Source organism: Symsagittifera roscoffensis, chromosome 9 (assembly GCF_963678635.1).
Source record: "Symsagittifera roscoffensis chromosome 9, txSymRosc1.1, whole genome shotgun sequence".
In the NCBI taxonomy this organism is placed as follows: Eukaryota; Metazoa; Xenacoelomorpha; order Acoela; family Convolutidae; genus Symsagittifera; species Symsagittifera roscoffensis.
In genome coordinates, this window is record NC_087070.1 from 17,083,006 (window position 1) to 17,227,184 (window position 144,179).

Sequence of the window (144,179 nt, forward strand, 5' to 3'; positions counted from 1 at the left end):
GTCCTTTTTTTCAATTTTTTGAAAAAAATTTGGAGCTTTGCAAACACAAGCAATGGAAAACAGGAAGTTAGACGGAGAGCAAATAGACCTCAATAAAAAAACGGAGTTTAGATGTTACGTTTTTTTTGCAGAACTAGTTTTTAGACGAAAAGCAAAGGTTAGTAAAATTTATTGCTGAAAGCAAAGTTTCACAAATACAAAAATATTATATAATTCCATTGCATATCGAAGTATTTTCTATAAAAGATTCATGAGACGTTAATCCGAAATTTTTTTAAAAAATTTTGAAATGTAATAGTTATACAATTAATTGCGACATGTGAAAGGTCATATATCAGTAAAGTACTGTATTATACACCATTGCATTAAAAATGCTGTCGTTCTCGTTTTTAAACAAGATCTAAAGAAAGAATTTATGTTGCAGTAATGATAGATGATCACCAAAACGCATGAATCATTGCATTTAAATATTGTTCGAATAACAAGATCAATGCGCACAACTAACTGCTCACTATCGGAAGGGGTTGATGAAAAGCATTGCTAGTACCCACTTGTGTACTAATGATCTTCCCGAAATTTTCTGAGTTAGGGTAAAAAGGTTTCAAAGGAAAAATCGATAATATAAAAGAATGTTGAAAAAAAATGCATTTTTAGCTAAAATAATCTAAATTTTATTCACAGTCTAATTCGGCCGTGATATGGCTCTAAATATTTCGTCTTTTTTTCCAATATTTTGAGAAAAATCTGGAGCTTCGCATACACAAGCAATGGAAAACAGGAAGTTAGACGGAGAGCAAATAGACCTCATTAATAAAAACGGAGTTTAGATGTTACGTTTTTTTGCAGAACTAGTTTTTTAGTCGAAAAGCAAATGGTTAACAAAATTTATTGCTGAAAACAAAGTTTCACAAATGCAAAAATATTATACAATCCCATTGCATATCGAAGTATTTTCTATAAAAGATTCATGAGACGGTAATCCGAAATTTTTTTAAAAAATTTTGAAATGTAATAGTTATACAATTAATTGCGACATGTGAAAGGTCATATATCAGTAAAGTACTGTATTATACACCATTGCATTAAAAATGCTGTCGTTCTCGTTTTTAAACAAGATCTAAAGAAAGAATTTATGTTGCAGTAATGATAGATGATCACCAAAACGCATGAATCATTGCATTTAAATATTGTTCGAATAACAAGATCAATGCGCACAACTAACTGCTCACTATCGGATAGATGAAAGGCATTGCTGGTACGCACTTGTGCACTACTGGTTTTCCCCTAAATTTTCTGAGTTAGGGTAAAAAAAGTTTTAAAAGAAAAAATGATATAAAAATAATTGTTGAAAAAAAATGAATTTTTAGCTAAATAAGCTAAAATTATATGCACAGTCCCACTCGATCATGATATGGCCCTTCATATGTTGTCCATGTACACCTTTTGAGAAAAATTTTTGGAAAAATTCCAAATTATTATACGTTTTTTCAAGCTGTTTGAGAAAGCTTATGTTCTGAATGTCTTGACTTCCATTTTACAAGACATTGCTCTTTTAATACTTTTTTGAAGTTTGTGTCCATGCTCAAAAAAAAATTTTTTTTTGCGTACTGTGGCTTGCACAAAAGTTAAATCGTTTCAAGTTATCCCACTTTCATGTTCAATTAGTGACAATTAATTTAGAATTGTCTTCTGGTTGTGCTGCCATTTGGAGAAAGAAACGAAGTTTTGCTGAGGATCATGGATCGCATACAGAAGGCAAGCCAACTTAATTCAAGTCTCAAATAAAAACGCGGCTGATTCATCATCACCAAAGATGTAATCCGTTTGACGATTGATTGTTTTGGACCGGTGTATTATGTCACGATAGATTTACGTGGTCGATTGTATATGGATGGGGGATTGATTTTTTTGTTTAAGTTAACGGATGTTTGTTGGTTAATTCGATGTTAGCTTTTGAAAAAAAGCTATTTGTTTAGACGAAGGATGAAAACAAATCAAATGACATTGAACTTGCTCAGTCTGTCGAATCGACACTCATGACCCAAGATGAACTAGACCGCCTTTTGAACATACCAGCTCTTGCTCTGAATGCAAGCAAAGTCTCAGGTGGCGACGCGGAAATATCGACAAAGCGAACTCAGCTGAACTTTGTGAACAAAATCAAATCCAGAGGCAAAGTGATCGCACTGCTTTTTTCAGGTCAAAGCAGTGAACAGATTGTGACGGATTTGATTTCGAAAGAAGAGCAGCTGAAAAGCTATTGTTTCATGTCACAAGGTCAAGTAGCAGATGCACAATTCGAGCAGTTGCAGAATTATATGCAAATGCAGTTTCACTAGATAAACAAAGCAGGCGCGGATCTAGGATTTTCGCGAGGGCGAGCGTGAATTTTCAAAATAGCCCGAAATTTTAGTCGACTTTTCCAATTCGACCAAATATAATTTCCGAGGCATCAAAAACACTAAATAGACCCGATTTTGCCAAACGTTACTTCGGGGCAGGCTAAGTTTTGGAAAAACAAAACAAAACGCGGGGGTACGCCCCAAAAAATTACGGCACTTTGGCGCCTTTAGAAAAATTTAGTGTTGGTCGGTGAAAATGATGTAATAGAATTGTAAAAAGGGGTGGTCGAGTCCTTGAGAAAGTCTGATACAAGTGTGTAGTATATACAGTATATATAATAGTTTGTGTTTATTTGTAAATAATGATTCATATCTTGATGCTCATGATTCAATAGCTTGGGTGCCAGTATGATAATGGGGTCCCTAAAATGTATATGGGTACCTGAAGTGAGATTTGCACCTACAAATCTTCGTAAAAAGATTGTGAATTTGTCTTTATGCGTTTTCGAGCTTTCCATGAAACTGTCGGGAACCGTCTTTCTTCCTCGCTTTTCTAGGGACCCAGCTATAATACTTGTATCATGGCGTGTAGAAAAAGTAAAGACTGTAATTATACGAAATAATATTTAAAATGTGTAAAATTGTATACTGTCATTCTTTTTGTATTGTAATCAACAAAACTTTGTGGAAGAGCCACTTTAGGAATTCTGTAAAAACGTAAATCAGAGTCATAATTTAACTTAGATCATTATATTAAACTTGAAAAATTCCATTTTTTTTGTCAAAAGTTTGAGAGGTAGTGATAAACATCCTAAGTTTTGAAACCTTAATAATATATCTTAAGCCATGCTATTTAATTTATACTTCCAACAAAAACCTTCTTTAAATTTATTGAGATGTATTCTTCAAGAATATGGTTTATCTTATATGCTAATCGGTAAATCAAAGATAAGACTTGTCAATATTACCAGAGAAACAAAAATTTAAAGCATAAATTGAATAATTTACTCAAGACTTTTCAAAAAAATTCAATGAAAAATTGACGAAAATTCAAATCATGCATACTTTATTCATTTTTTAGTGACGACTCTAATAACTGTTTTTAATAATTAGCCCGTATAAATCAATGAAAGTTAATATTTTTCTGTTTTTCTGCTCTTGGACCCATTCTGTTTCAACCATTCTGTTTATAGCTCCGCTTCCGCGTGCTATATTGTGATTGTTGTATTGTCTGTAAATTTTTAATGGGATCATTCGCAGCAGCCTATCGCGAGTTCGTAATGATATGAATAATAATTATTACATCTCTGCCCAGTTATGTTAAGATAGGAAAGAAACTCTAGTGGATTTGATTGTAAAGTTAACCTACGTACAAGAAAAAAGTCATTGAAACAGCAGCTTTTCTAGAAACTGATACAAATGATATTTTAATCAATTTAAGAAGAAAGCGTTCACAGGATTCTTTCGGACTGAGTAACTATGTATTAAACAAACTTTTGCCTACATCAGCCGATATACTTGCTTTAATGATAAATAAATGTGGCATAGAGTCTGAGTTTCCGAACTATCTTAACATTGAAAAAGTACTGCCGATTTACAAATCAGGAAAATTAGGCAGCTAAAATAGGGCCATTTCACTACTTGCGGTCATTAGAAAAAACTATAAAAAAGTGATATTCGAAAGGACGATAAATTTCCTAAACCAGCACCATGTTCTCAATTTTGAAAAAATGGTATCAATAAGAACTTAGCACAGTTAATGCAATGAACATGAGTACAGAACACCACATTTTACTGTCTTTTGATGGACCTAATTTGAGGAAAACGTTGGTGTTAATTTAGTATCTACTTGGCGCTATGCGTGCTATGCAGTGATTGTTTTTATTGACTGTAATTTTTTTAATGGAGTTATTCGCAGCTTTTTTGAGTTTTTGCTTACATTGTAAGGTTAATCTCATGAGAACTGCACAATTGAAAGCACGATGTTAGCTTTCTCAAGCTTTTGACTCTGTTGATCATGAAATTGTAATACAACTTTTTATAGGAATTTACGATATTGAAATTTATGCTTTTTTCCTTTCATTAAAAATGCAATTTGTTCTGACACCAACTGAAACATCAGAATTGAGGTCCATAAATGCTGGGTTTTTCTTCTGTATTTTTATTACATCAACGATCTTCCTCTTGAATGTAAAAGAAGCTGATACAGTTGTGTTATCAAATGATTTCAATGTTTTTTTTTAGATATACACTGTTTAAATGGTCTAGTACCCGAAAGATCTAGATCAGGCGGAAACGTGGTTTAGCGGAAATAATTTAACGCTAAATGAATAAAAGAATCTAAAAATAGTTTCAGCTCGCATAATAGAACCAACTCTGATACAAAACACTTAGAAAAAATTAAACGTTAACGCAGCGCCGTGTTAGCATTAAACTGCATGCTAAATATTGCGATTAGTTTTTGATAATAAGGTTAACTAGAAAGAGAATACTGACAAAAGTAGGTAACGGACCGCTAAATTGTTATCCCTGAATACTGGCTGAGGATTTTGTCAATAAATCTCAGTTGGTGAGAATGTGCAATACCTAAATCAAGCCTAGTTATCAATATGATTTCCTTTGTGTATGGTACAGATGTGTCGGATCTTAAAACACTAAAACAGCAACAAAGATTCAAGTTGTTTCAAGTTATCTACTTTGAGCAGCAGCAGAAACTTGAAAAAAAAAGAAGCAAAAGCTTTGCAACATCAGTGAACAGCAATTATATGAATTATTCAAACTTATGGCAAAAATCTCAAGAAAAACATGATCAGACTTAGATAATCACATCATCTCAAAATTTATAAAGACTTCATTTGATAAAAATTTACAGGAAAAAAATAATAAAAAGCGTAAATGAGTCAAAACGATGGTTGAAACTAGAGTTAGACTACTTCAACAAATTTTTTCAGTTGGTCGAAAAACACTTGTAACGAGTGTCACTTCTGGAAAAGCGAAACTAGCTTGTTATCTGCATTTATTGAGTGATCTTTTTTATGAGATGATGGAAGTTAATTAGTGTTTTTTGATGACTGGGTGTTTTAGGCACTTATAAAATTGAGTTATTTTCTTTTAAAAGAAATTATTTTCTAAAACTGATTATAGCTAAGTTTTTCTCAAATGAATTTTTTTGATTGCTGATGAGATACCACTCGAAGGGCAAATCGCCTAATTAGTAGCCTCTCAATTCGTGATTATAAAGTGTTAAGTTTTTATCGAACATGTTACATGATATGCAATTCCTAACTGGCCAACCAACGTTGGGTTTTGAGAAAATATGTCTGTCTAATGACGCATGATTTGCTTTAATGACGCATGAATCTAAGGGCAACATGCAGACACAGCATCGGAATGTGCATCTTTTTTGTTTCATTCATACTTTTACGAATTTCAATTAATGTGCTTCGCGAGTTTTTGAAATGCATAATTCATTCTCAATTGATTTTGTACGTTCCAATTTATTACATAAAAAATTGCCTTTAGTTTTATTTACTCAAAATTTTACAAAAAATTGCCAGTTATAAACAGTTTTTGAAATTCAAAGAGCTACCGCGTGTTATAGTTTTCTTCGAAATTGGAAAAATGAAAAATCTTCAAAAACTTTCAATCTACTTTTTTGCGGTTTTGTTTTTATTTTAGGCTTTCCCAGCTATCTGTTGGCTATGTTAAGAATTAAGTAAACAAGTTCAGACTAACAAAAAATTGTTTGAAATAGATTAAATGATATTCAAATACGTTTGAAAACTCGTTATATTTAATTCATATGTGTTGTGTTTTCATTTTACCATATGTTCAGGTTTAGTTTACAGTGATTAGAAAGTTTGTAAACATTTTTTAACGCAAGGTAGAAAACCCGAAAATTGGTACACCCTAAAAAGGCCAATTATGCGTTTCCGAGTATAATTTAATGAGCGCTTAGCATCTTCGCAGTTGAACCCTAGCTTAACCCTTTTCTAAACCAAACGAGACTCGCCGAAATTATACGTTGCTTGTTAAGTAAACTAGATGTATTGTTTGTTCGTTGTAAATCGAATCTGAACATTTCACTTAAAGAATTTTTCACTCTAAATGGTTTCCGCTGATATTATATTTGTTTATTTGCCTCATAGTTCGACCGATCAAATTTTGTTTGTGCTTCCGGGGGGTTGAATTGTTTTTTTTTTGCTTGAGTCGTCTAACCAGGTATTGTCTGATCATTATCCGCTTGATGAGTTTTTTGCCCTAAGCTTATTTAGTATTGAAAGTTGTGTTTCTCAGCATTTTTTCTCAAATTTAACGGCATTCTGGACAAACGTTAGAAAATCAATTTTTCAAAATGAAATTTTTTTCGACTCAAGTTTTCGTGGTATTTTTTGTTGGGCTAGCCTCTGTTCTACCTTGTTGTATTGCAAGTGGTGTGAAGCTCCGCATTGCCTCTATGTTCATTTTACTTTGTATAAATGATACCAAGGGGTAATTTAACTTGTTGTTGTGGAAGACACTGAATAACTCTGGAGTTAAAAGCCTTCGGAAGGTTACGAGAGCTGCGGCTATCATTCGGATTACGAGAGCTGCTGCTATCGGCGGCATCATGACCCAGGGCTATAACCTTCACCTGTTGACAGCTGATAACAATTTCTTGACCTGTTGGCTGTCTGTGATTATGAAAACTATGAGCCTTTCTTGATAGAACAAACGTACGGACATGGGACATGCTGTTCTTACGTTCCCGTGTTCTGAAACTGAAGGGCAGAAGCGGTTTAAAAAATGTACTGTCTGTGGCATTGGCAACACAACGTCTGCCTGGCTTAATTTGCACAATGCGCTTGTCTCAGCATATTGTATATTTGAAAAAATTAAGTAACGGTTCTTTCCCATAATAGCCCCCACCCAAGCTTAGAAACAAAAATATGTAGCTGGCTACACCGAATCCACCATAGTCGTGCATCTGGTGCAAAATCTATGCTCCAAATATAGGCTCAATAACAATGGCAGGATGAGGAAACTTGACTGAAAAAGACTGAGTCACGCTTCGGATACAAGGCTGTGCAATTGAGTTTTGGTTGCGTTAATCGAAAGTTCTTGTTAAATGCTGATGTATAACGTATAAGGCTTGCTCGCGGCTTTTGCATGAACAAACTTTTTTAGCGGCATTTGCATGAACAAATGTTAAGTTTGAGAATTGGTTGAGCTGAATGCCAAAACATCTGCCTAAACTAGCTGCTGTTAAAATTGAATTTTGATATCAAACGAGAAAAAAGAATTGAAAAATTTATACAGTGGTGGGGTGGTGCATACTGCTAAAAATGGTATATAATATAACTGTTCGTTCGGTTTTCCAAATATGGTGCTCTTTGCGCTTTCCGAATACGGTGCCCTTCGCTTTTCATTTATTGAACATCGCGTTCCTGACAGTAGCTTTCTTGGTAATTTTAGTTGAAAACTTGCCTTTTTAGTCTCTGAATAGTTGATTAGTAGACGCAATGTTAAATTTAAAAAAGTACATGCTTCAGAAGCCAAGTAAGTTCACTCTTTTGAAAGCAGTTGAAAATATTCAAAGTCTGCAATTTGTTTTTAAACAGTTGGTTTGAATAGTTGACCATACGACTAACAGTGATTCGAAGCTGCAAAGTGATGGAAAATGAGAAAAAAAATCGACTGAAGCTTTGGGCGGGCGATATTCTAGATGTTGCTGCTACTCTAGACGAGGACAATTTCGTAGAGATGATTGTTCGTCTGCTGGGAGATAAGCTTGGTCTAGCACTACCAGGTTTTATTTTATTCTTTCGAAGCGAAGTGTATTAGTACGAACCTTCTTTTTTTCCAACCTATAAAATAAAAAGTGCTACTTTGGAGGCATTTTGTGAAAGGCTGCTGTAGCAGTATTATGTCATAAGTGCTTTGACATTTGGTTAGTAGAAAGTTAACACAGTTGATGCAGTTTTAGTTCATCGGATGAACCGAAACAGTCATTTGTTTCAAACAGCAGTACAATGATAAAAACCTCTATTTCAGAATTTTTCCAATTCAATGTATCTCGAATTTTTTTTTTGAAATGCATTATTTGGCTTTATGCTTTCTAATTATTTAGCTGCAAAATTGTGTATTTTTGTATTTGCTTACCTTTTGCTGCATCGAATTGGCGAATTTTAGCATAGTAGCTGCGTAATTGGTGGCTAGTTTTTGGTGGATTTAAGTATCCGTGGCTAGTGCGTGAGTCTCATATTTGCTAGGAAGCTGATTCGAAACTACATGTAGAACTGCTTTTTGGCCGTGTTCTCGTAAGTCTTTGCGAAGCGAGCTTCGCCTCTGTGTATTAGTTTTGTTTCCACAGCAGCCGTTATATTTATCTATCTATATATCTGTCTATCTGTATGTCTCGCTGACTGTCTGTCCATCTATCTATCCCGAATTGTGAATTAAAATTGTGCCCTGATAGAATTTGAACAAGCGATTTCAATTTAGAAAATTAAGAAGATTAGTAAAAAGATGAGCATGAGAATAATAGCGAGTGTTACGACTTTCAATCAGAATTGGGCTTTGTGAGCCCATGATTTTCTAAATTCTACTAAAATTTTCACTGTGAGCATCTCTCTGCGTGATTTGAGTTCAAAGATGGAGAATTAGTTGGCTTAATCCTGCTTTCTATAAGAATCTTGAACTATCATACCTCGGTGAGTTCAAGAGCGTTTTTTTTCGTACAGTTTGAATGTTACTTCGGCGTCGAGCTGGAGTTGTTTGAGTTAACTTAGCTTTTCTGTTCCTCAGTTAATGTTTCAGCTCTTTTTTGCTCTGACTGTTTGAAAAAATGTTAGGAACTTTGTACTCGGATGTGTTGTAGTTTTTTCTTTTTTAACTTTGTTTTACACGCAAAGTTAGTTATACAAATATTAATCGGAGTTATTTGAATGATATCTCATATTAAAGCTCTCTCTGATGTGATTCGAACCACCTTAAAAAATCCCCATATTCTTTAGTACGAGAAAAACCGGTTTGAATTGTTTTTAATTTTTCGTCTAATTTCGAGCGAGTAAAGCGAGCGAGCAGGCGTACAATAGCTTATTTTATTAGCTTAAAAACTTACAATAGTTTATTTTAAGCTATTAGAAGTTAATTTTACCCGACTAAAGTTTTTTTGGGGGTATTTCAGCGCCTTTTTCGAATCAAAAACTCAAAAAGCTGTTCAAAAAATTTGAAATAATTTTTGATTTTTTTGATATTTTGTTTTTCTAGTAGTTTTTCTACGGAAATTGTTGTTCAGTTTGCTTATTTTACATATTTGTCGATTATGTCCTTGCTCTAGTGTTTCCTTCTGATCCTTTTAGCTAAATTGACACTAAATTGAAATAAAAGGTTGTTCTCTTTTTTAAGACTATGGTTGGAACATTATGTGCTACTTGAAAGGCTGCTGTAGCAGTATTATGTCATAAGTGCTTTGACATTTGGTTAGTTGAAAGTTAACACAGTTGATGCAGTTTTAGTTCATCGGATGAACCGAAACAGTCATTTGTTTCAAACAGCAGTACAATGATAAAAATCTCTATTTCAGAATTTTTCCAACTCAATGTATCTCGAAATTTTTTTTTGAAATGCATAATTTGGCTTTATGCTTTCTAATTATTTAGCTGCAAAATTGTGTATTTCTGTATTTGCTTACCTTTTGCTGCATCGAATTGGCGAATTTTAGCATAGTAGCTGCGTAATTGGTGGCTAGTTTTTGGTGGATTTAAGTATCCGTGGCTAGTGCGTGAGTCTCATATTTGCTAGGAAGCTGATTCGAAACTACATGTAGAACTGCTTTTTGGCCGTGTTCTCGTAAGTCTTTGCGTAAGTCTTCGCCTCTGTGTTTTAGTTTTGTTTCCATAGCAGCCGTTATTTTTATCTATCTATATATCTGTCTATCTGTATGTCTCGCTGACTGTCTGTCCATCTATCTATCCCGAATTGTAAATTAAAATTGTGCCCTGATAGAATTTGAACAAGCGATTTCAATTTAGAAAATTAAGAAGATTAGTAAAAAGATGAGCATGAGAATAATAGCGAGTGTTCAGACTTTCAATCAGAATTGCGCTTTGTGAGCCCATGATTTTCTAAATTCTACTAAAATTTACACTGAGCATCTCTCTGCGTGATTTGAGTTCAAAGATGGAGAATTAGTTGGCTTAATCCTGCTTTCTATAAGAATCTTGAACTATCATACCTCGGTGAGTTCAAGAGCGTTTTTTTTTTCGTACAGTTTGAATGTTACTTCGGCGTCGAGCTGGAGTTGTTTGAGTTAACTTAGCTTTTCTGTTCCTCAGTAAATGTTTCAGCTCTTTTTTGCTCTGACTGTTTGAAAAAATGTTAGGAACTTTGTACTCGGATGTGTTTTAGTTTTTTCTTTTTTTTAACTTTGTTTTACACGCAAAATTAGTTATACAAATATTAATCGGAGTTAGTTGAATGATATCTCATATTAAAGCTTTCTCTGATGTGATTCGAACCACCTTTAAAAATCCCCATATTCTCTAGTACGAGAAAAACCGGTTTGAATTTTTAATTTTTCGTCTAATTTCGAGCGAGTAAAGCGAGCGAGCAGGCGTACAATAGCTTATTTTATTAGCTTAAAAACTACAATAGCTTATTTTAAGCTATTAGAAGTTAATTTTACCCGACTAAAGTTTTTTTGGGGGTATTTCAGCGCCTTTTTGGAATCAAAAACTCAAAAAGCTGTTAAAAAAATTTGAAATAATTTTTGATTTTTTTGATATTTTGTTTTTCTAGTAATTTTTCTACGGTGTTTCCTTCTGATCCTTTTAGCTAAATTGACACTAAATTGAAAAAAAAGGTTGTTCTCTTTTTTAAGACTATGGTTGGAACATTATGTGCTACTTGCACAGTAACCGGCTATCCTTGTTAAATTTTTAATTTGGTCGAAGAGCAGGGGAATATATAATTTTCTATCAAATTTGATGAACTGAGAATGTAGTTATTTCTAAAATACCATGCCAAAAGAATGATGTCACTTCTCCCAGAATATATACATGAGAAGTAACTTCATTCTCAGTACGTGATAGAAGACTTCATGGCAGATATTATGATTGCGATTAGCAGACCTAACCAAATGAGAACTTGGAACTTTCCAGCCTAACAGCTTTTCTTCATTGTAAAAAAGATGATAGATCATCCTTCTTAATAAAGAGTAGATGAACTTAGTTCAGATTCTTATAAAGGTCGTGATGATTATTTTCTTTCGTTTTTTTCCAGAAAAGTTTTAAAATGCTTCAATGACTAAGAAGTTCCTTTTATACTTATTAATCCATTCATGAAAGCCTATTCATGTTTGCACTTTTTGGGTTCAATTCAATTTCATTTGCTAAATGGCATGCCCAATTCGCTCTCCAATTTCGAATGAGGAAATGGCGCAAAAAAACGTGATCGATTTCTAATTTCGAAGTGGAATTCAATTTTCCTATTTTTTGGCGAAACATAAAATGTAAATATTGATCCAGTTTTCAAATTGAATTAATTTCATCAAAAAAGCGCCAATCAAAAACCGTTCTTGAAGTTCAAAGAGCTTTGAAGTCGAAAGTTTTTTTTTTTAAACTAAGTCCATTTTTTTTTCTGTATCATTGTGTTCATTGACTCTTCTCCAAGTGTCTGTGGGCTACGTTAGAAAATTTACCAACTCCGATGTTTTAGATTAATCCAGTTTTTTCTTCCTTTTCATTTAAAATTGTTTATCATTTAATGTTAATGCGACTATTTAGTTTACTTTGGAATTAGCTAAAATTTCCAGTTTCACAGTGTTTTTGTTCAGTTTCTGTTTTTTCGGCTCATCTGCCCAAAAAATGTTGGCTGTTTACCGCTTCGTTAATTACACTAGCCAGAGCAAGTGTCTTGTAATGTTTGAATGCCAATTCGACACTGAAATTGGATTTCTTGGCATGCAATAATCAACTTAAACGTCATTCTAGACATATCAAGAAAAAGGTGTAAAGCTTTCGGTTGGCTCAGTTTTGGTCGTTTTTTGACAATGGTTTTCGACTGATGTGGAATATAATTTAAACAACTATACCTACTTAAAAGTTTTCCACCATTAATATGCTTTATACGCCGCATACAGCTTCCCCGTGCAGCTAGCCCGAAAATAAATTCAATCAATTTAATTAGTTGGCGCACAATTTGAATAAGTGAAGCAATATTTTCATGCAGATTTTGTAAATTTGTACGCAGGTGACGCTGTCATGAGGGTTGCCATTACTTTAAGCTCTTCTGCTGTGATCGAGTTTGCATGTGATGCCTTTGGAGTGGGATTAGCATTTGCTCCAAGTGGTGGCCCCATCCCCATCCCCAATCTAAGTGCATTGGCACTGGCACAGATAAAAATAAAACTTGAAGATATCAAAAAGATGGTCGAAATAATCCTCTCAACTCCATTGGAGACTGCTACCATGAAAACATTGACTGCCCTTAATCTCCTGCAAAATGTTCAAATAGACCAAGCAGTACAAGCATTTAGAGGGGCGTTAGATGACGCACGGCAGGCATTAGTGTATGCTAAAAAACAGGGAAACGATCTGGAACAGATACGACAAGTGTCGACTGCCACGCGCATTATAGTTTTAGCCAAACTTTGCATTTATTCCTATGACGCAACCAGCCAAACGATCGAACCATTTTATGTCCTCGATCATAACAAACAAAGCGCTATTGCGAATGAACTTGAGCGGAACTGCAAAGAGTTTGTTGATTATCACCAAACAGTCAAAGTCGGATTTTTCAATCTGAACAAAGAAACTAAAAAGAATGAATTGGGATCAATGAAGAACTCACTACTGCAATCTGTTTATCCTTACATATCGGAAGGCAAAAAATACACGTGCTCTAATAGAAAGCTCCCACTGAGCTTTGATATAGAATACGACCCTGTATTGATACCTTACGGGGAAGAGAACGCTACTGTAGTAATCTTAGGCACTATAGATGGAAGTAAAAAAGTGAGAGAGGCGTTTTACAAAGACACAGGCGAACGTGTAGTTTGTGTCCAATCCGCGAAGCTTGGGTTATATGAAACAAAAAAATCTATAAATACTATAACAGTTACAAGAGAAACTATATCGATTGTGCCGAAATGCGTGTGGACCATGAAATTTGTGCGAACAACTGACCAAGAGCCAATTTATTTTGCTAAATACTTACAAACGACTGAGAAAAATGGCGGATGGTCAAGTCTGCCATTTTTTTTGTACAGGTCGATTAACAATGCTTGGTTCTGTTCTCCTCACGTGGGAGAAGGATATCATCCTACATGTATCTTGCGAAACCTGACTCTTCAAAACACTCAAGCTGTAACAGACACTCCTCCACTGACTGGTTGGGAATTCTTCAATGAAGAAGAAAAGTGGATGGCGTTAGCGAACTTACGAGCTAGCACATTTATTACACTCGACAGTTTAGATAACAGCGAGTTCATTAGTAAACCCTGGGCAGCTTTGGACAGAACTAATTTCCGAGACGAAATTGTCATAACCGCATCGGCGAAAGACATTCGAAGCGATAAATATTTTAGGAATTTGTGTGGAAATGAAACCAGGTACGAACCCGTTAAGGTGAAGAAGTATCGTTTGCCTCATAAAGGACAGTTCATATACAAAACAGCTGAAGGGAAGTGGTGCATTAGTGGGAAGGCAGGAGATGAAAACCCTTCGTGTTATAATGACTCAGCTCCTCTCAGCGATTGGCCTCCTGCAACTGGATGGAAAAATAATGCTCATAAGTGTCTACCAATCGAGCTCAAGATTAAAATTAATCAAGTTTGAACATGATCCGCTTTAGATTACACTTTTGTCCTAAGTGACCTGCGAATTCAATATTTTGCGTATGATTTAGAGTAGATATATAATTAATATACCAAAGTTAATGGAAAAGTATGTTTTAGAGTGTTATTATATCTGTAGTTAATATTTACCAAAATTTGTTTGCATACTAACACTGATTTGAATTAGAATGGAAGAGATACTCTTTCATTGTTTTTTTTCATGATATAGTAGCTGGGTTCACTACTTGATCTCAAATGTTTTGACCATTTTGATCGACGCTTCAATTCTTTTTTTTCTTCATTTCACAATGCTGTTTCTAAACGAAATGAAACAGAATTGTGAAATGAAAAAATAAATAAATGAAACTTCGATCAAAAGAGTCGACACATTGAAGTGAAAACAAAGGCTAAACTTTTTAATACAAAATTTTTTAAGTCTTGCGTGTAGTTTTTCAAGCTGTTGTGAATAGTTTATCTCTCGAAGGGTTTAGTACACTGTTCTAATGTTTGTTCTGCCTGGCAAGTTTGCATCGATATTATATGACATCATTGAAGAAGCCTGCCTATCTTTGCTCTTATTGAACTTTCAATTTTTCGTCTTATTAAGAATCATTGAACGTAGTATTCATTGACTCTTATATAGGGTGCTGATGATTTTTTCTTTCGTTTTTTTTCCAGGAACAGTCTTAGAATTTGTTCAGGCTTAAATTCACTTTTCGCGTTTTGACATATGATTTCTTTTTACGTTCACTTCATTTACTTTATGAAAAGGAAGGCAAACTCCACAACCCAACAGCAAAAATGTTAAAGTCACGAAAACGTAATTGACTTCTAGTTTTGAATTTAATTTTCAAATTTCCCAGCGGAATAATAAATTTAACTATTGATCCAGTGGAGTTTTCAGATTTCTCAGTGGAATAATAAATTTAACTATTGATCAATTATATCGCGCTCAATTTTTAGATTTTGGGTTCAAATGATAGCTTTTTGTCTCCCTAGTTTGGAACTGACGCTTTTCGCCTTAATTCTGATTTTAATTTCGATTAAAATGAAAGCTTGTGCTTGCAATCATGTAATAAGCAGCATTGCGAAGCTTTAGATTAACACAAATAAGCTATCGAGCGTTTTGCCATATTCCGAACTCTACTTTTTTCAGCCTAACTCGCAAACAAAATCGCTCTTTTGGTGGCAGTTTTGCTTCAATGCATAGCATCGGCAACTTAATTACATCTCTTGCTGCTGGCTAGTGTTAGAGTGAATTTTCAACTGACCGTTTAGCAGATGAGGAGTCGTCAGCCGCTTATTTTTTAGGTTGGAAGTTCGATTAGGGTACATAGCAAAGTTTTAGTTTCATATGGTGGCATGAAGTTGGATATTAAATAGCATCTGTACTTGCTTTATTGGTGGCTTGTGTTTCTTTATTTGCAAGCTTATGGCGCAGATGCGAGGAAGTGAGACTCGTAATCTCCAGGCCTTGGTTTCGATTTCGGCACAAGACAAAAGTGTTTTTATTTTTCTGGTCTTTTTTTTATGTAATGCAAGTCGTACAAAGCTTCGATGTCGCTTCATTTCGCCTCTGTGTTCTCATTTTAACTATCACCTTAAAAACATTTAAAAAAAACTTTTTTAGTTGTTCTATTGCTACGTTATCATTTCAACTCAAAACCCTTCAGCGTGAACTGTAGACGCATATCTTGAATAGGCAAATTTAATGCTCGAAAGCATGCAAAAAACATTCAGGTATTTTAATTAAGAGAGTTCCTCATTCGAACAAAATATTAGTGCAACCAGAGAGAAATGACTACCTAAAACCCCAAAATTTTTATGTGAAAATCCGAAAAATTCGATATCTTGCCTAATTCGAACAAATTATTAAGGCGACCTGTAGTGCAACCAATCCTCTGTTTTAGTTTCCTTTTAAGAAACTTTTCTATTTAAAATAAAGGATATCCGTTTCCTCTGCAAGTAGCACAGAATGTTCCGAGCAGAGTAATTAAAATTAAAAAGCTTCAGAAAAGTTGTTGAAAATGAGAGGTCAGCTTCATATCGTTTACGCTTGCGATAAGCAAGCGTTATTTCAATTCGTAACATGGATTTTTTCACTGAATAATTTGATTGCTTGATGCATAACAAATTCAACTTTTCCGGCATAATTGGTGTAGAGGTAGCGACTACGACTGGGACGGCCAAAGATCTAGATTCGGTTCGGGCCAGGACCTTTTTATTTTCCGGAAAAAAAATGTCGGAAGATTACATATCTGCTTATTTTTTATCGGCTTAGTTGCCACATCCTGGAAGTTTCTTGTTCTGTAACCAATTTTCACTGTTTTTGCAAGTATTTTTGGTTTAATCCTGTTGTTTGTAAATTTACTAGCCCATTTATTCGGCCATAATCGTTTTCTTATTTTTAGCAGCTTAGTGATCTAATTTTGCGTCTTTTGGGGGTGAAATATAATAATCTAAAGATAAAAATCTAAGGAAAGATAAAAATCTAAGAATTTCGTAACTTTTTAGCTCAGTTTTCAGAACCTTTTTGTTTTCGGCATAACCTAAGTTTTATAGGCATAGTTGCCACTCGTCATTCGTTTTTGAATTTTTTATTCCACGTCGGTGCTTTTTTTTTGGATGTGTTTTTCGCAAATTGAATATCAATCCAGACAAGCTTAGGAAATATATTTAAATTTGGTTTTTGACGTTTTTTCAATTTTCTTCGACACAAGTGCTTTTTATTTTTTTTTGCTATCCAGCTTGCAATACTCTGTCTGTTTGGTATCGCAAGTGAGCACCGCTTCGCCTCTGGTGTGTAAATTTTGGGTCGTTTAGTCAGTAAAACAGAAAAGTTCTCAATTCAGATAATTCTCAATAATTCTCAATTCTGTCTCAGATAATTTTCAATTCTGAGACAACTTTCTGTACTGTAGCTAGGTACTTCAATTTTTCTGGTTGCGTATAACTTGTTTTGTATTATACTTTGATTAAGCGCATGAAAATCTGATGTATGAAAATTGAAATTTACTTTTCAGCTACAGGCAGGGTTGCAATGTTTAAAACAGAGCTTGTGTAAAACATGTTTTAAACACGTTTAAAACACTGGTTAAAATAACACGAATTTCAGCGTTTAAAACAACGAATCATGATTGGTCAATATTTGAACTGTTTCTGAGCGCGTTATACAATTGAGAATCATTGGAAAATCAATTAGAATCCGAAATTTCATTCCGGTCAAATGGTTAGTAGCAATATCAGTGATTTGTAAGCCAAGTTAGAACCGTACAAATAGCGCTTATATTCCGAGACCTTTCACAGAGATTTGTCCCAATAAACATGAGTTACACCGTAATAAGGGGTCACTTTTAATTTATAAACGTTAAAAGCTGACTTGATATTACCTACAACAACTACACCTAGACTACAACTGATGCCGGAATGCAATAGTGACTACAACCGGAATGCAACAGTGAAGTCTTTAACTTTATTAGAGAGAACTTACCGGTTCTAAAAAATGAATTCCAAGAATACACAGACAAAAAAGAGTAAATTTTTTTGAACTATCAAATAGCAATGGGAAAGATTTCGAAGGAAATTGGAGAAATCGCTTTGAAGATGGACAAACTGTCCCCCAGTTCAGCTGGTCTCGAAATAATGTTTTCGACAATGGGCTATATCCAAGACGACCTTCGAAACTGTCTTGGCATGGAAAAACTTGAAAAACTAACTTTCATAAAACGTGTGCTGAGCAGCTAATTTTGTCAATTATGTATGTTTTTTTTTGTTTTAAACATGTTTAAAACTTTTTTTTGTAAGAATCATGTTTTTTTTGCAACCCTGGCTACAGGTTTTGAAATTTACCAAGCACGTTGTCTCGAAATGCACTAATTGATAATGCAGCTTTCTTTATCGTCATTAGGCTATTTTTTTGACTGTATGGCTTGATTGATTTTTTTTATTTCAGAGTTTGTTTTGCTTTCTTTGAGTGACTGAGAAGAACAGTTAAGTTTGAGATGGATTGGAGGAACCACCCGCAGTACACGCCAAAGAGGAATGCGTACGTTAAGGGTATTGTGGACTCTTTGGGTATTTCGGAGCAGGAGGCGGCCAGGTTTGAGCAGCAGATTTGGAACAGTGCACCCTCTCTTCAGGAGTACCCCCAAATGTTACGAGCAGTTAGTATGATAATGTTGTTATTATCCTGGTGTTATCGCTAGTTATATATTTTGCTGTTAGGATTAACTTCTTATTTATCCCAGTCTTTTCTCGGCTCGTCCAAAACGTTGGTTTGTGCAAATTTAATTTCAATTCTGAGCTGCAGATTATGTTTTTAAGCTCAGTAATATGGTGGTGGTGTTTTTCAGCCAATTAGGAGCTTTCCACGGACTTTTATTGTTAAAATACTATTAAAAAGTTTTTTATTAAAAGGGAGGGAACCCAAGGTTCCTCATAGTTAGTTTTAATAATAACAATACTTTTCGTGTCGGGGCAAAGTATTGAATGCTCTCATTGTCCCTAAGGTGTTTCGAATAATTTGTGATTAAAAATTACCTACAATTTTCAAAAAAAAACTAAACCGGCAAGAATTGTTTTTAAATTGTTTTTCGCTTCTACCTACAACCTTTTTTAGAATGAGTTTTTTGAGCCAGTTTAGCTCGCCGCCTACGCTACTAGTTAAAATAAAAATGGTAACAAGCGCATTGCTTTGCTCGAGTTAAAAATTTTCCAACCCCTATGAAAAGTTTCCAACCCCTATGAAAAATTTTCCAACCCCTATGAAAGTCGGAACAATAATATTATATTTTTGTTAAGTGAGCTTATATTTACACCGAAGACTTTAGTCAAGGTGTTATGGTATCGTGTAACGGGTTTTTTTTTTTAATGTTGTCTGTTGTCAAGTGTCGACAAATAACGTCCACAGTTATCAATTATCATGTGGGCTGGACTATATCGCGCTATGTCACGTGATTGCGTATGTTTGTTTCTTTATTTGTTCATCTTTATTTATTTAATTATCTGTTCTTCTATTTATTTAATTATGTTTAGTTTGCTTATATTTATTTATAATTTATGTATGTACATATTTATTTTTGTTTATTTTTATCACGTGTTTTGTTTATTTATTTAATTATTCTTTCTTTCATTTAGTTTTGCTTTTATTATTTCTGCGTGTGTATTTATTTAATTTATTTATTTTCATTTATTTATATTATGGGTCTGTTTGTTTGGTTATTTGTTCATATATATTTTTTCATGTCTATTTATTTATTTGTACATTTCACTTTTGCTTTTATTTATTTATTTATTTATTTATTTATTTATTTATGTATTTATTTATTTATTTATGTATTGATTTATTTTTTTATTGCTTATTTATTTATCAGGTGTGTTTTGTTTATTTGTTGATATTTATTTCTATATTTATTTAATTATTCTTTCTTTCATTTAGTTTTGCTTTTATTATTTATGTATGTGTATTTATTTAATTCGTTTACTTTCATTTATTTATATTATGGGTCTGTTTGTTTGGTTATTTGTTCATGAGATATATATTTTTTCATGTTAATTTAATTATTTGTACATTTCAGTTTTGCGTTTATTTATTTATTTGTTTATTTATTTATTTATGTATGTATTTATTTATTTATGTATTGATTTATTTTTTTATTGTTTATTTATTTATCAGGTGTGTTTTGTTTATTCGTTGATATTTATTGCTATATTTATTTAATTATTTTCTTTCATTTAGTTTTGCTTTTATTTATTATTCATGTATGTATTTATTTATTTATGTTTATTTATTTTTGGTTTGTTCGTTCATTTGTTGGTTTGTTCGTTCATTTATTTATTTATTTAGTTAGCGTCTTTGTTGTTTGATTGTGAAATTTGATGTTTTACTTCTTAGCTATGTAGTTAAAAGCAAAAAATGATTTTCAATTTATTGTTCTGTTTAGGATATTTTCAGAAAGAATTTTGGTGTATACATGTGTTCGTACGATTTTTAGCTCACAAACTGTTATTTCAGGCCCTTTGTCAATATAGTAAAATTTTGGTGTATACATGTGTTAGTACGATTTTTAGTTCTAGAAGTTATTTTATGATCTTCGTTGATATATCAAAAATTTAACCTATACATGTGTTAGTACGATTTTTAGTTCTAGAACTGTTATTTCAGGCTCTTTCTCGATATAGCAAAATTTTGGTGTATACATGTATTAGTACGATTTTTTGTTCTAGAACTGTTATTCTTCAATTATTAGTTGTTCAAGTTGTTTGGTTTTTGCTTCAGTTTCTATGCCTTCGGTGTATTGCGCGTAGCGCCTGTGTTCAAATGATGAAACTATCCATAGTTTTAGTACCAAGCACTTGAGAGAGCGCCATTAGAGTTTATGGCTAATCTGTTTTCAGGGGTCTCAGGGCGAGAATAGTCATCTTAGAGGAAAAAATGGTAACAGTTAATCTGAAGCAAAAGTAGCAAAAAGGTTATAGTTTTAGTTAATAATTAACATCCGTTTTTAGCAACCACTTCGTCAAATTCAAAGTATGAAGTTTAAAAACCCATAAAAATTATTTCCTGTGGAATCATTTTTTCCATAAGTTAAATTGGTGACCGAAAACTGCAAATCCGCAACGCGGTCTGTTTTCGACCATAAAACGGATCTGTAAAAATTAGTTAGTTGAAAAGAAAATATAAAATTTTATTGAAGAAAAATATGGTGAATGAAAAATTTTAATACACCTGTAAGAATGATAATGTTTTTTTTTAGAAACTAGATTCATTGAAACAGCAGCGCCAGCAGCATATTCAGAAACAACAAATGTATCAACAACAGCAGGTGGTCACTTCGCAACAGCAACAATTGATTCGGGTGCCCATTTCGAACAATTACGTCATGAGTGCCCAACAACAGCCATCGGCCCAAATGCCTCCTCAAGGCAACCCAATGATGATTCAGCAGCAACAACAACAACAACAGGCACGACTGGCTCTAACAGTGAATTTGAGCATGATTGTAGGGCTAGTGGATTTGTAAGAAATGGCGTAAAGCGGCGGTTTTTAAATTTTGTACACTAGCGTCAGCTTAGACTTTTATTAAGAACGTTTTTTTTCTAACCTAAGTCGCAAACATTAGTGCCACTTTTGGGGCACCGTTACAGCTTTTTGATAGCATGTGCTGTGACATTCGAATAGTAATAAGTTAACACAGTTGATGCATTTTTAATTCATCAAATGAACCAAAAAGCGCTTTGTTTCAAACAACATCAATAATGAAAACTCGATTTCAGAAATTTTCTAACTCAATATACCTCGCAATTTTTCGAAACGCATAATTTATACATAATGTGGCTCTACGCTTTTCGATTTCTTACATTCAAATTTAGCCTGGATGCCTTCAGTTTGGTATATTCCAAATTATTAGTTGCAACATTGTTGGTATTTGGTACCTTTTTTTGCAGAATCGCATTGGCAGTTTATTAGCATATGTAGCTGCTTTATTTGTGACTAGTGTTTGACGGTGGTTGAGTGTGCGTGACTGAGTGGTTAGTGCGTGAGACTCAAAATCTCGCGATTGCAGTAGGTCGCAGATCGAATCTTGGATGTAGCCAAACTTTTGCTAATTTGAAGCTCATTTCTGTTTTTATGAAAGTTTCTAGAGCTGTTTTTATTGTGTTCTGCTTAGTGTTTGCAAAGCGAAGCTTCGCCTCTGTGCCAAAATCTGTTCATGGACGAAAAAGCGATTCAATGAGATATATATATATTTTTTTAAAATTTTAGCAAATGCATTGTGTTGTTAAGTTGAAATTGAGTCTTATTTTTCACGCTCATTTGTTTTTTATCTTGAATTTTTTTCTCCAGGAAAAAGTTTAAAATTTGATGTTTTCTTTGTTTGTTCACTTCAAATTTAAAATTTGATGGTTTCTTCGTTTGTTTACTTCAAATTTGATTGGACTCTAAAGTTTTGAAGTTGGGTTTTTAAAGAATTTCCATTTAGATTGATAAATTTTCTCACTGATTTTTTTTTACACTTGCGATCTTTTTTTTTCTAACCTTACTCAAATGCAAATAAAAGTATTCATTAAATGTGTTCACTTATTTGAAAATTTCACTGTAGCTTTGGAAATTGCATAGCATCTGTTCTCTGTTTTAATTGTGGCTAGTGTTCGGTGACCTTTAAGTTGTCGTGGTTAGTGTGTGAGACTCTTAATCTCTAGGTCGCATGTTCGAATCTTAGAGGTAGCCGAATTTTTTTTCTACTAATTCGAGAAAGTTTTATTTTTGCCTTTTATAGAGCTGCTTTTTGTGTTCTCGCAAGTGTATGCGAAGCTAAGCCTCACCTCTATTTAAAAAATTAGTATTTTTGTCAAAAGTTTTCAAAAATTAAAAATAGCTGTATTCAAAAGTGTTTTAAAATCCATATATGAACGGTTTTCTAAAAACGATATGTATTTTTTTCCTGTTTGCTCGCGTTCATTAAGCGCGCTCCAACAGCTTCCAAATCAAATGATTGTTATATTTTTTCCTGCTGTGATAGTTCAGAATCATTTATTTACACGTGCCTACAGTATACAGTATCTTGTAATCGGGAGCTAGACTTTTTTCCCGTAAACAAATGTTTTACAAATTGAACTATTATTACTATTTAAATTTTCCATATTCCTTCTCATTTGGCCTGGAGGTAACGCAGTCGCTTTTGTACTCTAAGGTTTGGTATTCGAATCTCGACAGGACATTGCTTTTGCCGCTTTCTAAATTTGGTTCCGTTGCTAATTTATATTTCAAATGTCTTGCTTGGCATCTTTGTCTAGAATTATTGCTTGATATAACCAGACACCAGGAAAATAGATGGGATTAGATTTTTTGCTTCCCCGTGTGCGTGTATAATCCACTAGTCTTTTTACTTGACCCACATTCTGCAGCCTTCGAACAGATCTGTGGGTTATTATTTGAACCTTGTTTTTGTATTATTCGTTTTCCTAAAAGCTACCCTTAGAAATTGGAGATTTTGGTTTCAAGGAATAGAATGGCTTGTGGAACGCTTCTATACATGAGCGGCTACGCCCTAATTCAATTACATAAAAACTTGCGGACCTGGGAATAGTCATATAATTGATTTTTGACAGTTTTTTTAACCTTATTGATTTTTCTCAAAAACTACCCTCTCAAATCCGAGTTTTTGGGTTCATGCGTGAATCTTTTCTGCGTAGCTGCTACGCCCATATTTTTTTGCTCAAAAATTATGATTCTCAGAAAAATCAAATTTTTGATTTTTTAACCGTTTACCCCTGTTGAAAATGTTAGATTTTTCTTCAAAACTACCCTCCCAAATCAGGGATTGTGGGGTCAATGAAGAAAACGGGAATTGGAAATGCAATCCAATGCAGTAGCGGCCCTTCCCAAATTTTTTTACATAAAAAGTTATCGCCCTCGAAAAAGTCAATTTAAAAAAATTTTCTTCGTTTTTTGAAAATTTTGGGCCTCCGTTCAAAGAACGGCTTGTGATAAGTTTTTTGTATAAGCGACCACGCCCAGGTTTTCTTTACCCAAAAAATCGAGGTATCCTCCCAAGTCTCAGTTTTACTGCTTTCAATCAAAAAACAGGCCGTGTGACTGAAGCTCCCCACAGTCCACTTTTTGACTTCTTCTACAAACTACCCTATCAAGGTTGCAAGAACCGGTTGTGAGAATTTTTCATTGACTACTTAATTTTTTTCGCAAAGAAAGTGTTATGTCCTTTATGCTATCTCATAAATGTTCCCTCTCACTTTAGTTTATAATAAACCAATGTTTTGTGCAAAGTCCATTTTTTCAACATTTTTCATTTAATTTCTACTTATGTTTGTGTTTGTGTTCTTAGCGCAACTGGAGCAAAATTGTGTGTAACTCAAGTGGCGCATCGAAAAGGGTACCAAATGGTAATTTTGGTATATTTTGCAATATTCTGTTGGCTATGTTTGGATTTTATAAAAAATATTTTGCATCTATAAAACAATAGTTAAGGGTTTATTTGTTTTCGATGAAAACTTGACATGCATTGTTCCGAAGTTATTAAAAGTCAAGGAACGAAGTTCTTGTGGGTTTCCTTTTTCAGGAAGTATTAAAATTGATCGCGCTCAATTTGATCTTTCGCTGCTTTATTTTTAGATTTTTTGTCCTATTCTATGTTATAGGGAAGGCAAACTTCTTCTCTCCCCAAAAAAAACAAATATCAATTGTCGCGGAAAACATCTTCAAAAATGGATTGTTTTTGAAAATTCCCAGCGGAATAGAAAATAATCTATCGATCCAGTTTTCTCAATTGGGTTGGTTTTTAGTAATAAGTATCAATGAACGCAGTTTCCATAGGAAGAATGTAGATGAGTCACAGCTTTTGTCCTTTGTCGAGTTTTTCCCGTTTTTTTTGCAAAGTGCAGCTCAGACTCTGCCTAATTTTACCACTTAATGATCTAGCGTAGTTCATTTAATTTCAGAGACTAATTTTTTTTGCCCGCTGAGAATATCTGTTGGATAGAAAAAGCACACTTGCAAACGAAAATAAACAATTGTAAGGGCAAAAGAACGAACATTTTTTTTAAATGGTGTGAATAGACCAAATATTTTTCTATGTAACTTCTCTCGCCTCAATCGCATATTTTAACAAAATCTTTGGAGATTTGTTTCTCAACGGTTTTTGCAACCATTCCTTGTGAGCCATTAAAAAGTTCCACTAAACTGAGTTTTTCAACGCTCTAAAATATATAGCTTGTTTCGTCCTCAGATCTTTACACTGCTTAATATGATGCTTAATGGAAATAGTATTATTTGGTCTTTAAAATAAAGAGATTTTTCCTTTTTAAGATTTAAAAGAGAAAAAATTTTTTTGCTTGGCTAATTAGTTTTCTGGCATTTTTTGCTTGTTGTCTTTTTTTTATTCGAACTGCCGTATTCGCAACTGTTTGTGTTCTTGAGGATAAAAGTATCCTATATTTATCAAAGAGAAGACACTTTTTATTGGTAGAATCGTATGTTTTTCAAGTGTCAATAAACGCAGTGAAGGCATTCAATCACGTAGTGTTGTTTTTGTTTGTTTTTTTTTCAAGAAAATGTCTTAAAATTTCATGCCCAAATCTGATTTTTGCGGTGGGAAATTGTGCAAGATTATTTTTTTTCGAAAAGGGACTTTAATACCAAAATGATTTCTCAGTGGAATAAAAAATACCGTTTGGCTTAGGTACTTTTTATGAAGATTTCAAGACAACAAATTTTCTTGAATATTGGTTTGAGTTCATTGACAGTTTACCCTTCATCTTAATGAATCTTATATTGCATATGTTCTATTTTTATCTAAAAAAAAACATAAATTGGATTAAAACAATGCGTTTTTCAATAATTTTAATATTTTTTTTTGGATGCGGAATCCTTTAGCTGAAATTTCGGCTGGTCTTTGTGATAGATAATTTAGCGTGGAAATCAATTTCCCGAATTCAAAATTGCTTACCATTAAGTGATTTGTAACTCCCGAGTCCAAAATTGCCGAAAGGGACTCTCGAATCCAAGAGAACTCAATTCCGAGAGAACGATGTTTAATTGGAACAATTAGTTAGCAACTGCTTTATCTTCAACAGGGAAACCTGATGTCCCAAATGCAGCATCGGATGCAAGGTGGGGGAGGGCCAGTGGGGTTACCACATGGGGGCAATGTGAGCAGTGTCCCCTGGGGAGCAGGAGGTGTAGAGGGTGTGGGCAGGATGGCAACTGCATCTTCTGGAGTGCCGGTTTCGATGTCCTCCCTCCCAGGGGGTATTCCTCAACAGGGGGTTGGACTCCCGACATCTGGACAGCAACAAGGAGCACCAGCTATGATGGGTTAATACAGTGAAGTTATCAAGCTAAGTCAGCTCTTATCACGGTTGTGGATATTTGTCTGAAAACCTCATGATGGCATGGCTTACGTTCGCATGGTTTTATTTTTTGAGACAAGAGAACAGTTTGTTGAATTTGAGCACAGTGGCTAAACAAACATTCATCCAACGTATCATTACAAAACCCTGCTAAATCATTTCCAGATAAAGGTGTGTTTTCTCGAGGAATCTCGGGTTGGGCAAAGAACAAAGAGCTCTAATTAATGAAATCGTAATTGGTTCAGTCGTTTTAAGCCCTCGTTTAGATTTGAAGGTTTACTAATTTTGGCACCATGCTGAACTCCCTAACCTCTTAGGTATGCATGGACAAGCCGTGAAGCCGGCCGTTGGGAATGTGCCATCTTCCCAGGCTGTGATGATGACGTCACCAAACACAGGCATGAACAGTTCCTCAGCAGCTGCAGTCGGTGGTCTTAAAATGGTCGCAAATGGACCTGACCTAATGGTAAGTAAAGGAAACGAGCCTCAAATCATGCAAGAAAGTAGTTATTTTTGAGAATGTTAAAAGTTAAATTGAGGGCTTGTCGAAGGTTTAATTGACTCGTAGGCGATAATGTTTAGCGTGATTTTCAAATCTATTTACAAATCGTGAAAAGAGAAATTTCATTGATTGACACTGAGTAATTTTCTCAAGGAACCTTGTAAAAGATGTAATTGAATTCTTAGAAAACAAATATAAACCTTCAATTTAAAGCACTGTTGCTTGGAGATGTTCTAAAAGATGACATGGTTGTATCTGTGAAGGAACTCTTTGATTCAAGGTTCCCATCTCGGCGGCGGCAGCCATGTCCAACGTCTCATCACTCAGTGGCTACAGCAACCACTATCCAACCAGTCAACTACAACATCAACAGCACCCATCGTCTCAACTAACGATCGGAGCCCAGATGACTTCGGTAAAAAAAGAACACGAAAAATAGTCTATAATCTCAGTTAACTAAATAGAGGCAAATGAATCGAATTTAAATTTGTATTTTAATAATAGCAACAATAGAATAGTTTTAATTTGGATAGGAACTGCAGAAATAGTGCAGGGTGTGAAGCAATTAAAGACGTTTAATCAACAGACTGCACTGAATGCTCAAGAAGACTAAGTTTAAGCATTGATTCTTGGCCCGTGCTCTAATAATGTAGCCTCAATTAGAACCCCAACTCAATGATGTCATCAACTTCGCCGGCAGTTCAAATGGCGTCTCCAAGTGGAGTGGGAATGCACGCGTACTCTCCTCATCTCTCAACATCGGCAGCCAACTCGAGTTTTAACAACGTGATGAGTAATCCGTCGCCTGTGGCGCCGAGTTCAGTCGAAAATACCATGCCAGTCTCCACGCAACATTCAGGGACAGGCGTGAATTTACAAGGGCAGCAAACGCAACAACAAAGCTCAGCTTCGGGTCATCAAATATCGGTGAATGCATTTTATATGATAAATAATTAGCCTTCTAAAGCCATTGTTTGCCATTTAATACATAAGTAGCTTAATGAAGGTAGAAGTTTTGAACAGTGCTAAACTACAGGGTGGCCAGGAGCAAAAAAAATGAGATTTTTTCAGGAGCACTACGCAGAGAAGATCCGGCAGCAGATTTTGAAGTTCACATCTTCAGTCAACAAATCGCTCTCTTCTATCGAAACCACACCTCTGTGGACCCCAGGAATCCAAAGGGTAATCCACGCTTTTCTTTCTTCCCCCACTGCGCTTGTTATTTTTTTCCGTAAGTTTTTGTGAAACGTGTATTATTTCCAGAGTTGCAATGTTAAAAACATGTTTTGTTTAAAACACGTTTATTACAGTGTTTAGAGTTTTACATATTTCAGCGTTTAAAACAGCTTAAGTAGCAATAAATACGGAGAAGCTCTCGCCGAGCTCCGCAGAGCTTGAGAGATTGTTCAGCTCAATGGGTTTTATCCAGAATGATATTCGCAATCTGCTTGGAATTGAAAAACTCAAAAACTCCCATCAAGCGCTTGCTTGAAAATGCTTGGTTGCTTAATTTTTTTTTAAACATGTTTAAAACGTTTTTTTTTGAAACTCAAAACGTGTTTTTGCAGCTCTGATTTTTTTTAGGTGTACGAGTGTGGCAAAGGGGGAATGAGTAGACTGAACCAACTCTCACATGCCGAATTGGAGCTATTCAGTCGCGAGATAAAATCATTCCACCAGAAATACAGCAAAAATAAACCACCCAATACCTCAGAAAAGGTCAGTTTAAAATTATACCTTGAACACTTAAGCTGGGATCTATCTTTTTGTTGAATCTAGACTTCGGGTGCGTGAACAATACGATGAATGGGCTTAACTCAAGTTTATCGCTATACAAGCAAGCGCAATTGCATTAATGCGAGTTCATTTTTTGTTAAAAGGAAGGCAAACTCGACTGTCTAACAGCAAAAGTGTTAAGGTCACGAAGTGTTCAGCAGGGCAATAGTGTTCAGTTTTGAAAGTGGAATTAAATTATCGAATTTCCCAGCGAAATAAAAATTTTATCTTTCAAGTTTTCTCAAATTGGGTTAGTTTTATCAAATTGGGTTAGTTACTCATTTTTGTTAACTCATTTAAAAAAAGATTTATAAGAAGAAAGTCCATCTATTTTTTACTTGGAAAATCGACAGTTGATTTTTTTCAAAAAGTAAGTCCGGGTGTTTCTCTTTTCCAACTATCTGTTGGCTGTTTTTTTTGTATTTCGTGGATTTTAAAGCTTCCTTTCGACTTTTGTTGACTGTGTTTGCGAAGTGCAACTTCCCCTCTTGGTTGATGGTGTGTTGACTCTATAGAGCAGCTGGCTTACTTAGTCACTTGACGAAAAGTTCATAATCTTGAGCTTGGCAGTTCAAATCCGGTTATCGGGTAATTTTTATTTTTCAATGCTTTTCAATTTATTTTCAGCGTTTTTTACTGTTAAATCTTTCTTTTGTTGTTTTTAATGTTCGCGTTGTGCAGCTCAGTTTTTATGTTCTCCAATGAATTTGCTAGAATGTATACGCTGTTCATTCGTAAATACATTTCCAATTATTTGTTTTAATAATTTTAAAAAGTTTAATCTAATAATTTTGAGTTGATATCATCGCTCTTGTTGTACAGCTTAGCTTGCCTTAGGTATACAGTGCTGATTTTAATTATCAGGACAAAACGAACAAAACATGAATTTTCAAACGCATTTTTCTCAATTTGGGTTGAGATTAGACAAAAAATGAAGATATCAAAAGTTTTAGAATTTCATCAGAGTTAATATGGTGCAATTTTTTTCTCCGAAATTCTCAACCAATATTTTACCCCAAAAATAGCTCATTTTGGCTTTTTTCCATTAATCAAAAATTACGCTAAAACTGCTGTGTTAATTGATGAGTAATCTATATCACAAGAAGCTTCGTACCCAGCCCGACAAAGTTACAAAGTTAAATTTCCAAAATTTTGAGTAAATGCTTAAAATTTGTTTTTAAGCAAATATTTTGGGTTTTATATAGTAACAATCACATTTCTTGGCCATCAAGCAAACGTATTTTCTTTTATACAGGTTTTTGGAGATATAACGCTTCTAGAACTTTGTTGGGCTGTGTAATAGGCTTTTTGTGATATATATTCCTCATCAATATACAAAGTAGTTTCAGCGTAATTTTTGATTAATGGTAAAAAGCCAAATGGCCCATTTTTGGGGTAAAATATTGGTTGGGAGTTTCGAAGAAAAATTAGTTTCGCACCATATTAATTCAGATGACATTCTACATTTTGTTTTCTACAACTTTTGTTTTCTTCATTTTTTGTCTAATACTAACCCAATTTGAGAAAAATGTGTTTGAAAATTCAAGTTTTGTTCATTTTGTCCGGATAATTTAAATCAGCACTGTATAAACTAAAATTTCAAGTTTCGGCTGAAATTTTTATGAGTGCCTTTTTCAATTGCTAGAATTGCGTTTTTAAGCAAGAAAAAATCATCTGTTTTGGAGATTTTTGTGATGAAGTTTTTCATTGAAAGGTTAATGATGATGAAGTTTCTTTTAGCTTATTTGTTTTTTGATAATTTTATTTAGCAGTTACCGATGGAAAAGCTATCGTCAGTTGTAGAGTTAATGCAGTTCTGTAAAGTGCTGCGCAAATTTTTGGCACGGTAATATTGTTGAACTTAAGAGCTTAATAAAAATCATCTGAATGAAAATTTCCAATGGACCTGTTTTCAAGTATTTCTCGAAAACCCATTGCATTATATGCATTGCATTTGTATGTTTTTATTCATGTTTTTATTTCGAACCATAGGCATAAATTGTGCATCAAAATTGATGCAAAGCTCCGCTTCGCCTCTGTATTATCTTTGTGTTCTTTTTTCGTTTTATGGTTTTTTTTTCGAAGTGATTCTATATAGCATCAAAGTATAGTAGTTGAAAAGCTCATTCATATCTGGTTAAGTGTAAATTCAGGTATTTGAGAAGACAGTCTCAAAATTTGTTCAAGCTCAAATTTCATTTTTTTGCGGTTTGACTTATGTTTGCTTTTTAATTTTAGGTCATTTCATTTGTTTAATAAAGGCCAAATCCATCATTGAACAGCGAAAGTGTAAAGGTCGCGAAAAACGTGATTTAAAATTTCGAAAGTGGGTTGTACGGTTGAGGTTTTTCAGCGGAAAAAAATTAACAAGTTGTTCCAGTTTTCTCTAAATGGGATAGATAACTTTACAAAATAATTGAAATGGGATAATATTACAAAAAAGGGCCACACATGAACAGTGTTTAAATTCAAAAAACTTCAACGTGATACGTTTTTTTCTTCGAAAGTTTAAAAAAAGTTTTTTTGTTCGGTTTCTTTGTTCTTTTCTAAGTATCTGTTGTCTATGTTTGTGATATTCGTACCGTGAGCTAGCTTCACTGCAACAGGGAAAGGAAGGTTTTTTGTTCGGTTTCCTTGTTCTTTTCTAAGTAGGTTGTCTATGTTTGTGATATTCATATCGTGAGCTAGCTTCACTGCAACAGGGAAAGCTTCACTGCACAGGGACATTAGTAGTCCGCGCGGATCGTATTTTGAATCCCGTTGGAGGGTTCTTCATTTTTTCAAAGTGAATTTCATTTTCAAAATCATTGTTTTTTCCGTGAATTTATAGAGCTCCTTTTTGCCGTTTTTTCGTGCTTGCAATGTGCAGCTTTGCGTCCTCGTAGAACGTTTGCTGAAAGTATAGTGCACATAATGAGAGAGAAAGTACAAACTAGCCTTGAATTTAATTTTTTTAAGTGAGCAAATCTAGCTGTAAAATAGAGAAAAAACTTGTTTTTTTGGAAAAACTGATTCTTCAAAAATGAAAAGATATGAGGGTTTCTCGTTATCAACGTTGCTAAAAATTTGTTGTTGCAATTTTTAGAAGTTATTCAACGAAGTGAAAATTTTTATATAGGTCGTGATGATTTTCGATATTTGATTTCTTTTCAAGTTCAGTTCGTTTCGTTTGTTTCATTGAAGGCAAACTTCATTATTGAACAGAAAAGTGTGAAGGTCACAAAAATCATGATCGGCTTCCAGCTTCGAAAGTAGATTTTCATTTTTAGATATCCTAGTGGAAATAATAATTTACTTATTGAAACAATTTTCTCAAATTGGGTTAATTTTATCAAAAAAGTCTCCTTAGTTTATCTTAATATTCAAAGAAGTTTCAGGTCATATATATTTTTTGTTGCGCTCATTGAATCTTATGTTGCGCTCATTTGTTTTGTTGCACTCAATGACCGACTGTCTAATGGCGATGTTTAAATATAGTTGATAAATTGATCATAAGCCTTGAAAAAACCATTGCTGGATTTGTTGGTTGGAAATATTGTAACGAAATCAAATTTACCAAATGTGTAAACATTTCGCCAATAGGTCATCCGTGCCATCACCGATATTCTCCCTATGCCGAGTCTCAATTACAACCTGAACAAAGTCTTCAATGAACCAAAGCGAATCGCGAAGGGGTCCTTGATCACGTGTCCGGGCAAGAAGCCGAAGGTGGGAATCGAATCCTACTTGTTAGAAACTGACAACGATAAAAGCGAGGTCGATTCGCAAAGAGAAGAATTGAAGTTGCAACTGCAGAAAGAAATAGCAGTGAATTCGGAGAATTTCGACATCAAGTTTGCAAAGGACTTTAACTATTCGTCAGACCCGATTGTGTTAAATTGCTGCCTGAAAAACAAAAGGTTCGTTTTCTGGTTGAAGTTGCTCAGTTTTATCATTTTTAATTCTACTGTTTTGAGTTCGGTAAAAAAATAAACTTGCTATATGGGAGTTTAAACTGAGCTGAATTCAACTCAACTGCTGAATTAAAAAAAAACACATATTCGATGAATTTTGAAATCTTTTAAGGAATCCAAGAAGACAAAGTTCCAATTAAAGTGTTTTTTTAGTTATGTTTTTATGACTAATTAACCAAGTTTTCATTTCTATCATTTTTTAGGAATTCTGAAACAGTTGCTGTCCTTCAAATCTCAGTGTTTTCTGACTACCCAGATGAGGCAGTAGAGGTCAAATTACTGACATCAGCGGAAGCGAAACTGGATGAAAAACATAAAAATCATTTTGTGGGAGAAATGGGAAAATCAGAAGAACTAGAAATCAAAAAAGCCTCAGATAGATTTCAATCTATGTTAAACTCATCCCAAAACTGTAGCTTTTCGCATGCTTTGAACAAGTTTGTGATTTTTAATAGTAAAGGTTAGTTTGGCTGACAATTTTGTTTAATTTAGTTTTTCCTCGAACTTGTGATTGTTAAGTAGCATTTTTGAGGGAGCGCCGCAAAAGAGCAATTTTGACCAAATTTTCCAAAACAAACGGGACTTTTCTGAAGATTTGCCTGCGGTGCAGAGTATTTTGCCAAATATCGTCAGTCTGGAGTTTCGGCAAGGGTGCCATAAATCGGATAGTAGTTTCATATTTCGCTATCTACTTTTTTCGAACTTCAGTCGCAAAGAAAAGTGCTCATTTCTTTGGCGGCATTTTTGCATTTTCATATCTGATTTACTTTTGCTGCGTAGCAAAATAATTTTGTATCTGGTTTATTGCTGTCTAGTTCCTCTTAATTACACTTGCGAGAAGCTTAGTGTGTTATTACGAACCTTCTTTTCTAACCTAACTCGCAAATGAAATTGTTCTTTTAAGTGTTCACTTACTTGGAAATTTCTTTGTAGCAAAGGAAGTTGCCTAGCAGCTATTCTCTGCTTTATTCGTGGCTAGTGTTTGATGTCTTATGCTTCCGTGGCTGAGTGGTTAGTGTGTGAGAGTGTTAATCACTAGGTCGCAGGTTCGAATCTCAAAGTTAGACGATTGTTCACTCATTCTATGCTTATGTCTAATTTTTTATTGCACAATATAGAGCTGCTTTTTGTCGTTTTTGCGCAAGTGTTTGCGAAGCGAAGCTTTGCATCTGTTTAAAAAATTAGGTCTTGTGAAAACACTGGATTTGTTTTTTTATTAAGAGTATATAAGTCTTTTAAATTTTTTTGATAAGTTTTTGTCCGTTTTTGTTTCTCAGGAAACTTATAAAGTTTGTTAGGTTTTTCGCGGTTTGAATTTTGATTTCTTTTTAAGTTCAATTGATTTCCTTCGATTTAATGAGCCCAAAGTCCACTATCGAACAGCAAAAGGTCACCAAAAACTTGATCGACTTCTAGTTTCGAAAATGGTTTAAATGTTCAGGCTTCCCAGCCGAATTGAAAATTTAGCTTTTGATCTAATTTTGTCAAAGTCGGTTAGTTTCATCGAAAAAGCACCAGTTGCAAAATGTTTTCGTATTCGAAAAATTTTGATTGCATCATTTTTTTTCGAATTCGAAGGATGGTTTTTTTAAACAAGCCAGTTTTCCTGTTTATGCGTTCATAACTCTTCTCCATTTGTCAGTTGGCTATGCTTACTTTTTGAGACGATATGGCAAATTTTCACTGATTATCAAAAAAATTGTGGCAAGTAAAAGACCGACTACGACTACACCTCAGTGTGCCTGCATATTCCGCTAGTCTCTTTTTATTTCACACGATATTCTACAACCTTCGAAATTTTAAGAGAATTTTTTGAACCATTTTGATTTTCATTTTCCGATGATCGTTTATGCATTAGTTTCTACATCCTAATTTTGGAGGAACCAAAATTATGGCTTGTAAAATTCGGACCTTTTTTGGAAAATTCTCGCCTATTCGATACTAATGTGCCAAATCTGAGGCCCAAAACTACGCGGCAAAATCTAACATAAAGTGTTTAATCTAGGTGCTAGGAAATGTCTCTGCAAAGCGGTTACACCCTAATTTTTAAACAAAATCAATGTTGAAAATAGGAAAAAATCTAAAAAATTTTGTTTTTTTTTGGAAAAATTTTGATTTTTTCGAAAACTGCGATGAGAAATCTAAAATTAAGGATTCAATCGGAAAAATAAGCTGTAAAGTATTTCTTGTCTCAACGAAATTTTTCATAAACTTCAGAATTTTTGACGCTATAAACTTCAGAGTTTTTGACCTTGTGATCTATTTTGGACTTTTAAATCTCAATTTCCGAATTCCGAATCAAATTCCAATTCCAACGTCCCTAATCTGAATCAAAGAAATTAATCATACTGAGATGATTTGATGTCACCGGTAATTTCGCGGTCGGAGGATAGATTCTGGACTACAGCAAAATTTTACTTAGCTCAACATTTTTTCTTATTTTTTTTACTTGTCGAGCTTTTTTGCATTTTTTTGCTTGTGTTTGCCTAAAGTTCGCCTCATTTTTAATATATGATCTCTGCTTTTTGTTCAAAGTGGGTTTTTTGTTCCAAATTTTTGTTCCAAATGAATGGTGATAAAAGATTTGGAAGTGATAAGGAACAAATATTCAAACATCACTGATTATTTTGTGCTGTAAGCTCGTAGTATGTTATAATGTTCCTTGCAGTGTCAGGGGGAAATGAAACTTGGCAAAGTTTTTATTTAATCTTTTTTTTTCCGGATCAATTTGTGTCTGCTTAAAAAAATTTTTGGCTCTGTGATTGCTCCGTAAATTTTGTTCCGTTGCTAATTTAAAATTCAAATATATAACTTGAAATGTTTGCCTAAAACTTCTATTTGACAAAAACAGGTGTTATGAAAACGTATGGGATTGGGTTTTTAATGTTTTTATACGCTTTGGAAGGTTTTCTACAGCTTGAGAAAAATTGTAGTTCTTCTCAAAAACTATACTACCGATGTTCAAATGGGTATCAAAAAAAGACAGCCTATTTCCCTATTCTATTTTTATCATACCTCTGTCTACAGCCCTCAGAAAAGTCTGAGGGAATGTTTGACCCATATAATTTTTTTCATTTTCTGGAAAACTACCCTTCCAAAGTTGAGAATTGGTCGACTAAAACCGTCAATGAAAAGCTTCCTTGCATAAACGGCTCCGCCAAAAAAAAATTTGAGCTCGGAATATTTTTTTTTTTGTTTTTTAACCGTGTTTTTATTTTTCTAGAAAATTAACCTCCTAAATATAAGAGTCTGGGTTCAATAGAAATAACGCAATTAAAAAAAAGTTTATAACTTTCAAATTTTCTCGAACACTATCCGCTCATCTGAGATTTCGAGTTCAATCCAAAAAATGGGTTGAGGAAAGCTCTTTTACATACACTACTACGCCCAAATTTCTTCTACACAAAAAGTTTTGAAATTTCGATATTTTGACTGTTTCCTGAAACTCATTCAATTTTCTGAAAAAAAAAACTCTTTGAGTTTTTCGATTCAATCGAAATAACAGGTTGCGTGAACTTCTCGAACATAAGTGGCTATGCCCATTTTCTTACACAAAAAGCTATGATTCTCAGAAATGTCAAGGTCTTGATTTAATGGCCGTTTTTTGGACTTTTTTCGATGGAAACCCGCCAAATCTGATATCATAAGTTTAACCTAAACAACAGGTTGTTGTGAGTGTACTTTTGTAGTTGACTACGCCGAATTTTTTTCGGAAAAAAAATCAAAGTTTTGAAACAATGACCGTGTGTTAGAATTTTTTTTGATTTTCTCAGAAACTACCGTACCAATTCTCAAGTTCACCCTTTAATCGAGAAACCCGGTTTTGGGAGTATTCACTACTTCAACAGTCGTGGTTTGCTTTTTGGAGAAAAGGTTTTTTTGTTTAAGAAAGTCAAAAGTTTTCAAAGAAAGTCAAAAGAATTTTTTCAACTGTTTTTAGATACTTCTTGAAATTTATTATAAACTACCCTATCAAAACTGAGATGAAAAGGTCAATTGAATGAAACGGTTGCAAAAATTTTTTCTGCAGAATTTTTTGTTTTTGTAGGAGAATGTTTTTGTCCTTGGGAAATGTCACTTATTTGAGTATGGAAACAACTAAGGTTTTGGGCAAAGTCCAATTTGTGAAATAACGCAAATTGTCCCGCATCAATCTTCAAAATTCAAAGTATCAAACACGTACCTCCAGCTTTAGCTACCCTCCTAAGTGTCTTTTATCGAGACTACGTAATTTTTGTCCACAAGTTTTTTTTTCTTTCACTTTTTTTCTACTTCTTTTGTTTTTATTATGCTTGTGTTGTGTCGCTAAACCCTATTTTCTACGCCTTTGATCATATCCGCTCAAAATTTGTTTTTTTTTGTCGGAATTTTCAGTGCGTTTTACATAGCAACATAGCAATTTGCTACCCTTATCATAATTTTTTTGAAGAATCCGAATCACGACTGGAAGGGCTTTAATATGATACAGCACAAGACTTCTGAGAGCTTCCTTTGAGTTAGACAAAGTTGCCTAAAACAATAATTAGGCGGTCTAATTTAACCTATGAGAGTGATCGGATTTTAAAGATACGCCGGTGGCAGCAGGTTGAAAAGATCAATTGAAACTATATATTATTGTGAATCAATTTGAGTTAAGTTGTATTACTTATTGAAGAGCGACATTGGAAAATATTGTCCGATTTTTATATAGATTCAATCATGACTGAAAACGATGAAATACGATGTATTGCTTAGCCCCCGGGTTGACCAAAACTTCTTATCATACAATTTCCATATATGAGAAACTTCTTGTCATACAGTTTCATACAATTGCATACGTACAGAAAATTGTATGAAATCTCTATGATAAACAGTTTTCCATATATGAAAATTGTATGACAGGTGTTTTTCCATAAACAAAAAGTTGATTTTTATATCGATTTTTTTTCACCAGACTGTTTTAATAGAATCAAACAACCGCAGAAAATAGTTTATATATTTTTGAACCAATTTTCAAAATTGTATGAAAATTGTATGACAAGCATTTTTCCACACACTCGATGACTCAAGGAAAAGGCACCGGAAAATAGCTCTTACCAGTAGTCGCATAAAATTCGAAAATTCGAAAATAAAGTCGACAATTAAATTTACATTGTGTGACTACGTTTCAGAAAAATAAATAAGTTTGAAATAGAACAGACTCCAGAGTTGCAATTGTTTGCATTTCGTAATTATAGATTTTTCTACAGTCCTCGCACAGAAGATTTCCCCAGCAGGTTAAATCGAGACCAACTTTACGTTCTATTGAAGCATTTTAAAATAACTTTCATTCCTTCTTGTGTTCTATTTTTAACCCATCTAATTTTTAAAGCCATTTCTCGAACTTTTTCTGCAAAAATTTAATAAAAAATGTTCAAGTATCCATGTTATTTGACCCGTTCAAGTGAACTGCAATTGCTCGGAACAAACGCATGCTAAAATTTTATGGTTGATTGTCCAAGTCCGAAATCAAACTGTTATCAACAGTGGTTCCTTTATTACTGAAACTGGGCAGTATCTTGCATCTATTTATTCAGCGCAGCGCAAACTTCGATGTGTTTTTTACAATATGTCTCTTGTGTGTACAAAATTAAATGCGTCTGATGTTTTCTCTGTTATGTTGAGCCGTCCAGTTGGCTTTGGTATATCAAGCAAGATAGGCATTCCGAAGAGAATTCAGAGTTTAGGAGCGTAGAAAATGCGTTAGTTTCCAAATTCAGTTTCGCTGCTTGATCAGATTTTCGACAACTTGATCCTGCTTTTCATTAAATGGATTAAGAGTTAGTTTTAAAAACTGAACATTAAGCTCGTTGTGAGGTTCATTTTCTACATCAGAGTCCAGAAAGTGCCATCAAAAATTAATCAGTTCATCTTAGAGCTAACCACAATTTTCTCTGTTTTCCGTATTTTATCTCAGTTCGAAAACTGATCCACCGCTTTCTTCAAACTTAACTTGTGATGGTCCATATGATGCTGTCGAAAGTAATATCAAAAAACGAGTTTTTTCTTCACTTATGAACACTTTGTTTTCTAAGGCTCAAAAATCGAGTGATATTTTTTAGTCCGACCATTTAAAAAATAGGGAGAAACTTTGTTTTCGTGTGTGTTATAGCAACTGCCTACCCTTGTATTTGTAAAGATACTTTTTTACTGATGAATATGAGTAAAAAAAACTATCTTTAGAAGGCAAATAGATTCAACTATGTGTTTTTTGATTTGGAGCAAACATCGATAAATCGTAAAACTTCCAATTCAGATTCGACTCATACCGACCGCATCTAAAAAAAATAGTTTTTTTTTTGTTATTGCAAAACAAATAACCAATCGACTAAAAACGACCACTTCACAGAAACTTATTTATTTTGAGGGAACTAATTCAAATCAAACAAAAAAACTCACTAACAATTTGCTTAAAAATTTTGAAAGATTTTTCTGATTGCTTAAATAGATACTGACCTAGTTTTTGCATGCTTTTTAGGCGTTTACATAGTACAAAAAAAGGATTTTTGGCGCAGTGCAATAACTTTTAGTGAAATCTATTTAAAGTAACAATTTAATATCACCAAGTTTTGATTTTCAAAAGACCACAAAAGAAAATGATTATGTTTGAAGACTTTCAATTTAACCAAAAAAAACATATTATTGACTATTTTTTGTCTTTGCTCGGTAGCTAAAACTAGATTTTAATAAAAATAACATACTCCCCTTAAAAATTTTCCATTATCAACGAGAATGACAAAATTTGGGGAAAAATTCCGAAACTTGATTTTGAAAATCAACCATTTCTAGTTTTTGTCAAAAGCTTTTCTAAAAAAATTTAAAGAAATTCAATATTTGTTTTCAAATCAACATCCTTGATGTCTCAGTGAAAAATTTTAAAGATTTTTGAATAATTTTTCGAACACTTATTTGCTTATTGCTGTTTTGTTATGTTCATCTTCTGTAACATATTTTTCTCTTAAATCTTTTATTTCGTTTTTGAAGACGTTTGTTTGGATGTTTTTAATTGATAAAAAATAAATACGTAAATGAAAAAACACAGTATTGCTAATTTTTAAAAAAACTTCAAAACCATTTCTGTAACATGTTAGGAACTCTAACTTGTTTCAAGTTCACTTTAAGAAAAACAGTTTTCGCAATTTTTCCTTTTTTGAGTGAAAAAGTTTTTTGCTTCCGTTAAAACAACCTTTAAGTTCTTGATCGAACAAAAATTGTGAAGAGTTTAATTCTGACTTGATTGGTTCCCGGCTTTCTTGGCCATCCCTTCTCAAATCAAATCTTTAAAAATATGGGCTTGAACACATGAGAAAAATTTGAAAAACCCAATGTCAAGAAAACTCAAAAAAAGTGTGCTAACCAATTAGCAACTTTAACTGCACCGATAAAAATGGGATCATTTCAGTCGCTCGAACAATCAAAAAGAACAAAGGATTAAACTAATTTTGTTAAAACAGCCCTCAAATTTGGTGTCGCTCAGCTTATATATAAGCTATCGTTTAAAGAAGATATCCGACATGTCCTGAATCATCAATTGCACAAGTCAGTTTGAAACTTAAGTTTTCTAATCTCAGAATTATGCGAAGCCACTACATTGAAACACAGAGGCCAACTTACACTTCGCATACACAAGCAAAAATATGACCAATAACGCTACTGGGAAAAACTGAACAAGTAAAACTTTGAGTCTACAAAATTTCTCAAGTAGCGCACGCCAATTATGAGTCTACATAATTGTTAAGTGACGCAAGCCAGTTATGACGCATTAGCAGTAACAGTCAATTTGAAAAAAGAAATTTACAAATTTCTTGCTTCAATTGAATAAGCAGTTTATCGAGCAGTAATAACATTTTGAGAGCTTATGCTTTTGTTGAGAACTTAAGAGAACAAAAAAAAAGTTTTTTGTTGTTTTTTTTCTGGTATTTTTTGTCTTTCCCTTTTACAATGTTGTTTTTAGACGTTTTTCAAAAATGTTTGAGTTAAGCGTCATGAGCTTGAAAATTGTTATGTTTCATCTTCTGTATCATATTGTTCTCTTAAATCTTTTAATTCGTTTTTGAAGAGGTTTGTTTGGAGGTTTAAACATGCAATCAAAGTAAACGTGATGATGTATTATCAAAATATTTGGTGGATAATTGAAATATCATTGCCAGTGAAACAAAATACACAAAATGTGACCAAATTAAGTATGTCACAATTAATTTGTTTTGCGTTAAGATAGGTCCACTAGAATTAAAAAGTGATAACTTTAAAAAGCTTAACAAAACTTCACAAAAATCTTAAGCTTGATTGACTGTTTTTTTATTTTTCAAATTAATTCTAGAATTTGAATCTTTTCATACTTGAATTACAACCTAAAAATAAGTCAATTACTGATTTTGTCGAATATTCTGACAAATTAACATTTGTAATTTTCCTTGACTGCTAACTAGTTGGAAAGTGGCGAATTTAATTGCTAAAGTTTTCAAATTAACAAGAAAGGTCAAAAAAAAATTATTATATAAACTAAGTCCGACAAGTCTGTGCTAAGTGTTTAGCAATAGACAAGCCTACGCAAAACACTTATTGGTTCAGCATTGATTTCTCATTTCGTTTTTAGGATGAGTCATGAAGTTTACTTCGCCGCCAAAAGTTTATCAGCATCCTTTTCTTTTTCTCTGCTACTGATCAGTTTGCTATCAGATCCTACTACGAAAAAAAGACATCTCAGTACCATTTAAACTGAGATTTCTGTTTAAAAAATTAGTGTAAAAAACTTTGAAAATTTAAAATGAAAAACCAAAAAATGGCTCAAATTTTGAGAACTTATGCTTTTGTTGAGAACGTGAGTTTTTTAGCCCGTTTTTAAAAAATGTTTGAGTTAAGCTTCATGAGCTAGAAAAATAAATTTTAAAAACTATTTTTAAACATGCAATCAAATTAAACGTAAAGATGTTCTATCAAAAATCATTATCAACGAAACAAAATACTCAAGAGGTGACCAAATTACATTTGTCATCATTAATTAGTTTTTTGTTAAGGTAGGTTCGCTAGAATGAAAAAATGATGACTTAAAAAAGCAAAACTATTTTTCCACAAAAATCTTACGCTTGACTGACTGATTTTCACACTTTTCAGATTTTTTACCAGAACTTGAATATTTCTCTACTTAAAATATATCCTGAAATGAGTCAGTTTTTTGATTTAGTGGACGACTCAGACGAATTAACTTTTGAAATTTTACTTTGATTATTATTTAGTTGAAATGTGGCAAAACTGTTTGCTAAATTTTTTAAACTAACGAAAAAGGAATTTCATTCGGCAGCAATGTTTTTCCAATTTTTAAAACTAACGATGTTTTTCCAAGCATTTTAATTTGAAATGCTTTTTCAAGGTCTGAACTATATTTTCACCGAATGCGCAAAAAGTGGAGTAGTTAGAATTATAAATGAAAAGTTTTGTGAAATTCATAAACATTGCTTGTATGTACTTTTTTCATTTTTACTGAAGCGAAAGAACATTAATTGGATTATTGTTTCTAAATTAATTTTGATTCTTAGACTATTTTTAAATCGACTATGTACAAGTGAATTTTTTTTTGTTTAGGCTACAATAGACAGAAAAAACAAGGGATGTATACATCTTGGCCACAACATGTTTTGCCACTTACTTCATTTTTCACTGTCCAAAATAGAACGACTTTTCGGGAAATTTAAATTCGAAAGTTTCATGTTCAACTTATTTTCTTCATTTCTTCGGTGTCACAGGTATAGGTTAACGTTATTTTTTTCAAATGTTCGAGTACGTCAATTTAAATAGTTGTTTTCACATATTCTGCATTCTTAATAACAGGTTTGATATTTACAGAGAAAGTCATAACTGTGAAAATTTGGACCTAATCAGCTGATTTTAAACAAAATTTAAAACTTTGACTCCGGTAACTTGCTTTCAAACTTTTTATTTGAACAAAAGACCGTAAAATATATTTTTATCCAATTTTTTCTTGCAAAAAAAACAATGCATTGTTTTTTTGTTTATTTCCATCTTTTTTAAAAACTTTTGGAAAATTTCAAATAAGTTGATGTTTCCCATTAAAGTTTTTGTGACTTTCCAAGTCTTCCTTTTTGATTTTGATTTAGGTTTCTTTTTTGTGTTGTTTTTAGTTTTCTAGATAGTGTGTTCGAATAAAAACAAAAAAGTAATATGTCTTGAGGGTGGAAAAACTAAAATATGTCATGGAAAATCAAAGCATCGTAAAAGATGTCAATTCTTGAAATATCTCATTTGTAAAGAATGTGATGTGATAGCAAGGAGCTGAGTTCTCATTACAAACAAAATTTTCCCAGTTTTTACTTTTTCTACATATTTATCAAAAGATATATTCACAATTTTTAGGTTTTTTAAATGTATACTATGCAGTTTTTCACCAATTCTCATATGCACCCCACAAAGGCATTTGTGGCGTTTTTTTACAAAGCAATCTGAAAATTTTGATAACTCATTTGGCAAAAATTAACCATTGTTTGTTTTTTGGTTTTGCAGAGTGAAGAAAAACATAAAAACCATTTCATGTAGCTTTTATGTTTTTGTTCAGTCCGCAAAACAAACAAACACAAGATGTTTTTAGCAATGCTTCCTGAAATGTTTTAGGGAAAAAATTTCCACAGATACTATCATGGGCTGCATGTAAGAATTGGTGGGAAACTGCATAGTATACATTTAAAAACTGAACAACAATTTTTGGGCATATCTATCTAAAAAAGTTCATCAAAATAATCGTGAAAATTTAGATTATTTGCTTTTTCCGCACTGCATAGAACTATAATCTCTGCCAGAAAGTAATAACAAAAACTAGTGCGGAAAAAGTAAATAATCTACATTTTCACGACCAATTTGATGAATTTTTTTAGCAAATAGGTATGCCCTTAAAAATTGCTTAAGAATTCGTTTCACAAAATTGCGAAAAGTCCCCAAAATTGGCAGAAAAACATCTTAAATACAGACTGAAGAGAACGCCAACAAATTAGACAATGCAAACTCATTTGGAACACTTTAGGGTGGGTTAACATAGGTAATTTTAGCTTTTGTTTGTTGTGGTTCCTCTAAAAAATACGGTTTATGCTTAATTTAAGATATTATTTTTGTTTAATTTGAGAAAAAAAATAGAAAACAGTTGGTTTTAAGTTTTTCAATTTTCTGTACAAAATAAAAAAATTTTATAGTCTTTTGAGCTACAAAATTACTTGAAGAAGATGAAGTTAGACTGAACTTGCTGCATGAATAATTGTTTAGAATTGAAAAAGCACTTTTTTCCCGTAAACAATTTTACCCGACTGACCTTATTTAATTCAGAAATTATATAATTCTAATTTGAACTGTGGGACTTTTGTTTGTCTGCTCAATTTTGGTCCGCTAGATTGCAACATCACTGATTTTTCTTGTGCTGTAACCAATATCCAATGCAGTAGTTGCAGGTGTTGTTCATTTTAGTTTGAAATCTAAAAATTTCTTTCAAAACAGTTTTTTTTTGGATCAACTGTTTCCCCTCAAAAATTACCGGCTTCGTTTCCGCAGAGTAAGTTTTGTTCTGTTGTTAATTTAAAATTCGAACATCGTGCTTGGCTTGTTTTTCTAGAATGAATTTCTACCGAGACATCACAAGACGCATCGCAAGATATCGTGGCACAAGACATCACAAGGCATGTTTATATTTTTTATATTGTGTTTTATTGCAAGTGGTGCGAAGCTTCGCCTCGCATTGTTTCAATAATTTTTACTGATACGAATAAAAAAACAATTCAACTAGGTTTTTAAATAAGATCACTTTTTTGTAAGGACAGCAAATTAGACAACGCCAACTCACTCATTTGGAACACTTTAGGGTGGAATAACATAGGTAAATTTCGCGCGCACTGCTGGTGTAAGTTAACATTTGTTTTTTTTTTATTATCAAAGCAAGTTGTAGAAAAGGAAGTCGGCTAAATTGATCCGTACCTTCCAACGAACTGAGAATAAATTTCACATTCGATGTGTTTTTATTCCGAACCGTTTTGACTACCTCAGAGCAGCCTCGTACCGATTTAAATTTGAGCTCAATTGGCAGAGATTTAATATAAAGAAGTCAAGAAATCTCTCATTCTTGACAAAAGTTGGCCTGAAAACTTTAAATTGAGTTCGGCGAAGTTTACGTTGCTCAGCTATTATTACCGTTGATTTTAACATTTTAAAACCCAAATCAAGGTGTCCGACTTTTTAACACCAAGTTATTTATCTCCTTATGTTTACATCCCCAATTTAATAATCCCGCACTTGGATAACCCCACAATAATAATCACCCCGAAGTAGGATAAATGATAACCCCACAATAATTTAATCCTTTTTTACAGCCGATAAATTGTTTTATAATAAATTCTACTACAAGTATATAAATATTCCATTTGAGAGTAGAAATTAAGATCAGACAAGCTTTTTTAAATTCACTTCATGCATTTAATCAATTAAAAGTAATTAAAATTCGTTTACTTAAAGACAAAATCCTTCTTTTACGCGTTTAAAACAAAAATAACTTATAAGATCCTAATTTTAGGCATTAAAAGTCTTTGTTAGTTTTCTATTAAATCATTTTGCCTGACTCTTTAACCATCGTTTTACCGTTCTGTGAGCTTTATTTTTTAAAGTCTAATTCCATTTTCTTGATAGCAGGCCACGAGTATTATCCTATCGCAAAAACAAGCCTTTGCCAACTGGAACCGCTCTCCAGCCCAGCATAACAGATAACATTGCTACTCAACTAGCCCACCAACTAAAGAAACTTAATTCGCTCTGCACACTGAGTGCGCAAGCAACTAGAACAAGTTTTACCAGTCTGCTGAGCAACCAGAGATTTCGAAATATTCTAATTATTCAAAAGTTTAATAAGATTTAAGAATTACAATGGAAAAAAATGATCACGAGAGACACATTTCATTCGGCGACCATGAAAGTCTAAATGTGCCAGAAAAATTATCTTTTTAGTTGGCTGGCGGATTTTTCAAAGTCAATACTAAAAAGTTTCATCAATTTTACTTTATACATGTAAGTCTTTCAGGTACAGCTACATTTGCAAGTATGCGTTCCTACCAAATACAAGGGAAAATATATCTACCATGTATCTTAGAAGTCCTAAAAAAATAGCCCCTGATAGTAGATCTGAAAATTGTGGATGGATTTTGTGCAGGCCGCATTTGAGGCGTTTCAGAAAACTTTCTCTGTGTTAAATCTGTGAAACTCGGATTAACTCGGAAACTCGGATTAAAAAAAGAGTAGGCAACAACCCACGAAATTGCTTTAAAAGTTCAAATGCTACCCACACTGGCTTTTGAAAAAGAAGACGAAACAAGAAAATCATACAAAAAATAGCCAAGGAAAATCAAATAGCATTCGATTGCACCGTAAATGATCGAAAAAAGGCCAAAATTGACAAGCTGTCTTTTTTGGATTCGATTTCATGAAAGTTTTGTTCTGATTCGAGACATCCTATTTTTGTTCTTTACTACGAATCAAAAAGATGCCGCATAGTCCGGTTTGGCCAGAATTTTAAAATAACAGTTTTTAAAAACAACCTCAAAACTAACCAATTTTTTTCTATTTGTTTTTAAAGAAAACTGCTCAAAACAACTCGAATGAAAAAAGAGGTACAAAACAAAAGAAGACACTGGCTAACAACAATCAAGTGTTTTTGAAGAGCTCTGAAGATGAAAACAAACGCCAGCATTACTTCAGAAAAAAATAGGCTCTGATGAGACAAAGGAAGTCTACAGAAAAAAAATGAACAAAAACTCTATTGGAAAAACGCAACTGAAACTATTGATACAAAAAGTAAGAAAAGCGAGTCCTTGAACCACTTTTAAAAATAACACAAAGGCAAAGTTTTACTTCGCATACGCAAGCAAAAATATGACCAACAACGATACTGGGAAAAACTGAATGAGTAAAACTTAGATTCTACAAAATGTTTGAGTGACGCACGCCTATTATGACGCAATAGCAGTACCAGTCAATTTGAAAAAAAAAAGTTTTGCCAATTATTAAGCTTCAATTTAATGAGCAGTCTATGGAGCAGTAATGACATAAAAAGTACAAAATTATAAAAATAAAATTAATTTTTTTATTGGAGATTTTTTGTGAAAATCATCTCCCACACGCCAAATAAAATAAAAAAAATTGACAAATTTCAATGCTAGTAACAAGTCAATTATTGCAAGTAAGCTTCCTTTAACCAATTTGGAACGATTTTTAGAGGGATTAAATCTCCGCTACGTGTTAATAGCCCGAAATAAATTGCGCATTAATTGTCCCAAGTTGGTCAAAATGGCATTTTTCAAATCCCCATAAATTTTCGAAAAGTTTAAGCTCAGGACAACAATACTTTTCAAGTAACTTTTAAAAAATTCTGTCAAAAAAGGCTAGTTAAAAAGTCGAAGTTTGTCTGGAGAAAAAAAATCACCCCGAGCACAATTATTCCGTTAATTTCGTTAGGAAAGTCGGAACAATTAAAATCTGTGTTAAAATCCTTTAATGGCTGGTTATTGATCAAAATGAACTTTCGCAACAATCTGAAACTTAAGTTTTTGCAAAAAAATGGAAAAACTATAAAATTATTTGTATATTGTTTTAGCACATTGAAAATAAGTTGAACCAAAAAAAAATGTTGCAGAAATTCAGCAGAAATCAACTCAAGATGACACAGTAAAACAACCAGTTTGTCTAGCAGATTTGAACAAACTTATCAAAAATTGTGAAGAGTTTAATTCTGATTTGATTGGTTTCCAGGCATGATTGGTCATCTCTTCTCAAATCAAATCTTTATAAATATGGGCTAGAACCCAGAAGATATTGAAAAATCAAATGTCAGAAACTCAAAAAACTGTGCTAACTAATTAGCAACTTTAATTGCACCGATAAAAATGGGATCATTTTAGTTGATCGAACAATCAAAAAGAACAAAGGATTAAATTAATTTTGTTAAAACAGCGCTGAAACTCTACACTGAGTCTTTTATTCTTTGTACCTTTTTCAAATCTCTTTCTCAGTGCTTCTCACGAGCCATGATCTCGACGCAGTTTCGCGACAATTCTTGAACTCTGGGATACTCGCTAACCTGTCAAAAAACTTGTCAATTTCATCTTTGAATATTAGCTTCCAGCTATGAGCGGATGAACTGTGTAGTAGAATTTTAGAAGGGAAAGTCAGCAAGCAATTTTCCAATGCTCAATGAACTTCAATTTGTACTTATGCCAAATATAGCACTCATAGCTTATCGCTGAACATTTGTTTGAAACTTGCCTTCACGGCTCTACTAACTTGCATTGTTTGCAGTTTTTTTTTCTGCGTCTGAGGTGTTTTGCTTTTGCTTCTGTCAAGTTTTCTCTATCATTTAACAATTATATTTTTACCCATTACATCATGCCCGCTTGGTAGAAAAGCTTGAGTTTATACCCTATGCAGGATTAACGTTTATTGATCTTTTCAGGAAGGTTTTAAACAAAATATTTTTATTGATCTGAACGCAGTTCATTCAAAATTGGCGTCGCTCAGCAGTAGCTTATATATAAGCTATCGTTTTGAGAGGATATCCGACATGTCCTGAATCAACAATCGCACAAGTCAGTTTGAAACTTAAATTTCCTAATCTCAGAATTATGCTAAGCCACTACATTGAAACACAGAGGCGAAGTTGCACTTCACATTCACAAGCAAAAATATGACCAATAACGCTACTGGAAAAATCTGAACAAACAAAACTTTGAGTCTACAAAATTTATCAAGTAACGCACGCCAATTATTAGTCTACATACTTGCTACGTAAAAAACACTGACTTTTTTGAAATCACATTTTTCTAATCTCAAAAACAAAAATTGATACCCTTTAAGCTCTTTGAATTTCTAGATTTATTTATGATTGGCGCTTTTTTTTATAACATGAAACCAACTAGAGAAAACTGGATCAATAGCTAAAGTTTTTATTCAGCTAGAAATCTAAAAGTTAAATTCAACTTTCGAAACTAGAATCATGCATTTTTTTCGCCCTATTTTTACGTTTGTATTTGGAGAGTGCTATTTACGCCACTTTCAGCAGATGAATTTCAAATGAACTCAAAAAGTGCATATATACCTAAGTGCATTCATAAATGCATCAACATGTACGAATGCACATCTGTCGTTATTGTGAATTCTCCTGAAAAAAATAATTCATCAAGACCTATATAAGAGTCTTCACTACGATCATTACTCTTAATAATAGTCTGTTTAAAAACCCTCAGCATTGGCTGTACTTAATAGATGGTTATTGATCAAAATGAACACTTTAAAAACGAACACATTATGTCTCAACAATATTTGCGTTGCAAAAATATTTGCGACTTAAGTTGGGAAAAAGATTTTATACTATAACACAAGCTTTGCTTGTGTAAAACAGCCTACAAAAAATCGGAAAAGAGTCAAAGAACGCAAGGAAACAGAAAAAAGTATATGACCTTAAGCTCTTTGAATTTAAAGAACCTTTCATGATTAACTGTTTTTTTTTTGATAAAACTAACCCAATGGAAAAAAAACTATCAATGGGTAATATTTTTTACTCAGCTGGGAAATCTAAAAAGTTAAATCTACTTCCGAAACTTGAAGTCGATCTGTATTTTAAGGCCTTTAAACTTTTGCTTTTCTTTAGTGAACTTTACCTTCCTTTCAACAAAGGAAATGAACTCAATTGAAACAGTAGTCAAGTCAAACCGAAATTTCGACTTTCCTGAAAAAAATCATAAGGTTGTTTATAACTCTTTATAATACACTACGTTCAACGACTCTTTAAAATAAATACGTTAAGCGAGCTGTGATTTTTTCACATCTATCGTCTGCTATTCCCCATTACCATTAACTGTACGAATATAGGGGTTCAAACAGGGATTGAAGCATGACCTGCTTCGCTTTGATTGAAGAACGAATTTTCTGGCTTCACTAGTACAAAATCTGATCGAAAAGAAATGTTAGAACATTGTAATTGATTATATTACAACAGATAAAAATAGTTCATTTCCAGCAAAGCAAACTAAAGCTATGTTTAAATAAATCTACAATTTGGGTCAATTCAAATGTTGAAGTGGTCGTTCTGTTTCATTCCATGCTCCTCCATGTTAGCCATTAATGGATATTAAACGGCCATAACATGACCATGACTCCATGCAATAGTATAATCTCCATATTAACTATCAGAGGCCACGAAACAAACGCAGGGGGAGGGGGGTTAAGAGATAAAAACATAAAATAGGTATACTGAGTAAGTAAAACAAGTTATCATTTTAGTTAATTAGTTTTGATCAAATTGTGCGCTGAGTCGATTTAATGTAATCAAATTATTATTGGATAAGACGATAAGAGCAAAAGAGACAAATTTTATCATGATCGATTTTAAAAAATCACTTAGAACGTAGCACCATTGATTAAATAAAATACAAACGCCCAAAATATAACTGGTCAATCAATCTCCATTTCTCAAGTTGAGAGTTTTGGACGCTTGAAAACTAACGAAAGCCGAATAAACCCGACATATTCTAGCACAATCGCAGTTTGACACTCTTTTAGTCGTAACAGAAAATGAGGAGACGACTATGTCTGAAAAGAACACACACAAGGCCAACTGAAATCAGACTTACAAGACTGACAATCATCACGTATCTGATGAGTATAAACAATGCGGCTCATCGCGTCAAGTTTATCATTAATTCAGCCCTAAATATAATATCAGTTTACACATCTACTTAGAATCAGTTTGATACCAACTATTTTTTAATGCACCAAATTGGATCTAGTCTAATACTCTAGTATGTTAAAATATTGCACTATGCATTTCTGTTATGATTTATGTAGGCCAAGGAAGGAATAAGTCACACTGAAACAACGAGCAAGCTAATCCGAATTATTACTCTGCAGTATTATTCTATTTATCACTTCGTAAAACACCAGGTAAGTTGCTCAGTTAGTAATATCAATCGATCACTATTTCCATTACTCACTATTAAAACTCATCATCTAACAGGATGTTGAGACATTAATGGTTTTTGAAGCTGACAACTTATCCTGAAAGTGTCTTAAAAGAGGAATTGCAGACGCACAAAAAGTTATCTTTAAACTAAAAACAAATTTAATTTTGTAAGAAAAAACATGTTGCTCTGGAAATATGGCCCTTCTTTGAATCAACACCCTAGAAGCAACTCTTTTTAACTGCATTCAAAAATTAGACCAATTATTTGGATCTCAACCTGGACGGTTAGAACAGTAAGTAATATTTCGATTTGACACTGCTGTAGAAAATAGAAACTCTAGCACTGTAAAAAGACCAAGAACAGATTCAGTTCCCTTTGTATCAGTTTGAGGGCGATCTAGGGGGCAGAGATGGTCTACAACTAGATCCACTTGACGAAGTCACCTGGGCTTGCGCAACGCCAGAGTCCATTGGGTCGACATGATTCGCTCCAGTAGTTATTCCAGCAACTTTTATTTTATGCACCATATCCTGCGGTTCACGCCAGCTCCTCTGGCCAACGGCAACCGTAGCCGACGACAATTCTGTTTGCGGTGGCAAAAAAGTAGACGAGGACGCCTGATTGATTATGTTTGGATTGGTTGGCAGTGAGGCACTCTGCAGCAACATCTGACACGGAGTCGAAACTGAACTGCCGAAGGTATCAGCCTTTTTCGTGTTCGTCCCCAACTGGGAACCGCATTTACTCATGATTGTAGTAGTTGATGACTCACAAACTGCAACAGTTTGTGACTTGGAAATGGGCTCCACACCTTTGATGCCGGAAACTCCAGCAACTTGGTAATCGTGATTCCGGCTGAGAGATCTGAGAACTGCTGGCGAAGAACTAGCAAAAGTTTCGACGTAACTAGCACACGCGGGAGTAGCTTGATTATTGTAACAAGTAGAAGCCACTGGAATTCTTGCAGGCACGGGTGGAGGCTGGTCCAATTTTGGCGATACCTGGGTTAAAATAGGGGAACTTTGGTATCCGTCACTGGATCCTCCTGATACCAGTTTTGACGTACCAGAAGGCGATGGCGACGAACTGGAAAACGCCGCATGCGCTTGCGGCGATACATTCACACTTCTGGATCCAAGCGATGGACAGGTAATAGCACCACCTCCTTTACGCTGCATAACCGTAACTCCCCCACTCCCACTAACACATTCAGAAGTGACTAGGGAAGGCGAGGCATTCACCGATTTAGTTCGACTGGGGGACGGGGTTCTAGCGAGAGGAGATACCGGTATGTTGTTGCCAGACTTCCGACGACCAGAGCTGGTGACGCCTTTAGGTCCCAGTTTCAACTTCTGGGGTCTGAAAGCATCTTGAGGAGCCATTCCGACTAGCGTATTCACTGGACCCATTTGAGACTGACTCGTGGCACAGCTGGAACAGGAAGTCACTGACTGAATCCCTAAACAAATTCTCCAGTTAGCCAGAAAACAAACAAGTTTTCAATGTACGTCAAAAAATGAGCTATTTAGAAATGGGAATTCCGAGTAGCTTGAAAACTTACCAGCTCTCGCTTTACAGCAGGATGCATGACAAATAGCGTCAGTGCTTTTCATACAAGAGGACTTCTCTCCAGGAAAAACAGAATCGGCTGGTGTAATCCCTGGACATCCAGATCCGGATGTCGGCGAGGGCATTGCCACGCCCCCTGTAAGGTGCGCAGATCTAGATTTCGGCAAAGTGCCCGTGTGGTACCCGGATGTTGTTGGCGCCGTTGTAAAGACAGGAGCCACGAGTGGATCGTTGATTTGAGAGTAGGCGTGGGTTGAAGCTAGGTAAGGGTCGTTCGAGCCATGTTGACTGTACTTCTTATATTTGCTACTGTGGTTTTTCTGTTTATGAGGGATGTGGTCTGGGGGTGTTGCTGTGGCGGGGAATACATGGGTGGGTTGGTCTGAGAAGGGATGCGGTTGATGAGCTGGGTTGGGATGTACGATGTCTCGACTTGACAACTTCGGCCTGTAGCAAATCAATCAACGTACAAGGTGTGTCCAAAAAAGGCAACTAATATTCAACAATCGTGGATTTTCAAAACATCGATTCTAACAAAATCCCTGTAGCGTTCATATAATATTCTCAAAAGATTAGCACCCACCTACAACGGAGCATATTGCTTCATATTATACACGCCATTCAAAAAAAGAAATGCAGATGATTTATTAACTCACTTAATAATCTGCGGTTTATCCACGCCTCTAGTGCGACTCGAAAGTTGTGCCCTCGAACTTCTACTCTTTTTACTTTTGGATCCCGAGTGGTGCACACTACTTCCAGAAGTTCCACTGGCGGCGCTGATTGAACTGGCAGGGTTCACTGATCCGTATATATGGGACTGGGCCAATCTTCCAGAGAGGAAACTGCTGCCCGACTGGTTTGAGGTGGACGATGTCATGCCTTTCCTTCTAGCACAATCTATAAAAAAAAACTTTTTTTTCAAACAACTTCCCAAAAACTATACAAATACAACCTTAACTTTTAATGATTAGTAAGTAGTATTGATTAAAATTAATTTTAGCTGTCTTTTTCCCATTCGATTGCAATAATTAATGCGCCTAAAATATAATCCAAAATATCAGCAAACTTTTCGTACCACAAAATTGACAAATGATGTAATGCTGTCAAATACACTTTCCATGACGAAAGCGCAAAATATTCATATCTAAAATCAATTCCAATATATTCCACCCAGCTAGAAATAATAGTAACCGTTTTTGATTGACGTCTCCAGCAGGGGCGTGGCCTGAATCAGCAGGAGGTCACGTGACTGGATGATGAGGTACACCACTTCAGTGTGGGCCATGCCCTGGATACTCTGGCCACCAATGTGGGTGATGAGGTCGTTCTCCTTCAGGCCAGACTGGTAAGCTGGTCCAGATGGGTCCACGTACTACATTTTGAAATGCCAAAAACATATTCATTCCAGAATTGACAAACACAATATATTATATTTCATTTCTCGATGAAACTTATCAGATAACCTCACCATGTAAACTGAAGAATTGTTCCTTTTATTCACAAGCAAAAAATGAAAACTATCGATATGATACCTGTTTTCATGTAACTGATTTCAAAAACTAAATATAATTTGGGCGACATTTTTACTGAAAAAAAAATCAATTATTTTAATGATTTTTAATTTTAAACCCATAGCCTAAATTAAAATTTCCCCTGCCCTCGGTATTACTAAAAGGCTCTTTCCTATTAAAGCCACCTCATCAGAATAAAAAACACAACTAGAACATCTTTGTATCCTGATAGAACTTGAAAAAATTGCTGCCACTTAATTGACAGACGATGCCTCACCGTGACTAGATGTTGGATGGTGAAATCTTCCGACTGCATCGAGTACACTTTGATGGCCTTCATGTGGAACCCATAACCCCTGTTTCCCCTTTTGATCACCGGCAACGCATCCCTTATTGGAATCCTAGGGAAAATCGGGCCACAATTTGGACCCCCTCCGCTGAGTTTCGATTTATTCACAACTTGGGGTGTGCTTCCGGAGGACCCCGAACTACCCGGGACAGAAGCAGGCAACGTGAAGTCCCTGGGATAGTCCTCATCTTTGAAGTCGTTTCCTCCGCTGCTTCCGGTTAAAGTATCTAGACATGAAACTCCACTGCTCATAAAGTTCAAGCGTGCAGCGTCTTTATCACACTCCTAACTCTAGCGTTAAATTCAGATATACTTTCCCTGGTTTCTTGCAGTTTAGATGGTTATCGTTTTGATTATGTTGCGAAAAACTTACCAAGAGATAATTTATCAATTTTAACCAAAGTTGAGAAAAATGTATGAAAACTAAAACTTGGCGGTAAATTTACACGGCCATTTTTCCGATTTAAAGTTGGGAGGGTCATAGTCATCATTTTCATCCTTATCATCAAGCTTTCTTTATTTAGACACTTCTTCTTGTTCTCTATTTGATGAAGCAAATGACTTTGATACTCACCTTGGCACTTAGGTTGGGTGGATTTGAGGGTAGAGTTAGAGCCACTCAATCTGTCTGGAGAAGTGTCTGAACTAATCGGACTGGATTTGCCTTTATTCCCACTGCCACCACTTCTTTTCCCATTTGGAGATGGAGATTTGTTTCTCGTTTCCGCACTGGGTGGCGTCGTCATGTCTGAACAATACTTAATTATCAAGTGGAAACCTCAAATTGAATTCCTTTACTCTGAATTACGGAATTAATTTCAGTATTCGATAGGAAACCAGATTAGAAAACACACTAGGAAAGAAATTGAAAGGTGAGGAAAGTAGAAAATCTTGATAGTGGATCCCAATCAGGAAGCTTAACATTATTGAGAGCATTTTTCCGAATTTTTTTTCAAAACATCTTCCCGTGTATAACCATTTACTTTAAAACTTAAGAAATTCTTCACTATTTTAATATCATCATCATAAAATCATATTTCAACTGAACTTAATGCTAGCTATTTAATTTAGAACGAAGAAGATACTTTGAAACGCCAAATCTTGAAAGGGTGTTTTCAGCACACATTTCAATCGAAAACAACAAGTGCTCACATTTGAGTTCACCTTGAATCAATGACATCTATAAACTTTGTAGTCGAATGACTAACAAACCCTCAAGCCTATATTGACAAAATTTCCACCCCCACTTGAAAAACTATTTAAACGTTATCATGAACAATTAAATTTTGCATGGTGACACAAACTAACTGTTTTGAACCAGACATTTAGCCAAAACAATCACTATAAAAACATCTTGATCATCTTAGCACCAGGCATTTAGCCAAAATAACAAGTAAGACCGAATCAGAGGTCGAACACTATAAAAACAGAAAATTTGCTATAAAGTTGAGTGGAAAATAGCTTAAAGGGGCACAACAGCGGTTCGCCGTGATGAGCTGTACAGCTCGTATTTTGGTCCTATTCCTCGTGGATAAATGATCTTAAAAAAAGTTGCAACAGTTTGCAGGAAGTTTTAGCTATGTTGAAACCCTTGGATTAATATCACCCGGTAATAAAAACTCTACTCTCACCAGCTAAGGGTTTTTGTTCGGTTTTTTGAGAGTCCAATCTTAGCAATTTTGTGAATAAACAATTCATTAGATTAAAATGCCCTATTTAATATAAATCGGCGCAAGTGGACATATCGGCTCGATGGTGTTCCAGTTGTTATATCAGGGAACAAGGATAACCATGAGATAGATTATTGGAGGTAGGTATTTCAAACAAAGTGCAATCAGTCCAATTAGACAGGTTGTCTAGCAGAGGTTCACTGAATTCTCAGAAGCATACAACAGATGAATTCCGTGACTACAGAGCCGATGAATGTCCTTCGTTTTCAGCTATACTGAACACTAATTCAGTAGAGATAGATGTTAGATAATTGGACAATATCAACGTCATTCGACAGAGCTAATGTTAGTCAACAATGTCAATTTAATTTATTTCCTAATTTCGATTTTTTGTAAATTTTTTTCAACCCGCAAAAAAAACAATATAAATTTTCTATCAAAAATATAACACATCCTGTTACCAACACCCGTGCCCAACCATAAACAAATATTGATTTTTCTAGACTGAGCAGAACGATCAGCTTCAGATACACATTTAGTGGTAAGCGTACAGGCCTCACAATCTCTTCAACTATTTGTCCTCTTTTCTTATGGCACCCCTACCACCACAACTGAGTTAGAACATACATTCAATATTGGTGAATGAGGGAAGAAAATTAAAGAACATGGCCAACAGACAGTTGGACAAGAGTCATGAACGAAAGGAAACAAAAAACACTGACTTGTTTTTTGAAAAAACTTCAATTTTCGAATTTCAAGCGAAAAATAGATAGCCTTAAAGCACTTTGATGTTAGTAACAATTTAACTTTGACACTTTTTGATAGAAGAAACCCAATTTGGAAAAAATGGATTAATAGGTAAACTTTTCATTCCGCTGGGAAAGCTGAAAATTAAATTCCACTTTCGGAACTAGAAGTCGATAACGACGTTTTCACTTTTGCTGATCAATAGTGGATTTTGCCTTCATTTGAATCATTGAAAATCAAATAATAGCGTAAACAAGTTTTGGACTTTTTCCTGAAAAAAGAAACAAAAAATCACCAAGACCTATATAAGAGTATTGTCTACGTTCATGACTCTTAAAAGTAACAGAGCATCACAAAAACTGCAGACAACTTTAAGTACAATGCGCAGCGATAGATTGCAATACAAGGCCTCCGGAGATTGTCGGTACAATTGTTATAGAGGTTTACACATCAGACTAATTGTATCCATATAGGCATTTTCAAAAATTATATGGCCTTGAAGCACTTTGATTTTCTAACTTTTATGCTTGACTCTTTTTGATAAAACTAACCTAATTTGTGAAAACAGGGTCTAAGAGTTTTTTTATTCGGCATGGATATCTTAGTATTAATTCCAGCTCACAGAAAATGTCAATGAACTCAAGCTGACCAAAACAGATTGACTTTGAAAAATTTTCATTTCTCGAATTTCACAGAAAAAAGTAAGTATTCTTTGAAATTGATGAATCTTTTATGACTGACTTTTTTCAGAAAATAAGCAACAAAAAATTAGAACAGTATCATGGAACTAAAAAAATCTGAAAAAAATTTAAAATACATCACACGTTAGGACTCGTTGAATTACAAGACTGTGATTGGCAATTTTTACAAAAATTAACCCAATTTGAGAAAATTGGATCAACCGTAATGAAGGCAAGTAAACAGAAATGGAAAGGGGTAAATTTGCCTTCCTTTTATCAATTTACTTGAATTTAAAACGAAACAAAACACTGCAAAACTAAATGCAAACGGAAACGAATTTTAAGAATTTTTCTTGACTAAAATTCTAGAAGTCCAACATAAGTTTATAAGTTTCTTCACTACGTTCATTGACACTTATGAAAATTTTCTTTTTCTGCAGGGAATTTGAAAAATATTATTTTTTGAAACGCAGTCATTCATGTTTTTGGAGACATTGGAACTTTTAGTATAGTATTACAAAATTTGCCTTCCTTTTAGCGAACACAATTGAATTGAAACTAAAAATAAATCAAAATCAAACCCCGGAAAATCAAATTTGAGCGTGAATAACTATCCTAAAAAATCAGCACTTTCTTATGAATTTCGTTCATTGACATAAAAACAAAGTACTATAGAAAGTTGCACAAATTAGCTTACGTGGCTTAGTAGAACTTATTTCAACGAGGAATGATTATCCTTAGACAGGCTTATCAACTATGACCGATTTTCCGCAATCCCCTGAAACGAAGTTAAGTTTTTTGTGAGGCCGAACCAATAACTGAAAAAAAAATCGAGTTCAAATATTTTGCTTCAGGAACCACTCTTATCTGATGCGCATTTTTATGGCCCCTCTAACACATTGTATCATTATAAGAAAAAGAAACACAGTACAGTATGATACGTTCTGCGTGTATAGAGATGACAGTAACAGTACACTGACTGAACGTGCATTGAACTGGAGTGACAGATTTTTCGAGATACTGGGAAACGTTACGTCATGGGTTCGATCCTGGACGAGATCTATTTTGTTTAACTGGCCAGATATTGCAATCCATTACTAAAAACACTTTCAATTTTTTCAGTTGGAAACTTCAGTTACATAGAATACAGACACTTCAGTTCCCAAAAAGTGAGAAGAGTATGTTGATGTTGAAATGTGCATTTGTACCAAATATGAAGTAAGTTGGTTCTGGCGAGCGGTGATCACCCAGTCGCTTGGCACTTCTGCCTCCCAGCGAACCTCCGCTGGTGCCGGCGAGAGATGAGGCCAGCGAATTGGTGAAACGCTGGCCTTGCACCCCGCTACGATGGTGCCATTTTTTGGGCTGAGACGATACGCTGTCTGCAAATTCAAGCTTATTTTATATACACTTTAACAAATTACACTGCCTAAATGGTTTATAACTGAACAAAAACTTAACTGGCCTATATAGGTCTTCACTTTTAATAAGTTCATCAATTCTTAATAATACACAAACAGTATCAAAACACTTACGGCGCCTCGATATATGCGAAGAGGATGTCTCCCCATGCCTGCTATGTTGCATTTTAACACCCGCCTGGCTTTTCCGTAAAGCTGATGGCGTTGTCGAGTCCTCATACTCGCCCGACGAATTTGGAACCATGATTCTCAGAAGGGAAGACGAGGATGAAGGTTTCGCACAGTCCGTTTGTGCCAACTTCGCGTCACCAAAATCATTCGGAGATATCTTCGCGCTAACTCCTGCTCCAATTGAAACTTTGTCATGGCGATGAACCGAGTTACTTTTTCCTGGGAGCGTTTCAGACAGCTTAACTGAAGCTGCACTATGTTTCGAGGACGAAGCAAGTTTTCGAGATGCCGAATGACTTGATTTAGACTTCTTTGAGCTGAAAAAAGACTGAAGGTAGTCATCGTATAATTTTTCAACACCTCTATGTTCAGCCAAATTTTCAAGATAATGGAGCTTAAAATCGTCAGAATTCGAAATCCGAAAAAGCACAGGGTAGTACAAAACATGTAGAACGCATACAATAGGCACAGAGAATACCAAATTCATAGCACAAACTTTTAATCGCGAAATCAAGAAACCGCAATGTGTACAAATTAAGGAAACAAAAACGTGAATCTTAACAGTTTGTGGTTGCAAGTACTTTTAAGACCAAGTAGAGTTTCCAGAAAACAAAATCAAACTTTCAGACGATATAAACTTCTGGCGGTAAAAATGATCAACAAAAATGCTCGATCTAATGTGAATTCGTTTCCGCAAAATTTCAACGTTCAATTGTATGCAACATTTTTTAATGCTTCTTTTCAATAAGGCCGCGCGGATCTTACCTGTTCGATGGTGTATGATCAGATGTAAAGGCTTTGGAAGCTGAGGATTTCTTCCTAGCTTCTGCATATTCCTTTTCAATGCTCGATTCACTCAGCTCAAGTTTCAATGTCTCGGCTAGTTTAGCTGTCAGCTGTTTACTCAAGTCGGCTCCCGTTGCCGACGTCAAAGTGTGATCATTACACGACTCAGATGACGTCGCCGAGCTCTCTTCGTTTACACATAACGAGGTGTTTAGACTACTCGCAGCGCTGTTTCGCTCATCCGCCGAAGAAATGCTCAGGTCTTTAATTGACTCGGGCATGCTAAGTTCAAACTCAAGTTCACGATAACTGGCCGCGACTGTCTTCAATTCCACCTGTACTAGGCTATCCGAAATTTCTGTTGTCGAGATTTCCGACGAAGATTCAGCTTGGGTCGTTAAGTTTGAATCATTTTTACGCTCTTCTGTTTCATTTAGTCCCGGGTGTTTTGTAGAGGGTTTGGTTGGCGTGGTGGGAGAAAACAAAGCGGCATTTGGTGGTAACTTCGGCCTGAAAAACATCATTTTTTATGGAAACGTGTCTCAGGGCTAGATGATTTTATCTGACGTGAGTTCAATAGTTATGCTTGTTTCTGAGTAAATTCATCCTCATGCGAAGCCAGTGATCAATTACGTGACAACAAACCAATTTGAGACGAGCAACGCCCATCAATGGCTATGGTTTATAACCATTGTCCCTATGATACGATGAGTCGATATTATAACTAGAACCACAGTTATACATGGTCTCTATATTTCAAATCTCAAATCAAAGCAGCTCTAAATTCTAAAAGCATAATAAATATTGATTGCAAATTACACGAAAACAAGACTGGAAACAAGTTTAACTTTTTTGGTAAAAAATTATCTAAATAGTTGATACGAGAATCTGAGAAAAGTTTGGGTGATCTCTCTTCAAAACTCTCCGTTTCAACTTTACACATAGCCAACTGAAAGTTGGAAAAGAGCAATGAACGAAAGGAAACAAAAAAAGTTGTTTTTTGAAAAAAAAACTTCGAATTTTAAAGAAAAATATATGCCTTAAAGCTCTTTGAATTTCGCGAAAAAATTATGAATTAAAATTATCTTGATAGAATTAACCCAATTTGAGAAAACTGGATCAATAGGTAACATTTTCAATTCGCTGGGTAATCTGATAATTAAATTACATTTTCGAAAATACACGTCGATCACGTTTTTCGTGACCTTTACATTTTTGCTGTTCGATTGTGAAGTTTGCTTCCTTTCAACAAAAGACCTGAAGTGAACTTGAACAAAAATCAAAAGTCAAACCACGAAAAAACAATTGCCCGTGAAAAAAATCATCAAGACCTATAAAAAAGTAATCACTACGTTCATTACTCTTAAACACGCGTATTGAAGTGCGTTTGCGTTAACTAGTGCAATTAATTGGGGAGGGCAATTTGAGGTTGGCTTCGCAAAGTTTAGAGATTAAGACTACAATTAATCGAAAGAATTGTAGCGTAAATTTGATTTAACCTTGCAGTTAAATGGTTTGTAAAGATCAGGAATGATTGATATGGAATGTAATGTACTAATATTGATTAATATGTATTAATTATAATTTTCATCTGCTTATCATCCTTTTGTAGTTGTTCCGACCACCTCACAAAGCGACTGGAAGGAATAATGAAGTAGAGTGTTTATTTTTCGGCCAATTTTGATTTTTAAATTTTGATTTAAAAAAACTTGGTGTCTGTCGAGAAAAACTCGATCAAAGTTTTAGTTTTGTAGACTTAATTACAATTTTCAGATAAACTTGAGAAGAAACTCAGCCACCAATTTAATTTCAATACAATTTTCGGTATTTTAGTTTTTATCGCTTCTCATTTACACAATTGTTTTCAAATGTATTCTCCCTTAACTAGAAAAAAAACTTTGTTTTAAAATATCTTATCCCAGCTTAAATCATTGTGGTCGGAACATTCGGCGCAACTTGCACATCAACCAGCTACCCTTGTTGTTGTTTGTTAAATCAATTGACCCAATCAGTTACAAGTACATGTGCTGCCTGCTACTCTCTTTGCGCTCTGCTTCAAGGTATATGTGTTATTAATCAACTTACTTCGGCTGGAAGAACTTTTGCATTTGAGTGGCAGAAAAACGCTTGAAGCTGAAAAGCACGAGTTAGCTCAACAACGGAAACAAAGAAACCAAAACGACAACACAAAATCAATATTTAAATCAAAGTAAAGGTTAAAACAAAATTGTTAAAGAAATGAAAACTAAAAATTGTTAAATTGAAGAAACAGCTTTTTTTTATCAGCCTCAAACTCGACAGGGCAAGGATTTAGAAAGAAAACAAACACAGAAAATTGTCACGGTTAATTCTAGATGGGATAAATACTGTATAAAACTATTGAAGAACCAAAAAATCTTCAAGAGTTCGAAGAAAAATCAGGACAAAATATCTTGTAAAAAGCCAAATCTTGACCTCGATGTTAAACCTCTTCGAAACTTTTGAGGGCACATCGTTAATTCCAAACTGACAACTCTCTACTCACTCTCTTGTGGTCGATTGATTCCCAGTCCCATTTGAGCCCGACATCACTTTCGGCGTGAAATCTCTGGGAGGAATGACTGGCGAAGGCGTTTCGTCTGGCGTGTGACAGCCGCCGCTGCTATCCACTCCTGAGTCCACATGGATGGGCTTCTGGAGATGTTCTGGCACGTAACGAATAGGTTTTGCTGACCTCGGAGGCATGGCTGGAGCCTTTTCCAGACCCGCCAGAGATTTGGACAGCTTTGAATCACTGGAGGACTTGACTGTGTAGTTCTTGATTTCTTCATCGGGCGTCTTATCCGCTTCGAATGAGCTGTTCAGTTCTAAACAAAACTACATCAGTTTCGAAATTCGAAGCAACTACGTATATGGCATTTTTGCTCGTTATTCTAATTCAAAACCCTGATTCGAGCTAATTAATGATCTGCCCAAAGCTATGAGCACACTATTATGAGCTACATAGATATTTCTGCTTATCTCTGTAATAACCAGTTGTTTCAACGTTGCAATCAAAAACACGTTGCACAAGCGATGTGCAGACAATCATTCAGGTCATTTAGCGATCCACTCCACTTGCATTTCAACATAATCATAGCATGGTAAAAAAAATGACACAAAAGCCAAAAACAATATATATTTCACAGAGGCGAAGCTGAGCATCGCACCGCTTGCGATACAAAACAAGAAAGCCGCCAAATGAAAAAAAAATCGAAAAAATTTCTAAAACGTCATATACAATAAATCTATGGAAAAGAAAATGGCTACAAAAGAATATAAAATAAGAAACAACGTAAGAAAATTTATCATGCAGTAACAAAGCCGAAAATACCTTAGTAGAAACCCTTTACGCCAAAACAAATCCAAAAACTGTATTAAGTCACTACACCGTCAAACACAAACGCACACACAAAAAATTTAATCGCGCATCAAATAAAACAAAATGAGGCTACTAAGCCGATATAATATTGGCCGAAACCTATTGAGCTAAAAAAAGGAAAAAAAAGCCAAAAAAATAGGACTAATAAAAAGATATTTAGTCCCCTTCTACCTCGCCCTAAAAAAAACACAACGCTCGTCAAATGACGCAATATGAGCTCACTAAGCCGATATATAAGAGGCCGAAACATAGAAGTCGAAAATTTATTAAAAAACCGAAAAAGTTTTAAAAAAATCAAGACTAAAAAATATTATTAAGTCGCTCTACTAAAAAAAATCGTTCATCGAAGGCCGCAAAATGAGGCCACTAAGCCGATATAATATAGGCCGAAACCTATAAACCCAAAAAAAATAGAAAATAAAAAACGAAAAAAGATCAAAAACATTTAAGACTAATAAAGAGTTATAAAGCTCCTAACCCTCAATTACATACTCACAGAGAAAACCTTTTCAGTCATCGAACGATGTACCGCAACATGAGGCCACAAAGCCGCTAAAAATAGGCCGAAACCAAGCAGAGAAACAGAAAAAAAAATGAAATTTGAACAATCAAGTTGGTAAAGGTAAAATTACAACCAGCTTAAAAATAACTAGCGTTTAACGCACCTTCGGTGCTTCGAAATTTTTTGACAACTCATGAAAAACCGCATACATTGGAATAAACATCTGTAAACTTTTAGTGTACTCTGACTGCACCCAATTACAGGGTTGGTAATTTCTAACTTTAAATTTTTTTATTAATTCCCATTTTAAAAGCGTCATCTCGAAAACTTAATGGGCCTCTGGAGAAATTTGGAGGCCAGATTTGCAACCACTGAGAGCACCCTACTATAGGGTTAGGAATCCAAAATTTTGTGAATTTTTTTAAACCTAAGTTTCCCGAAAAAAAAATTTAAAAAAAAACGTCTTATCTCGGACACTAAAAGGATTTGAGCATTCATATTAAGATACAGGATTTGAGACGCCTGGGTGTACGCTGACAATAAGGTTGTATCTTCATCAAGTTATTAGTTTCAAATTTTCAGAATTTCTTTGTAGATAAGTTCTTTGAGAAATTTTGAAAAAAATCAAAAAACGTCACATCTCGGAAACTAAAAGCATTTGAGCAGTCGCATGTGGCAAGATTTGCAACTCTTTAGCGTACCCTGACAACACCGAACTATAGCGTTGGATATTTCAAATTTTTGAAAAATAATTACTTTAAACTTTCTAAAAATTTTGAAAAAACACAAAAAAGTCACATCTGGAAAACTACAAAGAATTGAGCAGTCGTACTTGGAGGCAAGATTCGCAATCCTTGAGAGTACTTTAACAGGACCTAACTACCCGTTTGAGAATTTTAGATTTCTAAAGAATAACAATAATTTAAGTTTCCTGAAAATTTTTGAAAAAAAATCACAAAAAACGTCATATCTCGAAAACTACAGAAAATTGAGCACTCATATTTGGAGGCAAGATTCGCAATCTTTGAGATTACTCTGACAGGACCCAACTACAGGGTTGGGATTTCAGATTTTGCGAAAAAAAATTAATATAATTTTTCTGAAAATTTTTTGAAAAAATCACAAAAAACGTCATATCTCGAAAACTACAAGGATTTGAACAGTCATATTTGGAGGCAAGATTTGTAACTCCTTAGAGTACTCTGACAGCACCCAACTACAGGGTTGGGATTTCAGATTTTGCGAAAAAAAATTAATATAATTTTTCTGAAATTTTTTTGAAAAAATCACAAAAAACGTCATATCTCGAAAACTACAAGGATTTGAACAGTCATATTTGGAGGCAAGATTTGTAACTCCTTGGATTACTCTGACAGCACCCAACTACAGCGTTGGGAATTTCAACTTTTGTGAATTGTAAAATGATTCGGGCATTCAAAATTGGAGGCCAAAATCAAAACCCCTAATTCGATATTGCGAGTACTCAACGTCATATGCTTAAATTTTTACAGAAAAATTTTAAATTTAAATTTTTTCGAGATATAGCAACGTCATATCTCGAAAACTACAAGGATTTGAACAGTCATATTTGGAGGCAAGATTTGTAACTCCTTAGAGTACTCTGACAGCACCCAACTACAGCGTTGGGAACTTCAACTTTTGTGAATTATTTTGTTATTTGACATTTCTGAAAATTTTTGAAAAAATCTCAAAAATCGTCTTATCTCGTTCAGTAAAATGATTCGGGCATTCAAAATTGGAGGCCAAAATCAAAACCCCTAATTCGATATTGGGCTGCTTAATTTATACTCGGTAAAATAACCACTAAAATCAAATTGGAAAATCGAAAAAAAAATCTTAACCATTGCAATATACGATATAGCTTAAACATGCAAAAATAATACGTTGAAAAAGCTTAAACATGGCGAGATAGTGAAGCCCGCATTTAAATATATAATAGATTGGAAAATCGAAAAAAAATCTTAACCATTGCAATATACGATATAGCTTAAACATGCAAAAATAATACGTTGAAAAAGCTTAAACATGGCGAGATAGTGAAGCCCGCATTTAAATATATAATAGATATCGAATAGGAAAGATGATTTCGAATATTACACAAAACATATCTGTAGCGGTTAACTTGTTGCTTCAGAGGCTTCCAGGAAAGAAGTCCACGAGAAAACTCCCGTGAACAAAGTTATTTACGGAAAAAGTCTAGGGTAATAAATCACGAAAAAAAACCAATTTTTCAAGTTCCCCTTAAACAATATAAAACTAAATATTTTCCATATCAAATTCCTCAAAATAATGACACTAAGCCGATAAATATCAGAAACCTTGGGCAAAAAAAAAACAGAAAAAAAACAAACAACGATGCTGAAATAGAAATTGGTAAACTTACTATCATTTTGAAAACAAATCGTATTGAACGGGAATAATAACTGCAGAACTGCTTAAATTATGTCTGTTGGTTCACAAAGGTATAAAAAAATTGGAGATGAGCATCATTTTCGGTCATCCTATGAACAAAGTTATTAACAGTAAAATTTAGAACCCGGTTGCAATACCCTTGCTTATTACAAGGGTATCGACATCTGATCAAGGTATTAGTATCTTATTGAGCATTGCCAACAGACAAGTAGAAAAAATTCCAAGACCACAAGTAAACGAAAAAAATACTGAATTGTTTTTTGAGAAAACCTTTCAAATTTCGAAGGAAAAAATGCCCTTAAAGCTCTGAAATTCTATAACAATTTACGACTTGCACCTTACTGATAAAATTAACGCAATTTAAGAAAACTGGATCAATCTGGATCAATTTTTGCTGGAAATCCGAAATAAAATTTCACTTTCGAAACAAGAAGTCGATAACAGTTTTCATGACCTTTACACTTTGCTGTTCGATAGTGAATTTGCCTTCATTTTTTTTAAAAAAAAGAAATGAACTGCACTTAAATGAAAATAAACCAAACAACAAACCGCAAAAACAAAAATTTGAGCCTGAAATTTTTCCTGATAAAAAAACAGGATAGCAAACACTTCATTCAGAGTTGTAGACAGAGGCAAAGCTGCCCTTTGCAAACAAGCAAAAAACGACATAAATTAGCAATTAAAAATGAAAAAATGAATCTTTAAAATTAAAAATTTAGCTGCGGTGGATTCGAACATACGACCAAGAGTATTAGAATTACATTCACTAACATTAGCCATCAATAAAGCAGCTAGATTTGCAAATAAACTGCCAATGCTATGCAGCAAAAAGCACCGAATACAAAGATACAAATTTCGCTTGTAAAAATGAGGTAGAAAAAAAACTAATAGTATCCACACTAACTTTTGCTAAAAAACTAAAAAGCACAATACCAATTTATATATAATATTGAATTTCAATAAATTGCAAGATATGAAAAATTAAATTTCCGAAATCTATTTTTCATTACTGAACTGCTGTTTCAAACATAGCTTTTTTTGGCTCATTTGAGAAATTGAAAAACATCAATTGTATCAACTTAATATTAATCGAATGTCAAAGCGCATGCTATTAAAAAGCCGTAAAAGTGCTAGCAACTTAGGTTGGAAAAAAGAAACCTCGCATTTATTGAACTACGCTCGCTAAAACGCGTTGAGTAAAAACACTGAATCAATAGGTAATTGTTTATTCTGCTGAGGAATCTTAGAACTCAAACCTGCTTTTCAAATAAGAAAACAATCATGATGTTGGTGCCAAATGCAATTCTGTTACTATAGACCTTTTATTTGCCTTCTATGTTACCAAGACATTTAAAATACGACTTGAAAAAATCACTAAGCGAAAAAAAAAATTGAACGTAAAGGTCATAAACATAGCCAACAGACAGTTGCACGGAAGCCAGAAGAAAAATCACCTTAAAAACTATCTAAAAAGCTAAATGACCTGATATTGTCTCCACCTTGCTCCATGACATTTAAAAAAATTCAATTTCAGTCAGTTCGAACCTGTTGCCGACTGTTGTCGGTCTCCCATTCCTTTCTCCCCACTGAACTTCTCTGTAGCAACAGGACATCTTTCCATCCCAGCAGCACTATGGTTCCCTTCTCCCGCTGACGAACGGGTGGAAACGTTCGAGCCTTTACTCATCAGTTGAGAACCTGAAGTGGGTGACTCGGCTGATTTTTGAGACACGGAGGATGAAGCACCTTCACAAAATTAATATATAGCAAACAGAAGTTTAGATGGCCAGGAAATAACAGTCTAGGCACATACTTACAAACCAAGAGATTAAATTACTTCACACAAAGCTTATTATATTTCACTTAGCTCCGAAAACTGATATCAAAAAGGGCAATCTTAAAGAACGACTGGCCGTGACGATTCAAATTCACGATTGTGCGATAAAACTTGCATAACATATCAATTTCAACTATAAGTTTGATAGCTAAAATAATAATTTTACAGCTAAGAAAGGGAGCTTACCTTGTACAGTGATGGCGTGCAGTGAGCTGGAGGTTGACACTGGGGCCGAGACGGAATTGCTAGATGAGCATGGGGAGGTCTGCTTCTTTAGAGAAGCCTGAAAAACCAAATAAAGTAATTCCACCGTGGATTCAAACACTTCAAACAGAAAAAACGGTACCCTCGGTTCGTCAATATACAAGGCCGATGACTGACATAACATGAAGACGAAAACATGACTCATCAGTAAAATCATTCACACAAAAATACACAAACTAAAAGCGCCAAAATGTAGCTCTAAAAATTAAAAAAGAAAACCAATGGGTTCGCAGTTCAAAACAAGCCCAGTTTCCGCAAAAACATGAAATATAGTCAACAGACAGTTGAAAAAGTGTCATTGAACTCAAGCAGAACAAAAAAATCAACTTTTGAGTTTCAAAGAAATATATATGACCTTGAAGCACTTTGGATTTCAACAATCAACTATAATTGATATCTTTTTGACTGCAAAACAGCAACTCATAAAAATGCACCTCAACAAACTTTCCCTGGAAAAAATCAAAACGTAGCCCACCGACTGTTAATGAAGTGTAGACTTGTTTCGAACACCCCTAAAAATCAAACTTGAGCGTGAACAACTTTGATATGCTTTTACCAGAACCAAAAATTAACACGATCTATATAAGTGTCTTCCCTTCGTTCAATCTCTCTTAAAAAGGTTGAACGAAATTTACTCACTTGAATGGGGGCTGGCTGTGGGGATGAACACGAGCTGTTGTTGTGGCTGCCAGTTCCGGTGCTGTTTGTGCTGCTGCCGCCGGCCGAGTGCGACGCAGACTGGGAGGCAGAGGCGGAAGGAGAGGCGATGGAAGCACTGCACATCCGCTGGTATCTGAAATAGATGCTCGAAACATAGCACGTATTATAAAAGATCACCTGCTGCAAGCAGTAAAAATTGCCTCAACAGCAACCAAAATGTAGCGAATTGAATACAGATGACTGCATGTCATACGTTACTTCAAGTCAAATTCGCTCGACGTCTCCGAAAAAAAATGATCCACTGGATCAGAGATTAATCGATGGTTTTCGCTATGTGGTTTTTTTTTTTGGGTCGGCCGAGTTGACTTTCCGAGCTCTCCGGCAAACAGGCATATTGACAAGAATTTTTGGGCCTAGTGCCAATTTAGAGTTGGTCGGACGAAAATGATGTCGGAAATTAGTACCAAATAGGGGACCCTTTAAGCAGTGATGTTGTCAAAATTCTACGGTTGGTGAGGGTGCTAAACCCAATCTGCCCTATATCCACTACTGCATTGGACGTTGAACACTGACTGAATCATGTCTAGTTTTACCTCGGCGAGCATGCAGAGAAGGATGAGCTGAGTTGTGATTGAAGTGAGACGGAACTCGAGTCACAGACGTCCTCGTCCGAGTCAGTGTCCGACACAGAATCATCGTGGTTGTATCTGAACAAAACAAGCCGACGAATAATAAAATAGAAATGTCAAGATTAAATTTGAGAGCAGTAGAAAAATTATATCATTTTACCTTTTTCAACCGAAAATTTGGCGACTTGAGGCCGATCATGATCCGCGCTGCCGCTGGCGTTCCTTCAGTATGAGATTCGTGAAAACTTCCAAGCAATAGTATTCAAAAATTGCATGTCCACGAAATAATAATTGTTCCGACCATTTGAAAAATGTGAATGAACTTTGTATTCGGGTGTTTTAGCTTTTTCTTTTTTTTTTGGTCAGAACATTTGAAAAATTTCAAACGACATTAAAAATTTCCCGAGTTAAGAAAAACCAGTTTAAAATTTTAGATTTTTGTTGTAATTTCGAGGTAATAAGGTGAGTGTCCAGGCTTACAATAGCTTATTTATGCTTAATTTAAGCCGTGAAAATTTTATTTAACCCGAGTAAAGTTAATTTTTGGAGTTTTCAGCGCCATTTTAGGAATCAAATTTTGGGAATATGTAGAATTTTTTTACGATTTTTTTTTTCGCTTTTCTAATCATTTTCCTAAAATAAAACGTTTTCCAATTATGTAAAATTATCCTTGTTATGTAAAGTATATTGACAAAAACTGAAGCACAGCGTGTGTTGAAATAAATCGATTATTTTCGTGCAGTATACCCAGTCTCATAGAGCTACGGACAAGCTGATTATGTTAAACGCTTTCTTTCTGTCTGAAAGTTTCATTGCAACTGATCTTAGTCGCTCATTTCAACCTAGCCTTCATTGAAATTGTTTTTTTTACCAAGTAGAGCTTCGAAACAAATCAAATCAAGCTAGAAGTTGCCTTAGGATACATCACGTGTCAGTTCATCAAAAAACTAGAGGATCTTTCGGGGGCTATTTTCATGGGCGAAGGACCAAAAACAAAAAAAAGCCAATTAATTAAACGAATCAATTGCCGTTCAATTAAAACGAATTTAATGGAGGAATATTTTGCTTCTTTCAAAATGAAGCCCTTGAAATATAAAGTTTGTTTCAATTCGTCGGGGGTCAGCGACAATTTGAAAAATTTGCACATTTCTGCCGTTTTTTCATAGTGCCAAAATTAATGTTAAGTCCCTGGAATTATTTGCTTTCCTTGAAATTTTCACGCTTTCTTTCTAAATTTTTGAATACTTAAATCTGATTGATTGACTTTTATTTTTGCCAATTCGGTCCTTTGCCTATGAGGGATTCCACCGATCTTTCTGCCTAATTCTTCCGCCTAATTCCTAATAAAGAATATCAATCACTATTAAGGACCAATTACAAGTAAACCCTTTCTCTAGTTTGACAACAGAGGGGGAGGCGTTATATTAAGAAAAAAGATCCAATTAGAATATAATTATGCGAAAGTTAAATTGTTGCTACCTGTCGCTGCGCGTGTCAAAGTAGCTAGTGTCTTCGTCTCCTTCCAACAGAGGGATGAACTCTGCCTTCTGCTTCAGCAACGCATTCCAGTCCAACTCATTGAAGAACGGGTGGTTCTTCAACTCCACCGCACCCCCAGTGCCTCGACGGTTGATGGGGTCCTACAATACACAACACGCAATAAAAAGGGGCGGGTTTCGGGGAAAACAGGGGGTCCCCATTTGGACGTTGAACAGTTTGGGCATTTCTGGCCAGCTTTAGCTATCACAGATAGTCTTTTTGACAAAATAGACTCGTGGGAGAGCTCGAAAATCAATTTGGTCAAAAAAAGCTCGACAAAATTTAAGATAATTTTTGAAAATTCGACTCTGATCCAGGACATTTAAATTCACGGCTGAATCACAAAATGCAATGACTTAGGCCACCATCTAGACCAGAGGGGTCCAATGATGATTTGCAGATTTGAAATATTCCCGTTTATTTTGGCTTTACATATCAAAAATTAAGTGTCCAGTACAATAAAATCAAGTGCGTTAAAGTTTAGGCAAAGAAAACATAGATTTTGCAAATTTTACGGATGAGCACAATTTCAATAACTGATGTTTAATTTGTCGTTAAGTTAAGTAGTTAATGTAAAGTAGTCGCCTGTGCTGTATGAGAATCACTGTTTGAGTGAAGTTCCATTTTCCCCCAAAAAATAGAAAAAAAGAGGATGACTGACCTTCACTAACAAATCTTCCACGATACTCTGTGCCACAAAAGGGGGGTACTCATCCCCCTCCTCACTGATTGGGGGCCACTCTACCGGCATTGATAGGGCGTGATCGAACAACTCCTCGGGCGTGTCCCCGTAGAAGGGCGTGTCTCCCATCAGCAACTCATAGAGGATCACTCCACACGACCACCAGTCCACTGGCTTTCCTACAGTCAGTCAATTACAATATACAGTAAATAGAAGAAGAATTAATTTATCCAAAAGTATAAACTACATAACAAACAAAACTCTGATGGTACGAAACCCATGGAAAGGGTAGATAACGAAATCAGCTGATCTGCTCTATGTCTACCCTTGAAATTTACTCAGAACTTAACCATAGTTATGGTTTTAAACTGAACAATAAACTGAACAAATGACTGTTTTTCATCGCAAATTTTAAGCTTTACAAGAAACCGAAAACTGAAGTTCAGATAGTTTTTAACATAGCCATTAGACAGTTGGAAAAACGTCAATGAAGGCAAGAAATAAAAAAAACTGACCTGTTTTGAAAAAAAAAACTTTCGAATTTCAAAGAAAAAATATCTGCCCTTAAAACTCTAAATACAAGAACATACTATGATTGCCACTTTTAAAATAAAATTAACTCTATTTGAGAAAGCTGGATCAATAAAATATTTTCAAGTCGCATTTCAAAACCGTGAAAAATCACATTTGAGCGTGAACTAGTTTAACACCATCTTGAAAAAACCAAAAAAATTCATCATGGCCTAAATAAGTTTCTTCACTACGTTCATTGACACCTAAAAATAAAAAGTTAAAGTGAACTATTAACAAAATTCAATAAATAATGCACTCTTCCCCTTCGCTAGATGTTGGTATCATTTGGATGTCTATTGGGTTATTACAACTTTTAACCTGTACTTAATTGGTGAAACAAATTTCTACCCCCACATTTTCGTTTCAATTTCGAAAAATTATTTCAATCCTACAATAAAAAAATGAATTATTGCATGGTGAACAAACAAATCATTCTGATCACTGCGCATTTAGTAAAACCATAGTGAGAAACATAGTCAACAGACAGTTAGAAAAGAGTCAATGAACGCAAGTAAACATAGCCACAGAGAGAGCATTTTCATTCTTTTGTTATTATAGCATTTTAAGACTTTTCCTAGAAACAAAACTAAAAAAATCATCACAACCTATATAAGAGTCTGAACTACTTTTGATAGCGGTAGGAAAAACTCACATCGCCAGATGTTGCAAGTATCGCCTGCACAGCAAGTGTGTACGAGCCCAATATTTGTAGTATCTGTGGAAAGTAAAGGAAAATAGCCAACAGACAGTTACAGAAAAATAGCCAAGCAAGTAAACAGAAAAAAAATACGGTCTTATTTTTTGAAAAAATCTCAGCTTTCGAACTTCAAAGAAAAAAAAGATGGCCTTGAAGCTCTGTGAAATTCTAAAACAATTTGAGTTTGACTCTTTTGAGATAAAATTAACCCAATTTAAGAAAGCTGGATCAAAAGCGAAAAATTTTATTTCGCTGGGAAGTTCGATAATTAAATTCCACTTCCAAACTAGAAATCAATCACGTTTTTTGCTTGCCTTCCTTTTCACGAAAGAAATGAACCAATGTTAGAAAGAAATCAAACAGTACACTAGGAGAAAATAACATTTGAGTCTGAACAAATTTTACGACTTTTCTTAAAAAATAAAAAAACATCTCCCGACCAATATAAAAGTCTGAGCTGCGTAAAAAAATGACTTTTTTTGAAAAAATTGGAATTTTCGAAACAGATGCACTTAGAGCTCTTTGAATTTCAAGAACAATTTATGATCAGCTTTTTTTCGATGAAAACCCAATTTGAGAAAAACTGGATCAATAAGTAAACTTTATTTCGATGAGAAATCTGAGAATTCAATTCCACTTTCGAAACAGAAAGCCACCGCATCGTAAAACAAATTTTAGAAAAAATCCAACAAAACAATTAAAAAAATTTATTATGTCTCAAAATGAAACACAATTTAATGAAACCCTCAAAACTGGGATAAATGGTCATAGAAAAATCCAAACGCGGGAATTTCAAAAGGTAAATCTCGAATCGATTAGCAACAAAAATTCTAAGGCATTACGAGGAGGTAAAACAAAAAGTTGTTCTGAAATAACTCCAAACAAACAAAAAACAAGACGAGAAAGTTATCTAAAAGAATAATGCTGGCAATAAAACTGTCCTCTATTTCACTTTTTTCGCTATCAGAAAGTTTTGTTAGGCAAAAAAAACGATAAAACAAAAAAATACACTAATCGGCTTACACTTAAATTGCAAAAAAAACACTAAACAGATGAGAGAAAAACATTAAATGTAATAGAAACAAGTAGCAAAATTGAATTAAATTTGTTATTTAGAAATGAAAAAAAAATCCGAAAATTACTAGTAAAAAATTTTAAAAAATTTGATAGTAATTTGTGATCTGAGAGCTCTTAAGGCCCCCTAAAACCGAGCTTCTTGCTAAAAGAAGTAAGAAATTAACATTCTACAAAAACAATTAGACAAGAAAGCACTAAAAGGAAAATAAAAATCAACTGACAGAAAAACTGATTAAAACTTTTGCCAAGAAAATTGCGAAAAACTCATGAGTTCAATTACCTTTGCTGAAAAGAAAACGCTGAGAGCAGCATGTCCCTTAAGCAGTATCGAAGGAAAAATCCGAACAAATCTTTATTGAAAACAAACAAACTCGGAAATTTTTTTAATCAAAAAATCAAAAAAAAAAAGAACAAACACAGACAAGGTAAAAAACTTTACGTAAATAAGCCGAAAAATTTAAACCCGAGACTTAAAAAGCTGAAAACAGCTGAAATATTTTCAAAATAAAATCAAACGAATCAAAATAGAATCAAGATTTGCATTTACCAGCTAAAATGCAAGCCCCATGTATGCAAAACAATTACGCTGCATATTTTATATGCATATTTGTAAATTGACCAATTCAAACTCCTTTCTAAAATTTTATTAGTCTGTGAACAAAATTATTTACGGGTAATAAGTCTCGTACCCGGTTGCAATACCCTGTTTATTGCAAGAGTAAATACGTCAAAGTCAAGCAGCAAAAAAATGAAAATTTGAGCCTGAAAAAAGTTTTGCTTAAAAAACGGAAAAAACATCGCGACCTATACAAGAGTCTGAACTACGTACATAAAAGTCTGAACTGAAGTAAATCGCATCAATAGAAAACTGAAATTTTGAAAAATCACTTTTAAAAAAATGAAATTTTGAGAAGTGGGAGGGGAAGTAGAATATATTTTTATAACTTGAAAAACACTGACCGTATGCCCTCTTCTGGAAGCACTCAGGCGCAATGTACTCCGGGGTGCCTATGATCTGTCCGTCGTTGAACATGCCTGGCCTTGACAGGTCCTCGTATATATTGCATGCCAGACTCATCAGTCCCATCCGACTCAGTCCAAAGTCTGTGAGCTTGATGTGGCCCTCACTCGTAATCAGCAGACTAAACAAACAAAGCTGACTAAACAAGGTTGAAAAATAAACAATTTGAAGAAGGTTGAATTTCTAAAACAATTTGTGATTGGCTTTTCTTTGATAAAACAACCCAATTTGAGAAAACTGGATCAATAAGTAAAAAATTTTATTTAGCTGGGAAATTCGATAATTAAATTCCGCTTTCGAACCAAGAAGTCGATCACGTTTTCCGTCACCTTTACACTTTCGCTGTTCGATTGAAAAATTTTTATGTGGTTCGAATCACTGTTGAAAGGGCTTAAATATGATATATCCCTCGAATAATTCCAAAGATTATTTGTGGTACCTGATTTGGTGTAAAAACAAAAAAAAACTGATCTGAAAACAAATTTCCTCCCTACTTTTAATGGCCCTAACAAATTTCCTCCCTACTTTTAATGGTCGGAACACAATTTTGCTTGAAACACTAAAAATATCAATTAGATAATTATATAGCCAGCATACAGTCAGAAAAGTGTTAATTCAATCAAGGAAACCAAAAAAAAACAAGGATAGCCGGCTACTGTGCAAGTGGCACAGAATGTTCCGACCATAGTCTAAAAAATACAACACAGTTTTTTCAAATTGTTGTCGTTTTTGTCGGCGTGATAAAAGGAGTGAATAAAAAACTGAGGATTAGGTATATTCGACAGTCAAACTAAAATAAGCAAATTGAAAAACAATTTTTATAGAAAAGTTACTCTGAAAAATGAAAAAAAAACAAAAAAAAAAACAATTTTTTCAAGTTTTGCAGTTTTTTGAAAATTCTGATTCCAAAAAGGCGCTTAAATACTCAGAGAAAACTAACGTTACTCAAGTAAAAAAAAATTAAGTTTTCAATTGAGCTATTGTAAGCTTTTAAGTAGTTAAAATAAGACTGCTCGCTCGCTTTATTAGCTCGAAATAAGACGAAAAATCAAACCTTATTTTCTCGACACCGAGAAATTTTTTTCAAAATTTTTTTAATGTGGTTTGAATCACGACTGCAAGGGCTTTATTAGAATATATCACTCAACCCAGTCCAATGATTAATTAAGGTGGCTGATTTTGCGTGGGAAAAAAAAACTAAAACACACCCGATAACAAAGTTCCTCCCCATTTTCGATGGTCGGAACAAGAACCAACTTTGGCCTTACAGATCTTTCCAATCTTTCAGTGATTCTACATCTTTTTTCAAATAAAACTAACCCAATCTGAAAAATAGAATAGATAGATATAATTTTTATTCCGCTGGAAATTCTATATATCAAAATTCACCAACGAAACTAAATCATTGCGTTTTTTGACGCTACTTCAAATTCTGTTATTTAACCTTTCATGCGTAACCCGTCCTGATTTGTTTAGGCATGGATAGATGAGAACCCTTGAAAATTTTCACAAATTTATCCAGTTTTACGCCAAAAAATTTAAAATGAAACTTTGAAAAACAAGTGCATTTAATTAAGCGAGCAGCCAAAAAATGAGATAAACAATTTTCAAGTTTTCCTTTCAACCCTTAAATTAGTAGTATTCAATACTTTTACTAGCATTTCAAAAACTTTTAAAAAATCTTTTTCCAGTCTCTTTAGCATGATTTTTCAATTCAGCGTGAACATTTCTTGTAATGCAATTACCCCCACTTGTAAATCGACGTCATACCAGCAAATTGGTTTTAAATGACCATCAACGACAAGACTGGCTGGTAGATCAGTACGTAATTACTATCGTCATCAGTACTTTAAACTTCCGTTTTTCATCCATCTTTGTTCTTTTCAGTACTAATAAACGTTCTTACTAGCTACTATATTTCGTCATTGAAAATTTCTTTTTTATCAAGAATGACATTACGTAAAAGTAAAACGACGTGGATACAAAAATTTAAAGCTCAAAAGACTGATGACTTTTTTATGCAGAACATCAAAAAGACTTTAATTTCTAATTATCATACAAAGACCAGACCAATTCCAATGAAATAATTCTTAAGCGATTGTTCATTTTTCTCTATTAATCTTCAAACTGTTTTTTTTTTTACAATTTCCATCGATCCAAAAAATATATTAATTTTACGTGACGACTGATGGTATGAGACCAATGTGATAAAATAGTCCCACTATCAACAACAAAAAGGAGAGGGGGTCTAAATTGGCGCTATTCACATCTACCTCAACGTTTTTTAACCCCAAGGGGTGATTTTCCCCTCGTCCGCTGATTAGACTGCTCTTCTTCTACCAAGTAGACTGAAGAAGGGCAAATTGTAATCAGGGTACCCCTGCTGATAAGCACGGGAGGGCTAATTGAGCAACTGATAATTTATCAGGTTCAACAGGGGAAGTTCTATTGGGTTCTTTAGGGCTAGGCTGATAGACACTTCAATTGATGGCTGGTGATGAGTCATGTACATGCAAGTCTTGCTATTGTCACCATTTCTTGCAAAATCGCCTATTCAAAGTGAGATGCTAGCAGCGCAAAACTGTGACTACATTGACAAAAACGCTTGGGCGTTAGGTAAAATCAATTTTGGTTTTCAAATTGTTGAAAAAAAAACATTTTCCTAAAAGCATTAAGCATCCTGCATGTAAAATTGCGCGTATTTTAAGGTCTTGAGTAGCTCAAAAGGCAAAAAACGGTAGCTCAGAAAGCAAAAAATTACAGGTTCACTTAAGTTCGCTAGTGCTGAGAAAACACTAGACAAAAGCAGACATTTACATAACTTTCAGTAGATGAATTTCAATTGAAATCAAAAACTGCATATATACCTACAAATGTATTCTTTGGTTATTAAAGCCTTTTAACACTTTTTCCTGAAAAAAAAAACAAAAAAATCACCAAAACCTATATACGAGTCTTCACTACGTTCATTACTTTCAAAAACTGAAAATCAGCCGACAAAGTATGACGAAAACCACAAATCCAAAAAATCAACAATTTTCAATAAATATGTATGAAAAATTAATTCCTGCCAAAAAGGATCTAACAGGTAGTTTTATTTGAAATTTCAAGAATTGAGCATGTCAGCTGCAAGTGAAAGTAACTGCACGTGTTTCTTACAATTTTTGTAAGAAAAGTTGTTTGAAAGCGAGAAAACAAGCCTAGCTTCCGATTACAAGTTACTTGCTCCATCAAGTGAAATTACCCACACAACAGGACTCACCAGAGCTGTTACATTCAAACAACAGAATTAGCGGATCTATCAACTCCATTTACAAGTTAATCCCTTGACAATCTTCCAAGATTTCCCAATAATCTGAACGTATTCTAGTTATGAGGGAAAAATTTAGACTTCAGAAAAACACTAAACAAAAAGTAGCGTTCAAAAGTTAACAAGAAACGTAGCTGTGTTTTCTTTCAGTCTTGTGATAGCAAGGGCATCTTATCCAATATGACGTAATACGTGTATCAAAAATTTCAACTATCGTTCAAATACAGCTTAAATGCAAGAGCTTTTCTCTTTTTAGCTCTCTCGTCCTATTTCTCAAAAATAAACGACGTTTTCAGATATCCCAGCGAAATAAAAAACTTACCTATCAATCCAGTTTTTTCAAATTCAGTTGATTTTAGCAAAAAATTGTCAATCACAAGAGGTCTTGAAGGGCTTTGAGGCTGTAGCTCTCTCGTCCTTTTTCTCAAAAATGAACGATGTTGCTGTCGAGATCAGTGTCTCTCGCCGTAGCGCAGATGGGTGTCACTGAAACAAAAAATGACTGAGCAAAAGAGAACGTACTTGTCTGGTTTGAGGTCTCTATGAACTATTCCGTAGCTATGCAGATATTCCACAGCTAACACAGTCTCTGCAAAGTACATTCTGGCCAGATCATACGGAAGAGCACCCACATTCTTCAGCAGGGTTCCCACGTCTCCCCCGTCCACGTACTCCATTATCATGCAGAGGTGCTTCTGAAACAAGCAAAAACTCAAACACAGTCCAGAAAATCCAAGCTCAACCTTAGGACACAAATTAAGAACAAAACTCTCAATTTTCTGAAATATCACTTAACTTCCGGATATAAATTAAGAGCATTAGAACATTCTTTTTCAAGCTTAGCAGGGCAATTTCAAAAATTCATATCAGCTACTTCTTGGCTCACGAAAATTTTGCAGCATGCGAACAAGACGGTCGACCAAATTGATAATCTCAGCTCTCCAATAGACTATTTTGCCAGGAACTTCGCGTCGCAGGTGAAAAATCATGACAAAAGACCATAAGTATTATTTTTGAGAACTTTTTTGAAGCTTTCGGCCAAAGCACGACCTCCTCAAAATTACTACACAGAGGCGAAGCGGAGCTTCGGAACACTTGCAAAACAATTCAACACATAGCTAACATAAAACTGGAAAAGAGTCAATGAACGCAAGAAAACAGAAAAAAAACATACTGACCTGTTTTTTTGAGAAAATCTCAACTTTCGAATTTCAAAGAAAACAAAATAGATAGCCTTAAAGCCCTTTGAATTTCCAGAACACTTCTGATTGACAATTTTTTGCTAAAACCAACTAAATTTTTTTAGAAAAACTGGATTGATAGCTAAGTTTTTTATTTCACTGGGATATCTGAAAATTAAAATCCACTTTCGAAACTAGAATTTGCACTTTCGCTGTTCGATAGCGGAGTTCGCATTACCTTTAACAAAGGAAATCAACTGACTTGAAAAGAAAGGATTCGAATAACTTTTATCTGCACAAAATTCGATTATTGAGAACCAACGGCCGGGCAGAAACTAAAGCAGAAAAACTTGGGTCGACCAAAAAGTTTTTTAAGAACCTGGCAAAATTTTTAAACTTGTTTTTTTTTCAAGGCGATTACTTTTTTCGTTTTAAAAAATAGGGCGACATCAGTTGTGCAGTGTAGAGTCAGAATCCGCTCTTTCAATTAAACCCTTAACCTCAAATTTAGCAAAAATTTTTTGAGAAAAGGAAAAAAGTTTCCATGAAACGATCAAAATGTCAAAAGTTGGACATTTTCTATGGCCTAAATTCATTTTCTAAAAATTTAAATAATCCAAAAAAGCGGTCAAAACGCCCGGTGAAGTAAAGTAGAGTCAAACGGAATATATAATCCCACAGAAGAGTGGCCGCTCTATCCATTGGTAACTTTTTCATGACAAGCGAAATTGCACTAGCATACAGAAGCAAAAATACGACCGATGACGTTACTGGGAAAAATTGAATGGGTAAAACTTTGAGTCTACAAAATTTCTTAGGGGATACATGCCAATTACGAGTCTACATAATTGTTAAGTGACGCAAGCCAATTATGACGCATTAGCAGTACCAGTCAATTTGAAAAAAAACCAACTGATATGCTACAATTTATACAGCGGACGCATTTTAACTAGTATAGGAAAAAGTTGATTAGAAACATCGGACCCTGCCCAGGTTTGAGCCCCTCTTATTTTGTTGCGGGTCTCCTTCCCTACCTCTACGCTACAGATCCATGATAGCTTGAAGCTAAAAAACTATTTCTACTCTTTTTTTTAAGTTTCTTAAGAACCTGGCAAAATATTTAAACTTTTTTTTCAAGGCGATTACTTTTTTCGTTTTAAAAAATAGGGCGACATCAGTTGTGCAGTGTAGAGTCAGAATCCGATCTTTCAATTAAACCCTTAACCTCAAATTTAGCAAGAAATTTTTGAGAAAAGGAAAAAGTTTCCATGAAACGATCAAAATGTCAAAAGTTCTATGGCCTAAATTCATTTTCTAAAAATTCAAATAATCAAAAAAAGCGGTCAAAAATTCCCTTATACCGACATTTTTGGTGGTCGTAGAACGCCCGGTGAAGTAAAGAAGAGTCAAACGGAATATATAATCCCACAGAAGAGTGGCCGCTCTATCCATTGGTAACTTTTTCATGACCGCGACTGTTTGGAAAACTAATAGTTACCTAAAATGATCTACGAAGTAGTTTTATTTGAAAAAGAGCGTGTCATCTTGTAATTTGTAAGAAATATGTGCAATTAAAGCAGTAACTTTCAACTGCAAATATGTAAGAAAAGTTGTTTCCAGGAAAAAAAGAGTAGTTTCCGATTACAAAACACTTGCTCTCGCCAGTGCAAAAAAGGCGCGTTTAGAAACACTTCTGGTTTCTCAGTGAAAAAAGAATGTCAAAAAAGAATAACAGACCTTTTGGGTGGCCAGGGTGCCAAATTCCTAACTTAGCCGCTTTCGCCACTAACTCAGCTACTGTAACCTTGAATTTTTAGAGGCGCTGCTTTAAAACTCACCTTCGTTTCAAAGCTGCAATACATTGAAACGACGAAAGGATTCTGTGCAAACATGAGAATATCTCTCTCTGCAAACACTTGGTCCAACATGTTTCTCAGCACCAGGTCTTGCTTCTTGATTCGCTTCTCTGCAAACCTCTGCTTAGTGAGTTTGTGTCGCACTAAATAGACAGCACCGTAGGCTCCGTTGCTGATTAGTTTGATCTGTTCAAAGTCGGCTTCTCCTGGCAAGGCTCTTGGAACTGGTTCCGACTAAAAATATTATTAAATTGAAAAACATTTTAGAAATAGATGTATCAAAGCTTTGAGTTTCAGCTTCGTGAAAGCATAAAATTTTTTTTATATTTTCCTTTCATTAATATAGATTTAAGAACCAAAGAAGCGACCTACGTCATATCCTAACTTTCTCTCTCGGCTACTAAATGTTTCGGAAATAATTCAAACTCCGCACTTAGTTGGACTGATAAAAAAACGCACTTAGGTTCAACTAATACTCGGTAACAGATGCATGTATCTTCTTTGATTGTCAAATAAACTTATGTCCGCGACTGTTCAGATAAGTAGAGTAGAAAATAGTAATATTTGCTAGTTACCTCATCTGTGTCAGGTGTGTTTGGTCTTCCACTGTCATATCCCCCTCCCGAATCATAGAAACTCAGTCTATTTATATCTCTCTTTTCACCCAACAGTCTCAGAATATACGAGGGCAAATCTTTGTTCATCCTCTCTGCAAGATCCCACTGGACCGGTGCCAACTCCTGACCCGATTCAAGTCGCGAGTAGAACACTTCGGGGTCAAACTCGAGACACTCCAGAAGTCTGGCGGGTCTGGACACAATTGAGAGCAGTTTGTTTCCTCGTTGTAGAACCGGTTCTAGCTGTCGGGCGTTCTCCACTCGATCCATTGCGTCACTCAGAAGCTTTTCAACCTGGAATAAAACGAACATCCATATCTGAATTTCACAACTGAACTCATAGGTTTCTCAGGTGCTTTTCTGTTCATTATTTCTTGATTCTCACTTTTCGAATTTCTTTTATTTTTCCCGTTAATGGTTGGCACCTTCTATAACATACATAAATTAGCCAGCCAGATGAAGAAAATGAGACGGAAGTGTCAAAATCGAAAAAATACTTTAAAAAGGTCAAGAGACAACAGACAGCTTGGAAAAGAGTCAATGAGTGCAAGTCAACAAAAAATACTGACATTTCGACGAACTTTCGAAATACCAAAAAAATAAAGGCTTTTAAGCTCTTTGAATTTCGAGAAAACTGGATCAATAGCTAAATTTTTTTAACTTCATTGGGAAGTTCGATAAATAAACTTTACTTTCGAAACTAGAAGCCGATCACGTTTTTCGTGACCTTTCTAGAGTTTGCCCTCCTTTTTACAAAGGAAATAAAAAGAACATGTCAAGAAATCAAAATTAAAATCGGAAAAAGTAAATTTGAGCCTGAAACAAAGTTCAAGACTTTTCCAGAAAAATCATGAAAAAAAATCGACGTTCATCGACTCTTAATAAAAATTGCATTACAAAAAACTCAGCTATAAGTGAGCAAAAAGTTCAATTTTCAATTCGAGGACTCCATCTAGAAACGAAATTGCCAGCAATAAATTAGCATGAAATCAATTCTATCAGGCGGCAACAAAACTGAAAATACTTGGGGAGATGCCGCTTGAGCTAAAATGGTTACCATTGAAAATTTCGAGCTATAAATTTTTGACTACGCCCACCCGAAGCACACATGTATAAAATTTTTTGTCGCTTCTCAAATGACGCAACATGAAACAACTAAGCTGATAAAACATAAACCGAATATAAATCAGCAAAAATAATCGGAGCAGGCAAATTTGCTTAATACAGAAATGCATAAAAAAGACTGGCAATTAGAAAAACCTGAAAAAAGTGTACGTTGTAGAAAAAGCCTGCAAAAGTCAGCGGACAAACAATATACTGACAGAAAAGTCCAACCCAGAATATTCAATACACGTCCAATTTAGAATTCCAATATTAAAAGAAGTCCCACCAAGGCAATAGTATTTAACTAGAATTTGAGCATGACAGCATTTCCGATACGAAAACGCTTGTAATTGCAAAAGTACTCAAGAACAAATTCAGGATTTAATCGATACAGATTGATTCATTGGAGTTCTGCCGTAATACTGAAGACCCGATTTTAGCGAAAATTTCTACGATACAGGAAAACCTTTGAAAAAAAACGTGACGAAAATGACGTCACATATTTTTTTAAAAAGCAAATACATTTTCTTAGCTCTCTTTAGGCAACATAAATACATGGCACAGCAGGCAAAATTTGAGAACTTATGAAAGGATTCGGCAATTAAATCACGTTTTTGGGCGCCCTCTAGCCTCATTATTTTGACGCCTTTATTAAGTTCGTTGGGCAAAATGGGCATCGTACTAAGTATCAAAGGGGACCTGAAAGGCGAGTGTGTGCGAACCCCTGATATGGGGTGTCACCCGACATTCCCAAAATCTATCCCTGATTCAAATTGCCTCAATCATACTTCTAAATATTCACTGCAGGCCACAATTGAAATAAAAATTCTATGACTGGCAGAGATAAAAATTCAAACTAATAATTTGGTTTAACATTAACGCTGCTACTAAATGAAATTAATCATAATAAAATAAAAATTAACAATGACAACGTCATAATAAAATACAATTATAAATTGAAAAAAAAAATGAATAAATCAATACCATTAAAAGTTACTAGCGTTTAACGCACCTTCGGTGCTTCGAAAACCGCATATATTGGAAAAATCATCTGCAAACTTTTAGTGTACGCTGACTATACCCAATTACAGGGTTGGTAATTTCGAACTTTTTAATTATTTTTTAATTCCCATTTTAAAAGCGTCATCTCGAAAACTTAATGGGGTCTGGAGAAATTTGTAGGCCAGAGTTGCAACCACCGAGAATCCTCACTGATAGGGTTAGGAATTCAAAATTTTGTGAATTTTTTTAAACCTAAGTTTCCCGAAAAAAAAAATTGAAAAAAACGTTCTATCTTGGAAACTAAAAGGACTTGAGCCGCCATATTTGGAGGCAAGATTCGCAATCCTTGATAGTACTCTGGCATTACCCAACCACAGGGTTGGGAATTTCAGATCTTTAAAAAATAATATTTATTAAAGTTTTCTGAAAATTGTGCATTTTTTTAAAACTAAGTTTTCCGGAAAAAAATTTGAAAAAAAAACGTCTTATCTCGGAAACTAAAAGGATTTTAGTATTCATATTAAGAGGCAAGATTTAAGACGCCTGGGTGTACGCTGACAATAAGGTTGTATCTTCATCTTCTTTGTAGATAAGTTCCTCGAAAACTATAAGCATTTGAGCAGTCGCGTTTAGCAGTCGCATGTGGCAAGATTTGCAGCTCTTTAGAGTACCCTGTCAACACCGAACTATAGCGTTGCGAATTTCAAATTTTGAAAAATATTTAATTTAAACTTTCTGAAAATTTTGGAAAACCGTAAAAAAACGTCACATCTTGAAAACAAAGAATTGAGCAGTCATATTTGGAGGAAAGATTCGCAATCGCTGAGAGTACTCTGACAGTACCTAACTACAGGGTTGGGAATTTCTGATTTCTAAAAAATAATCACATAATTTTTCTGAAAATTTTTGAAAAGATCACAAAAACCGACATATCTCGAAAACTTAAAAAAATTGAGCAGTCATAATTGGAGGCAAGATTCGCAATCTTTGATAGTACTCTGACAGGACCTAGCTACAGGATTGGGATTTTCAGATTTTTAAAAAATAATACCCATTTGAATTTTCTGAGAAATTTTGAAAAAATCACAAAAAACGTCATATCTCGAAAACTACAAAGAATTGAGCATCATATTTGGAGGCAAGATTCGCACTCTTTGAGAGTACTCTGACAGGACCTAGCTACAGGATTGGGATTTTCAGATTTTTAAAAAATAATACCCATTTGAATTTTCTGAGAAATTTTGAAAAAATCACAAAAAACGTCATATCTCGAAAACTACAAAGAATTGAGCATCATATTTGGAGGCAAGATTCGCACTCTTTGAGAGTACTCTGACAGGAACCAACTACAGGGTTGGGAATTTCAGATTTTGCGAAAACAATTAATATAAGTTTTCAGAAAATTTTTTGAAAAAAGTCACAAAAATCGTCATATCTCAAAAACTTCAAGGATTTAAACAGTCATATTTGGAGGCAAGATTTGCAACTCCTTAGAGTACTCTGACAGCACCTAACTACAAGGTTGGGAATTTCAGATTTTCAAAAAAAAATAATTATTTAAGTTTTCTGAAAACTTTTTGAAAAAATCACAAAAAACGTCATATCTCAAAAACTACAAAAAATTGAGCAGTCATAGTTGGAGGCAAGATTCACAATCTTTGAGAGTACTCTGACAGGACCCAACTACAGGGTTGGGAACTTCAAGTTTTGTAAATTATTTTGTTATTTGAAATTTCTAAAAATTTTTGAAAAAATCTCAAAAATCGTCTTATCTCGTTAACTAAAATGATTCGGGCATTCAAAATTGGAGGCCAAATTCGCAAGCCCTAATTCAATATTTGGCTGCTTAATTTAAACTCGGTAAAATAACCACTAAAATCAAATTGGAAAATCGAAAAAAAAATCTTAACCATTACAAAATACGATATAGTTTAAACATGCAAAAATAATACGTTGAAAAAACTTAAACATGGCGAGATAGTGAAGCCCGCATTTGAATATATAATAGATTAGAAAATTTCGAAGGCAACTAATGGATCTATGAATCGGATTTGTAGGGTATTTTTTGTGGAAAACGTTTCTTTTCTAAAAAATAGTATTTCTAAACTATTCTCTTCCCCAAATAAGGTTCCACTTTTTCAACATTAAGGACAAGTTTGTTTTCATTCAAATCTTAATGTTTTTTTCTAGTGTTTCTAGAATTGATTTTGTGGCATTGATTGTTAGCTCCATTATTAAGTTTCGTGTAGATAACATAGTTCTATCATCCGCAAATTGCCTTAAATTCATGTTTCGGTTTCATATGCGTTTAAAATCAATTACATAGATAATGAAAACCAATGGTCCCAAAACAGTACCTTGTGGTACGCCATGGAGTTTTTTTCCAGTCAGAATAATAATTTCACCTATTGCTTACGGTCTCTTAAAAATCCTTCAAATTATATGATGCATTATCGGAAAAACCATACATGCAAGATCTAAAAACGGTGAAATTATTTTTGTTGATTGATTCATCTTTTCACCAACCATTTCAGTATAAGAGATAACTGAAAGTGTTGCAGATTTAATTTCACAAAATCCTATTTGCTAGACGTTAACACAGCGATAACGACAAAAAGAAGCGCTTTAAATTGCAATAAAAAAGTAAAATAAGCTTTGCGTTAGTAAAAACTCGGCTACATCTCGGATTCGATTTGCGACCTAGAGATTATGATTCTCACGCAGTAATCACTCAGCCACGGACGCTTAATAAATCACAAACACGATCCACAAATACAGCAGAGAACAGATGCTACGAAATTTCCAGTGCTACAGATCGTGATTATGACCAAAGCGTCACCAAATAATTGAACACTGTAACACTTTTAATTAACACATATTTGCAAGTTAGCTTAGAAAAAAAAGAAAGTTCGCACTACTACACTTCGCTCGCAAGCGTAAATAACGAAAATTAGTATAGGTTTTCCATAATTCGTTTCAAAAGCTTTTGATAGCGTGTTCGAAAACTTTTGATAGCGTTTTTGTCACACGAAGTGGTTTGTAGTTTGATGCAACCTGGGTTTAACCTTTTTGGAAACAGGTGTAAAATATGCTTCAAGGAACAATTGGAAATGGTTTTTTACTACACTTCCATTTATTGCGAATTGCAGGTAGTACGTTCAGATGGCAAGTTTGGCTTATTTGAGGCAGAAAGCCTGTATTCTCAGGAAGCCCTGGATTTTTTTTAACGGTAATGTCTTTATTTTCCTTTAATATAATTCGTTGTGGCGCAATGAAAGTCGAACACTAGTTGTAAAATTTTCTTTTCGTGGTATGTTTTCACCTTTAAAATTACCTAATGAGATATAAAAAATTCAAAACTTCTTTCATATCTTTACTGGTGAATTCGATTATTTGAAACTGAAATTTTTATTCTAATATGTCACTCACAAGCATGTTTCCATTTAAGTAACAAAAATTACTGAGCAACTCATAGCCCTAAGAAAGAATTTCTCAGCATTTAAAATCGATTTAAATATTTTATTCATTTTCGTAAATTGAAATGACGCCATTTCCCCTAGCGTTGGCAAAATGAGTGGCTCAAAGCGCATCGAATTCTAATTTTGCTGGAAGGGACAGAAGAAAAAACTTAATTTCCGTATGGGATCAATTTTCAGCACTTGACGTGCAGTTTTATAACCACCCGTTGCCCTTTCAAGACAGCGTCTCAGCTCTTTCTAAGGAGAAATTAAAATCAATAGCAATATGTGCGATTCTATTGAAAAGTAACAGACAGTATACGGCAAACAAACTGACACTTTTGCATCAAATCGTGCCAATTACACTCAAAAGCTTTTCATGACTAAGTTTTTAAAAGGGACTTTTCTTATGCCATTTACACCATTTCTTAAAAGCAACTCCGAGTGCGAATTAAAAGGAGCCTTAGCTTTTTCAAATCTGTGCCATACCCTCAAGTCAAGTCTAATTCAAGAGATAGATTGCTCTTTGGTACTAATGGACTCGAACCCCCATCTACTTCGAACTAAAAAACAGAACTAAAAATTCTAGAATTGAATACTCTGTCTACCTTGATGCACAGTTCGTTGAAATAAGCTCCAGTGAGTATCTTCTCAGTGGACTTGTCCAGACAGTCCTTGGCCAACTTCAGGATCTGGTGGGACACAAAAGAGACCACTGGGTCTGACTCGGGTGGGGGTGGGGTGGACACTAGGAGAGGACTAGTGGCCACACTGTTGCTGTTAGCGGGAGATGAGAGACGACTGCTGATGCTCTTCGAAGGGGGAGGGGTTGCCTGAAACCAAAGCATATAACTACCACAAACAATCAGATGTTTTAACATTAACCAATTGGTAAAACGCATAAAAACAGACTACAAATTTTTCCTGTTGTACCGGTGCCTAACAGAAAACATTGCCAACAGACAGTTGGAAAAGATTCATGAGCGCAAGGAAATAGAAAAAAACTGACTTGTTTTTTGTACACTTCAAACTTTGAATTCAAAAGAAAAAAAATAAATGTCCTTCGAACTCTTTGATTTAGAGGTCTTTGATTTAAGAAAACTCAAAATTTGCACCTTTTTGATAAAATTAACCCAAATTGAGAAAGCTGTATCAATAGATATCAAAGAATAAAACAATCACTAAAACCTATATAAGAGTATTTACTACGTTCATGATTCTTAAAAAAGCATTTAGGAGATTATTCCTCACTTGTTGTGACGATCCTTCGCCATGTGCAGATCCTCGTGAACCGGACTGTTGAAGGGGTGTCGACGGGGATGAGCTAAACCCTACCCCATGATTGTGCTGTTGGTACCCAGCTCCTCCTGTAGCACAAAAATCATAGCCAACAGATGGTTGAAAAAGGTAAAGAGAAATCAAGAAAACCAAAAAAAAGTGGATTGCAACTTTTTGAACATTTGATCAACTATCGAATTTCGAAAAAGCTCTAGAATTTCATGAACTATTTAAGATTAGCTTTTTTTCTTAAAGAATAACCATCCCATTTAACAAAAACTGGATCAATAGGTAAATCTTTTTTAATACTCTAGGTCATTCATGAGTTTCCTAAGACTTTTCCTTTCCGATAGAAGAGTTTCCTTCCTTTCAACTAAAGAAATGAACTTAAGGAAATCACAAGTCAAACCTCGAAAAATCCAATTTGGCTGAAATAAACTTTCGTATTAGCACAGCACCAAAGAAAAAAAGTTAGCCGACAGTGTGTTGAAAACTTAATAATGAATGAGGAATACGAAACATAGCCAACAGACAGTTGCAAAAGAGTCAATGAACGCCAGTAAACAGTAAAAAATACTGACTTGTTTTTCTGAAAAAAGTTTGAGCGTGAACAAATTTGAAGACTTTTTCCCGGAAAAACAATTATCACGACCTACATAAGTGTCTTTATTACGTTCATTGACACTTTAAAACGGATCATACCAAATCAAGGGTAGTAGATTTGGTAGTCATACCAAAGGGTAGTCATACCAAATCAAGGGTATAAAAACGCTTCAATTACAGTGAAAAATGATTACATGACAAAAGCATCCATGATGAGACAACTAAGCCGACAAACGATTTTCATGAAAATCGTTCAAATTGAAAAAAATGGTACCCGACAAAAAATAAGCAGACTAACGACACACATAGACCGTGACTCGAACCCCAACCTAAGGATCTAAAGACACGCTGTCCGCTGTCTAGGTAGGGCGCATGGAGGTCAGTGAGGTTTCATAATAGGTCAAGGTCAACTTCTCACAGATTTGTAGGAATAGTTGATCAAATGAAAAAAGCGTCCCTATCACAAGTACACTTGCTCTCGCAAGTGCAATTATAAGATCGGTGAGACTATATTGAAGTTGTTCAGGGAGTAGCAACTTGCCTGCGATGGCGGTTGAGGTGGCACTAGGTGTGATGACTCCCCCGTTGGTGGAGAGAAACTCGCTCAGTTTGTCCTCCATCTGAGAGATGGCATTGGGGAACCTCTCACGATACATGTCGTTCATCAAGTGGATAGACGTGTCCAGCGTCAACGTGTTCCGCGTCGGACTAAAAACAAGCCGACGGTCATAGATTATGAAATTGTGACTCTCATTTTAGGTCATCGGCCTCTATGACCTAGCAATGGTTTATATCATCGGCTAAAATTTACCTAAATTGATACCGAACCAACTGGATCTTATTCAGTATACTAACTCAGGAAATAACTTTCAAATAATTCGAATAATCCAAGGAATCATAAACAAAAAAAACAACATTTTCTGTAAGGACAATAGACAATGAAATAAACAAGCACCGCTTCAAAATTGTTCAACTTTCACATTCAAATGTTTCTCTACGTGATCAATTCTTCTAACGGAACAAAAAACTTTAACCAAAATTCAAACCAATTAATTTTTACCTCAAACTTCTAGCTCTGGGTTTCATTGGGGAATTGACCATGTGGTGCTGCATAGACGGAGATACAGAAACAGCTAGGCCCGACAACGCGTGACTCGCCGACACCGACAGCGAGCTGGATCCGACGCCACTCGGTCCCGCAACACACTGGTTCGGGTGATGACTTTGCTCTCTGGCGAGTCCGAGAGAAAGCGAAGTTGGCACTTCGGCGGACGACGTGGCAAACTGTAGCAAACTAGGTCCACAGTTAATATGCAATGCTGTCGCTGCTGAATTTGAAGATGAACTCGCTGCGCTTCCCAGCAAATTAAAGGCGTCCGTACTGGAACTAGAAGCACTTGACGCTCCAGAATTGTAACTTAAACTCCTGCAGGCGTTAGTAGTTCCTGATGATGAATTATGAATTGACAATCTTCCTTGGGAAGAACCCAAAACGTCGCTTAGACTTCCGGTAGTCTCGCCTGAACTGTGATTCGTTTCCGAGCCCGTGCAGGAGTTCTTGTGATCTGAAGCCGGCGTCAAGCACGGACTGCAAATTGGCGTATTATTCGAGTGAACTAGAGTGTTGTTTCCACTTCCGATATGAAATGTGGGCGTCTGGTGAATTGAAGTGTCGAAGTCCAATTGTTGTAGTTGTGCGGTTAGACTCAAGATACTGGCTTGCTGTTTGAAAGACTGGTTTGAACTGTTGCCGCCTAATTCGTGGTGACTAGAAGCCACAATCTAAAGCAAACATAGGGATAAAACACTAGCCGCCGCATCGCAAGATATATTCTGGCAACATTAAAATTAAGAAAGATCCAATTAGAAAAATTAATACCTTTACGAGGGAAGACACTCATATACTCACTTCATAACATTTCATATGCTGAGCTTTCAAAATGTAGAATAATTGTGAATCAAATTAAGTTTACCGCACTGCAAAACATGGATACATAATTACTTGATTAAAAAGGATAACCAGTTGCTAAGCAAGTAGCACAAAATGTTTAGACCATACTGATTAAAGAAAAAATCAAAAACACAGAACAAATCGATAAATTTTGAAGAAAAATTATAGATGTACCCATCGTTTGCATTTAAATGGTTCTGAGATCTACGATTTGTTTAAATAAAAAAAAACTCGGTTAAAATTAAAAAAAAAATTGAGCCCTACATCGTCAGCATGGAAAAACCATGAATCATATTAGGTTTACATAATATACATAACTACAGATATACATAATTGGCTCAGGGCATGAAAACTAGGGCACAAGTTAAAATGATCACACGTCCCTCGGTTTACACTAACGACTGTCAAAATAACAAAACAACGTCGCCAAACACAGCAAGTGCTCTTGTTTGAAGTTACGCCGACCAGAGCGTCGGCAAAATCCTGTTCCTCTTTTCGTTTCGTATACGAAACTAACAACCCAACCTTTTTGTTATGAATAAGAATAGGGTAGTAACGCATGGACAGAAACTACATGTAGAAAGGGCGAAATGTTTGGCAATAATTTTTGGGTAGAACCCATTTGTAGAACAGAGCCAGACATTTGGTGGCCCTTGGAAACACCATTTAAAGGGCGACTAGAAACAGACTATCGAATAAATGGTCCTAATTTCATGGAACAGCGAGTTTGGTCAGAAACAAACTGCATTAGCCTTCAAATTCCCTCCAATTTACGTGCACTCAGAGTTAAAGAAGGTAGGAAAGAATAACCAATGCTTACTTTCAGGCGCATATACGTCTCAGCTCGCATTCTAAGCCCGTTAATGTGCTTTCAAACAGTAGCAAATTAAGCAAAATAAAGAGTGTCGCCAACTTATTTGCACCGTAAAACAGCCAAATCCGAGCAATAATAATGGCGGGGTTTCGAGAGAAAAAAAAGATAATAACCAGTTAAGCCTACAATTTAATAATTCCTCACTCAAAGCTATACAAACCACACTATTACGAAAGGAATTTAAGCACAGGCAGGGCAAAGTTCCCAATCCATTCACTTTGCAGCACGTCTGTGTTTTGGTAGGCAATTCAAAATAAAACCAACCAAACAGCTCACAGATTTCTGATATGGTTCGAACTGGGCGCAACATAACGGATGAAACAATTTTGCAGACCCGCTATGTTCGGGCTAGTAGATATCAAAACAGCGGAGAGCGAAACAAAACAAAATGAGATTTCACGAAAAACTAATTTCTGGCGTCAACTATAAACAAGCCAGCTCCGATCGTAAAGATCAATTTCAAAGACCCCAAATTTCTCAAACAAATACATGCTGTCATAAGAATGACTAATAGTTAAATGATTAATAAAACAATGAGAAAAAATCAATAGGTAACCTAACCTAAGGCTTGCTCTATGAACTTCGACATTATGCATTGAAAAATTTTACGAAACACAAAAATTTTCTGTAGCTCTTCAAAAATCGGACCGAAATAGCAGATTTTAAATTTTGAGTTTAGGTAATTATTTAGGTTGACATGAGCGCATATATACAGCGCCCTTTAAGCTATGACTTACTTGCAAGAGCTCGCCTTACCAATTACAGCGCAAGTGCGATTTGAACCAGCAATCATATGATTGCTGGCCACCATCACAACCGGAGCGACCGTTAAATAACAGATTTCGAATTTTATAAAAGCTTTTATAAAGAAAAAACCAACCAGCACAAAATCTAACCTTTCTTCTAAAATCGGAAACATGGAATAACAAAACTGCTCGCATCTGGGCGAAGCCCTAAATATTCAGACTGTCTTTTAAGGTCAATGGCGCAGCGTTCACTTTTTTTTAAAAAAAAAAGTGGATAAAATTTTCAGGTATTTTTCTTTTTTTGGATATATATTTTTTTGAAAACTATCCACCCACACGCTATGCAAAAAACAAATTGATGAATTTCGCAAAAATTTAATACACCAAATAGCATACCTCAATTTAATTTCGAACGATTTCTAAGGCCGATTAAATCTCATAACGCGGTAAAACCACAAAATATATCGCAATTGTTCCAAATAGACACAATTGGTCATTTTTAAGCCCCAATTAATTTAAGAAAAATGATCACAAGTTAGATATCTTTTTCAATTCGGGCTCAAGACAACAGTACTTTTCGGCTGATATAAAAAACTCCCGTCAAAAATTGTTATATAAAAAGTCAAAAAACCACAGCAGCACAAATATTCCGCCATTTTCTTCAAAACTCAAAGCAAAAAATGTAATCCCAGTCCAGTAAGGATGCATTAGGACAAACTAGCTTGCTTCAATTCAATTTGTAAAGATTTTTTGAGCTTTGAAAGTTGGATTGACTTGTAGCTAACAAATAAGTCGCGCTAACGCAATGGGCATCATAATTAAGTGAAAAATCGAGCATAATTTAGACGCGCATAAATTCAAAACCTAGAATTTTACGAAAAAAGATTGCATGCTAAATATCGTTTTACAGTTCAGATCAACGTCGATGTGTTTAAATGTGCATAAACCAAAAGAAGACTTCAAAAGAGTACAGTTATTTTAACACAGCATTATTTGCGAAAACACGGTATTCGAAACGAACTTTAGGCTCGATTTTGCTTTCTACTGACCAAAAAATTGGTTAGTAAGACAGTTGGAAAACCTATGGCTTTAAAGATCTTTGAACTTCAGGAAGAATTAAGGAAATGTCAATTTTTGATAGAATTAACCCAATTTGAAAAAAAAACTGGATAATTAGAAAAATTATTATTCCGCTCCAAAATTTATAAATTGAAATTTAGTTTCGAATTTTTAAGTGAATCACGTTTTTTTTTCGAATTTTATTCTGCAGCTGTTCACTCAGGTTGCCTTCCTTCTATTAAAAAAAAATGAACTGAACTTAGCTCAGCAAAAAATACGCGAACAATTAACTTAACTTGAACGTCATCAGATTTTAAGACTAATCCTGAAAAAAATCATCTCGACCTATATAAAAATCTTCACTACGTTCATGGACTCCTAATCAGAAAGTATTTGTAGATTATAGGTATTTAAGACATATAGTAACGCCGCCTCTTTCTCGAAAAAAAACCATGAGGTTTCTCTTCGGAATCAAAACTTCGATTGAAGGGCCCTTAATATTTTCTCACTTAACTCTTCAATTCTCTTTAACAATTAAAACTGAGTGAAAAATTCCCGACTCTTTTAGCTGTAAATCTGTAATTTTGTTTGCGCTCTTCAATTTTAACAAAAAGCGGTTGAAAGCTACGCGAATAGCATTGAATCTTCTCTCTACGATGAACTATTTTAGTTTGCAGAGGCAAATGTGCAATTCCCAAATAAAAGCAAAAAAAAACAGCAATCGACAGTTTAAGAATGCAAAAAAAAACTAACTGAAATTACAAATTTACAAATTGCCCTCTTCGGGACTCGAACACCGTTCTCGTAGTTAGAGAATTATGTACTGCCAACTGCGCAAATGCACCATGAAAAACTGGACTCCAGATAGAACTTTTCAGCTTGATAGTGGAGTTTGCGAAGCTGATAGTAAAGCTGAACTTAAAAATAAAGCAAATCAAACTACGGAAAATTAGATTTCAGCGTCAACAAATTTTGATTGGATACAATGTAATTTCCGACGCTTAAAATAAAGCTAATGAGATGGACCGATTTTGTTAAATATGCTATAAAATGAAATAAATTGCAGGTAATTGGGATGTATGTTTTTCAATATTTTTCAGAAACTTTCATTTTTTTGGCTTCTAATTTTTGAAATTTCTTCGCCGTCGGAACATTCTGTGTTAGTTATTTCACGGTTGCGCTTGCTTGTTTTAAAATTTGATCACATTGATTTAGACTAATTCTCTTACCTTCCGCTTCAAAGTTAGTAAATTAGAAGAGCTTGCGTACCTCGATAACTGGAACAGCTCTAGGATTCGTTTTTTGGCACAACTTGTTTCATAAAAGTTGCGGTTTCTCAAAGCCAGTCAAGTCAGTTCAGCGAACTAGCAGTAGACTTGAGGGGTTTTATGAATTTAAGGCTCTGATTAAACACAATTTACTAAACACAATTTCGTCGGGTAGAGGTCTAATTATAGTGCCGCGGGACATCTTTGTATATCAAACTGACTGGTTCTATAGCATGAGTAATACATTGGATTGGCCATTGAGGATTGTTGAAACATAGGCTTCTGTTTATTTATTCAGGGGGAAGGATAACACTTCGAAGCGAAAGGAAAGAGGCAAAGACAACTAGTTGGTTGGGTCTGTAAAGCCCTCGCAACAGGCAAACCTAAACAGTTATCAGACAGTTAGCACAATAATTAACAAGACAAAACGTATAAACGGATCTAAATTAACATAGCAGACAGCTCCATGTATCTTTATTATCTATGAAACAAGAAGAAACTTGGTTCACAAAAAGTGTTAAAAATATCTTGCCGAAAAAAAACTATGAGATAAATTTTTTGGGAAATATTCCATTCATTATTTTATGAATATATTAAGTAAATAAAAAGCAAAAAACGTCAAGCATTGTTCACCACTCGCATCCATTTCCTTAATTTATGAGCAAAAAAAATCAAATCAGTTCAAACCCTTGCCTTTTTTCTGTCAGTCAACGTGAAGGAAAATTGAATATACGGCAGACAACTTTTCGCAATATAATTAAACAATAGGTACGAAAAAATAGGGGGATAAAATATGAGATAGACATCTAATAAATTAAGAATAGGGAAACATGATCATCAGATGGCTGGGAGAAATAAGCCAAAACAACAGCTAACTGAGCAGCTACTTCTTTTTTCACTAAACAATGGTCTACAACACCAATAGAAACGAAGACAAAATCGAACAAGGGGTAAGTAAGGTAGCACAAAAAACTGGCTCGCATAAATTGAAAATTGAAGGATAGCCTGGCTGTTTCTAACTAGTGGGGCCACACAATCTGATGAGGTTCAATTAGCCAACCAAGTACTGCAGCAGAAAATTTACCTTATGGCGAACTACATCAGATGGAGAAATATTTGCTATTAGATAGTCTTATCTTACAGTTACCCCGGGCTTATTTTCTACAAAACAAGACTGGTTAAACAAGCTTCTTAACGGAGCGTTGGGGTATGGTGTAAGGTAGTAGGGCAACCCAGAATATCAAAGCGCCACGTACATCAAACGGAACACAGTAACAAGCAGAGAAAAGCCGTGCTATCTAACCCGAGCTAAGCGAATCCCAATGCCAAATACTACAATTTTCTTTCTCCTCCCGTTCTCTTTCCCATTTTGCTTCCTGCGCTTTTTATTCAACTTTTTTCTTTTCATTGTCTGCTTTCAGAAGGCCATTTCAAATGCAGTTCAGCAACAGCTTAAGCAGATAGAAAAAAAGGAGCAACATGCAGAAATTTAAAAATAAAATTGAACCGAAAATTTTTTAACCAAATAAGCTTTTCATTCAATGCAACTTAGCTAGATCAAAAAGCAAATAATTACACATAATCCATCATATAATTGAAAAACAAATATACCCGGATGCTTTGCAGATGATTTTTTTGGCAAACCTCCAAAAACGGACAGTCTTTAAAAAAAAATTTCAATCATAACAAATTTACCAATTCACAAGCAAATAACACACAATTAAAAATATATAGCCAAGAGACAGCAAGAAAACAGAAAAAAAACTGACTTACTTTAGAACAAAATAAAAACTTATGACCTCAATGATCTTTGAATTTCAAGACGACTTTAAGATTGACACTTTTTTTTTGATAAAATAGACTAAGTTTGGAAAACTAGGTAGATCAATAGGTTAAGTTTTAATTCTACAAGGAAATCTTAAAATTATACTCCACTTTCGAAACTAGATTCCGTACACGTTTTTCACAGTTGCAAAAAAGTGTTTGAGCTAAAGAGAATCACAGAAAAACAGAGAACTTTTTCCACTTTCAAAGAAAAAAAAACATTCTGTTAAAGCTTTTTAATTCTCAAGTAACTTTCAAGATTGACAGTTTTTCTTTCATAAAACTATCCCAATTTAAAGAAAACTGTGTCAATCGATTACTTTTCTATTCCGCTGGAGATTCTGAACATTACAATCACTTTCAAACCAACAAGTCATTCAGGTTTTTTCGCGCCATTTGCCAATTCGTAATTGGAGAGCATAAAAAAGAAGAAACAGACAACTATATGACCTAAATAAGCGTTTTCAGTTCGTTATATGACACTAAACTTGCTAAAAGCTGTTGATTTCGAATAAAAAATAAGCTGCGTAAAATTATTTCATCAATTTTCGACTTTTGAAGAAAAAATATATTTCGTTAAGACTCTTTAAAATTCATCACTTGTTTACTATTGACAGTTTTCATCTAAAGTTAGCCCATTTAGAAAATTGATTCAAGGGGCAAGGGCTATTTTTGGTTCTTTTCCACTCCCCCACCACATTTGAATTTCAGTTTTGCATGGTGAACATATTAACTATTGTGAACATATATGTTCTTCATACCTTACTTCGTAACATCCGCCATAATAATACGTAAAACAATTGATAAAATGGAAAATTTGAAATGTGGGGGGAAAGTGGAAAAGAGTCGTATTTTTTAGTCCGCCGGAAAATCAGAATCCATTTTTGAAACTCCGCCGGAAAATCAGAATCCATTTTTGAAACTAAGACATTCCCTTTTTCGGAACCTTTTCAATTTCGCTGTTCGATAGTGGAGTTAGCCTTGCTTTTAACAAAAGAAAAAACTGAACTTGAAAGTCAAACCACCAAAAAGTAAAAATGAGTGAACAAATTTTAAGACTATTTCTGAAAAATGATCACGACCTGTATAGAGTATGAACTACGTTTCAAATGCTTTTTTGGATATTTTTCTGAAAATTTATTGCAGATCAAATTACTACTGAAATACTTCAAAACGCCGTTTCACCCAGCTTCTTACAGAGCTCTGGAGTTGCCCGAATCTGCGAAAAACAAAAACACATGAATCCAAAGTTCCCCAAACAACCAGTGCTCAAAACGAAACACTTGCTAATCGCACGTGTAATCATATTAACGGAAAAACTAAAATCGATTAGCTCCCAAATCTTTTTTTTTATTTACCGAGATTTAAACACTATTTTAAGCCAAGCACAATGTTAAGTGAGGGCTGATAATTAACAAATTGATTACTCGGCAAGAAAATACTGAGAGTAAAATAAAGTTACTTTAACCAAGGACTATTGCATTAAATTACTATTATTCCAGTGATACTTCAATTTTTTCGAATTTGAATTTATTTTCTTCCTTCTAGCAATCGACGCCTTCACCTACCCGTGGTAACATTTCACGACACCCACTTTTGACTGACTAATAGACGCCAAGATAAACTAAATTTAAAGGGGAGAGCGCACAGAAAAAGGGAAGAGTCGGATCCTTTGCTGTCTCTAACATTGACGTTTCCTCATCGAAAAAAGTGCCGATTAATATTAAGAATTTCAATTTAATATAAATGAAGATTTCAAATCATTCAAGAGATTTTGTTTAACGAACTGTTGACCTGAAGAAAGTCTATATTTCCATTTGATAAGGCTCTCTAGTCGCAAACATAAGTGAGCAATCACAATCATTTATCGAGCGACAACTGAGTCGAAACTAAAATGTTTTGAAAATTGAATGTTTTATGACTCAAACTTAGGTCACTAAGCCAATAAAATATAAGCCTAATTCATTTGGACAGAAAATAAATTAAGAAAAAAAACAAGGAAAACATACAAGTCAAGGAATTACAAACAGCAGAAGTAAATCAAAACAGTGAGAGCAACTAAAATGTAAATTGCGCATAGCAAAAAAAAACAATTAATTCTACAATGTGGCAAGTGGGGCGACAAAACATAAGCAGACAAATAGTAAGCCGACAATTTTTTTGAAACGGAATATTTTCCGTTTGAAAAAAAAACATGCCCCGGTCAAATTCGAATCCAGAACCTTCGCCGTACCAGGCGAATTTGTTATCTCCAGGCTATGTGGGTCGGGAAAGCTAAGAATTTAAGTAGGCCGGGAACGCTCAGAAGGTACCACTAGAGATGAGTCCAGAAGTACACTACACATCAGATGAGTCCTGTGGACATAGCTATTTAAGGGAAAAAGTCTAGTACCCCATTGCAATAACCTTGCTTATCGCAAGGGTAAATACATTGTGATATTTGTAATTGCCAAATATACACAAGACTTCTCCCAAACATGATTGCTCAATCAACATATACAAGAAACAGTTTGAAAAGTTTAGAAGAATAAAGAAACCAAAAAATATATATCAAATTGCAGCTCTTTGAATTTCATATATTAATAATAAAAGGTGTTTTTGTCGTAAAAATATCTCATTTAGAGAAAACTAAACCAAAACATAATTTTTTACACAAAGGCAAAGCTGCGCTTCGCAAAAACAAGCGAGAACACGACACAAAAGCAGCTTTATAAAGTAAAATAAGAAAAAATAGATATCAGCCTCGAATTAGTAAAACGTTGCTAAGTATTGGTTTCGAACCTGCGACTTCGAGAATGGGAATCTCACGCCTTGCCCTCCTGGTCACGAAAACTTAACAATCGGCAAAAACTAGTCACAAATAAAGCAGCTTCATATGCTAATAAATTGCCAATGCGATGCAGGAAAAGTGGCACCACATACCAATAGACAATTAGGCGTCTGTAATAGTTTGGAATATAACAAACCGAAGGCATCCACACTAACTTTACCTGTAATAAATGAGAAAGCATAAAGTCACATTATGTAAAACTTAGGTATTTGAAACAATTGCGGGATATATTGAGTCAAAAAATTTCTGAAATCGAGTTTTTATGATTATGTTGTTGGAATCAAATAAGTTTTTTTGGTTCATTTGATGAATTAAAAATGCATAAATTGTTGAAACTACAAATCACTCACCTTTTTCGCGCGACCTTTTCACTTTTGCTGTTCTATAGTGGAAATTGCCTACCTTTTAACAAGGGAAAAGAACTGAATTTGAAAAAAAAAATCAAAATACAAACCGCCAAAACTCAAATGTAAGCGTGAACAAATTTATGACCTTTTACTGGTAAAACAAATTATCAGAACAAATATAAGAGTTCATCGCAACGTTCATTGACTGCTGAAAACAGCATTTTTCTCCTGTTTTAAAAAAATTTTGCCTACCGCGCCGACATTTTTGGCAAAACTGGGTCTATTTAATGTTTTGGCGACATTGGCAAATAAATTGGTCGACTCAAAAAATTTACTTTTTCCCAAAAAAATTCATCACGACCTATACATAAAAAAATCGATGCTTGTGCACATGAAAGAAAACTATTTTTTCAAAACTACAACAATCGAAAATTTTTTGTTCCGACTTTCGATACGAAAGTAACGGAATATTTGTGCTCGGGGTGGGTTTTTTTTTCTTCAGACAAATTTCGACTTTTTAACTAGCCATTTTTGACGGAATTTTTAAATATTATTCGAAAGCCATTGTTGTCCTGAACTTAAATTTGAAAAGATATTTCACCTGTGATCATTTTTTGTGAAGTTATGAGGGTTTAACGATTGCCATTTTGATCAATTTGGGACCATTAACGCGCGATATAATTCGCGCTATTAACGCGTAAGCGGAGATTTAATCCGTCTTATAAATCGTTCCAAATTGGTTGAACGAAACTTATTTGCCATAAATGATTTGTTACAAGGACCGAAATCTATCTTTTTGTACTTTATATGGCGTGTGAGGGGATGATTTTCACAAAAAAATTCAAATTTTGGAGAAAAAAAATTTCATTTTATTTTATTTCATTTAATTTTTTTTTTAAGTTATTACTGCTGCTCCATAAACCTTAAAAGGCAGTCGGAACCTTCAGGGTGCAAAAATTTCTCTATTTTGGCGCTCACTTTTTTTGCAATTTCCCGAATGTTTGAAGTTTTTTGTTTTCAAATTTTTTCATGATATTTTTGCTTAATGAGACTTTTGACGATGTAACCTGAAGAAAAAATGTGATAAAAAAACTTATACTGAATTGAAATTCAAATGGCAGGAAGGGAGGAGCTTTTTTTACAAAGCTTGCTTCTTTAGGTCAAATTACGCTATTCAATGACAAAGTTGACATAAAGCAAAATATCATGAAAAAAATTTGAAAACAAAAAACTTCAAACATTCGGGTATTTTTTCAGTACTACAACAATCGAAAATTTTTTCAACTTTGCCATTGACTAGCGTAATTTGACCTAAAGAAGCAAGCTTTGTAAAAAAAGCTCCTCCCTTCCTGCCATTTGAATTTCAATTCAGTAAAAGTTTTTTATCACATTTTTTCTTCAGGTTACATCGTCAAAAGTCTCATTAAGCAAAAATATCATGAAAAAAATTTGAAAACACAAAACTTCAAACATTCGGGAAATTGTAAAAAAAAAGTGAGCGCCAAAATAGAGAAATGAGCCTGAACAAAAATATCTAAGAATTAAAAAATCACACGGCCTATACAAACTGACACGTTGAAGCTTTCAGCTTGCTTGATCACGATTTCATTTTTTCTAAATAAAAAGTTCGAGTATTGATTTTTAGGGAAATAAATTTCATCTATCTTGAGAAAATGGTATATCTGAATTCCTAGTCGTTAAAACCGCCCATAAGTAGGGTCAAAATAATATGTATGCCTTGTTATATGCATTGATTTCGAAGAAGAATTTAAGAGAATATCGAATAAGGCTTTTTCCATCTCATTCTTTAACTACGAATGTCTATTGAAGACGAGGTGCTTGAAACCAAACTTGATATATATTCGATACTTGAAGTTTTTTATCGTCTATAGCCAATCTTAGAGATTAAAAAATTATATTGAAAATCATTCAGTTGTCCTCCAGCTTTACCATTTCAAGATATTTTAGATTCCTTTTTCTTTTCAATCCCGTATAGATATACCCATAACAACAAAACTAATTCACTTCGGATGGATTTGATCTCAATATACTGTTCTCAAATTAATTGATCTCAATATACTGTTCAAATTAATTAACATTCCGTGGAACATTTATAAGACGATATTTTTATTCAGTATAATTTGATCTGTTAAAAAATGTGGATTGCGCATTTGCGCATTGAATCATAAAATTGAAACAACTACTTCATAAACCGAGTCAAATGGTTCATACTAAAACCGTCAAATGACTTGTGCTTAATTGACTTTTTTGCAGTTTTTTTGCACAAATCGCTTTTGCACAAAAGGCATTGCGGTCCAGACAAACAATGAAAAATGGCAGCAAAATTAGACAGTCAAAATGCGTCTTGTAGTTTTCTACGCGAAAACATCATTGCAACTTTTGTACCAGCGGATAAGCGTTTTAACAGCCTTGAGATTCTGCAAATATAGAACTGTCAATCTCGGAAAATCATCGAACCGCCTAAGAACTAATATTTGAGAGTGAATCCTCGAATGAGGTTTTAACTTAATGAAAAACTGTTTCTCTGACCAATCTTAAAACCTATTCTAGATAAAACATATTTGTTCTCTGTCATCTGCCGAACAAGGAACAAGATTTGATTGAGCATATAAAAAGTTTAAACCACTTTTATAATAAAAATAGGCAGCAATCGCACTTAAATGTCAAATATTGTGATTCACTTCAATCGTTTAGGCCGGTAAGAAAAGCCTTTAAAAATAGGGAATTACAAGTGGACACATGAAAATCCCTCATTACTAGAAATGTAGGATACCAACACAGCAGTTACTATTAAAAGATACTTAGAGCCCGTTTAGTCAAGTCTAGACATCAATTTTCAACAGTGTTCAAACACAACCGAGATTTGAACAATGAAAAGATTCGATTTTGTTTGCTTGTTCAACTTCCTCACAAACAAGACGCGACAGGTGTACCTTATAGCGTGTTTATGACCAGGGCAGACAATAATTCACATTGAATGGACCAACATTTGCCATGAAAAGAGCAGACAAAGAGTCTCTCTATTCAATTGATTTCAAAGGGACAGAAATGTCGTTAGGCACAGGTTCGTGTTAGTAGATAAATTTAGTATGAATGTCTTGAAGACAAAAATTTAGTCATCAAGTACCATCGAGAGACTTAAAATAGGCATGAAATTTTAAAACTATAGGAGACAAGTGCCAAGATCAAGTACCATCGAGAGACTTAAAATAGACAAATAAATTTAAAACTATTAGAGACACTTTATGTCATTAAACTGATCCGTCTCTCTTTCAATGATTTGATTTTTATCCGATTCTTGCAAATCGAAATCTTCATGAAAATCAACAGCAAGGAATGAAAAAAATAAAAACTCGAACAAGAATTGACGGTTTCTGTGCTTCAAACAAACTCAAGACATTTGCAAATTTCTATGGACTGAAGGTGACTGATAAAAGACATAAATTTTTTGAGGCAATTTCGAAAAAATGCAACCAGAGGCGAAGAGGTTTGTACCACTTGCGTTACAAGATAATCTCAAACTTAAAAAACTTCTAGCAAAAGCTGATAAAAATCAACATTCAAGCAATGTTTCAACTCAGAAGAATAATTGAAGAATTAACGAAACAATTAGTTTTCCAAATATTCGAGCAATCTGGAAAACCAAAAAACTTCTCTCGTAACTACAAGATAAATGATAAGACACAAACTTCGTTCAAATAACTGTATTCTGAAAACTCCCAAAAACGCCGAGAAATTTCAAGTCAAAGTACCGGAAGACCATCAGCATTATTTGAGCAAAAAATTACTTGGGTTGATTTCTTTTAACGCAGAGAAAGTGGTAAAAGAAAACGGAAAAGAAAATTATTTCAAAATTGTTCCAAAAACGTTCAGACAAACTACCAAAAGAAAACTCAGAAAAACTCTAAACTCTGGAAAGCTATTTACGAACTTTATCCAATTCCAAATGCAAATTATATAATTTTCTGCTGTTGAATATCATTTATCACAATTTGAAAATTTGAGAATTCAATTTCAAATTTTTTTTATTCATTCTGATTTTTTTTAGGTTTAAGCAACTCAATAAGGGCAGGAGTTAGGGGACCTGATGGTCCCGTTGCCTATCCTCTCCAAGTCTCAAAAGCTGAATTAGTTTTATATTTAATTTAAAATTGTTTTATTGAATGGAGAAAAAATTCTTTCTAAGCATACAAGAATTTTATACATTGAAGGATAAATTGATTACCACTATAGGCGAAAATAAAGAAGTAATTAGCAACTAGAATGGAAACGTTAATAAAAATTAGAAGTGAAAAGTCCAAACATGACAAAAATTGAAGCCAAAAAAAATCCCATTCTTCAAAAACCGCACTTTTCAAGTTAAAACTTTTTGAAAAACCCCAAACTAATATCATCTTGAACTATTTAAGAATAAAACTGATCAAATCTAACGAGTTTAGGATGATACAATACTTTAAAATGCTTCCTAAAAACCTAAACGAAAACAACTATTAACCCAGAGCCATTCAGTCAATTTAATCTGTTATATCTTTCAAAACTTTTTCGCTCCTAGCGGTGATTTTTGTTGGGCTAAAAAACCCTAAGACCTTAGGAACAAAATCAACGTTTTCGGAATTTTAATTGAAAACCTAGCCAACTCACACTCGGAAAAGAGTAAAGAACGCAAAACAAAAAAAATGACTATTTGAATTTCCCGAACAATTTATGTCTGACCCTTTTTTCAAAAAATAATAACAAAGAATGCAACAAAATACAGGAACACCCAGCAACCATTTAATTTCAAAAATTGAACAAAAAATAATCAATTCAAAAGTTATTTTTAAAGTAAATTTATCAAATCTCCAAAACCACTGGGTTTCAGATTTTCTTATTTTGAAATAATTTAACAACAATTTAAATCATTTAATTTCGGACTTTTAACAAGCTCCCAACTACAGGGTTTTGAACTTCAAATGTAAAATTTTTCAAATAAAAGTTTTCTGAAAATTTTTTCAATAAGTCACAAAAATTCTTGAATCTCGTAAACCAAAAAGATTTTGGGTATTCATAACTAGAGGCCAAACTGTAAAGAGTTTCAAATTGTAAAATGGAAAACAAATTTCTCTACCTGAGATTTGAGCAGTCATATTTGAAGATAAAATTCGCAACTCCTGGGAGTACCCTGAGAGAGTCTCAATATAGCGATAGAGTTCAAAAAATTGAGAATTGTTTTATAGAAAATCTTGAAGTACTTTGAAAAATCTTAGAAAAATTCCTAAAAAACGTCAAATCTCGAAAAATACAAAGATTTGAGCAGTCATATTCAGAGGCAAGATTCGCAACTCCTGAGAGTACCCTCACAGTTTCCAACTACAGGATTGAGATCTTCAAAATTTTTGAATTTTTTTTAAATCGGGTTTTTTGAAAAATTTTGAAAAAATCATAAAAAACGTCATATCTCGAAAACTACAAGGAACAAGGATTTGAGAAGTGAGATTTCGAGGCAAGATTAGCAACCCCTGAGAGTACCCTGACAGCCCTTAACTACAGGGTTGATAATTTGCAATTTTTAAAAATTAAATTTTCTAGAAACTTTTGAAAAATGAAAATTGCCCTATCTCGTAACCGAAAAGGATTTGCTTATTCAAAAATGGAGGCCAAAATCGCAAGGCCGGGGAAAACCTGACAGCATCCCACTACTGGAAAAAAATCTTAGCCATTGAAATATAATACGTTGAACAAGCTTAAAGATGGCAGGGTAGTGAAACCTGCATTGAAATATAAAATAGATATACAAATAATAGATACATATAATAGATAGATAAAGAGGTTTTGAAGCTTCCTTAAACACTGAAACTAACCAAGGGCGTTCCAAAGTTGGATGACATGTCGAAGTTATGTTTGTTGGCAGAGTGGTCGTTTCTCCCTGAGAAAGAAAGTGACCAGCGACGTCTGTCGTGTATCTCGGATCCCATCCCGGTGGGAGACGGCAGTGGGTACATATTAGCCATTGAGTTATGGTGAGAAGCAGGTGATGCTATTAATGAAATTTTGCTGCTGTGAGCCCAGCGTTTTCTACCACGAAAACTGATTCGTCTCGGGATCCCGGCACAGCTGGCCGCGACGCCAGCTCTTGTGGCCAGACCTTTATTCGATCCGTATTCATCGGATTGTGTGAAGTCGCAATCACTGATTGAATTCTAAAAAATTTGCCAATTCTCAACTAAAAAGTGAACTAGCTCTGTAGATTTTTAGTAGCCTGCATTGTATATTTTTCTTGTCGGCTTTCCTCGGCATTGCCAGCGACATATCTTTGGGATTTTTTCATAGCTCTAGGATAAAAATGGATTGACCTGCCATCAAACATTTACAGTGAGAATTGAAGGTTATCCTCAGGTTACAAATAAACAGGCAAAGAAATGAGCTTTAATTTGTTACCAAAAAGAATAAAGCCCTCCTTTAACTGGTATACTAACTGGAGAACGATAGAGAACAGGATCACTGAACGCCAGACGCACCATGGCCACAAGGTTACAGCCAATGGAATTATCCTTCTCGGTTCCATCGCGACTTTTATCACTGCACCTAATTCGATACGCTAAATCGTGCGAGCTGTTACCTCCACTAATTGATTCCTGTCGGCTGCGCCTACTTGTCTGCTGATTCTTAGACTCCATGAAGCAGATTATAGAGTTTCGCTATGCACGAATCAGCTTGATCATAACTGCTTATGCCGTTGAAAGGCGAAAATAATCATCACACCCTTTTTCACATACTATCTGTGAAATAAGACCTTTTTAAAAATTGTTGTTGTGATTGAAAAACTGGAGGGAATTCGGCCTAACACAAGCTTTTTGGAGAGAAAGGAGTTAGCCTTGTTGTGGTAAACTTATTATATAGATGCGATATGTTTAATATTTGTCGAACGCCCTTTGAGGGATTTTAGAGACAGGTCTGTCAATTACGTCTCTGGTCTGGGGGAAGGAGTTCCTGGCCTAGGGAGTCTTGTGGTGCACCGCTGGACCTCCTGAGCTCGGGTGAGATTGTTCTTGTTCAGCGAGTTTTATAGATTAATAATTTTTTAATAATTTATAAAATTCCAACCCTGTTATTATGGGTAAGTTCAGTCCCCTTGTGTCCAGTCAAATTTTTTTTTACCCTTGAGCCGCGCCATCAAGATGAGGAAAAACAAGGAGCGTAAAAGCAAAGAATGCTTAAAACCTTCAGGACTTTCAAATTGGATAAGATGTGATTGTTGTTCTAATTGGTATCGTATCAATTGTGTGAATATAACTCTTATCGACTCCAAGAAGATCCAATGGTTTCAATGTTCTATGTGTGTTGATGCGAAATCTTTTTTTCTCGCTAGATGACAATTTGAATGATTATCATAAAATATCTGATAATTCGGAATGGTTGTGATTGTTTTACTAGCCGATATTATATCAATTGTTGGATTATTTCTCGTAGCGACTCTAAGAAAATCAAATGGTATCAGTATCTTTTATGCGTCGATGTACAATCTGTTATTTAAGCAACAAAAGGTATTGGTTTAGTGCTAGACAATTAAGTTTATAAAGCCATCTCAAATGACCGAGTGCTCAAAAGAGTACCGAAGGACTCGCGTGCTCCCTTGACAGAAAGGCTTTAATAGGCATCTCGCAAGACTATGAAAAAACAACTGAATTTGGCAGTGAGTAAGGTACACTTTAAATGCAAAGGTTTGTGGTATGTACAAAAAGACGGTTTAGCAATGGGCGCCTCCCTTGCAGTATTATTGGCAAATTTGTGGCTCAAAGAATACGAACCTGCATAAAAGAAAGAAGTACTACAATTGACTGTGCTAAGTGAGGGTAACAAAAACGCGTGTCCTAGATGTCAGAAAAAGGTGACATATCGGACAAAAGCGGTAGAATGCGAAGCTTGTTTGAATTGGTACCAGTTAGGGTGTGGTAACATATCGGAATCCAAATACGCAGACATCGCTGAAACAGTTTGGTATTGCATGACTTGCAAAAAACAACAGGAAGCAGATCGGACTTAGAATGGTGTTAAAATTTTTCTAAGATATGTGGAAGAAATAGTTAGAACGGTCAAGGGCGATCCTGGGGTAGTTCTCGAGGCTGCCAATAAGTTGCATCCAATCTTGTAGTTCACCATAAAAGAACTTGATAGTAACGGTAACTTGGCCTTTTTGGACTTAAATGTCAACGTGGATTCAGCAAAAAAGGTCACATGTGATTGGTACCAAAAACCCACTGATACCGGCAACATTCTAAATTTAAGAGGATGCGCACCTTTGCAGTACAAAATAATTGTTATTGAAGGGACGGTTCATAGAATTTTCAGAAGTACCTCAACATAGGAGACTTTGACCAGGCATTAGAAAAAAATCGGAAGCAATGGATTGAAAATCAATATCCGAAAAATAAGTCTGACAGAGTAGTGTTTGAAACTCTAAACAAGATCATTTAGGAAAAGAAAATATTAGAGGTGAAGGCATCAGAACCGAGAAATGATAAATGGTTGAAAGACTCACCACCCCTTCTTACAATGCTATATCGAGGCAATCCATCTCAACTGTTAGCTGAAAAGGTTCGGCTTATATCCGGGGCACAATTAATTTTTACAACAAGAAAAATGAAAACATGCTTGCCATCCTTCAAAACTTCCTTTGCTTGTGAACCGAGATCCAAAGTGGTGTACAAGCTTACATGTAGTGGATGTAACTCGACCTATGTCGGCCAGACAGTCCGACATTTAGCCACAAGGGTCGATGAACACCGCAAAGGGGACTCCTCAGTAGGGCAACACTTGTTGGAATGTAAAAAGATGGTAGGCGGTACTGCTGAGCTGAAGTCAGAGATTATAGACCAAACAGCCAACACTCATAAGAGGCTTTGCATATTTGGAGGGAGAGACCGAAGATCAACACATGCGATGAATTCAGGAGCCGGGAATTAACACTAAACTTATAGTCTGTCTATAACATGGCTAAAAGTTAAAAAAACTGACATGTCAGAATCAAAAATATTCCCAAATCGAAATTTTATAACCATTAAAGAACAAAAAACTAAAAAATCTCAAAAATTTTCAAGAAAATGTTATTCATGATTACGTAGTTATATTATGTAAGTACATCTTTTTAAATTTGATTGGTTAAAAAGTTTTAGAGCCTTCTTAGACATATTTCTCATTTTTCAGATCGTTGATCGTTTTGTAAATATTGTAAAAATTTTTAATCCTGATGATGCACAAAATCTGCGAAAGCGCTCGAATTAACGTTTTAAATTTCTTATAGAAAGTCTTTAAGATAAAATGAATAATGAATGATAATTTCAGCAGTGTATAAAATGTTAACTATTGGCTGGTTTTTCTTGTTTTTACTTGAACAATCTAAAAGAAATGGTCGTAAACAAACGAATTAACTGAGCTCTATTATAAACAAAAAAATTAGAGCCTATATTGTTTCACTGCCTAAACCTCATCGTCAAGGGTTAAGCCCACCTCAGACAGATCTCGAGCAAAGAATTAAGCTAATCAGCAGCAAGCTGGTTGATGGAAACATAAAGGAAGGAATGTGACTGGCTGCTTCAGATAACAAAATCGCACATTTTTTTTTATTCCTAACTATAAAAAAATTGGTATCATCACACCCAGTAAGAGCTGATATAAATGCCCCAAGAAACGTTGGTAGTTTTTTTTTGCAACTGAGTTTGAGGTGTACAAAGCAGATATGTCTTTTTCAAATGGTTCGGGAGCCGTTTTTAAAACCTTATCAGTAAATCAAACGGAAATGCGGGGCTCTTTTTCTTGAAATCGTTTACTAATCTCCTAAACCTTATAGGTGAAGAAAAAATACATTAAAGCCAAAACTTTTCTCTTTTGAAGCAAAACTTATTGCCCTCCTAAAAAAAATGGGAGGTTTGCGATCAATTGCCATCGGCAACACGCTCAGATGCATCGCGTCCAAATGCGCAGTAAGCAAGGTTCTCGCAGAGTGACAAACTTTTTTTGGGAGTTTTCAAGTAGGATGTCGTTTTCAAGTAGGAAACCTAGCCAACGACTACAAGATCTTAAAAATACTGAAACCCAAGACCTTTGAAAAATACTGAAATCAGGAAAAGACAAGGGGCTAAGCCTGAACACAGAAAACTGTGAGCTACGTTTTCTAGGACAGACCACAAAAACGCACTACAGTACAATTATAGGTCAATTTCAAAATTTATGTTCAATTTAAAAACAAAATATTAAAATGAACTTGTAATTTTGGGCTCATCTATGGGCGAATCTCGTCAAAAAGAACTGCTAAAGGAAAAAATAGCTGATTTGGTAGAAATTTCGGTTAGTTAAGTTAAACTAGATGCAAATTATGGTTTTTACCTCCTAAAATTTTGCTTCAACATGCCAAAAAATTGATATTTTTTGCGTTCAAATCCTTGTTTTTTTGGAAAAAAAACGATAGAACTTCAAGAAGCTCTTTATAAAGGCAACAAATGTAACAAGGAAAGATAGCCACTTTTTGCAAGCATTTCTACCGGCAGCCAAAGGTAGCTTGAGTGTGGCTTCCACTCGCCTAATAGCTTCACCCGCTTTTTTAGCCTCAGCAATAGAAGCAAAAGCTACCTTAAGTGAGATTTTTGATTTGGAGCACGAGGATGAAGCATATAATGATGCATTAGAACTATGATTTGTTTCGGCAAAATGTGAAATAGCTCCGGAAAATGAAATCCAAAAAAATTGGACGGAGCCCATTCTAATCTCTCAAGTAAATTTGAACCTAGAAATATCTGATGTAAAAAGGTTCAAAGCTTTCCCGGATAAATTTGGATCGCAACGGCTGAATGTCACATCGTGTAAAAATCTAAGATTGAATTTATTTGATGAGCAGCTTAGAATTGCAATTGGACTCCTCATAGGTTCAAAAATCGTAAACTAACTATAAAAAAATTGGTATCATCACACCCAGTAAGAGCTGATATAAATGCCCCAAGAAACGACGGTAGTTTTTTTTTGCAACTGAGTTTGAGGTGTACAAAGCAGATATGTCTTTTTCAAATGGTTCGGGAGCCGTTTTTAAAACCTTATCAGTAAATCAAACGGAAATGCGGGGCTCTTTTTCTTGAAATCGTTTACTAATCTCCTAAACCTTATAGGTGAAGAAAAAATACATTAAAGCCAAAACTTTTCTCTTTTGAAGCAAAACTTATTGCCCTCCTAAAAAAATGGGAGGTTTGCGATCAATTGCCATCAGCAACACGCTCAGATGCATCGCGTCCAAATGCGCAGTAAGCAAGGTTCTCGCAGAGTGACAAACTTTTTTTGGGAGTTTTCAAGTAGGATGTCGTTTTCAAGTAGGAAACCTAGCCAACGACTACAAGATCTTAAAAATACTGAAACCCGAGACCTTTGAAAAATACTGAAATCAGGAAAAGACAAGGGGCTAAGCCTGAACACAGAAAACTGTGAGCTACGTTTTCTAGGACAGACCACAAAAACGCACTACAGTACAATTATAGGTCAATTTCAAAATTTATGTTCAATTTAAAAACAAAATATTAAAATGAACTTGTAATTTTGGGCTCATCTATGGGCGAATCTCGTCAAAAAGAACTGCTAAAGGAAAAAATAGCTGATTTGGTAGAAATTTCGGTTAGTTAAGTTAAACTAGATGCAAATTATGGTTTTTACCTCCTAAAATTTTGCTTCAACATGCCAAAAAATTGATATTTTTTGCGTTCAAATCCTTGTTTTTTTTGTGGAAAAAAAACGATAGAACTTCAAGAAGCTCTTTATAAAGGCAACAAATGTAACAAGGAAAGATAGCCACTTTTTGCAAGCATTTCTACCGGCAGCCAAAGGTAGCTTGAGTGTGGCTTCCACTCGCCTAATAGCTTCACCCGCTTTTTTAGCCTCAGCAATAGAAGCAAAAGCTACCTTAAGTGAGATTTTTGATTTGGAGCACGAGGATGAAGCATATAATGATGCATTAGAACTATGATTTGTTTCGGCAAAATGTGAAATAGCTCCGGAAAATGAAATCCAAAAAAATTGGACGGAGCCCATTCTAATCTCTCAAGTAAATTTGAACCTGGAAATATCTGATGTAAAAAGGTTCAAAGCTTTCCCGGATAAATTTGGATCGCAACGGCTGAATGTCACATCGTGTAAAAATCTAAGATTGAATTTATTTGATGAGCAGCTTAGAATTGCAATTGGACTCCTCATAGGTTCAAAAATCGTAAAAAAATATAGATGCGTTTGCGAAAAAGATGTAATCTGAAAATGGATGGCATGGCCTTGCTTGTCTCAAAAGTGCAAGGATATTCTCTAAGCCTTCAAATTTGAATGCCCTTTTAAAGCAAAGTCTCGCCTCCCATCATATTTTTTTTGTTTTAGAGCCAGGACACCTTCACAGGGCAGATCAGAAGCAACCAGATGGTTTGACGCTCGTAACATGGGCTGTTGGTAGGCAGCTCCTGTGGATTGAAACGGTAGCTGACTCCCTAGTTTCTAGTAGAAAAAGCGCAGGCTCGGCTTTTAACGCCTGAACAGCCGCGAACGAGGCGGAAGATCAAAAATCTGAGAAATAGAGAGATTTGATTAATGATGGACCTATTTTGAACCAAAAGCTTTTGAAATTCACTAGCGCTGAGATTTTTCTGAGTATATATTTGTAAGATTTGGTGCACGTGTACCGACGAAACCAGAGCAAGTATTTTTTAAGCAGAGAATCTTCCTGGTTAGTACAGATTGTGAATGCGGCACAATAAATGACAGAACGGCGAAGTTTTTTTATTTCAAACACAAAAAATGTTAACATAATTTTCTCACGTCGAGTTGCGTGTTCGTATTGAAGAAACGTAACCCGCATCGAGTTTAATTGCCATTACATCAACACTAATCATCTCTTTTTTATCATTATCAATTCCTTATCCAGAAAATTCCGATGATGTTGACTTGATAATGTGATGATGGAGCAACTACTGACTGTAACCTCGGCTACTATGATACTTTCGATCTTCTCATTTAAAAAATTGCTCAAAAGATATATACCAATTAGTATCATTTTCATCGAGCGGAGACGCACACTTCGCTTTGTTTGGAAAAGCAAAGTGTTCAGGCTATTTTTGGAGCCCGATAAAATGGACTATATAAGTATACACCAAATTGAAGTCAACATGTAGTCAACCGGCTTGTTGTACGGCTTAGCAAAAGTACACAAGAATGACATACCAATTCGCCCTGTTCTATCTATGCCTGGAAGTTCATATGGAACTTGAACGAAACATTAGCCAAATTCCTCGATAAAATTGAGGTAGCGAACATAGAAACAAACTCGCAAGTGACACGAGAGATTATTGCGAAGGTTAAATTCGACTCTGATGAGAAGATATTTTCTTCAGATATTAAATTTTTTTTCAATTTTGTTCCACTCAATAAGGCGGCTTTCGACATTGCACTCAGTAAACTTTATGAGCAGGAAAAAGCTCCAGACATTGCACGCATAACTAAGAAGAGATTGCTGTAGGTGAAGTACACTTTTGAGAATGCGTTAAAAACGATGCAAATTCAAACAAAATTTTCGCACATTTTTTTGCATCTTCAGGATATAAAAATCTACACTATCTGTACAAAATGATCAAAAATCATAAAATGTGTCATACACGCCATTATTTCAAAAATTAAAAAAATCAACCAATCACAACTTCACAATTATCACTTAAAATATGTAAAAGATAATATGTAACAATTTTATTCCTTTAGTCAATTTCTGACTGTTTTAAACTTTTTGTTTTTACAAGTTCGTTTTGTTGCTAATTTCATGCTTCAAATAAATATTTCAATGTTTTTGTTTTCCAGTCTCTTTTTCTTAATGTGCAGTGCCTCTAAAGTAAGTAATTTGATGCTATTGGAGGCCTGATCGATTAACTTCCAATTACAATCCGACCTACCACTATCACTACCACACTGTTTTATATGCTGTCCAACTGGAGTATCCTCTTTTCGGTGTTCCTCAATCCTTGTGGTGAGATGTCGGACCGTTTGCACCCACAAAAATAAAGTCTCTACGCCATTTTTGATTTCACTTCACTGGAGGAGGATATTAAAGACGGCTTACAAGTTTTTATTTTCCTCCTCGTGAATATTAAATGAGCGTTGGTGATGTCGCGCATTTTTTTTTGCGAATTTCTGACCGTGATTCCACCGATATTGAAACATCAAGATGGGTGGTGAATCGCTGCTATAATCACAAAGTGTCCTTTTCTCAGCCATCTTTTTTTTTGTTTTTGCCCTCACCGATGATCCTTTCAAGGCTTCCGATGCAACCCGCGACGACCAACTTTAAGAATATTGGTTATCCAACCACTGTTTCCGGTTGATTTCTATCGCACTAACATATTTATCCTATGTGGACGCCCTGCGGAAAATCCGGTGAACAGTTCCTTCAATCACACTTCTCTTCTTCTGAAGGGGGCGCAATTTCTAAAGCTTAGTTTGGTACCTGTATCTGTTGGTTTCTGATACCAACCACAGTTAATTTGCTGTTTTTGTCAAAACAACTTTGTAAATCCAAAAATGCCAGTTTGCCAGATGTTTGCTGTCTCTATTGTTAACTGTAAAAATGAATGTAGTAAGTTTGCTGCCCGTAGCACCTCTTCAGTATCACCCTTCTTCGTTCTCACTACATCGTCAACGTAACGGAGAAAAAACTTAGATTGATGCACTGGTTTAATTTTCTCCCTTATCGAGACGCATCTTCTACAGTACCAGACCGTTTGACTTATATTTCGATACTCCTCTTCTAATATATCACCGCATTTTTTGACACCAGTTCAAACTGCATTCATATACCACACCTTTTGATCTGTACGTGACCTTTTTATTCCACTCAGTACATAATCCATTAAGATCGTTTTCGGTCCAAAATATTTCGGAAAATCCCTCGACATTGCAGTTTTGTACCATTTCAGTCAAAGATTTGCTAAAACAACGGCAAGAGATACCCCCTTGCCAAACCATCTTTCTGAACGTTTCATGTGTCATTACACCTGAAACGGACTTGACTAACTACCATGTTCAAAAGCCTCTTCATTGTTTTCTAGCCATTGATGGTGGCTCATCGTGCTCACACAACTTTCTCAGAGCTATGTCATTTGAATGATGTTGAGTGAAACATTTGTATACAAACTCTTCACATCTAAAAATATCATATTGTCATTTGGCTCAAGGCTAATGCTCTCTAAGATTTCGCTCGTTTCTAGTGAGTTAATTTCGATGTTTGCGCCCTAAATTTTCTCAAAAATTTTTGCAAAAAACCTTGTCGAGGTTATAGTAAGAGCTACCAGGCAATGAGAGGACAGGTCTCATTGGGGTGTTGTTTTTATGGACCTTCTCCAACACATAAAAACTGGCGCAACTAATCCATTACTCATCAGCTACTTTCGGGCTTTCCCCGTTATGTTGAAAATATAGTGAGAAAAGTAAAGAGTGATCCTGAAGAGATGCTACAGCTAGCAAACGTACTACAACCAAATTTACAGTTCACAATATAGACAGAAAACATCTGGTATTTTGGCATTTTTGGATTTACAAAGTATTATTGACAAAAACAGGAAAATTAACTGTGGGTGGTATCAGAAACCAACAGATACAGGTACAATACTAAACTTTAGAAGTTGCGTTCCCTTCAGTGGAAGAGAAGTTTGATTGAAGGAACTGTTCACCGGGTTTTTCGCAGTACGTCCACATAGGAAGAATATGTTGAAGCGATGGAAATCAATCGTAAACCGTGGTTTGATAACCAAGATCCGGAAAATTGGTCGACGTGGGTTGCATCGCAAGCCCTTGAAAAGATCGTCGGAAAGGGCAAAAACAGAAAAGAGTGCAGACTCATCTATGTTGGCCAGACGGTTCGACATTTCACCACAAGGATTGAGGAACGCCGAGAAGAGTTACCCTAGTTGGACAGCATATAAGGCATTGTGGTGGTGATAGTTGTTAATCGGAGTTTAATTGGAAGATAACCGACCAGGCTTTTACCACCATTTAGTTACTTACATTAGAGGCGCTGCACATAAGGAAAGAGGGACCGACGATTAACACGCGCGAAGAGTTTAGAAGTAGCGAGCTGACACTAACCCTACAAATCCCTAGAAAAAATTTTTTTGGGTAGGACAAAGAATATTGAAATACTTTACCTGTTAGCGATAAAACGAAATTGTAAAAACAAAAAAAATGAAAACTCGCAGAAGCTTGTGAATAAATGAATGAAAATTTCACATAACAGTTGTTAGTAATCAATTTAGTAATAATTGTAATGTTGTTTTTGGTTAAATTTTTCAAGTAAAAATTAAGTGCAATCAAATGTGGTATGCACAGAAGGATGGTTTGGCTATGGGTGCCTCTCTTGAAGTCATACTGGCAAATTTGTAGGTTAAAGAGTTTGAACCTGTATTGAGGAAAGAGATTCCCAAAATTTGCAAGCCAATTGAAAATCTACAAGGAATCTGTCGAGAATGAAGGAAAAAAGTTACGTTTAGACAAAAAGATGTTGAATAGGAAAAATGTCTAAAGTGGTTAAATCAAAAAAGTGGTAAGCTTCAAGAAACGGAATTTAAAAATATAGCTAAAGTTATTTGGTAATTTGGCCTTTTTGGACTTAAATATCAACGTGGATTCAGCAAAAAAGGTCACATGTGATTGGTGCCAAAAACCCACTGATACCGGCAACATTCTAAACTTAAGAGGCTGCGCACCTTTGCAGTACAAAATAATTGTTATTGAAGGGACGGTTCATAGAATTTTCAGAAGTACCTCAACATGGGAGACTTTGACCAGGCATTAGAAAAAAATCGGAAGCAATGGATTGAAAATCAATATCCGAAAAATAAGTCTGACAGAGTATTGTTTGAAACTCTAAACAAGATCATTTAGGAAAAGAAAATATTAGAGGTGAAGGCATCAGAACCGAGAAATGATAAATGGTTGAAAGACTCACAACCCCTTATTACAATGCTATATCGAGGCAATCCATCTCAACTGTTAGCTGAAAAGGTTCGGCTTATATCCGGGGCACAAACAATTTTTACAACAAGAAAATTGAAAACATGCTTGCCATCCCTCAAAACTTCCTTTGCTTAAGAACCGAGATCCAAAGTGGTGTACAAGCTTACATATAGTGGATGTAACTCGACCTATGTCGGCCAGACAGTCCGACATTTAGCCACAAGGGTCGATGAACACCGCAAAGGGGACTCCTCAGTAGGGCAACACTTGTTGGAATGTAATAAGGAGGTAGGCGGTACTGCTGAGCTGAAGTCAGAGATTATAGACCAAACAGCCAACACTCATAAGAGGCTTTGCATATTTGGAGGGAGAGGCCGAAGTTCAACACATGCGATGAATTCAGGAGCCGGGAATTAACACTAAAATTATAGTCTATGTATAACATGGCTAAAAGTTAAAAAACTGAAGTGTCAGAATCAAAAATATTCCCAAATCGAAATTTTATAACCATGAAAGAACAAAAAAATAGAAAATCTCAAAAACTTACAAGAAAGTGTTATTCATGATTATGTAATTATATTATATAAGTACATCTGTTTAAATTCTATTGGTTAAAAAGTTTTAGAGCCTTTTTAGACATGTTTCTCATTTTTCAGATCGTTGATTGTTTTGTAAATATTGTAAAAAACTTTAATCCTGTTGATGCACAAAATCTGCGAAAACGCATGAATTAACGTTTTAAATTTTTTATAGAAACCTTTAAGATAACATGAATAATGAATGACAATTTCAGCAGTGTATAAAATGTTAATTATTGGCTGGTTTTTCTTGTTTTTACTTGAACAATCCAAAAGAAGTGGTCGTAAGCAAACGATTTAACTGAGCTCTATTATAAACAAAAAAATTGGAGCCTCTATTGTTTCACTGCCTAAACCTCTTCGTCAAGGGTTAAGCCCACCTCACACAGATCTCGAGAATAAAGCTAATTAGCAGCAAGGTGGTTGAGGGAAACATAAAGGGAGGAATGAGACTGGCTGCTTCAGATAACAAAATCGCACATTTTTTTTCCTAACTATAAAAAAAATTGGTATGATCACACCCAGTAAGAGCTGATATAAATGCCCCAAGAAACGACGGTAGTTTTTTTTGCAACTGAGTTTGAGGTGTACAAAGCAGTTATGTCTTTTTCAAATGGTTCGGGAGCCGTCCGGACAAGATTGTTTCCCAAAATTTTAAAGACCTTATCAGTAAATCAAACGGAAATGCGGGGCTCTTTTTCTTGAAATCGTTTACTAATCTCCTAAAACTTATAGATGAAAAAAAAATACATGAAAGCTAAAACTTTTCTCTTTTGAAGCAAAATTTTTTGCCCTCCTAAAAACAGTTGGAGGTGTGCGATCAATTGCCATCGGCGACACGCTCAGATGCATCGCGTCCAAATGCGCAGTAAGCAAGGTTCTCGCAGAGTGACAAACTTTTTTTGGGAGTTTTCAAGTAGGATGTGGTACTAAACGAGGATCTGTTATTGCTGCACACTCCTTTAGAAAATTGATAGAGCGCGTTGACAACATGAAGCGTTCTATTTTACCTAAAGTAGAATTTATTAATGCATTCATTTCGCTTCATAGAGAAACTATGCTGAACAACGTTTTTTCGTACCGCCAGGAGTTGTACAAACTTACTCATTGCGCCTACAGTAAACCGAGTTATTTATTTCACAGAATTTCCATCATTATGTCGGAAGGCGGAACACAGCAAAGTGATCCCGAGCCTTCACCGCTTTTGCTGAAACACTACAGATGCTAGTAAAAAAAAATTGGATTCCAAAATTTTTTTTGGTATTCAGATGATGGAAACCTAGCCAACGACTACAAGATCTTAAAAATACTGAAACCCGAGACCTTTGAAAAATACTGAAATCAGGAAAAGACAATGGGCTAAGCCTAAACACAGAAAAATGTGAGCTACGTTTTCTAGGACAGACCACAAAAACGCACTACAGTACAATTATAGGTCAAATTCAAAATTTACGTTCAATTTATAAACAAAAAATTAAGATGAACTTGTAATGTTGGGCTCATCTATGGGCGAATCGCGTCAAAAAGAACTGCTAAAGGAAAAAAATAGCTGATTTTGTATAAAGTTTGGTTAGTTAAGTTGAACTAGATGCACAGTATGGTTTTTACCTCCTAAAATATTGCTTTAGCATGCCAAAAATTGATATTTTTTGTGTACAAATCCTTGTTTTTTTTTGGAAAAAAACGATCGAACTTCAAGAAGCTCTTTATAAAGGCAACAAATGTAACACGGAAAGATAGCCACTTTTTGCAAGCATTTCTACCGGCAGCCAAAGGTGGCTTGAGTGTGTCTTCCGCTCGCCTAATAGCTTCACCCGCTTTTTTAGCCTCAGCAATAGAAGCGAAAGCTACCTTAAGTGAGATTTTTGATTTGGAGCACGAGGATTGGGGTGTTATTTTTATGGACCTTCTCCAACACATAAAAAATTGGCGCAACTAATCCATTACTCATCAGCTACTTTCGGGTTTTCTCCGTTATGTTGACGATACAGTGCGAACAGTAAAGGGTGATCTTGAAGAGATGCTACAGCTAGCAAACTTACTAAATTCAAATTTACAGTTCACAATAGAGACAGAAAACATCTGGTATTTTAGCATTTTTGGATTTACAAAGTATTATTGACAAAAACAGGAAAATTAACTGTGGCTGGTATCAGAAACCAACAGATACAGGTACCATACTAACATTTGGAAGTTGCGCTCCCTTCAGCGTTAGAGAAGTTTGATTGAAGGAACTGTTCACCGGGTTTTCCGCAGTACGTCCACATATGAAGAATTTGTTGAAGCGATGGAAATCAATCGTAAACGGTGGTTTGATAACCAAGATCCGGAAAGTTGGTCGACGTGGGTTGCATCGCAAGCCCTTGAAAAGATCATCGGGAAGGGCAAAAACCAAAAAAGGGTGCAGACTCAACTATGTTGGCCAGACGGTTCGACATTTCACCACAAGGATTGAGGAACGCCGAGAAGAGTATACCATAGTTGGACAGCATATAAGGCATTGTGGTGGTGATAGTTGTTAATCGGAGTTTAATTGGAAGATTACCGACCAGGCCTTCACCACCATTAAATTACTTACATTAGAGGCGCTGCACATAAGGAAAGAGGGACCGGCAATTAACACGCGCGAAGAGTTTAGAAGTAGCGAGCTGACACTAACCCTATAAATCCCTAGAAAAAAATTTTGGGTAGACAAAGAATATTGAAATACCTTACATATTAGCGATAAAACGAAATTGTAAAAACAAAAAATTAAAAACTCGCTGAAATTTGTGACTAAATGAATGAAAATTTCACATAACAGTTGTTAGTATTAAATTTAGTAATAATTGTAATGTTGTTTTTGGTTAAATTTTTCAAGTAAAAACTAAGTGCAATGAAATGTGGTATGCACAGAAGGATGGTTTGGGTATGGGTGCCTCTCTTGAAATCATACTGGCAAGTTTGTAGATTAAAGAAATTCCCAAAATTTGCAAGCCAATTGAAGATCTACAAGGAATCTGTCCCGAATGTAGGAAAAAAGTTACGTGTAGACAAAAAGATGTTGAATAGGAAAGTTGTCTAAAGTGGTTAAATCAAAAAAGTGGTAAGCTTCAAGAAGTGGTAATTAAAAATATAGCTAAAGTTATTTGGTAATTTGGCCTTTTTGGACTTAAATGTCAACGTAGATTCAGCAATAAAGGTCACATGTGATTGGTACCAAAAACCCAGTGATACCGGCAACATTCTAAATTTAAAAATTTAAGAGGCTGCGCACCTTTGCAGTACAAAATAATTGTTATTGAAGGGACGGTTCATAGAATTTTCAGAAGTACCTCAACATGGGAGACTTTGACCAGGCATTAGAAAAAAATCGGAAGCAATGGATTGAAAATCAATATCCGAAAAATAGGTCTGACAGGGTAGTGGTTGAAACTCTAAACAAGATCATTGAGGAAAAGAAAATATTAGAGGTGAAGGCATCAGAACCGAGAAATGATAAATGGTTGAAAGACTCACCACCCCTTCTTACAATGCTATATCGAGGCAATCCATCTCAACTGTTAGCTGAAAAGGTTCGGCTTATATCCGGGGCACAAACAATTTCATCACACCCAGTAAGAGCTGATATAAATTCCCCAAGAAACGACGGTAGTTTTTTTTGCAACTGAGCTAGAGGTGTACAAAGTAGTTATATCTTTTTCAAATGGTTCGGGAGCCGTCCGGACAAGATTGTTTCCCAAAATTTTAAAGACCTTATCAGTAAATCAAACGGAAATGCGGGGCTCTTTTTCTTGAAATCGTTTACTAATCTCCTAAAACTTATAGATGAAAAAAAAATACATGAAAGCTAAAACTTTTCTCTTTTGAAGCAAAATTTTTTGCCCTCCTAAAAACAGTTGGAGGTGTGCGATCAATTGCCATCGGCGACACGCTCAGATGCATCGCGTCCAAATGCGCAGTAAGCAAGGTTCTCGCAGAGTGACAAACTTTTTTTGGGAGTTTTCAAGTAGGATGTGGTACTAAACGAGGAGCTGTTATTGCTGAACACTCCTTTAGAAAATTGATAGAGCGCGTTGACAACATGTAATTTAGTAATGCATTCATTTCGCTTCATAGAGAAACTATGCTGAACAACGTTTTTTCGTACCGCCAGGAGTTGTACAAACTTACTCATTGCGCCTACAGTAAACCGAGTTATTTATTTCACAGAATTTCCATCATTATGTCGGAAGGCGGAACACAGCAAAGTGATCCCGAGCCTTCACCGCTTTTGCTGAAACACTACAGATGCTAGTAAAAAAAATTGGATTCCAAAAGTTTTTTTTGGTATTCAGATGATGGAAACCTAGCCAACGACAACAAGATCTTAAAAATACTGAAACCCGAGACCTTTAAAAAATACTGAAATCAGGAAAAGACAATGGGCTAAGCCTAAACACAGAAAAATGTGAGCTACGTTTTCTAGGACAGACCACAAAAACGCACTACAGTACAATTATAGGTCAAATTCAAAATTTACGTTCAATTTAAAAACAAAATATTAAGATGAACTTGTAATGTTGGGCTCATCTATGGGCGAATCTCGTCAAAAAGAACTGCTAAAGGAAAAAATAGCTGATTTTGTATAAATTTTGGTTAGTTAAGTTAAACTAGATGCACAATATGGTTTTTACCTCCTAAAATATTGCTTTAGCATGCCAAAAAATTGATATTTTTTGCGTAGAACTCCTTGTTTTTTTTGGAAAAAAACGATCGAACTTCAAGAAGATCTTTATAAAGGCAACAAATGTAACAAAGAAAGATAGCCACTTTTTGCAAGCATTTCTACCGGCAGCCAAAGGTGGCTTGAGTGTGTCTTCCGCTCGCCTAATTGCTTCACCCGCTTTTTTAGCCTCAGCAATAGAAGCGAAAGCTACCTTAAGTGAGATTTTTGATTTGGAGCACGAGGATTGGGGTGTTACTTTTATGGACCTTCTCCAACACATAAAAACTGGCGCAACTAATCAATTACTCATCAGCTACTTTCGGGCTTTCTCCGTTATGTTGACGATACAGTGAGAACAGTAAAGGGCGATCCTGAAGAGATGTACCGCTAGCAAACTTACTACATCCAAATGTACAGTTCACAATAGAGACAGAAAACATCTGGTAATTTAGCATTTTTGGATTAACGGAAAATTAACTGTGGGTGGTAAGAGCTGATATAAATGCCCCAAGAAACGGCGGTAGTTTTTTTTTGCAACTGAGTTTGAGGTGTACAAAGCAGTTATGTCTTTTTTAAATGGTTCGGGAGCCGTCCGGACAAGATTTTTTTCCCAAAGTTTTAAAGACCTTATCAGTAAATCAAACGGAAATGCGGGGCTCTTTTTCTTGAAATCGTTTACTAATCTCCTAAATCTTATTGGTGAAGAAAAAATACATGAAACCTAAAAGTTTTCTCTTTTGAAGCAAAGCTTATTGCCCTCCTAAAAACAGTCGGAGGTGTGCGATCAATTGCCATCGGCAACACGCTCAGATGCATCGCGTCCAAATGCGCAGTAAGCAAGGTTCTCGCAGAGTGACAAACTTTTTTTGGGAGTTTTCAAGTAGGATGTGGTACTAAACGAGGAGCTGTTATTGCTGCACACTCCTTTAGAAAATTGATAGAGCGTGTTGACAACCCGAAGCGCTCAATTTTACCTAAAGTAGAATTTAGTAATGCATTCATTTCGCTTCATAGAGAAACTATGCTGAACAACGTTTTTTCGTACCGCCAGGAGTTGTACAAATTTACTCATTGCGCCTACAGTAAACCGAGTTATTTATTTCACGGAATTTCCATCGTTATGTCGGAAGACGGAACACAGCAAAGTGATCCCGAGCCTTCACCGCTTTTGCTGAAACACTACAGATGCTAGTAAAAAATTTGGATTCCAAAAAAAAATTTGGTTTTCAGATGATGGAAACCTAGCCAATGACTACAAGATCTTAAAAATACTGATATCCGAGACCTTTAAAAAATACTGAAATCAGGAAAAGACAATGGGCTGAACACAGAAAACTGTGAGCTACGTTTTCTAGGACAGACCACAAAAACGCACTACAGTACAATTATAGGTCAATTTCAAAATTTATGTTCAATTTAAAAACAAAATAATAAGATGAACTTGTAATTTTGGGCCCATCTATGAGCCAATCTTGTCAAAAAGAACTGCTAAAGGAAAAAATAGCTGATTTGGTTTCAGTTAAACTAGATGCACATTATGGTTTTTATCTCCTAAAATTTTGCTTTGGCATGCCAAAAAATTGATATTTTTTGCGTACAAATCCTTGTTTTTTTTGGAAAAAAACGATCGAACTTCAAGAAGCTCTTTATAAAGGCAACAAATGTAACAAGGAAGGATAGCCACTTTTTTTTTGCAAGCATTTCTACCGGCAGCCAAAGGTGGCTTGAGTGTGTCTTCCGCTCGCCTAATAGCTTCACCCGCTTTTTTAGCCTCAGCAATAGAAGCGAAAGCTACCTTAAGTGAGATTTTTGATTTGGAGCACGAGGATAAAGCATATAATGATGCATTAGAACTATGATTTGATTCGGCAAAATGTGAAGTAGCTCCGGAAAATGAAATCCAAAAAATTTGGACGGAGCCCATTCTAATCTCTCAAGTAATTTTGAACCTAGAAACATCTGATGTAAAAAAGTTCAAAGCTTTCCAGGATAAATTTGGATCGCAATGGTTGAATGTCACATCGTGTAAAAATCTAAGATTGAAATTATTGAATGAGCAGCTTAGAAATGCAATTGGACTCCTCATAGGTTCAAAAATCGTAAAGAACATAGATGCGTTTGCGAAAAAGATGTAATCTGAAATTGGATGGCATGGCCTTGCTTGTCTCAAAAGTGCAGGGAGATTCTCTAAGCCTTCAAATTTGAATGCCCCTATAAAACAGAGTCTCGCCTCCGATCATATTCTTTTTGTTTTAGAGCCACGACACCTTCACAGGACAGATCAGAAGCAACCAGATGGCTTGACGCTCGTAACATGGGCTGTTGGTAGGCAACTCCTGTCCATTGAAACGGTAGCTGACTCCCTAGTTTCTAGTAGAAAAAGCGCAGGCTCGGCTTTTAACGCCGGAACAGCCGCGAACGAGGCGGAAGACCGAAAATCTGAGAAATATTTTGAACCAAAAACTTTTCAAATTCACTAGCACTGAGATTTTTCTGAATATATTTTGTAAGATTTTGTGCACGTGTACCGACGAAACCAGAGCAGGTATTTTTTAAGCAGAGAATCTCCCTGGTTAATACAGATTGCGAATGCGGCACAATAAATGACAGAACGGCGAGGTGTTTTTTATTTCAAACACAAAAAATGTTAACATAATTTTTTCAAGTCGAGTTGCGTGTTCGAATTGAAGAAACGTAACCCTCATCGAGTTTAATTGCCATTACATCAACACTAATCATCTCCTTTTATCATTATCATTTCCTTATCCAGAAAATTCCGATGATGTTGACTGGATAATGTGATGACGGAGCAACTACTGACTGTAGCCTCGGCTACTATGATACTTTCGACCTACTCATTAAAAAAATTGCTCAAAAGATATATATCAATTAGTATCATTTTCATCGAGCGGAGACGCACACTTCGCTTTGGTTGGAAAAGCAAAGTATTCAGGCTATTTTTGGAGCCCGATAAAATGGACTATTTAAGTATTCACCAAATTGAAGTCAACAGGTAGTCAACCGGCTTGTTGTACGGCTTAGCAAAAGTACACAAGAAAGACATATCATTGCACCCTGTTCTATCTTTGCCTGGAAGTTCATATGGAACTTGAACGAAACATTAGCCAAATTGCTCGATAAAATTGAGGTAGCGAACATAGAAACAAACTCGCAAGTGACACGAGAGATTATTGCGAAGGTTAAATTAGACTCTGATGAGAAGATATTTTCTTCAGATATTAAAATTTTTTTCAATTTTGTTTCACTCAATAAGGCGGCTTTCGACATTGCCTCAGTAAATTTTATGAGCAGGAAAAAGCTCCAGACATTGCACGCAAAACTATGAAGAGATTGCTGTAGGTGAAGTACACTTTTGAGAATGCGCTAAAAACGATGCAAATTCAAACAAATTTTTCGCACATTTTTTTGCATCTTCAGGATTTAAAAATCTACACTATCTGTACAAAATGATCAAAAATCATAAAAAGTGTCATACACGTCAATATTTCAAAAATTAAAAAAATCAACCAATCACAACTTCACAATTATCACTTAAATTATGTAAAAATTAATATGTAACAATTTTATTCCTTTAGTCAATTTCTGACTGTTTTAACCTTTCTGTTTTTACAAGTTCGTTTTGTAGCTAATTTCATGCTTCAAATAAATATTTCAATGTTTTTGTTTTCCAGTCTCTTTTTCTTAATGTGCAGTGCCTCTAAAGTAAGTAATTTGATGCTACTGGAGGCCTGATTGATTAACTTCCAATTACAATCCGACCTACCACTATCACTACCACACTGTTTTATATGCTGTCCAACTGGAGTATCCTCTTTTCGGTGTTCCTCAATCCTTGTGGTGAGATGTCGGACCGTTTGCACCCACAAAAATAAAGTCTCTACGCCATTTTTGATTTCACTTCATTGGAGGAGGATATTAAAGACGGCTTACAAGTTTTTATTTTCCTCCTCGTGAATATTAAATGAGCGTTGGTGATGTCGCGCCTTTTTTTTGCTAATTTCTGACCGTGATTCCACCGATATTGATGAAACATCAAGATGGGTGGTGAATCGCTGCTATAATCACAAAGTGTCCTTTTCTCAGCCATCTTTTTTTTGTTTTTGCCCTCACCGATGATCCTTTCAAGGCTTCCGATGCAACCCGCGACGACCAACTTTAAGAATATTGGTTATCCAACCACTGTTTCCGGTTGATTTCTATCGCACTAACATATTTATCCTATGTGGACGCCCTGCGGAAAATCCGGTGAACAGTTCCTTCAATCACACTTCTCTTCTTCTGAAGGGGGCGCAATTTCTAAAGCTTAGTTTGGTACCTGTATCTGTTGGTTTCTGATACCATCCACAGTTAATTTTCCTGTTTTTGTCAAAACAACTTTGTAAATCCAAAAATGCCAGTTTGCCAGATGTTTGCTGTCTCTATTGTTAACTGTAAAAATGAATGTAGTAAGTTTGCTGCCCGTAGCACCTCTTCAGTATCACCCTTCTTCGTTCTCACTACATCGTCAGCGTAACGGAGAAAAAACTTAGATTGATGCACTGGTTTAATTTTCTACCTTATCGAGACGCATCTTCTACAGTACCAGACCGTTTCACTTATATTTCGATACTCCTCTTCTAATATATCACCGCATTTTTTGACACCAGTTCAAACTGCATTCCTATACCACACCTTTTGATCTGTACGTGACCTTTTTATTCCACTCAGTACATAATCCATTAAGATCGTTTTCGGTCATAAATATTTCGGGAAAATCCTTCGATATTGCAGTTTTGTACCATTTCAGTCAAAGATTTGCTAAAACAACGGCAAGAGATACCCCCTTGCCAAACCATCTTTCTGAACGTTTCATGTTTCATTAAACTTGAAACGGACTTGATTAAATACTATGTTCAACAGCCTCTTCACGGTTTTCTAGCCATTGATGGTGGCTCATCGTGCTCACACAACTTTCTCAGAGCTATGTCTCTTGCTTCTTTGAGTGAAACATTTCAGTCAAAGAGGACCGGTCTCATTGGGTGTTATTTTTATGGACCTTCTCCAACACATAAAAAATTGGCGCAACTAATCCATTACTCATCAGCTTCTTTCGGGTTTTCTCCGTTATGTTGACGATACAGTGAGAATAGTAAAGGGTGATCCTGAAGAGATGCTACAGCTAGCAAACTTACTACATCCAAACTTACAGTTCACAATAGAGACAGAAAACATCTGGTATTTTGGCATTTTTGGATTTACAAAGTAGTATTGACAAAAACAGGAAAATTAACTGTGGGTGGTATCAGAAACCAACAGATACAGGCACCATACTAAACTTTAGAAGTTGCGCCTCCTTCAGTGGAAGAGAAGTTTGATTGAAGGAACTGTTCATCGGGTTTTCCGCAGTACGTCCACATAGGAAGAATATGTTGAAGCGATGGAAATCAATCGTAAACCGTGGTTTAATAACCAAGATCCGGAAAGTTGGTCGACGTGGGTTGCATCGCAAGCCCTTGAAAAGATCATCGGGAAGGGCAAAAACAGAAAAAGGTGCAGACTCATCTATGTTGGCCAGACGGTTCGACATTTCACCACAAGGATTGAGGAACACCGAGAAGAGTATACCTTAGTTGGACAGCATATAAGGCATTGTGGTGGTGATAGTTGTTAATCGGATTTTAATTGGATAACCGACCAGGCCTTCACCACAATTAAGTTACTTACATTAGAGGCGCTGCACATAAGGAAAGAGGGACCGGCAATTAACACGCGCAAAAAGTTTAAAGTAGCGAGCTGACACTAACCCTATAAACCCCTAGAAAAAATTTTTGGGTAAGACAAAGAATATTGAAATACTTTACATGTTAGCGATAAAACTAAATTGTAAATACAAAAAAATGAAAATTCGCAGAAGTTTGTGACTAAATGATTGAAAATTTTACTTTACAAATGTTAGTAATATATTTAGTAATAATTGTAATGTTGTTTTTGGTTAAATTTTTCATGTAAAATTAAGTGCAATGAAATTTGAAATGCACAGAAAGATGGTTTGGCTATGGGCGCCACTCTTGAAGTCATACTGGCAAATTTGTGGTTTAAAGAGTTCAAACCTGTATTGAGGAAAGAGATTCCCGAAATTTACAAGCCAATTGAAGATCCACAAGAAATCTGTCCAGAATGTAGGAAAAAAGTTACTTATAGACAAAAAGATGGTGAATAGGAAAATTGTCTAAGTGGTTAATTCAAAAAAGTGGTAAGCTTCAAGAAATGGAATTTTAAAATTATAGCTAAAGTTATTTGGTTTTTTTGGCATGCTGTGAGTTAAGAAAAAGAAACCAACACTCAGAGGAATGAAAACACTTCCTGAGATATGTAGATGATATCGTGAGAACTGTGAAAGGAGAACCAGAAGAAATGTTACATGCTGCAAACCAAGTAAGTCCTAATCTACAGTTTACTTTAGAAAAAGCTAACGAGAAAGACAACTTAGCCTTTCTTGACATTAACCTTAAAGTTGACACACGTAAAAACGTAAATTGTCGATGATAAAAAAAACTACTTGTATTATACCCTAAGTGCTATGAAATTACTATATTATATTAAGTCACTGCTGTTGTGATATATAACAAAAAGGTATGTCTGAGGACTGCATTTTTATGCGTTAACGTTCGATCAAATTTATAACGTTCATATTTGAGTGGAATTAAAGTTAACATAAAAGTTATAGCCAATATATTTAAATCGTTGGTAGCTGTAAACCATTTCCTTTCCGTATGCATCTTGTATTTTTGAACCAACGCTTAGCAATCTGAACCACTCACGAAATTTGAAGATCGGCTGACAGTTCGGTGTCATGAAATCATTGAACAAAAAAAATAACGGTAAAGTTATGGAATTATGAATTAAGCAAAATGACTTTAATTGGAGATTTGCATACTGAAGATACTGATAGTGAGCATTTAAGTTTCTCTGTCTTCTCAACTGGTAGCCAATCAAAAAACAGTTGTATTAACGATCGTTATATAGTTTTCATATCACGGTGGAAAACATAGCAGATGAAGCAACAAGAAAACATGAGCAGAGTTGTAAACAACAGTTTTACTTGAACAATCTTTTACAAATAACGTGGTGTATTTATGCAAAAGAAAAGTATGGGAAAGCTACTGATCTATTAATTGCTACCATTGAAAACGTACCAGTCAAAGATTTGCTAAAACAACGGCAAGAGATGCCCCCTTGCCAAACCATCTTTCTGAACGTTTCATGTTTCATTGCACTTGAAACGGATTTGACTAACTACCATGTTCAACAGCCTCTTCATTGTTTTCTAGCCATTGATGGTGGCGCATCGTGCTCACACAGATTTCTCAGAGCTATGTCTTTTGCTTCTTTGAGTGAAACATTTGTATACAAACTCTTCACATCTAAAGATATCATATTGTCATTGGGCTCAAGGCTCTTGCTCTCTAAGATTTCGCTCGTTTCTAGTGAGTTAATTTCGATGTTTGCGCCCTAAATTTTCGCAAAAAAAGTTTGCACAAACCTTGTCGAGGTTATAGTAAGAGCTACCAGGCAATGAGAGGACCGCTCTCATTGGGGTGTTATTTTTATGGACCTTCTCCAACACATAAAAATTGGCGCAACTAATCCATTACTCATCAGCTACTTTCGGGCCTTCTCCGTTATGTTGACGATATAGTGAGAACAGTAAAGGGTGATCGTGAAGAGATACTACAGCTAGCAAACTTACTACATCCAAATTTACATTCCACAATAGAGACAGAAAACATCTGGTAATTTGGCATTTTTGGATTTACAAAGTAGTTTTGACAAAAACAGGAAAACTATTTGTGGGTGGTATCAGAAACCAACAGATACGGGTACCATACTAACATTTGGAAGTTGCGCCCCCTTCAGCGGAAGAGAAGTTTGATTGAAGGAACTGTTCACCGGGTTTTCCGCAGTACGTCCACATATGAAGAATATGTTGAAGCGATGGAAATCAATCGCGCGAAGAATTCAAAAGTAGCGAGCTGACACTAGCCCTATAAATCCCTAGAAAAAATTCTTGGGTAAGACAAAGAATATTGAAATACCTTACATGTTAGCAATAAAACGAATTGTAAAAACAAAAAAAATGAAAACTCGCAGAAATTTGTGACTAAATGAATGAAAATTTCACATAACAGTTGTTAGTGATAAATTTAGTAATAATTGTAATGTTGTTTTTGGTTAAATTTTTCAAGTAAAAACTAAGTGCAATGAAATGTGGTATGCACAGAAGGATGGTTTGGCTATGGGCGCCTTTTTGAAGTCATACTGGCAAGTCTGTGGATTAAAGCGTTCGAACCTGTATTGAGGAAAGAGATTCCCAAAATTTGCAAGCCAATTGAAGATCTACAAGAAATCTGTCCAGAATGAAGGAAAAAAATTACGTTAAGACAAAAAGATGTTGAATAGGAAAATTGTCTAAGTGGTTAAATCAAAAAAGTGGTAAGCTTCAAGAAATGGAATTTTAACATTATAGCTAAAGTTATTTGGTTTTTTTGGCATGCGGTGAGTTAAGAGAAAGAAACCAACACTCAGAGGAATGAAAACACTTCCTGAGATATGTAGATTATGTCGTGAGAACTGTGAAAGGAGAACCAGAAGAAGTGTTACATGCTGCAAACCAAGTAAGTCCTAATCTACAGTTTACTTTAGAAAAGGCTAACGAGAAAAGCAACTTAGCCTTTCTTGACATTAACCTTAAAGTTGACACATGTAAAAACGTAAATTGTCGATGGTATCAAAAACCAACTGATACAGTTAAATTTCCTAATTTCAGGAGCTGCGCTCCACTTCTCTATAAGAAGAACATAATGGAAGGCGCAGTTCATCGGACTATTAGATGCACTTCAACTTGGAATAAGTTCGATGAGTCCATGAAGGTAAATAGGAAACAATGGGTGGACAACCAATACCCACAATCTTGGACTGCTCAAATTGTTTTCAGGACCCTTGACAGACTCAACAAAGGAAAATTAAACAAGAGACCTGGTAAGGGCTTAACTCAAGGGGTATTGATAATACTGGCACACCACCCATGATAGTGGTGCAGTAACGAGGCAATGAAAGTCTGATATTTGCAAATAAATTGCGGAAGATAAAAACAGCGCCAAATGTTTTCAACACAAGGAAGCTGAAAACCTGCTTACCATCCTTAAAGTCTTCTTTTTCACGTGAACTAAAATCAAAAGTGGCTTACAAGATTTCATGTTGTGGGTGTAACTCCACTATTTTGACCAAACGGATCGACATTTAACCACTGAAATTGACGAACACTGAAAACAGGACTCACCTGTAGGACAATATCTAGGGCAGTGTGGAAATGAGGTCACGAGCACAGGAATGTCATGGGAGGTTATAGACCAAGCTAACACCAACGTCAAGCTACTGACCTTAGAAGCACTTCACATTTGGAAGGAGAGACCGAGAATAAACACTCGCGATAAGTTCAAGATCAGGAATTCAAGCTATGGTTCCAAAAACGAATTTTCAGCATTTACAAAAACAGTATTTGATAGACCCGTAGCCTCATATGAGACCATTTTTTCGGATTCTTTCAAATCGAGTACTTCAGTGCAGGTGCTCGTTTTCTGAATCTCGTCGGTTTGATTCCTAACAATCTGACTATTTACTTTCCTTCATACTATACTTGACTTTTCCCTAAATTTCGATGTTTCATTGATTTTTTTTCTGGGTGACAAAATGAAAGACTAGTGTATAAATTTCGGTTACCATGGTGATGTGATAAACAGAAGGTCAAAAGCATCCTAAAAAGTATCCCGAGGTTATAGTCAGGAGTCCATTCATGCTATATTTCAGTCAAAACTCATAGATTTTTCTAGATAAGGAAGTGATAATGATAAAAAAGGAGACAATAAGTGTTGATGTGCTTAAAACTTAACTCGATACGGTTTAGTTTCCCATTAAGAACACGCAACTTAGTAGTAAGGTAATTCGCCGGCGCTTCAACACGGGGGGTTCCTACACAGGGTTGCTCCAGAGCCTTATCCCAAAACCACATAGGCGCTCCAGACAAATTTTTGCGGTGCTCCAGACCTTAATTCCAAAACCACATAGGGGCTCCAAACAAATTTTTCAAACCACTGGGGCACTCCATAGAGGAAAATAAAACTACATGTATTATACCCTAAGTGCTATGAAATGACTAAATTATATTAAGTCACTGCTGTTGCGATATATAACAAAAAGGTATGTCTGGGGACTGCATTTGCATGCGTTAACGTTCGATCAAATTTATAACGTTCATATTTGAGTGGATATAAAGTTAACACAAAAGTTATTGCAAATATATTTAAACCGTTGATAGCTGTAAACCATTTCCTTTCCGTATGCATCTTGTATTTTTGAACCAACGCTCAGCAATCTGAACCACTCACGAAGTTTGAACAGCGGCTGGCAGTCCGGTGTCATGAAATAATTGAACAATAAAAATAATGGTAAAATTATGGAATAATGAATTAAGCAAAATGATTTTAATTGAAGATTGGCATACTGAAGATATTGATAGTGAGCATTTAAGTTTCTCTGTCTTCTCAACTGGTACCCGATCAACAAACAGTTGTATTAACGATCGTTATACAGTTTTCATATCACGGTGGAAAAAAATAGCTGATAAAGCAACAAAAGAATATGAGCAGAGTTGTAAAGAACAGTTTCACTTGAACAATCTTTTACAAATAACGTGGTGTATTTTTGCAAAAGAAAAGTTTGGGAAAGCTACTGATCTATTATTTGCAACCATTGAAAACGTATTTGAACACTATTAACATAAATTGATTGAGAAAGAGGTAGAGCGAATGATTCGACTTTGTTTTGATAAACTTTCAAAATATCAAAAACTTCCAGTGGTTTATCTCAATATCTACCACCGAGATATAAGACTGAGTAAGTGGTATCTTCAAGGTTACTTTCACTTCCACTGGCTAGAAATTCAGCATGTCCGCGAGGTGTTGGAAAAAAAACAAATTGAAATTGGAAAAACGTAGAGTTACATCAATAGACTTGAAAATCCGGAAAACTCTGACCGCCGAAATTATTTTCAAGCTACTTGTTCTCTGTTTTTCTTTTCTAGCAAAAATGACATAAACTATGACGTTGCCATTAAACTTAGACCATATGGAGGTCTGATTGGCATAGATAATTTTTCATGGGACAAGTACTTGAAAGATTCAAAAATATTACGACTGCATGCAATTTTTACACGATGCCGCGGGATTTGTTGACGAATTTTATAACACTGATCCCAGCTACTGTTACATGCTACCCTGGAAGTGTAACAACAGCATGATTGGTCACTTGAATGGTATTACTTTCTGTTTTTATGTTAAACTGACAAAACCAAGTCTCTATCAATGTTGAAGGAAAGATCAGTCGTGCTAGACGTGGAAGGAGTCCGCTGTAGGAAAAACAATTTTATAGTTAAAGAACTAGCCATTACAACTTCTGATTACAGTGACTATCTTTTTTTTATACCTCCAGCCAGCTTCAATTCACTTTCTAAATGTGAACAAAAATTTAACATTTGGTTGACAAAAAACTTGCACGGAATTCAATGGGAAAGCGGTGATTATTTACATTTAAATCTCAATCAGATTATTCAGAGTTTTGTTTTGAGAAATCCTAACGCCGTATTTTACGCTAAAGCAAAAGAAAAGAATGATCTTCTGGCAACGTTTATGGATCGAAAAGTTGAGAACTTTGATGAATTGGGTTGCCCGAGAATTGAAAATTGACATTTGAAAAACTATCCAGCTTGCAATAGACATTTTCATTATAACCACTCCAGGAATCACTGCGCACTGAAAAAAAACAAGGCGTTTTTTGATTGGTTGAAGAATGAGCAAACCTATCTCCAAATTCAGTTTATGTGCTTGGATGAACCCAGAGAGTGACATCAATTTATCATTAACAAGAGTAGAACTAATTGATTGCCGAGGTCAAGTAGTGCAGCGAAGAGAACAAATCACTTTATCTGAAGAAGATGTAACTACTTTGAGAAGGTTTTTCCCGATGATGGATCAATTCACATACTTTCCATGGTTCAAGTTTATTCAAAATATTAGCCAGCAAACGAGGAATTTATCTTCCCAAGCTAGTCTTAGTACCCAAACGTCAGCCCGGAGTTCGAAAGGATCTCAGCAGCAGTGACTTACCTGAAGACGTTCAGAAATTAGTAAAAAAAAACTGAGTGAATAAAATCATATATCATGCGAAAACTAAAAATTTCCCAGCTAATTATGTAGTGGAAATGTATGACAATGAGAATGACACTACTTATGTTTATACTGGTCATACTCGATACGACATTTTTTACTGTTCAGAAGAATAAATAATAAATTTTATAACCGACCATTTTTCTTCCTCAATAAGAAACGGTTGATATAGAAAGATAGTCGGAGAGAGGGAGAAAAAAAATAAATTGAAAACCTGAAGGTCTGAAATAGCAGATGATGAGACCGATGCAACTATAGTTACTGATTTTGTTTATGATCGAATTAACACCGAACAAAAACCTTGGAAACTTTGTTTTGATGCCACTGTTCCCGGATCAGAAGTAGTTTTTTTGTCTCAATTGTTTATAATTTTAATTTTATTAAGCGTTTGTATCTACAAACTTTCTTTGACGCAACTAAGCTGTGAAGAAACATCAGTTTGGTTTTCTATATTGTCTGGTTTAGTTGGGTACGTGCTACCAAAACCAAGGATATGAATGAAATTATTGATTCGTCAACAAGACTGTTTATGGCAGTTGTAGTACCTTCGGGATCCGGAAAAACACAATTAATTTTCAAACTATTGAAAGGGAGAACTTTTTATCTCAAATTTGGAAGAGTGTTATTTTTCTACAAATATATTCAACCTATAGTTAGGGACGAGAATTCAAATAAAATTCTGCTCGCAGAATTCAAATAGAATTTGTTAAATTTGATGGATCGATATTTTGAGAAACATTGACAACATTCTGTTAGTGTTTGATGACTCACGCGAAAAAATTTACAATGATAAAGATTTCGTTAAGCTAGCAACAGCGGGAGCACACAAAGGCTTAGATGTTATTTATGTTAAACATAATTTATTCCAACAAAGGCGATGGTCACGAACTATTGATTTGAACTCATCTCACATCATTTTATTCAAATCACTTCGTGGTATTCAGCAACTTGGTCACCTCGGAAGACAGTTTAAGGCACCTAAATTTTTACGAAAATCGTATGAGCTGGCTACAAAGGACATCTTTGGACATCTATTAATAGATTTAGATCCACGAACATAAGACTGTCTCAGATACTGTTCACACATAATATCACCTGGTCCGTCAATTTTCTATTTACCATTAGACAAGGCAGAATTGACACCTATCATAAATGAACGCGAAAAATATTATCTATTCTGCATCATGTGGTACAATTGAATCCAAGCCAACTACGGATCTTGATTAGAAAATCGTCAAATATTCAAGTCATATCATATCAGTCGTTTGTGAATGCTTGCTCAATGTAGTCAACGGTAATGTGCTTGTAGGTATTCCAAATCTTAATAAATTCGAAGAAACATATAAGATTCTAATCAATTCAAAAACAAATCTGGAAAAAAAATCAGCTGTTATATTGAGTAAACAAGGATTTTATCTAATCAGACATATACTTGATTTTTGCTTCAAGTATTTGACAGCATAAAAATGACAGCACAAGAGTTTGTTCTGATTCCGAAGCAAGTTTATATTAGAGAACAACCCCATGCAGCGCAAATTTTGCTTGACAACTCCATCAAACATAAAAAACCGCAACTTTAATACTTGAATCGCTTAAGACCCTTAAATGCAACAACAACTAATCCTCCAGTCACACCAACCCCAAAAACACTTACCAATGTCCAAGCAGAAAACAATCAACAAGAACAAACTCTCCTTCTCACTGAAGATGAGCGAAACAAACAGGAAATAAGTACTGAGCTTAATGACGATTTATCCACTGAACGTATTATGTTACAATTGCAACTCATGGACAAAAACAAATTTAAGCGAGCAAAATAAGATATGGAAATTATAAAAAAGTCAGAGCGAGTCGTAATAAACAAAGAAAATGAAGAGTTTTACGTTGATAAAGTTCCAACCGGTCTTAAGGCATCATTTTTTTTGTATGATATTCAGCAACAAACTAAAAAAACTCTACAAACCTGCTTTTATTTTGATTTTGAGGTCACTCAAACTTGACAATAAGTTGGTTATTTACAAGTTGCCAAAGTCGCGGTTCAGTCAACGAATACGGAACAAGCTCAACAAAAGTAAAGAAGCAGAGGTTCCAAAATTTCCCCTTCAACATCTACAGCCCTCTTTCTCAGAAGGACTGTTACAGACAGTGAAAGAGAACAGCAGCGCAAAAAACCAAATGAGAAGAAGGAGCAGAAGAAGAAGACTCTGAATCGTACAGAACGCCCAATAACAATTCAGACTCTGCAACGACAGAAAAAACAAAGACGAAAACGAAAAAATGGCAAAATTACATCGGCTGAAGAAAAAATTTTGAAAACTAAATTTACAAGTAAAGGTCCAGCATTGTTTCGCAGTGTACAGAATTTGAAAGACAAAAATTTCACGAAGTAAAGTGAAACAATTTTTACATACAGAGCCTGCATATACAAAATATCGAACAGTTCGTCGCAAAACACCACGCCTCAGAGTGATAGCTTATGACATAGACAAATATGGTCAATTGACCTAGCCAATGTTGATAAACTTACAGATTACATCAAAAACATTAAATTTCGTATGGATGCAGTAGATTGCATGTCCCGCTATCTACGTGTACAACCATTGAAATCGAAGTATGCCACCTCACCTGCAGAAGCATTCAACCGAATGATAAAAACAAAACAGCCACAAAAACTCTGGGTAGATAAAGGCACAGACTTCAAGGGATCATTCAAAAGTTTATGTTAAAAAAATGGCATCAAAACATATACAACAGAAAGTGAAAAAAGTCCGACTTTGCAGAGAGGAACATTCGATCACTAAAGAGTTTGATTAACAAGTATTTGGAGGACAAATGGACCTACTCTTACATTGATAAGCTTCAAGATTTTGTCAAAAAATAAATTCGAGAGCAAACCGCGTCATCAAATTAGCCCCCAATAAAGTGACAAAAAGGATGTTCCATGTCTATTTTCATTACGAACGAAACAATCATTGAAACTAGTTCGCAGATCAAAGCTCTACGTTGGTGATTTTGTTAAAATAGCAAAAATTGACATCTCTTTTCAAAAAAGTTATAAACAATCCTTCACTGACGAAGTTTTTGAAATATTTGACATGCCAACAAGGAACACGCCGACTTATAATCTTATCGACGCTGATAATGAACCAATAGAAGGTAAATTTTATGAGCCCGAACTAATCAGAGTATTGGAAAATAAAGGGTCAAACTAAACAATGTATAGCAACTTTGGAGGTGACAAAGATTCCTTTACAATAACATTGGTGTCATCAGCCTCAATGAATATCTTTTTTGACAACTCGCTAGCGAGTTTTAAAAATCTGCTGAGTGAAAATTTTGACCTGCAAGGCGAATGGAGAGTTGCATTGACAGAAATAACGTTTCCCATTCAATTTAATAATGTAACAGATACTAAAATAGTGTACTACAAAAAAGACAAAGTTAAAGCCATCCTAAAAGTGTCAAAAGATAAAATATCCAGACCATATATTGGTGAGACAAGTGAAATCACAAACGGTCGATATGATGAAGTCGAGAAATTATTCAACGAAATCAATCGGAAAGTTGGTCTCGATAACTTAAGTTTTAGCATCGATCCCATAACCAAATATTTTTCAATTTGGATGCATTATTGGGAGGGCATTACTTTTGACAGCCCACAAATTCCTAGTATTTTACGTTTCAAAGGTTTAAGAGATGGAACAGGCTACCATATCGGCTACAAAGAATCCAGTCATATCCATAGCACTCTCACATCACAAAACCTCATCTCGGACTACCCTGTTGATATCTCTGCTGGAACTTGAATGATGATTATCTAATTGGACTTAATTCATTATTAGATTGTGGGTGACACCAAAGAGTCATTGATACTAATCGACGTGTGAAAAACGGTTAAACTTGCAGCATTGAACCAAATCGACGCAAAGTTTTTAGCAATTTACATTACAAAAATCTCCTCGTGAATAACATCCAGAGCATTGCGGTAAACCTACGAACAGAAACCGGTAGACTTCTGACCATTTGCAGGAGGAGGATGAAAAGTTGTTTTGACTTTAAAGTTTCAAAAATTTTCCGATTAAGATTATGGAGGCGTACTATCATAATCAAGCGACCATGCCTCACTTCTCATGACATTACAGACAGCGGGGTAGTGGCTTCGGTGCCCTGGCTATGGGTATTATCCGAGTAGCACTTCCGTTAGCTCGGAAATTTATAGTACCAGCAGGAAAACGTATTGGAAAATAATTACTTGTTCAAGCAGCACCCGAATTAATAGATATAACAACCAGGAAGAAAACGCTGAAACAAGCCTTGAAAAACACAGTAAAAAACACAATCAAAAACAAGTTGGAGCTGGACGCAGCAAGACCCGTATGAGCAGAAAACGGAATTGCTCATGTTATAATCTCATCCAAATTTCTATAGGTTTCCAAATAAACGACCATGATATGATGCAATTTGCTAAACATATGATGTTATAAATTGAAATACTGATGATTTTCTATAATAATATATAATTGAATTTTTTTCCAGGACATTTACCTCTGGTGTTATCTCAGGTTCTAGGAAACGTTTTCAGAATTTAATTTTTTTCCATTATAAATTTAACAAACAAATGTTTGAATCAATCTCTAAACGACCGTATCCACTCAAAATAATATCAACAATTTTAGAAAACTTGGCGGCATTATCACCATTCAAAATATTAATGAAGCGTTCAGTTGTTACATTAGTGATTAAATCAGTTTGAGTTTGAATGGATCGAGTTTGTAAAGCGAAGCAAACGTGTGGCAATCTTCTTCGTACAGGAGCACCGCCAATGTCAGTTGAAGTGTTAATAAAATTGTTGTAGTTGACAGCAAATTTTAATTTTTCCGTCAAAGGTCCCAATAGTTGAATTTTACTGCCGCCCAAAATTAGATGTTTGAAAGATGAGAGTAGACAATGTACAAAGAAAGTGGTTGAGGTCAGCTTGTTCACTATGTCGACACAGTCTTTAGTTAATTCGATGAGAGCATGGATGTGGGGATGATCAATGTCGAGCAATTGGGTGCAAGACTCGTTCTGAGTTGAGTGGGTTGCAAATGCAAAATTTGTGTTTAGAGGGAGTTGTGAGATGTCGGGTTCGTTGTTTAGAATAAAAAATTTAAAATTCTTTCGAAATTTTTTAAAAAATTTAGGTGACTGCTCATACATTGCTTCAACCATTTTGCTGGTTAATCAATTTGTTCAAACGTTTTTTACCTGTTTCAGGCAACTCTACACTTTTTATTAATCGAGTATTCATCATCCGCATCGTTTTCATCACCACTTTCAGCTTGTTCTTTTTCGGGACAGTCTGATCGTTTGGATTGCTATCTTTTTTTTATAATGTTAATCATTTGCAGCTGAGGATGAGGAGGAGGAGGAGGAGGAGGAGGAGGAGGAAGAAAATTAAGTCTTTTCACCGGTTTGTTTTTGAACCATTTTTTTTAAATTTTTGAATAAATATCGGCCAAACAATCAAATTCTCCTGTCGCGAATGTCACTGCTGATAACGCTTAAACACGCCATCTTCATTCTTTTTATACAACTTTTTTGTGATATATGTACCCGTTTTGTCAAAAGTTTTCGTTCCAACTCGTAAAATGCTTTTTTCTCCCAAAGATATGTCTTGAAAATCATCGTAAAAGTCTGTATCATTTTCTAGCGACGAGTACATAGCGGTGGTGGTGACTGTGGTGACTTGTTGACTGAACTGTGATATGAGAGAGTAAAATGAATAATGAATTGTATAGAAGATAAACAATCTTAATGGATTTATTTTTAAGGCGCCCTTTCAGCCTGTAGCGGGAGAAATTAATTAGTTTTTGCGGTTGGAATTTTATGGGATAGCAAAATCTTTATTGCATGTCTCATTTCTGTCTGGGAAGCCCAGAATGAGCCATAAATCTCAGTTAATGTTACATGTCGGCATACATGTACTCACTTTGAAGTGGAGACCTTATAGCCCCTTGTCCGGGGGACATAATAAATAAAAGGCGTCATGCACTCTATTTGAAGTATGTATCTTAAGTATGTCCGCCTTGTCACTATCTGCTTAGCACAACCGTAAAACAGATTAAAAGCTATAGGGCACACCTTTAGACCACCCACAACCACAACCGCCACCCACAACCCTTATACGTTTTTCGAATTTATAAGCTACTTATTTTCATTTTCTCAATCTCATTCAAACAACTCAATTGATACTCAGCTTCAGAAGGAGGACAAAATTCAAATTGTAACCATGACGAGTCCTCTGCAAGTAATGTCGACTTCGGAAACTGAGCTAACGATAATCTACCAAACCTACATGAGAGAAACGATCGTCATTGTGCAGCATCAACGGGAGAGAATGCCCTCTCCATTCAACGATTTAAATTGTCGACCCTCAGACCAGGAGTATCGCGTTTGGACTATTCAAAGCCAGATGACGCTTCCCAATTATTGACTCGACCAGATCACCCTTCTGTGTCAGAGCAGTAAAAGTATTTTTGACAGCTCCACAGAGACCGAATCCTGTCCTGCTTTGGACAAGACTGACATCAACAACCCCGGATATCTCGAACAATCACCTCGAAAAAAAGTTTTTCGCTACGATTGCGTGACGATTCCTTTGTACAAAAACCAGGAAGGGTACTTTAGGGATTTGGCAGGGCGTGCATCCTACTGGGAAATCGAGTCAGCGACGTCAATCTCCCCATCTGCAGACGTGACAACGATAACAACACCGACCAGATCTGTGTCACAAACCTGTGACGTTGATTTTGAAGCAGCTGCTCCCGAGAACATTCCAGAGACGCCGCCATTAGCAGTTTGCTATGCGCCCAAGAAGCGTAAAAATGTATTTAATCAATTATAAGAAAACTTTCGAAGACTCATGTTTTGATTCAGTAAACTTATGGTGCTTGTTTTGGTTTGATGTGTTGCTTTCAGTTTTTATTTGATTACGTTTGATTACTGTTTGTATATGTTCTCCCCTCTTCTAATCTATTTCATATTCAATTTTTTCGTTGTCAATTGTGTGAATTAAATTTTGAAGTGTTGTTTTCATTCAAATTTAGAAAGAAATTTAAAAAGGAAATCTAGAACGAGATAGAAATGGTATCAGGTAGAATGTCCAATAAGATCTTTTTTGATTTCTGAAAAAGACAACGTTTTTTTTTGCACTAGACTAGTTCGAGGACCCGTTTTGTTTCCTAAAATGTCAAAAACCAATTCATTACAAACATTGGAAACAATACTTTAGGTTAATTTTAATTGTGTATGTTTCTTCATTTTCTTTTTCAACCCAAATTCACAAGTCATTTCTCATTCTACCAATAATCCAGGAGAAAAAATAAGAGGAAAACAGAAATGGTCCTCGTTACCAAGTATCTATTTTTATCAGATCAAAAATTATTGGGTTCAGAACGTTGAATTAGTCAAAATCTTATTTATAGAAAAATATGAAAATTTCAAAAAAAATATGTTAAAAAAATCAACAAAATCTTTTACTCCGAACTAAAAACCTTGACACTCTTAACCTACGGCTCTATCCAAATCAATCAATTCGCCTCAGTTAAGTTATAAAAATTTTATTACGTATTTAGTTCAAAAAACCAAAAATCAAAAAAAAAATGAAAATTTTCCATGAAGGAGTTTTTTAAGCAAAAATAAAGCGACTCCGGGAGGTTGCTGGATAAAAAAAGTTTTCAATTTTCATCTCGGTTCACGATAGACACCCAGGGGAAAATCACATTTTATTCGAAAAAGCATCTTTAAAGCTTCTCAAAGGTATTTCAATGTGTTATAACTCTTGTCTGTTCGATTGGAAGCTTTATTGGGCAGTTTGCGACAAAAAAGATAAGTTTTTTTCCAATTTTCTATTTTCATTTTTTTTAAATTTTCACATCATTTTTGAACAATTTTTACATCTCAGTTCATAAACCAAATGAAAGATTAGCTATGCATCTGGCTTGTCCAGCAATAGGAGATTGTAAATGACCCTCATGACTGCGTCTACTTTTTGCTGACTTATGAGTGAAGGAGTGCTTTATAACTAATTGAACAAATTTTATCAATAAAATTTCTCAAAACTAGAGTTTTTTATACTTTTAAATTAATTTTCAGGCTTTGATTTGCCAGGAAAACCATGCACTTCTTTAGAATGCCTCTAAATAGCCTATGTATAGTGATTCATTACCGATTCATTGCTAATAAAAGGTGGTTTTGCTATTTTTACTCTTAATATAAATATTTATCTTAACTTTAGTACCGATATTTGAATTAGAGGCGTAAACCGCAAAAATAAAAACAATTTCCGAGTAATAGAATTTTAAACATTTAATCGGTTATTTAATTGGCTTACAGCCTCGTGAAAAACCGATAAATACATTACGTTCGAAGAGGTAGTAAAACTGGTTGATAGATTTTATCACATTTCAGAAATCATAGAAACCACAGGATTTTAGAAACCACAGGATTTTACCACAAAACTATTGTTAAAAATTTATTGAGTTTACTAAAATATAAACTTCGGACAAATAAATTAGAAACAAAATTTCGGAAATCACTTTTGAATTCATTTTGCTCCTCAAACGGTTCGTAATTGTTGTTCACTGAAAATATGATAATACGTCTAAACAAGAAATTAGCTCGATTAAAGCGATTAAAACATTTTTACACTGAAGACTTTTTATACCATATTTGAGTTTTTTGACGACCGAACAGAAACTTCTCTGATGATTAAGAAAACATCAAAACTACACCCAATAATGATTGCGTGGCTGGAGATCGATTGCAAAGCCAGCGAAGTTGATACATTCACGAACGTTCTGGAGTGGTTATACCCGAACGTGATGTCGGAGAAAGCGAAAAAACGTGAAAAACCAGTAATCTGCGATGAATGCGGTGTGCAGATAACAAGTAAAAGAAACTACAGAAAACATCTGCTTAGAGTGCATGGAATTGGAGCAACAAAAGAAATGCCTCGCACTATTTGCACTGAATGTCGAGAGTCATTCGAAATACTGGGACATGCGCGAAAACACATTGCCACGGAACATATAATCAAGATAGAAATGCATTGTGTGTTCTGTAACACTCTTTTCCCATCCTACCAAGCTAACCAAACGCATATGCAACAGGAACAGGAGCATGGGCTGCCAGCGTACAAGTCTAAAGTCAGCATTAATATCGGAGGCGGGATCTCTGCTTCACTTCAACAGAGTGCTTTTGACGGAAAGCTGAAAAAGTTTGAACTTGTGATCGAAAAAGGAGAAGTAGACACCCTTAGCTTATAATGAATAAGAAGGAAGCAATGAACCAGCTGATTTCTGATCAGGATCAGAACGGATCTTACAAATTTCAGCTACAAGGCGAAATTTGGCTTGTGAAGTTCGTGGAGGAAGACGACCAGTCTCATAAGACTACACTATTTGTCAACACAGCCCTGTACCATTTCTACTTCGGAGGGGCAAGCGATGAAACCATAAGTGAAATGGTTGACCAAATGGTTAACACAATTACATTGTTTGGTTCTCACGGGAGCGGATGGGTGATAGATGAAATCAGCAGAGTCAACTTACCCCAATCATAGCCGACTCAAATATTCCGCTGCCGCCGAATTTGAAGAAGCACAAAATAAATGTGGTAAATGTCCACAACACATCAGATCATAACTGTTTCCTGTATTGCTACTACGCAGCATATCACGCGCAACCCGGAAAGCCGCCACTATACGAGACGGAACAAAGATGGCGGAAAAAGGCACAGATCAGCTCATACGATCGAAAACTACAACCGAATCTTGTGAAGAT

General features: G+C 35.0%; 3 protein-coding genes across 8 annotated transcripts in view; 2 read left to right on the forward strand and 1 right to left on the reverse strand.

Moving 5' to 3' along the window:
- Positions 1-3,112, forward strand: part of LOC134854084 (protein XRP2-like) — a 9,355-nt gene extending 6,243 nt beyond the window's left edge. Inside the window, exons 7-8 of the mRNA XM_063870158.1 lie at positions 1,681-1,755; positions 1,977-3,112. Of these exons, the coding sequence (XP_063726228.1) occupies positions 1,681-1,755; positions 1,977-2,339 (438 nt within the window). The 3' untranslated portion in view covers positions 2,340-3,112. The remainder of the gene's footprint in view (positions 1-1,680; positions 1,756-1,976) is intronic.
- A 15,003-nt stretch (positions 3,113-18,115) lies between these two features.
- On the forward strand, positions 18,116-32,763 carry LOC134854574 (uncharacterized). Of its 2 annotated transcripts, none has more exons than XM_063870881.1 (10): positions 18,116-18,323; positions 20,916-21,143; positions 25,753-25,993; positions 26,346-26,494; positions 26,811-26,945; positions 27,194-27,457; positions 27,602-27,712; positions 28,115-28,249; positions 31,889-32,205; positions 32,463-32,763. In XM_063870881.1, the coding sequence occupies exons 1-10, from the start codon at positions 18,162-18,164 to the stop codon at positions 32,722-32,724; spliced, it is 2,004 nt and encodes a 667-aa protein (XP_063726951.1). In that variant the 5' UTR covers positions 18,116-18,161; the 3' UTR covers positions 32,725-32,763. The 2 variants fall into 2 exon arrangements, with proteins under 2 accessions (XP_063726951.1, XP_063726952.1); XM_063870882.1 differs by having other exon boundaries at positions 20,916-21,125.
- A 16,505-nt stretch (positions 32,764-49,268) lies between these two features.
- LOC134854548 (microtubule-associated serine/threonine-protein kinase 2-like) lies at positions 49,269-106,654 on the reverse strand. Of its 5 annotated transcripts, none has more exons than XM_063870850.1 (27): positions 106,276-106,654; positions 105,661-105,999; positions 89,961-90,682; positions 89,442-89,608; positions 88,271-88,386; positions 87,628-87,852; positions 81,414-81,749; positions 80,821-81,072; positions 78,324-78,496; positions 74,431-74,612; positions 71,103-71,302; positions 70,382-70,542; positions 68,867-68,980; positions 68,253-68,406; positions 67,536-67,632; positions 67,058-67,210; positions 61,702-62,023; positions 61,263-61,310; positions 59,157-59,687; positions 58,335-58,708; positions 58,008-58,181; positions 54,277-54,450; positions 53,631-53,929; positions 53,034-53,214; positions 52,496-52,739; positions 51,832-52,286; positions 49,269-51,729 (listed from the first exon to the last, which is right to left on the reverse strand). In XM_063870850.1, exons 1-27 carry the CDS (start codon positions 106,474-106,476, stop codon positions 50,651-50,653), a joined length of 7,473 nt encoding a protein of 2,490 aa, XP_063726920.1. In that variant the 5' UTR covers positions 106,477-106,654; the 3' UTR covers positions 49,269-50,650. The 5 variants fall into 5 exon arrangements, with proteins under 5 accessions (XP_063726920.1, XP_063726918.1, XP_063726921.1 ...); XM_063870848.1 differs by having other exon boundaries at positions 67,058-67,258; XM_063870851.1 differs by lacking the exon at positions 58,008-58,181 and having other exon boundaries at positions 67,058-67,258; positions 106,276-106,652.
- Between the last annotated feature and the right edge of the window lie 37,525 nt (positions 106,655-144,179).

Coding starts and splice junctions, on each gene's coding strand:
- LOC134854548 (XM_063870848.1), bottom strand. CDS start 106,476: ATGGAGTCTAAGAATCAGCAGACAAGTAGGCGCAGCCGACAGGAATCA. Junction 81,073..81,413: donor ACACACCTGACACAGATGAG/GTAACTAGCAAA, acceptor TAATATTTTTAG/TCGGAACCAGTTCCAAGAGC. Junction 74,613..78,323: donor AGAGACCTCAAACCAGACAA/GTACGTTCTCTT, acceptor TTGTTTGTTTAG/TCTGCTGATTACGAGTGAGG.
- LOC134854574 (XM_063870881.1), top strand. CDS start 18,162: ATGGATTGGAGGAACCACCCGCAGTACACGCCAAAGAGGAATGCGTAC. Junction 26,495..26,810: donor CAAATGGACCTGACCTAATG/GTAAGTAAAGGA, acceptor CTTTGATTCAAG/GTTCCCATCTCGGCGGCGGC. Junction 27,458..27,601: donor CTTCGGGTCATCAAATATCG/GTGAATGCATTT, acceptor AGATTTTTTCAG/GAGCACTACGCAGAGAAGAT.